This window comes from Microtus pennsylvanicus, chromosome 3 (genome assembly GCF_037038515.1).
Source record: "Microtus pennsylvanicus isolate mMicPen1 chromosome 3, mMicPen1.hap1, whole genome shotgun sequence".
Taxonomy (NCBI): domain Eukaryota; kingdom Metazoa; phylum Chordata; class Mammalia; order Rodentia; family Cricetidae; genus Microtus; species Microtus pennsylvanicus.
The window spans coordinates 92,862,527-93,005,754 of record NC_134581.1 but is presented as its reverse complement, the minus strand read 5'-3'; the positions used below and the strand labels follow the sequence as shown (position 1 = coordinate 93,005,754).

At 47.6% G+C, this 143,228-nt stretch overlaps 1 protein-coding gene across 4 annotated transcripts; it reads left to right on the top strand.

Annotated features, from left to right (window-relative positions):
* The first annotated feature begins 72,475 nt into the window (after positions 1-72,475).
* Positions 72,476-129,566, top strand: Igsf9b (immunoglobulin superfamily member 9B). Of its 4 annotated transcripts, XR_012910049.1 has the most exons (21): positions 72,476-72,723; positions 82,618-82,815; positions 84,973-85,119; positions 89,865-90,016; positions 90,327-90,444; positions 91,469-91,610; positions 91,805-91,950; positions 94,218-94,360; positions 94,670-94,810; positions 94,897-95,013; positions 95,265-95,415; positions 96,255-96,378; positions 98,409-98,584; positions 100,577-100,803; positions 101,619-101,703; positions 103,791-103,952; positions 104,581-104,626; positions 105,141-106,793; positions 108,149-108,194; positions 114,650-114,771; positions 117,818-117,828. XR_012910049.1 is itself a non-coding variant. In XM_075966473.1 (20 exons), exons 1-20 carry the CDS (start codon positions 72,660-72,662, stop codon positions 118,024-118,026), a joined length of 4,311 nt encoding a protein of 1,436 aa, XP_075822588.1. In that variant the 5' UTR covers positions 72,476-72,659; the 3' UTR covers positions 118,027-129,566. The 4 variants fall into 4 exon arrangements, 3 of the variants coding, with proteins under 3 accessions (XP_075822588.1, XP_075822587.1, XP_075822589.1); XM_075966473.1 differs by lacking the exon at positions 108,149-108,194 and having other exon boundaries at positions 96,255-96,366; positions 117,818-129,566; XM_075966472.1 differs by lacking the exon at positions 108,149-108,194 and having other exon boundaries at positions 117,818-129,566.
* Positions 129,567-143,228: the final 13,662 nt, after the last annotated feature.

The window sequence follows — 143,228 nt, the reverse complement described above, 5'->3', positions numbered from 1 at the left end:
AGATGAGTCAGAAATTAACCTCATCTTATATGTAAGGGAAGCCGCACGCTTCCACGGGGGAAGTCAGGTGAGCATGCATCTGGTGTGAGTCTCCTGTCTCCACCATGGTGCTGAAGCCAGTGCTGACAGGACTTGCTAGAAGGATGCAGCGGGGAGCTCTCCAGATCCTGGAGGGCTGTACAGAACAGGTAGTTGGCACAGGAAGATCTTACCATGCTTCCAGCCAAGTGGTCACCAATCTGTAACAAAATTAGCATCTCTCGCTGAAGGCAGCAGATGATCGTCCCTCCCAGTCATCTGTCCTGGACCTAAGTGGGGCACTAAAGACCTGGGAGTGAGTATTGGGATAGGGTCTCCCAGGATGCCTTGCAATTTATCAGGTACATAAATAAGCACAACGATAGCCATGTGTTCCGTTGGCAGAGTCTCTTCCTCGGCCGGGCAAATCTTCAAATCTATCTGCATCGAGTCCACAAACCGGGCACTTTCTCAGGGAAGGGCTTGCTTCTCTAGCCATATTTTTTTGGCCTCCTCCAGGTCCACGCTCTCGATTCATCCCTCTGCATGAAAAGCTCGCCATATTAGTCATAGCAGGGGTTTCTGTGAACACACATCCTACTTAGATCATAATCTTTTCTTTGTGGCATAGGAATCCAAGGGGCTACCAGTAAGGGACTGAAAAACGGCCCTGTCCGCTACTGGACATGTAGTTAGCACTAATGGCAAGCCCAGGAGCTTGCGATTCAGAATCCAGTTCTTCTTAAGCTTGATGAGATCTGCTTGTGTTAGAGTCGGACGGCGTCTTAAAGACGTTTCTCCAGCTCACTGTTTAACCGGAGGGAAACTGAAGAAGGTTCAGAGTACCGAGTAACTAGCTCTCACTCCTCAGGGCTGTTCCCATGATTCTAACGCTCTTTTGGCTAGCCACACCCCGTTGGCTAACCACACCTCCTTTTGGCTAGCTCCACCCCTACTTTTAAATGTGGTCACTCTCCGGGTAGCTCTCTCCTTTCTGAACATCTTATAGCAAAACCGCTTTTAAGCCTAGCACGGAAACGTGACTAAATTGTCTACTGAGCCCATCAGAAAGGACTCGTCACCCTGACATCCTGGGCGGTCTTTTCTCTAGCTAACTGTGCTTTCCTTTTCTGTCCCATTTCTTAAGCTTTTTTAAGAGAAAGGAGAGGAAGAGAGTTTCCATTCGTTCCTGTTTCCCCACAGATACCAAACAGGCCAGGCTGACTCTTCTCCCTTGGCCTCCCCTCCTCTCCTCTGGTCTAGCCTTCCCTCTTGGTGAGGTGAAAGAATCACAGCTCCTAAGTTTATAAACCAGATGAGCCCCAGAATCAAATAAAGGTTTGTGGATTGGGGAACTGACTCCTGGCTTAATGAGCCCAAAAGTGATATCTTTAAAAGCTTCCTCGTTCATTTCACGCAAAGTTCAGTTTGATTTATTAGACATGAGCCAGCTTCAGCTCCAGGCATTCAAACACACCAGGAAGTAAAGCTGAGACAGAGAACAAGATGGGGACCTTCCTATGTGGGGTCTGGAGGATAGCGGTACAGCGGGTGGGTTTCAGGGGAAATCCCAATATTTTTTTTTTATCATGGAGTCCTCAATATGTGCACATAAACATTTTGGAAAGGACCCAGAAAACTATCAGGCTAAAACTAATTATGGAACAGCCTTGCTCAAGGAGAATGCAGAGATTAGTGTGAGGTCTTCACTGAATGTGTGAGACTCAACACAGGAGCCAGGCTTGGTGCAAAGCTTACGCTCCTGTGCCAGGCAACGCAGCCGTAATTGACTGGGTGTGGCTGGGAGAAGTGTGCCAGGCTGGTGTGACAGTGAAGGAAGGGTACCTACGGACACCTGCCACCCGTCATGTGGTTTAGAACTGTGAGGGTAAGGACACAAGCACTGTTTGGAGAAGTGAACACTGGGCGGCTCTTTCCCATGCTGTTTCAATGAAAGTTCATGGCTTCAACATGAACTAGTAGAGTGCCATTTATCGCATTATTCAATGTCATATTAGCCATTACGAATGAGTACTTCTGGCTGGGTCTAGAGACACGCGGCTATAGATTCCAGCACTTGAGAGGCTGAAGCTGGAGGACCGCAAGTTTGGAGCCAGCTTAGACTATATAGTAAGAAAAACAAACAAATGAAAATAGATAATAGATAAATAAAAATAAGATTATGTCTCCAAAGGATAAATAATTCTTTAAATATTCTGGGATAGTTTCTTTTTTATAAATTATTTGTTACCTTTTTAAAACTGAAAGATACAAATTATATATTACCGATGGCATGCTAGCATGTTTTGATACTCGTATACATTGCAGAATGACTACACTGAGCTAATTCATAAGCACTGCCTCAAGTTTATTATCTGGGAGTAGGAACACATACTCTCTCTTAGCAATCATCAAGCACAAGAGACGTTATTAGTAGTTATAATCACCATGCCATAAAGGAGAATATCAAACCCCTTCCTTCCAACTGAAATTTTGCAGCCACTTCCCGGCCTTACCTCAGTTGACCTCTGTGAGTTGTGACAACCGTGCATTTGCTCCCCATTGCCCTTCATTGTAGTTGGAATTGGACTCTATCAGTTTCCTATTCTCTGTCTACACCAACTCCAGAGTCTTCTTTGCTAATTCTTTTTTAGATTTATTTTTATTGTTTTGAATTATGCATATGTATGTAGGTGTGTCTTTGTCCTTGGAGGACAGAGGTGTTAGATATTCTGGAGCTGGAGTTACAGGAGGTTGTGAGCCCTCCTACATGGGTGCTGGGAACTGAAGATGGTTTCTCTACAGGAGCAGTATGTGCTCCTAACCGCTGAGCTGTCTCTTCATCCCATCTTCTGTTAGTTCCTAATTACGTGTTCCTGACAAAGACAGCCGATAGCCTGCATCTTCCAGTTATGTAACTTTCATTCTTAATTGCTGGGAACACCTTACCCCAAGAGCACCTCTTGACTCCCTTTCAGGACTCTGGGGGCATTTCCAACAGTGACCAGACTCTTGGACGCCAGGTAGAAGCACCATGCTTTTCTCCAAACTTCAAATTATATACAACACTCTGAACTGAGGAACAAAGGAGAAAGGAATGTTGAGGACAGAGGACAGTCTTTTTTCTTGAGTCAAAGGTCATGGTTTCTATGCTTGTGAAAAACAGGTAGAATCGCCTATTTGTTCAATTAAAAAAACTGTACATGTTATGTATATAGTTGCATGTACTTATGCCTTTAATGTACTTATGGTTTATATGTATACGATGTATAATGATTAAGTCAAGCTAATTAGCATGTCTATCTCCTAAAATATTTACTGTTTCTTTGTGTCAGGAACATTCAAAATCTTTTCTTCTTACATTTTGAAATCTATGTTATTGCTGATGTGGTCACACTACTATGCTAAACAACTCTTGAATTTTATCCTAATGGTATTTTCATGATCTTTTCCTCCTTCATAACCCTCCTTTTCCTTCATAACCCTTCTTTTCCTCCCTCTTTACATCCTTCCCAGTCTCTGGGAACCACTTCTCTCCGAGTCCATGACATTTTTAGCTCCTTCATTTCAGTAAGAATATACAGGATTTGATATTCTGGCTCTGGCTTGTTTCACTTTGTTCATGTTTTTAAATAAAATTTATAGTTTGAGGAAGAGACCTGTTTTTGAGGAATCAAGTCAAAGACAGTATGATATAAGCAACCACCCACAGGACACAGCGAAGGAAGTTCCAAAAAGTAAATGTGACATTATGCGTTTTATATTATGTACAGATCAACGTAAGTGTGCTTGTCACCCGGATATAATTTGGTTAATCTGTTCCTGGCTCTTCCCTCAGGAATCTTCTCTTCCCTGGTACCTTAAATTATTTCCATAGTCTGTTCCTTTTAGAGGAAAAAGATAGATCTCCATGACCTTTCAATTGTGCAGTTTTAGCGGCCAGCTGGTTAAAGTCAGAGGTCATCAGATGACAGAAAAGGACTGAGTGCTGTTGGTGGACTTTGGGGCAGCTTGTCCAAAAATTTAAATACCTGTTTTCTTTTGTTCAGTTTGACCCACTGAACCCACAAGTGTGCTGAGGGGCATCCAATCTTCACTTTAGCCAAGAGTTCTACAGTGCTTCCTGCTCTATGGCAGAGAAAATCTGCTGGTGGGTGGAATGCAAGGGAGTTGAACAGCTCCAGGTCCTCAGATCCAGAAGCCATTTTCTCTTATGGCTCCCCTCTCCGTGTCCCATTCTCAGAGGAGAACGAGGAGTGGGCCCTCATCAAAGTGGCCACTTCTGCTTTTGTTAGCTCCCCCACGCTCCACCCACGCCATCTTATCTTCTCCCAGGTTCCCCGCCAGAGCCTCCACCAGGACTGTCTTCTGGAATCCCATCTCAGGAAGGAGCTGTTGACCCTTTGGGAGGGAATGGGGACCCTCCACTAGCAGGAAGCAGTTTTATTTATTTTCTGCATAGTAGGTGTTTAACAAGGAACTGTTTCACGGATGAATAAGTGACGGATGAATATGGTAGAAAACAGCAAAGACAGAGGTGGAGAGATCTTTGAAACAAAACAGACATGGAAAAGGAAGTTGCTATGGTTTAAATGTGGCCTGTCCCCTTTGAAATCCGTGTTGAAATTTCACTTTTGATATAATGGTACTGAGAGCTGGAGGCTATTTCTGAGACTTTAAGAGGGATTAGTGGCTTTCTCCGTGGAGGGACTGCATTAGTTGCAGAGAATGGGGGAGGGGGGTGCCTTGTCATGTCCACATATATCCACTTGCCCATCCAATGTTATACCATATTGTGAGACAGTATGAGACCCTTGATGGATGTCACTGCCCAGTCTTAGACTTCCAGCCTCCGATGTAAATGCCTATTCTTTATAAATTACCCAGTCTCAGATATTCAGTGATTGCAATAGAAAAGTATGGGGAGGGGGATGGAGCTCAGCAGTAGAGTGCTTGCTGGGCATGCAAGAGACCCTGGGTTCCATTTCTAGCACTCAAGGGGGAAAAAAGAGAGAAAAACAAAGTAGTAAACAGACAAGAAAGCACGTAACCTGCTCCTGAGACAGATGAGAAGCATTTGTCTCTATGGCACTGGGGAGATGTCAATCATTAAAACACGGTTAAATTCCTGCTAGCCACAGTGGCTCATGTTTGTGATCCCAGAGAGCCTGAGGTAAGTAGGATCGCTGTGAGTTTAAAGCCAGCCTCAGCTATAAAATGAATTCCTGTCAGTTGGGGCCAGAATGGGGCCTTTGTCTCTAAAGCAAAAAAATAAAACAGTTGTTAGATTACCTATTAGTATCAGTGCTCCTGAAGCTCTTACTGCAAGCGCTCCTGGTGTTCACGTTCCTGTAATGAGACGCTGGGATGGGCAATCTGACTCCCTGATTGGTAGTTGGTGGATTCTCCTTTGCTGTGGCTGCTTCTCTTAAGCAAAAAGACAGTTGGACACACAGCCAGTCAGACTGCACTAAGACCAATATGTCCATTCTGAACATTCCAAAGACATGCTGAGAAAGCTGCCGGGTGACTGAGGTGAATGTTTTGACTCCATGAGGTGCATGCTCTCTTAGAGTTTTTGCTATCCTAAGCCTCAGTGAACTCTAGGGGACGCGCAGCCAGTTTTCCCTAGACAGGTGAGACAGTGCTTCCTTTTGTCACCTGGCAGAGGGACAATGCTGTGATTGCTGGAAACACAAGCCTTCATTTGCATGCAAGGCTTGCTTTCCTTAGTGTAAACACCTTTTCTCTGCTGTGTCGACAGGCTGTTTGGCTTACTTTGTGAGTCACTCGGGAGACACACCTTCTTGTACTCCTTCCCCCATCTTATATCAGACCCGATAAAAGGCTTCTCTGCAGTCTTTCTGAGCTACGTTTAGTGGAGTAGGCTGAATTGGTGACAAGACAAAGAAGCAGCTGAAACAGAGGAAACTGAGTGGCAGTGGCGGCGGCGGCGATAGCTAAGTAGTTAGCAGACTAAGGTGCAAAAGGAGCCTGACTGCTTGGCAGCTGAAGAAGGGGCCTCAACAGCAGCTGAGGGAAGAACAAAGAAGGTGGTGAGAACAGAGAAGAGAAACTGCAAGCTCTGTTTGCTGGAAAATTCTAGGCATTGTAAAGACTCAAAGGCAACACAGACTCCAGAGCTTGTGAGTCAGGATGCTGATCCCAGAGGAACCTCAATGCTCAGGCCAGCTAGAAGATGTCGTGCAGCTCTGCCAAGGGCTAAGAAGTCAGGACTCCCTAGGAACATACGAGAACTACAGCACCGAAGGGCATCACTTGCCAGTGTTGTCGCGTGCCTGCCGCTTTTGTTCACTGCTAATGGCTGGGCTGAGGGACAAAAAAAGCTGCCCAAACCCAGCACTTGAAGAGCTTCTCCCTGCATACCCATAATTTCTACCCAGACAGAGTAAAGGTACATCAGCCGCTGGTTAGTAACTCTGCCGCCAGAGATCCTACCTTGTGTCTTAATTTGGTTCCTGTGATAAAAACAGACCCCAAACAACTTGGGGAGAAAAGAGTTTGTTTCAGTTTATAGGTTGCTTTTCCCCATTGGGGTAACTACGCCACCTAGTTTCCTGATATTTTCCTTTCTGTAATTTTTTTCGTAAGTCCCAGAGTAGTTGGTACACGTGAACATAGCCCATAAATTCTCAGCATGGATACTGTGTCAGAGTGGTCGGAGTGAGAAAATAAGCCACTAACCCCTAGTCAGAACCAGATAGGAACCTGGCGGGACTGGAGGCACCCAGAACCGTGGACTACTGCAGAGACATAAGTGGCGTTGAAATTGTTCTTACTTGGGTGCTGTGGTGTCTAGGATGCTATGGGTTCCAGGGGTCCTGGAGCTGGGTGGGGAGATATCAAGGAGGAGTAAGACAGGGGTGGAGTCTACATTCACTTCATCACCATTGAATAAGAATTTAAACTTTTTTCTTCCTGGTTAAAGGGAATGGTTGTGTTGACCTGTTTCTATCGGGCACTAGGACCTGCTTTTTTGGCTTCTGTCTCTGAGACTCAGGTTTGCTTTCTTCTGGAAACTACAAATCAACAAACACATCAAGTACCTGTGAGGTGCAGGGGACTTCCTGGCAGCCTCTTCCATCAGTGCTTCCTCAGCTCCCTGGTCAAAGAGATCTCATTCTTCTTTTTTTAGGTGAGAGAAACTACACCCCAGAGGACTGGCAACTTATCCCATTCTCAGGCAAGAGGCAGACTCAGGAGTTGGACTCAGGAATGTCTTGAGTTGTGTCTGGTGCCATATTGCCTAGAAGAAGGCAGAAGTGCCAGATCCATAGGTCCCAGGAAGAGTGTAGAGGCCTGAAAATGTTAAGAACAACACGACCAGAGCCCAAGACCAATGGACTGGATATATAATTCTGGATGAAAAAAAACGCCAAAGGCTACCATTCATTGAGCTTGTTCGCTATGGATTAACACCTTCTATACATGGGTCCGGTGGGGGTGGCTCTGTAGCTCTCTCAAGTTCACAAGTCCCACCGAGATGTTGAGTGGTTCCTGAAGGCCATACAGCCAATAAGAGGCAGAGGGAGAGTTTGAACTGAGACAGAACTCTTAACAATATGCAAGGCTGCCCTTATGGTTAGTTCCCAGATCTTAGTGTTAATAGGTAGGCTGAACACTAAAAGACAGCTACAGATACTGTGTCCCCAGTCCTTTAATGTTTACAAGTGTGACTAACAAGTTATGGGAAAACTGTAGTAGGCGACTTCCAGGGCTGGGTCCTAAAAGCCAATGAACTTTATCTTTCTCTGCTGAAACACTCAGTTTTGGATCCCTAGAATGACTATGCTCCAAGGAAGCCCAGACCGAGAACAGGTCACGTGCAGGTATCCAAGATAGGGGTAGTTAATAAGCCTGTAAGGAATGTGGGTCTCCAGTCCAGCAAGCAGAGTCTTCAAGGGACTGCAGCTTCAGTGGACATCTCAATGCAAACACATAAGAGATCCTGAGACAGAAGTGCTTAGCTGAGTCCCACCCACTCTTTCTTTAGTCCACAGAACTGTGAGGAAAAGACAGTGCTTCTTTTGAGTCAGTGAGTTGTAGGATCCCTTGACTGTTTATTGGAAAGCAACCCTCAGTTTTCTGATCCAGCCTTCCTTCTTGTGAAGTGCTGGCACTTTCTAACAACTGTCAATACTTCCTAAGCTCTTTGGTCTAGGAGCTCCAATTCTTCTTTCACAGATGAGCAGACTACATCTCAAGAGAATCTTCATGTTCCTTCATAGATGTCCTAAATCAATAACTATCACCGCCCCCTGTTACTACTTCCACCCCGCCCTACCTTGAAAGAAACAAGCAATGGTAATTGAGTTCACACCAAACATCGTCCTGCTAGCCGATCTGGTCCTGCTAGCCGATCTGGTCCTCTTTGAGTAGATAATGTGCATTGCATTTAAAAGATGTGATATTTAAGTGCCAAAGAAGACATTTCCTTCACCCAGAGTGCTTTCCGCTTCAGCACAATTTAAACAACCACTATGTCTTGGATCTGGGATGTTTTCCAAAGGCCTCAATGTTAGAGCCCTTGGTCCTTGTTTGACACTGTTAGGTGTCAGTCATGGTTCTAGAGGGGGCTAAATTTGAGGAATCTTTTTTTAAAACTTATTTTTTTATGGTTTATTTAACTTTATTTTATGTGCATTGGTGTGAAGATGTCAGATCCCCTGCAACTGGATCTTCAGACAGTTGTGAGCTGCCATGTGGGTGTTGGGAATTTAACTGGATCCTCTGGAAGAGCAGTCAGTACCCTTAACCACTGAGCCATCTCTCCAGCCCCCAATTTCAGGAATCTTTAAGAGACGGGGTCTAAGCCTGGTTGGTGGTAGCACATCCTTTTAATCCCAGCACTTGGGAGGCAGAGGTAGGAGGATCTCTTTGAGTTTGTAGGCCATCCTGGTATACAAAGAGAGTTCCAGGACAGCCAAGGCTTTTCAAAGAGAAATCCTGTCTTGAAAAACCAAAAGCAAGAAACAGAGATAAATCGATAGATGATAGATAGATAGATAGATAGATAGATAGATAGATAGATAGATAGATAGAAAGATATATAGATAGATAGACAGACAGACAGATAGAAAAAGAGGGAGGGGGTCTGGTTAGAAGTCTTAGCTCTAAGGTGGTGGTGGTAGGCTATGGGACACTGATCTCCTCTCTGTTTTCACACACAGCTCTCAAAAGAGCAGCTTCCTTGACAAACTCTCCATCCATGATGTGCCCTCACAGACCTAAAGCACCAGGCTCACTTATGGCTTGAACTCCCCAGAGCTGAACCAAAATAAACAGTTCCTCCTTATAAGTTGATTTATCTCAGATTGTTTTTTTTTATAGCAACCAAAAGCTGACTCACACAGAAAAGTAGATTAGAGTAAACGTAAGGCAGCACAAGAAGTTCCAGCTGCTACTCCTCTGACTGTTCTCTGCCATCTAATCTATTCTAGGCTTTTACTGGGCTTTCAGTGGGCCCTAGGGCACCCGTGCCTTCCTTCTATTGCTCCAGCTGACTAGCCACCATCTTCCCTAACATTTCAAAGGAGCTGAGGCCTGGAAAGGTAAAGGCACTTCCCAAGGTCACTAAGTGGTAAAACTAGAACTAAGATGTGTAGTAATATGGGGCGTCGGCGGGGCTGCGTCCCCAAGACCCCAGCCACCTGGCTCGGCTAGCTTATGCCCCGAAATAATTACACGGACACTGTATTCTTTTAAACACTGCTTTGCCCATTCTCTTCTAGGCTAATTCTCACACCTGGACTAGCCCATTTCTAATCATCTGTGTAGCGCCCCTAGGTGCGCTTACCGGGAAGATTCTAGCCTAAGTCCATCTTGGGTCAGAGCTTCATAGCGTGCGTCTTCCCTGGAGCAGGTAGCATGGCGTCTCTCTGAATCGTCTGCTCAGGAGAGGAGAGCTGTGGAGTCTGCCCTCACTTCCTCTTCCTCCCGGCATTCTGTTCTGTTTACTCCACCCACCTAAGGGTGGGCCTATCCAATGGGCCTAGCAGTTTCTTTATTGCTTAGAGCCAATGAAATCAACAGATTGATATATGACACTCCCACATCACTTCCCCTTTTTCTGTTTAAACAAAAAAAGGAAGGCTTTAACCTTAACATAGCAAAATTACATATAACAAAACAGTTATCAAGTAAAAGTTACATCAGAAACATTTATACATATAACAAAATTGACCGTAAATCTCTATCAATAAAGCAAAATCTATACTAATGCAAATTATTCATATCTATATCATATCCCCCTTTAAATGTAAAAGAACGTTTATAAACCATATTTGGGAACATGGGCGCAGTTTTTTCTCTCCAAACTGCTTCCTGCTGAATGGGGGCGTCGTTATTAGGTCTTTCATGGGATAACCTGTGTGCTAGTTTCATCTCGGTTGGCAGTTGAGCGAAGCAATTTTCTGAAGATGTTCACAGCAACCCTTCAGGAGGACGTGGTCCATCATACCAAATCGGAATAGAAGAAATCCATAGAGTCTCATCCTCTGTGAAAACAAAAGAAGACTCTCTCCAAAGCATCATATCCTTAGACCCAAATTCTGAAATCGTAATACCCTTATATCCATTCTGGTTTAGCTTGGCAGCCCATGTAATGAAATGTCTCTCTGTACTTAGCTCCTTCACAGTCAAAAATTTTAAAGAAAACACAATAATACAAAGAATCCAGACTCTCTGTGAATTTTTCAAATTTACGCGGCTTATTTTTACTCTATCACTTTACTTTATTCTGTCTCTTTAAAGACTTTACCTTTTTTTTTTAACATTAACTTTATTCTCTATATTCTTTTTCTTCTCTCTCCCAAGCCTACGTACATTCATCCAACAGTGTGACTCGTTTAGCGGTCTGAATCTGTCCTATTGTGAATCTGCAATTTTTTACTATCCAGGAGCACTTTTGATCTGCGCCTTTAAATCACTAGGCGCTTAAGGATCTAAGCTGTGACATTCCTAGGTTAACTTTTTGCTTTTTGAGCGCATATCTGTAGACCAGGCTGTCTTTGAACTCTCAGAGATCCGCCTGTCTCTGCCTCCCAGGCATTGGGATTAAAGGTGTTTGCTACTACACCTTGAACTCACAGAGATCTGTTCGTCTCTGCCTTCTAGGCACTGGGATTAAAGGCGTGTGCTACCATGCCTTGAAGTCACAGAGGTCTATCTCCCCCTGCCTCCCAAGTGTTGGGATTAAAGGTGTGTACTAAGACACACGACAACTCTCTTCCTTTTTTTGTTTATTGCTTTAAGAACTTCAACTTTTAGTCTGCATATATTTCTAACACACAGTAAACCATTTAGAAATTTTCTCTGTCTTTGAATCTCTCTTTACTGTATATCTCTCTTTTTCTGACCACGTGAGTCTTTAATTTAGCAAGCAATCTCAGTAGGACTAAAGGCGTGGCTTTGCCAGCTAGATCCAGTCCATTCCTTAGCTTTCCAGCCTCGTGGCGGATATACAGGCTGCAGCCATAATTATAGCATTTCAAGGTCCCTGCCAGCCAGCAAGCTACAACAGACGACACTCAAGTCCTCTCTCGGTAGCCGGCCCTCCTGCCTCAAACAGTCAGAGTTTGCCCTGGCAGGATGGCCCAGAAAGCCGGCATTTTTAAACAGCGCAGCTTTTTTCCTGCTACGGCTGAAAACCGAAAAGCATGCGTTCAGCTTTTCGTCGACACCATTTAAGTGTTTCGTGGCAGGACCTCTTAATGAGCTGCAGGTTTTGCAGCTGAAGCTGAGTCAGGAAGCCTCTCTTAGATGAGAGCACTTGCTTGCCTCTAGCAAGCAGAGCAGACCCAAGAAATTGCCATAAGAAACATGCTTTACTCTATTCTTTTCCAAGCTTTCTCAGGCTTTCTGTGGACTCAGTTAGCCACACGTCTGGGCGTCATTTGTAGTAATATGGGGCGTCGGCGGGGCTGCGTCCCCAAGACCCCAGCCACCTGGCTCGGCTAGCTTATGCCCCGAAATAATTACACGGACACTGTATTCTTTTAAACACTGCTTTGCCCATTCTCTTCTAGGCTAATTCTCACACCTGGACTAGCCCATTTCTAATCATCTGTGTAGCACCCCTAGGTGCGCTTACCGGGAAGATTCTAGCCTAAGTCCATCTTGGGTCAGAGCTTCATAGCGTGCGTCTTCCCTGGAGCAGGTAGCATGGCGTCTCTCTGAATCGTCTGCTCAGGAGAGGAGAGCTGTGGAGTCTGCCCTCACTTCCTCTTCCTCCCGGCATTCTGTTCTGTTTACTCCACCCACCTAAGGGTGGGCCTATCCAATGGGCCTAGCAGTTTCTTTATTGCTTAGAGCCAATGAAATCAACAGATTGATATATGACACTCCCACATCAAAGATGGGACTCCTAGATGCCAAACCTGTGTCAGAAAAATCAACTTTAAAAAGGTACTGTTTTTAATTGTTCAATGTACAAGCAAACAGAAGAACACTGAGAACAAAAATGTGTAGGTCAATGATCTGTTATAAACCAAACACCTATGTGTCTACCAACAGGAATCAAGCCAAATGCATTGCCATACCCTCCATCCGCCTCTTCACAAGGACCCCAACTGTCACCTCTCCTGCTACCCCCAAGATCATCATTATCTTTTCTCTTATGAAGCCATCATGATTTTACTGGCTAGCCTTTCATCTGTTAAAAACCGGAAGTAGTAGCTATATATATAAACTTTACATGAATATTATCCCATATTACATGTTTGTATCTTTTATTAAAGATTTTGCTTAAAAATCTTCTAGGGTTCGTGTCGATTATTCTGGGCAGCTGGTTCGTTAGTCTATGTAACTGTTTATTCATTTTGCTGTTGGTGGATATTTGGCTCGTCAGCGTGTGTTACAAACCCTATGCCCAGCATTCTAATGCAAGTCTTGGTGTGGCTGCCGTGGGGGATTGCTGAGTCATAATAGGGCTACTGACAGGTTTTCCATACTGATGTGCATTTTGAACAATGACCAGCCGCACGTGAAAACCCTTTTCCTGCAGTCCTCTGGGAATTTTACATTCTTAGTCTTTCTCATTTTAATTTCCCCAGTGAGTGTGTAGTGGTTTCTCGCTGTAGTTTCAACTTGCATTTTTCTCCAACACTGAGATGATGTGCTGTATCTCATGGCCGTTCAGATAGCGTCTGGATTGAATTGTCTCTGAGGTGTTTGGGATTCTTGTCCGTGTTTTCTTTTGGAAAAACTGCCCTTTTCTAAATTCTCATATATATGTATTTTCTTTAGCATGTGTCTGATCGTACACAGAGGTCAGAGGACAACTTAGGGGAACTGGGTCCTGGGGATTGAGTTCAGGTCATCAGGCTTGTTGGCAAGTGTCTTTGCCCAGTGAGCTGTTTCTCTAGCCTCCACACATATGAAATAGGGAAGGAGAGAGGAAGAGAGGGAGAGGGACACACACGCGTGCACACACACACACAGGAGAGGAGGAGGGAGGAGAGAGAGAGAGAGAGAGAGAGAGAGAGAGAGAGAGAGAGAGAGAGCGAGAGAGCATAAGCCCTTCAGAAAGCAAGGGTCCTTTGCTAAGCCATCAGGGAGGAGCTTAGAGGCTTCAGATTTTTTGCTTCTCCCATTAAAGGAGAAAATGTACAGCTTCCTCTCTTTGGTGACATTGCGCTAGAAGAAGCGAAAGCATGTATACTGGGGACAAACAGTCTCTACAACAACTTGAGACTGGGCTCTGGTTCCGCATGTGGCAGAATGTACACAAAGCAGTAGGATGGAAGCTGGCCAGGTCTTCTCTCCGTAAGGAAAGTAAGCTTACTAAACGTGTATCTGTCTCCTGCCCCAGCTTTTGAAGAAGGGGAAGTGCCCAACACATCTCGCTGCAGCCTTCCTCACTTAGTGAAACAGAGCAGTTCTAGGCTGCTGTGGAAGGTAGACTGTCTTTCAGTGAAGCAAGGGCCCATGGGAAAGGAATGCTGTCCTCCTGCCCTTGGCGTTTGCCTCTCAGCTCGCCCTGGGCAGTTCCACTGTTGCATAATACGCATTATTGGATTTGCTCCATCCTTTCCCACACCTGCCACCTCGCTGGAGCACCGAGACCGGGAAACACCTTAGGTGACAGGCGCTGAGGTCCAGCTTGCTGAAGTGCCCCCTCCCCAACTCCTATTGTCAGACAATGCCATTTTCATGGGCGCCAAGGTCCAGGCTGCTCTTCCATCCCGTGGCCACTGAGGCTCTGTCTTGCATTTTCCCTGGAGGGAGGCAGCCAGGTGCTTCTGAGCAGAAAGGCCCTGATTGCATTATTTACCGGAGCAAACAGCATCAGCACAAAGTGCCAGCCTGTAAGATCAGATCCGCTTTTGCATGATGCCGAGGACCCTTGGGGACTAGATCAGCTCGGTGCTGTCAGTTTAGAGGGAGAGCAGCACCAGCAATATGTATTCTTTTCCTCTGGCTCTCTTCCCTTCCTTCCATTTGGGAATCTTTAGGGGATGAAGGAGAAGGGAGAGAAACAGCCTGCATGGGTTTTGTTACTACTCAGCCTCTTGTGATGAGCAGCTCTGTTCATGGGGCTGGGTGAAGCCACCCGCATCAGAGGCTAAGGCCATAGTACATCACCCAGCACCTACAGACAGCTTGCAGAAAGGCAGGAGACACTACCCCTGGAATACAGCTCAGGACACAGGACCTCAGAAAAACACTATTGTCTGTCGTGTGAGGCACAACTAGCCTTGAACTGGTGACTTCAGAATAATGCTGTAAACACAGACTGGGTTCCTTCTCTGTCAGTTTTGATTTATGATACCAATACTATAGTTTTCTTAAGGTAAAGGATCCCAGTCACACCCTCACAGAAAACGTTATCTAGATGAAATTGTTTAACTAAAGGTCTTATACGTGTGTGGGTCTTGGGTGACCAGTGCCTGTCTGTCCCCATGAACCCACTGACTCTTTGAATGTTGGGATGGAAAGCTGTCTTAGGGATGACTGAGCTGCCCACATCCCAGCTCAGGATCTCCCATATGGTATCTTAGTCTGTTTTCTATTGCTATAGCAAAATGCTTAATGCAACGTAGTTTACGATGAATGGCAGTTTATATAGCGTACTGTCCTGGAGACTGGAATGTTCAAGAGCATGGTTCTAATGTCTACTTGACATCCTGTGTGGGCCTTCTTGCTGTATTATACCCTGGCAGAAGACAACACGTGGCTAGACATGGTGCCAGTTTGGATGTCTATTCCTTTACTTAGCCACTAACACCATCATGTAGGCTCTGCCTCCAAGACTTCATCTAATTCCAATCACTTCCTGAAGACTCCGTCTCCAAATACCATTAACTCAGATTTGGGTATTAAGTTAAATCACCTGAACCCTTGGTGGGGGGCACATAGGCACTATCAGTCCTCCCAGCACCCGGCTGACTCAGCACCATCTTAGCTTCCTTCCTGTTTTACTCCATAAGGCTAACCTGTTGCCCTTCCTAACAGAGGTGAAATCTAATGGATAATTTCTGCTTCTCTAAGATCTAACCTGGTGACTTCCTTCCTTCCTTCCTTCCTTCCTTCCTTCCTTCCTTCTTCCTTCCTCCTTCCTTCTCTCTCTCTCTCTCTCTCTCTCTCTCTCTCTCTCTCTCTCTCTCTGGATTGGAGTTAATGCCTCAGTACATCTTCTATGGCCTAAAGTCAGACTTTTCTTCCCATCTAGTTGTACAAGCAATACCTAGTCTCCACTGCCCCAGGTCCTTGCCTCTTTGAATCCACATCTTCCATAATCCTCATTCACTAAATGCAGGCCTCTGGATGACATCCGGGCATGTTCCTAAGTGCAGCAGGCAATGACTGAGTACAAGTCAGAAAGGGTCATGAATGGTTTTTCAATTTAGAGAACAGCCCTGTGGACTAATGGATCTGAATCTAGCATCTGAAAGCTAGAATACAGCACTGATGAAGTTAATGTGGCGCTGCTCGGTCCTCGCTCACTCTCTCACTGTGGTTTATCTAGTTGTATTGTGTAGCTATTGTTACAGAGGAAAGGGAATTATGAAAAGAAAGAATAAAACCAGGGTTTCCCTTACGTCAAACCAACATCTTTGCATTTTATATTTATTTAATAGCATGTCTTGGTGTCAGAACTCATGTTATCCAAGACATTTAACATCTCAACTGCCCCAGTTTGCAAAACTAGTAAATGGTGAAGCTATAATTCAACTCAGCTATTAATGATCTGACCCAGACTAGCTTGGGACTTGGTGTATGTTTCTTGTTACATCCCTGCCCAAGAGAAGAGGGTATTGTTTATTCCTTCACAAGATGACTTGGGAAGATTTTAACCCAGGTAGTTGGAAAACACATGCACACATACACACACATGCACACACACTCACATGCACACACATGCGCACACACACACACACTGTGCAGTGGGAAATAGGATAACAAGACTTCACCAGCTTCTCTGCTGCATCCTTTGTGCGAGCAGGTGCTTGAGTGAGGCAGAGCGCTAGCTTCACACCTGCAGACAGCTCTGTCCTCCCGCGGGTAGGTGCTGGCAACTAGGTGACGATCCTGGAAGAGACCTCTGTGATAAAGCACGGCCCATTCCATGCGCTCCTTCAATAATAGCACGAGTGTGAGTATAATCCAGAAGTGTAAATTCCAGTTTGCTTACATCTCTGGTATGTTTCTTTTCAAATGTGACTTCCCAGCTCTTTCTCTCTTTTTTCTCTCTGCATGCCATAAAATATTTGCATATTTGAATGTCAGATTTTCCAAGTGCTGGAAGCAACAGGCTCTGGTATGTTCTTGAGTTATTTTGTATAGCAGCATCTGTCTCGTTTCAGCAGCCATCAGAGCTGTGAAGTGACCCAGGAGCAGCCTGGCAGGAAGAAAGAACGTGGGATCCATGGGAAGTTCCTTACAACACAGAGCCAAGGGAGGCCTTGGGGGGCCCTTCAGTTCATGGCAGCTTCAGGACATGTTTTCCACCAGTTGAGTTTTTTCAAAGGCGGATTAGCGAAGGAAACAAATACTGAGTGATGACTACAGAATGTATCTTTGGAACTTGCTAGACTAATTACGGAGGCTCCAAAATCACTTTAAAAGCAACACATTTTGTTTTGCAATATACATTCTTGTTGCCAAAATTTTTTTTCTAATTTCAATCAGAATCTACCTCACACTGGAGAGTTGACTGTGGCAGAACTGGAGCTAGGTGGAGAATACTCTTATTAAAACATCATTGTTCAAAATACTCCTTGACTTTTCTGTATGTAGAACGATGTCAGGAACATTCCCCTAGAAAATGTTCTCAGAGTTTTAAACAGCTTCCTCCTGAAATGATACCTTCTGGTTAAGTGACTATAATAATAGATGTTTATTGTGTGCCAGGTAATATGTAGCTAAATTCTCACAACTCCCTTTAGAGGTGGGTGTTTTGGCGAACCTGACACCTCTCTAAAGCAAGTTACTATAGAGGGTGTACACTGGGTCTGAGTGGTGGTTTTTGTTTGGTACCTATGGTGTGCTTCATATCGCTACTATTTGTGAAGAGATGGTGACAACAAGCTCTCCTAACTCAGTGTCACAGTTAGTGTCGATTGTCAGCATGACAAAATCTAGAATCACCCAGGAGACCGGCCTCCAGGCATGTCTGTGGAAGACAATCTTGGTTGATAGGACTCATTCACTGTGGGTGACACCATTCCCTTGGCTGGGACCCTGGGCTGTGTATTAGAGAAGGAGAGCTAGGCAGTAGCGTGCATCCAACTCTCTCTGCTTCCTGACTGTGTGTGTGATGTAACCAGCTGCTTCATTCTCCCTCTGCTTTGAGTTCCTTGCCATGGTGGACTGTACCCTTCAACTGTCAATCAGAACAAACCCTTTCTCTCTGACGTTGCTTTTCCCAGGACTCTTATCACAACAACAGGAAAAGAAGCTAAGATACCCAGTATTCTGATATTTGAAGGTTCAGGCTCTGGTCTATGTACATGCTACATTTTCTAAGGAGCTTTCTGGTAATTTCCAGACAATATTTTTACCAGTTAATATTTGATAAAAGAGATGGGACGGCATCCTAAATGCAGCCATGAGACTGTGTTGAGATTGTATCAACTGGAAGCATGTATTAATTTCACAAAATGTGTCCTATACTGATGTGTGTCAGGACAATTGCCGGGGGCCTCATGATTGCAAACAGCACGTCTTTATCCTTTACACGGAGGTGGTAGCAATTGTTTTTGAAATTTACGATGTGATACTGAACAATCTAAGCAAATACAAGTCTTTCAGTATCTACAACTCTTGTGGATATCTTCAGAGATATCCTTTGATCAATAGTTCTCTCAGATTCTAAAGGGGGGACCTAGTTAATTTAGCCATACTGCTTTTTATTCATTCATTCATTCATTCATTCATTCAATCATCCAGTTAGTCACAGAATTTATAATGATTTTGTATCTATTATGTGCCAACGAGCATCATGTCAGTACAGTTCCTATCCTCACTGGGTCTAAATGAAGTGGCAGATATTGACAAATAAATACAATTATGATTATTATGAATGCTAGCAGGATAGAATGAGGGCAACGGGAGGAAAAATTTACAGAAACTTTGTCTCCTGGTAGGTTATCACTGTGAACCTGTGTGCTATAGTCTGGATCTTAGTTGTCCCCTAAACGCACATGTGTGCTTGTTGCTTTGGGACAACCGCAGTGAAGATTTTTAAATGTGGTACTTAGTGGGATGACTTGGGCAGGTGGCAAAATACTCTTACTCTCTAACACTCAGGTGTGGGATGAAGAGTCTCCCTCCGTCATGGGCTCCCAACATGATGTACCGTGGTGTGCAACAGGACCAACCGCACATGAACCGAGATCTCCAAACTGTGAGCCAAAGGAACCTTTTATCTTTTGAAGTTGATTTATTGCTTATATCTATTATAGAATGGGGAAGCTGACACACCATGCCTGGGCGAATGTGTGGTCAAAGACACATGGCTTTCTAAAGGTCAGCCCAAGGCTGTGGAATGCTGTCTGTCCCCTGGGTCCCACATGGTCATTATGGTCTTGAAATCAGAACAGTCATAATTTCCACATGAGAGTCTTGTGAGATTGGGCCCACGAATGGTCTCTCTTGAGGAATACAGACAGCTCATGAAGTGAATAAGAGAGCCCATAAACGGCCCAGAGGCAGCTTCTGAACAGCTCACAAGGCTGCGTGTGAGGCTCACATCCTCTGTGAGGGTGTCTATGTGGCTGTCAGTGCAAGAAAACATGTTCTCCCACCGTGGTGTGCTGCTGGTGAAGCTGACTCTAAATTGTCCACGTGCCTGTAAGTATCATACATGCTTTAGTAAGCTATTCTAATTAAACACACTAGCTTCCTGAGATAGACATGGGAGAATTGATTATAATTTAAATTTTGTTGTGTGTGTGTGTATGGTGGTTGGAGCCTGTGAAGATCAGAGGACAGCTTGTGGGTGTGGATTCTTACCTTCTACCATGTGGATCCTGAAAATGAAACTCAAGTCATAAGGTGTTGCTCTAAGCGCCTTTCCCGCTCTGAGCCATTTCGCTGGCCTGGTAAGTCACTCCTTTGGTCTTTCACCAGCATCCTATCTGGAGCACATAAGGGTTTATTTAGGTCTTTGCAAGAGAAGTTAATACAGTGTCTGTACTGGTTGTCTAGGCTGAGTGCTGGCTCCATCAAAGTGAATTTTCCTAATCTTCATGGGCTTCAATCAATGTACCAGACAGTGAACAGCAGGGAGGGGAGCTCTGGGGAAAAATAGATGACCAGTGAAGGCATGGACAAAGAAAGAGCTGTAACACAAAATAGGTTCGAGAAGAGCCAGGCAAAGCAGATGATGCTTGGTGCAGTCACCCAAGCATTGGGTTTCCACTTCAGAGCAGGCAGAAGCTACCAGAGACTTGGGCTGTCCATATCCTCATCTTTGCCTTTTTAGCAGTACCCGGATCCAACCCTGGTCATTCCAGTACCTCATCCATAAACAGGGATCAGTAGCCTCTCTCTCAAGGCTTTAGATATTTCTTTTGCTTAACAATCAGACAGGGTGACGCGGTTAAGGTCCGTCTGAGAATTCTTTCTCCATGCTCTCTGAGCACAGAAGTAATAATAGCCAAGATTTATAGGGCATTTCCTAGAGCCCAACTTTGTAAGAGGCTGTCTTGTTTCTACACATCTAATCCATGTGAGATTCTGGGTATAGGCTTTTACTGATTCCTGTTTCTGCAATGCTGAAGCTGAGGTATGAAGTTCGGTGTCGCAGTCTCATAGCTGGTGAGAGGAGGGAGGACAAAAAACCACAGGTGTGGACCATTTCCAACACTCTCCATCAAGAAATGAACTTTGTGTTCAAAACAAGAACTGTCACACATGCTTCCTGGTTGCAGGATTTTGAGGGGAACTCACACTCCTATCGCTTGTCTCCCCCGACCACCTTGAGCGGTAGTGTCTTGGAGACAGGGTGTCATTTCCGTCTTAACACCGGGGTTACCTACCCTTCTCATGTGGCTGCTGAAAATTTCCTTACGTGGGAATAGTATAGAAAATGCAATTTTAAAAGAGCTGACACCTCCATTATATTTTAGTATCAGTCGGAAGGAACGCTGGTATTTAGAGACCTGCTGAGCTCATGTCGACAGCTCCACAGGTAAACTCTGTCTTGAAAGGTATTCCTTCCAGCTTCATGCTGGGTTTAGAAGTCTAAAGTGAGAGCCCTGGAGGTGAAGACATCTGGGCCACATCCCCGGTTCTTGGTACCTGCAGTTTGGTGTTTATCTGAACACGTGTGGCACTTTCCTCATCTGCCCAAATGATCCAAAGCCTGCCAGCCCCTGGATGACGATGCTATTTTCATGAGTGAAATGGAATAGGCCAGAGGGAAGAGCCAGCAGAGTGCTTGTTCTAAGTGTAGTTCTGCTGTGACCTTGAACCAATCAGGCTCCTAGGAACTCACCAGGTTGATGGGAGCATCAAAACAGAAGATTCGCGGATGAGCACTTAGCAAAGCTCAGGAGGCTCTCAAGGCAGGAAACAGTGTGATTTCTCAGGTTCCGCTTATGACCCAGCAGTTGCCTCTGCCCCTGGCTCAGAGTCACCAGCTGGAGGGGAAGAGTCCTCCACCAGGTTAATGTTGTCCCCAGAGGCACGAAGGATGGCAGACCTAGGAAGGGGCGTCTGTCTTACTTTTGTGTCTAAATTAAATGCTTTTCTGTCAAAGCTGTCATGAGGATGTCATTTCCTTCAGAAGTACAGTGAGGGAGATAGGAGCATACAGAGCCCAGAGGGGGTAGAACTTGGGAGGTAGGGCCCAGTTCTGTTAAAAAGTGGGTGGTATTTCATTAATGAAATGGCTAAGGGGCTGTGTCTGGTTTTCCTCTACATCTGGATTCTGCCTTTGTTCCTTAACATACCTCAACTTCTAGAAACGCTAGCCCTTGCTAGCCCTGTCACAGCGTACCTTCCTATGTCCCACTTCTTTCTACATCAGGGAAGAGTGGTCTTGTCAATGGGAGGCAGAGACAGGAGGTGCAACTGGAGATTTTTTTTGGCAGGGGGAGGGATTTGGGACCAGAAGCTGGTCCAAACAAGGTTGTCTGCCTTGTTGCTGAGGGCCCACATGCTGGGAGAGATTCAGAAACCATCCCAATGGGTTTAGTCCTTGATTGAGCACTGCTAGTCCAGAGTCCAGAAAACCCTTGCTCCTTGGAAACCAATCTGATCTTTCACCTTAGAGGAACCCATGGAATGGGCTGGAGATGTATCTCAGCTGGTAGGATGCTTGCCTAGCCAGCCCAAAGCCCCCAGATCAATCCCCATTACTAAGTAAACCAGGTGTGGTGGTGAATATCTATAATTCTAGCACTTAGGAGTGTGGGTAGGAGAATCAGAAGTTCAAGATTATCCTGGATACCTATTATATTTGAGATCAACCTAGGACACAAAAGATCCTCTTTCAAAAAGAGAGAGAAGAGGAGGAGCCTTAGTGATAAAGAAGAACCATGTGTTGGTATCATAGGTGGGTCCCCTCCAGCAGATCACTTGATCACGAATACTTTATGATCTTCCAGGCTTCGGAACCAGAAGAAGCATGAAGGGCATTGTGACATCTCATCTCTCGTCTGTGTTCCTGTGGCACCCTCACCCCTTCCACACATTTTCATAGTCTACCAGCACAATTTCTCACCAAGCTATATCACATGGACAGGCCTGATGCTCCCCAACTCTAGAATATTCTTGGTTTGAAAGACTGCCAAGCACTTCTAGCTGGACCAGGGAACAGGTAGCCACTGCCAGCTCTTATATTTGGGTAAGTAAACAATATCTGCATCTTTTCCCTGTTACCTACTTCATGGGGGACTTGCTACCATTCTCTTTTCCTCTGTGGGAGGAAGGAAGCCTCCACCTACCATGTAGCAGCAGGTGTTTCCCAGGTTTCTCTCAGTGGCCTTCAAGGTAATGTGGTTGGTTGATGTGGGATTCCCCTTTGTATGCTGTGAATGCCATTGGTTAATAAAGAAGCTGCATTGGGCCTATTGCATTGCAGAATAGGGCAAGGCAGAAATTCCAAGCAGATAGAGGAGGAGAGAGTATGAGGAGTCAGAGAGAAGCCATGTAGCCTCTGCAGGAGACAGACGCCAGATGCTGGACAGAATCTTACCAGTAGGCCACAACCATGTGGCAATATACAGATTAATAGAAATGGGTTAATTTAAGATATAAGAGCTAGCTAAAAATATGCATAAGCTAATAGGCCAAGCAGTGTTTTAATTAATTCAGTTTCTGTGTGCTTACTTCAGGTTTGGGTGGCTGGAAAACAAACAAGCAGCCTCTGACAATAGAATGGTGCCCATACGTTTGGGGTTGGTGCCTGCCACCCACTTTAGGTACAGGTGCTTGTGTACCCACTCAGGGTCAGGAGGAAAGTAGCTGAGACCATATCTACAGCTCAGTGCTCATATGGCCTGGGCAGGTGACAGAATCAGGTCTGCTAGGAGTGCACAGGCAGGAGAGCATGGCAGATTCCCACCACCATACAGAGGCTGCACACTGCTCTATGTGGTAGATTTAGCTCTTACTCAGATAAAAAGGGTTTGTATGCTGTACAGTGCTATCCAGAGTTGAGGTGGTGAGCATGGCTCCCATCTAGCAGTCCCAGAGCCAGCACTGAACTGCCTCTGCCATATTTTGTTTTTGTTTCCACAGAGGATGAGAACCTGTGGATTCGTTCCAGACTAATGTGGTTTGATGGACGAAGATCCCCTGAAATGTCTCCACAAACCCCAAAATTACTTTGCCCAACAAAAAGCAGGAAGTAGTTTGGTGAGAACTACATCCAAATTCCCAAACATTGTTTATAAATGTTTGTTTACATTTAAAGGGGGATATGCTATAGAGATGGATACTTTGCATTGGTATAGATTTTGGTATATTGACACAAATTTAAGGTCAATTTTGTTATATGTATATTTCTGCTCTTGATTAGGTATTGTGTTTGTTCAGCTCATTTAAAAATATAATATATAATTAAGAAATACAGGTTAATAGATAGTCATCTATAATAGTCAAGTTTGTAGTCATGTTAGTTAGGTTTTTCTAGATATATAGAGATATATTTCAGAAGGATAGATATTCTTCAAACCTTTCAAAGACTACCAAAATATGGTATTTAAAATGTTTTAAGAACTTAAGACTTTTCATGACAATGAGACACAGCTGATCCTGGCATTACTAATCTACTTCAAGAGGATTATGAACATCAAAGAGGCTTTTTATGGAATTTGTTATTCATTTGGGCAAGAAATTGCTCTTTCCTGGACTGCTTAATGTTGTGCTGTGTGAACTAGACATACAAGACCCCCCCCCCAAAAAAAATAACTGCTAAACTTGCCTAAAGGTGAGATGATCCTTCGTTCCTGCTTCATGAATGTCTGCCAGACTGTCTACAGAACACATAAAAAAGTGACTGACAAACTATCAATATAGGTGAAACTGTCTTTAAAATTTTCTGTTTTATGGAAAAGTCTGCTGAATACTATGGGCCTGTAGGCTGAAGATGAGTGCCCAATGTTACAAAAAAATAAGTTTGGGTGACTGTCCAGGCAGTAAGATGTCTCTGTCAATTCTAGAGTTTTAGAAGTTGCTTACCATGTACTTTCTGTTTGCTTAGGAAATATTATATCCTTCTAGAGTTTTTTATGAAGTTAAAAAATAGTTATAATTATAGCTTTCCTTAGTTATAATAAAAATAAAATAGGTATAAATATTGTAACTGTAAATCTTACTTAGTAATTGTTTTTATATGTAATAATTTTACTATGTTAAAGTTAGAGAATTCCTTTTTATGTAAACAGAAAAGGGGAGGTGATGTGGGATTCCCCTCTGTATGCTGTGAATGCCATTGGTTAATAAAGAAGCAACTTTGGGCCTATAGCAGCACAGAATAGGGAAGGTGAGAATTCCAAGCAGATAGAGAAGGAGAGAGTATGTGGAGTCAGAGAGAAGTCATTTAGCTGCCACAGGAGACAGAAACCGGACACTGGGCAAAACCTTACTGGTAGGCCAAAACCACGTGGCAATACACAGATTAATAAAAACAGGTCAATTTAAGATATAAGAGCTAGCTAGATATATGCATAAGCTAATAGGTCAAGCAGTGTTTTAATTAATACAGTTTCTGTGTCCTTATTTTGGGTCTGGTTGGTTGAGAAAGAAACAAGCAGCCTCCGACAACAGTTGGTGAAAACAGTGAGTTGGTTGCAGAGCTGACAGTGGAAATGGGTCTTCTTGTCTTTTTCCCAAAGACCACGAAGTCCTTTGACACCTTGCAAACATCTCCACCAGGGCGATCTCTAGGGAGAGACTAAGTGGCTTTCTTGATCTCCCATCCCCAAGGCTGGTGTCTACAATCTCTGCTCTTCAGACTTTGACCATGGGTCTGCAGAGCCTTGCCTTCTCCCTTAGTGTTGTGCACCAGGGACTTGAGCTTCCCCATCTGCTCATCAGGTGTCCCGTCTGTTGCTACTGTCATCTTTTTTGGTCCCTTCCTCAGTGCCGGCAACATAACAGCAGTCTCGACCTTTGAAAAGAGGTTTCAATCTGGCATTTAGAGATCCCAGTCAGCAGCAAATGGTCTGAAAAAAAAACTCTAATTATACATTTTTCAGAGCTCCCAAGGGCTCTGGAATTGTCTGAGACATTGTTTAAAGTTTCTTATTAGGACTTATATCAGTTGGAGACAGGTCACAAGAAGGGTGCAGGCAGATGACTTGGCTTTACCTCAGAGGTACTTCTCTTGGAGTTTCGGAGTAGAAACTTGAACTTGACTGAAAATTGGCCATCATGTTATAACTCATTCATTCATAATATGTGTAAACATCTAGATACAGGTACCTTTTCTATCTGAGGCCACTCTTCAAAATTTTGTCTATCTATCTATCTATCTATCTATCTATCTATCTATCTATCTATCTATCTATCTATCTATCGTTTTTTGAGACAGGCTTTCACTGTGTAGCCCTGGCTGTCCTAGAACAACTCACTCTGTAGATCAGGTTGGCCTCAAACTCATAGAGATCCACCTGTCTCTGCCTCGTGAGTGATAGGATTGAAGGTGTGTACCATCACTGCCTGGATCACTGTTTTGTTGTTGTTTGTTTTTCAGTAGCCTCCTGAGGTGCTGTCTTGAAGTTATCTACAGGTTGCGTGTTCTAAACACAAGGCACAGACAACGCCAACTGGGAACTCTGCTTTTACACAAACCAGGAGACTTCTCTTTCCTAGTGGCACACAATGGGACAAATAGGGAGAAGATGTTGTGAGGCAGAGGGACTGTTATGCTGAAAGAAAACAGGAAACAGAATGAAGTGGCATTCACTGCTACGGTTCCACATGTGAGGAATGCTGGCTTCTGGAGCTAGGAGCGTGGAGAGTATTTCCCACCTTTGTTCCCCATGATAAACCTTTACCTGACGCCTTCATCTGCCCTACGCAGAAGGGCTCTGCAATGTTTAGCAGACCCAGGTCCTGCAAAACAGCACTGAGTCAACATCTGGGAGATCACAGGTGTACCCTGAAGCAGAGATGAGGAAGGAGGACAGGAAGAAGATGGGTTAGAAGAACCTCCTTGACTCCTTTACATCCTCTTTCTCCTCTCTCCCAGTTTACATGCTCGTCTGTTCATTCATTTAGTAACTTAGTGCACAAGCGAGGGACAGTGGGAAAGGTTCTATCCCCATGGAGTTTCATTGTCAGAAGGAAAGATGGGTAATATATAAATAACTGAACTGTCAAGTAGAGATGAAGGAAATGGGTGGGATGAGGGATTGTGTGTGTGAGCATGCTTGCATTTAAGGTGGCTTCTCTTAAGGGCTTCCTGGACTTTTAGAATGCATTTTAGTAGAGATCAGAATGAATTGGGGGCTGGCCAGATGGCTCAGTGGTTAAGAGTACTGCCTGCTCTTCCAAAGGTCCTGAGTTCAATTCCCCGCAACCACATGATGGCTCACAACCATCTGTAATGAGATCTGGTGCCCTCTTGAGGAAGAGACCTGGTCATTCGTCCTTACCAACTTAGACCATGAAACCCAATATGGACACGTTCAACAGAACTACCATATACAGGCTGCCCATGCATGCTTCAGCATTGTCAGGGTATAGATTTCATTCATTTCAGAATGAAATGAATGAATAAGCTAGGTGGAACTGGGCAGAAGAGGATTATACAGGGAGTGAGCGAGACCATATCCCTTGCATGAGGCCAGTGCTCTGCATAACAAAGGAGGGAAAGGAGGCTGCTTTACTTTAGAAGTACCAAGGGAGGCAGATGAGGAAGTCACCAGACCCCAGGGAACCTTAGAAAGGAGGCTGGTGACACATCTCGGAGGATTGGAAATGTAAGCGGTTTCAGCTGGCATACCTTTAACGAATTTGGTGTATCTGTAGTATTTTCTACTTCTTCCTTCAGAGGCCATTATTTCACAGTAAAGAGCAACAGTCTGCACAAGTGTCTACAAAGTCTCATGTGGAAGTGGCCTTGTCTTAGCTCACAGCACTGCTAGGAGGTGTGAGATCTTTTTTTTTAAAGATTTTTATTTATTATGTATACAGTGTTCTGTCTGCATATATGCCTACTCGCCAGAGAGGGCCCAGATCTCATTACAGATGGTTGTGAGCCACCATGTGGTTGCTGGGAATTGAACTCAGGACCTCAGAAAGAGCAGTCAGTGCTCTTAACCTCTGAGCCATCTCTCCAGCCCCGAGGTGTGAGATCTTTAAGAGACCAGACCTAATGAGAAGTTGCATGTCACTGGGGGCAGCCTTCAAAGGGGATGTTGGGACTCAAGTTGCTCCCCTTTTTTGCATTCTGGCTCAGAGGTGAATGGTTGCCTGTCCATACTTTCCTAGCATGACCTGTTGTCTCACCACAGGCTGAAAACCAAACCATTTTTCTCTATACATTGTTCTCGGGTGTTTGTTAGAGTAATGGCAGGCTGGCTAGCAGTAAGGGCCGTCAGGAGACAATCCTTATGAGTGTTTTTAGAGCGATTTACAAGGTAAAGTCAGTGTGTTCCAGAGGACATTCCAAGGAGCCATACCTGTGCTAAACCTGTAACCTTTAATGTTCAATCAAAGGTAGTGCTTGCCTCAGGCTGTGACCACTCTTCTGCCTACTCCGTGGTCCCCTTTTATCACACTCTTATTTCAGGGACTAGAGATCTCAGCTGGTAGATGCTCCATCCTGCATAAAATTGGGTGTGGTGGCACATGCCTGTAATTCTCTAGGGATGGAAATTAGGAGGTCAAATGTTCAAGGTCATATATATATCTCACATCTAAGGCCAGCCTGGGCTACATGAGATCCTGCTTCAAACAAAACAAAACAAGCAACAACAAAGCAACAACAGAACCCGCTCATTTCAAAAGCTTACTTGTCTTCAAAAGCTCCTGACCAATAGAGACTCCTAAAGAGTACAAACTGATTTCTACGGTTGAGTCCCATCATCCTCACCATGATGCCCAGATTAAATGACTATTTCTTTTCTCCTCCCTTCCTTCTACTCCTCCCTCCCCTCGCCTCCCCATCCTCTGCCTTTAGTGCTGGGGATTGAACCCAGGGCCTTGTACATATTGCACAAAGACCCTACCACTAAGCTATAGTCTCCGCCCTACTTTTCTCTTTTAAACTTTTATTTTATTTTTTATTACTGCATGTGTGTGACTGCAGGCAGTGCATCCAGCAAGGAGTTGCGTACGGAGGTCGGAGGACAACTTTTGGAAGTTAGTTCTCTTCTTCCACCATGGAGGTGGGGGTGGAAATGAGGTCCTCAGGTGTGTGCTGACACCACTTTTGCCTGCTGAGCCCTCTTCTTAAAGAGCCAGACTGGAGTTATGAGTTCATCCTCCAGGAGTCTTGGAGCAGAGACATGAGCTCTCACTCCCCACACTGTCTTATCTGGGATGTTTGGATAAGATCTCCCTCCAGAGTAAGGACAAATTTGTTCTGGTCCAACATAATAATAATAACAGTGGCTCTCCTGGGCCAAAGTCAGGTAAGCTAACTACCCATTCAGTTTAAGGATCTGCATTTCCTGTGCCTCCCAGTCAGTGAAGCCTGGCCTTTTCCCCTTCTCTCATAGGTACTGGGCTTTAAGAAACATTGATTTTGGCCACTGCTCTTGTGTCTGACCTGGAAGTCATGAATGTTGCCAGCATCCATAATACTAAAGCTCTGATTGGTTCCATGCTAGCTCATAGTTGAAGTAAAACCTAGACTTTTCAAGATGCTTAACTGGAGACTTCCATGTTTATGGCAGGTTTTTATTTTATTACTACTATTATTATTATTGTTGTTGTTTATTTTTCTAGACAGGGTTTCTTTTTGTAGCCCTGGTTATCCTGGAACTAACTCTGTAGACCAAGGTGGCCTTGAACTCAAAGAGATCCACCTGCCTCTGCTTCCTAAGTGCTGGGATTAAGGCTGCACCACCACTGCAGGTTCTTGATGCTATGTTTTTTTATTTTCTTTATGTTTATTTTATGGCAGGTTCTTTAACTGCCCTGCTACCATCTTTTTTTTTTTTCATGCAAGATATTTTGATCACAGTTTCCCCTCCCAATTCTGCCCAGATCCTCCCCTCCCCATCTACCCAACTCCATGCCTTTTTCTTTCTTTCTTCCTTCCTTCCTTCTTTTCTTCCTTTCTTCCTCTATTTCACTTTTTTAGATAACAAACAAGGAAACAAAAAAGAAAACCAAAGAAACCAGAATTAAACAAAACAAGAATCCAAAACAAACACAACAAAGAAAAAAACCCACAACGCACAAATCATAAAAATACAAAGTCAAAAACCATAATATATACAAGCAAAAGACCAATAAAACAAAAAAAATGTTCAAACAAACAATATGAGACAAAAACATCTACAAAAATATCATGGGTTTGTTTTATGTTCACTATCTCCTGCTAAGCATGGGGCCTGCCCTTTAGTGTGGTTAATATACCCAGTGAGACTCCATTGGAGAAAATTCAGTAGTCCTTTGCAACTGCTACTGTATTTAATGCTGCATGTTCAAAACTAAAGCCACCACCCTCATTCCCATTGCCCCCTTCTATGACAACATTCATATTTGCATCAAAGATACTTTGTTGCATTGAAGGAAGCTGTATCCTTCAGTCTCACTCCTTGCCATGTCAAATGTCTTGGCAAACTCAGCCATAACTTTCAAGATGTCAGCAACATCCCCTACTTTCTCAGGCCACACAAAGTCTATGATGTGCTCAAGTCTATAGTGTGTCCTGTTTAGCCCACCAAACTGACCAGGCTCTAGGTTACTCTCCCTACTCAGTTCTTTAGACCACATACCTTGTATTCTTTATGAATCTTTTCTTTTAAAAACTTTCATTTTAGGGCTCCGTGAGTGAAAGAGCTTGTTACCTGGTTATGTAAGCCTGGTTATGTAACCCAAGTTCAATTCCTGGATCCTGCATGATGGAAGGAGGAAACTTGACTGTGCTGGTTGTCCTCTGAGCTCCATACACATGTGCATGCTCACAAACACACACACGCATACACACACACACACACGTCTACACACATACATTATCCCTACATACGTACATATACATACACATGCACACACACATATACACCCAAAATAAAAATAAATACATGTAAAAATGAACAAAAACAAAACATGTAAATCAAATAAAAGCATATAGTATCAGAAAATGTAGCTTTAATCTACAGTGTAATTTACGTGTGTTATTAGGGTATACTGATTTGCATTTGTAAATTACATCATAACATAGTAAAACAATAGAAGTTTGACAACTTTAAAAAATTTAGATGTATTTAGATATTTTATGTATATGCATGTTTTGCTCAATTTTATATCTGTGTGTGTGTGCCTGCTGCCCACAGAGGCCAGCATAGGGCATTAATTCCTTTGAAACTGCTGTTATAGACAGTTGTGAGCTACCATGTGGGTGCTGGGAGTAGACCCAGAATTTTCTGCAAGAACAAGTACTCTTAACTGCTGAACCATCTCTCAAAGCCCTTGACAATCTTGTAGAAACCTATAAATTATTCAGTACGCAGAGCAATGTCTACCTGTAGAAGACGGTTATACAGTCAACCCCTGCATCTGTACCTGCAGATTCATCTATCTACAGCTAGAGAGTTTCTCCTGTATGGAACATGTACTTGTCATTATTCTCTAAACAATGTGGTGTAACAACCGCTTTTATAGTGTGTGTGTGTGTGTGTGTGTGTGTGTGTGTAGTTGTGTTTAGAGACCATTGGTTAGTTACCTCCAAATGCCATACCTTTTTATAGAAAAGGCTCCAGCATTGGTGGTTTTTGGCACCACAGGATTCTGCAGTCAGTTCCCCATGGATACTGAGGATGGCTGTTTATGGTTTCTCATCGTGCCTTTTGCCCCTTTTATTTTGAGAATTCTCTTTGAATAATTTCAGCTGCGTGTCATCAAATCTAAGACAAAAACAATAGTTTTCACACTTTGCAGGGTTTAATGATCAGATTAGCATTCCTAAGGGGAGGGATGATGGTGGTCCTCTCATTCAGAGGGAGCCAGGGCAAGGATGCAGCTTCCTGAGAAGGCAATCAGCCGGGACTAACATCTGGAGACCCTTCCTACCTGGGGTGCTCTCTTCCAGAAAGAATATCATATAGGTGTGCCTTGCAACTCTAAAACAACAACCTTTGTTTCCAACACTCTTTCTTCTTTCCTGTACTCTACTCTTGTTCCCATTTCCCCCGGTGTCTGATCTCTTAGTGTCATGAGACACTGCTGTGGCAATACTGAGACTTTATCCCCCCCCACACACACAGTTGCTTATTAATAATGGCACTCACATTTTAAACAAACAGTTTCTGGAGATGATGTCAGAATTAAAGGCAAGGGCGAGCAATGTGGCCCAGTGGTAGACAATGTGCTTAACATCTGCATAATACTAGGCTCAACCCCTGTGCTAAAAGATGGTATAAAACAAAAGAAAGATAGAGTAGAAAATAAAAGCAAGGAATAGATACCACATGTTGAAGCAAAAAGGGTTCTTTCATGTGGACCTGGTTGGCCTGTCACTGACATTTCCGAGTGTATTTTCTTTTTAGGCTTCTGTGGTTTCACTGTGCTCTGCAGACAGCTGTAGAACTCAGTTTCCAGATGTGCCATCAGATAAAAGACTTGCTGCTGAGATCCAGAGTCTGGGGTGACCATAGAGCCAGTGTGCTGGCTAGTTTTTATTAACTTGACATAAACTAGAGACACCTAGAAAGAAGGGATTTCAGCAGAAGAATTGCCTCTGTCATATTGACCTGTGGGCATGTCTGTGGGACATTGTCTTGATTGATGTGAGAGGGTCTAGCCCACTCTGGGCAGTGATACCCCTGGCTATGTGGTCCTGAGTTGTAAAAGAAAGCCCACTGAGCCATGGAAACTCAGCTAGTAAGCAGCATTCCCCTATGGCTCTTGCCTCCAGGTTCGTGTCTTGAGGTCCTGCCTTGGTTTTCCTCTATGATGAACTGTAATTTGTAAGCACCTTTTCCTCCGAGTTGCTTCTGGTTAGTGTTTTATCCACAGTAACAGAGAAGCAAACTGGGACAGCCAGTAAGGAGATGATGTCTGGGATCAAGCTGAACATCAGTTCATTTTGCAAGCACTCTTCTTTGCCAAATCCTGGCATGAGGCTGGTCAGCCCATCCGAAGCTAAGAGAGTCTGAGCACAAGGCAGGCTGGTTCTGGAACCTTGTTTGTGGAGAGGGGTACGGGAGGGAAGGAGGGAGAGAAAGAGAGCGAGCTGGAGAGCATGCTCTGTTTAGTTGGACTGAGAGGTAGAACAGACCCAATTGCTCTGGAATGAAAATCGTGGCAGACTGGGGCTGGTGGGTCCTGTCAGGAGATAGGTGCCTGCTGTGGTCACCAGCACAGTATCAGTCCGAGTTCTGGAGACAAGTAGGGTCCAAGGGGGACAGGATTCAGCCCCAGCGGAAAGAATTGGTGACATAGGAGCAGATGGAGAACTGTTTCTGCTGTGAAGGCTGGAGGCGGGGCCTGCCATAGAACACCCCTTAGAGGCCCACTGCTCCTTCCCAGGAATGCCAGGCCTGAGGTGGCTTTGATAAATGCTTCCTAGAGCTATCCTCTTCCCTAAAGTGGGTGTGGAGATTATTCAGCTTTGCATTTTTGCTGCCCAGAACAGCACCAGGCACAGTATAGAGCTCCTTGATTTAGGTTTAAAGCACAATCGAAGGGGTTTCCTCTGGGAATACAGAAATGACAACATGATGCTGATCTTCATGGGGTTTACATTCTAATAATGAAGAAGAAAGCAACGAACACGCCTTTTCTGGAGAATTGGATGCTCTACATGTAGAAGGTAAAAGGGATGGATGAATTGATTCTGTGATGGAGGACCACTTTAAAGTGAGTTGGTCAGGGGATGCTATTGGACCTGAGATCTGATCGCCAAGAAAGAACCAAATGCCAAACTTAACCATTAGGGGCAGAGGGATGGGAAAGACTTTCCTAAGTAGTAAATGCAAAACCCCAGGCAGCAAGTACTCCAGGAGAAAAAGAAAAGGGATTAGGATTGCAGCGTGACTCTGGCAGAGCCATGGCAAGAGTGGAGGGCTGAACTTGGAGAAGGTGGCAGAGGCTCCAGTCACATCATTTTAATGGAGCCCTGCTGGCATTTTGGGTGAGACAGGCATGGATATTAGGTAACATTTAAGCATCTTCAGCCCTCGCCTACTAAATGTTACTAGCACCTCCTCTCCCAATTCATCCTGACAACCAAGAAAAATCCCCATAACCATTTCCATTCCCACACAGTGCCTCACGAGGACCCCTGGAAAATCACTGTATTAGTCATGGCTCTCTAGAGAAATAGAACCAACACTGTGTGTATATGCTTACAGGCCACACACACACACACACACACACACACACACACACACACACACTCAACCCCACATGGTCACAGCTTCCATGGTTTGACTTTATAATGGTGCAAAAGCCATATGCATTTAGTAGAACTGTGCTTAGAATTCTGAATTTTAATCTTTTCCAGAGCTAGGGGCATGCAGTAGAATACTCTCTTGAGATAGCTCCTAGTCGGCTGTGACAGCACTGCTGCTGAGCTACAGTGTGGAGCAGGTTAGGTGTGTTAACTGTACTTTCAACATACTGCTTTTTACCTTATAATAAATTTATGAGACATAGCCTATCTTAAGTTGAGAAACCCCCACATTCCGTGTGTGTCTGAACATATTTATTAGCAGGATGAGTTGGTGCAGTTCTGCAGGATGAGACATCCAAAGATTTGCAGCCCGTGAGCTGGAGAGCCATTGGATTAGTTCCCATCTGAAGGTCAATGGTGGGCAGGCCGGAGACTCAGAAATGGCTGCTGTTTCATTTCAAGTGTGAACACAGGAAAGAGCCTGTGTCTTGATCTGAAGAAAATCAGGCAGAAGGAATTCTTTTCTATTTAGTGAGAGGCAGCCTGGTTGCTTTGTCCAGTCTGGAGGAAGCTAACCACACTGGGGAAATGTAGCCTCCTATACCCAGCCTGCCAGCTCAAACAGAAAACAACTAGAGACATTGCAAGACTCATGAAGAACAATGCTTTGCCAAATGCAAGTTTTTTAAAAAATCATTACACTTATTGATTTAGTGTGTGTGTGTGTGTGTGTGTGTGTGTGTGTGTGCCACAGTGTTAAGTGTGAAGATCAGAGGACAGCTTATAGAGGGAGGTTCTTTCCTTCCACCATGTCTGTTCCAGGGACTAAGCTCCTGTTGTCATGGTTGGGCTACAAGTGATTTTACCCTGTAAGCCACACTACTAACCCCAAGTCAATCAAGTTTAAGAGTAAATTTAACCATCATGATTGCGGGAGGCCTTAATTTCCCTCCTATGGGGTTGAGCTTTGGAGTAAGCTGGGAGTGACTCAGTTGAACTCTTGGCGGAAGGTAGAAGACAGTCCTTGATTATCAAAACTCCTTTCATCTCAGCTTTATCACGGCCAGTTTGGGAATAACATCCTAACATTATCTTAGAATCTATAGGTGCTGTTCTCTTTGCAAAGCTGACAGTTGTCACAAACAAGGACCGATTTCATCTCCATGGCTATCTCGCAGGTAGCTAAGTAGGTGCTATGATTACTATTCTAGAGAAAAGAGAGAAACTACTTGGAAAGGTCGAGAGATTCACTGAGGTTATCCTCATGGCTGTGAGAAAAGAGGGTAGAGTGAATTGGGGTTCCCAATTGGTGGGGATCTTGCAGTAGAGAACACCCGACCACTGAAGGTGAACAGAGCCGTAGCAGGTGGGACAGTACAGCATGAACTGCAGGCAGGTGAAACTCAAGGACATTGGGTGCCGCCTGGCTCCAGTAAGACAGCAGAGCTGTCACTTAACAAGGAGATGGTGTGGCTGACAGAGCCTGCTGCGAGTGGCAGCTGGGGTCAGGGTGACTCAGAGGGAGCCAAGACCCAGTGCTGGCAGGGAGACAGCCAGACGGTGGGTTGGGAGTGGTACAATCTGTCACCATGTCAGGGGCAGGCTTTGACTCAGTGGGGAGGCTGAAGTGGCGCACAAAGCAGACATCCCCGTCTCTTCAGCTTTTGCCTAGAGACCCGGCAGGCTTCTGCCTGAGCCTGCTCTCCTGCTAGGTTGCCTGGGCCGTCTGTTATTGATGAAGTCAAGCAGGCTGTAGTCTGTGCATCTCTTGCTGAAGCAATCCATTAGCTAGGATCTGAACAGTTCACACCGGAATTCCTAGGACCTATTGCTATGCCCAGGAAATGGAGACCTCTGGCGTGTTTCACTGCAGAGGGAACGATACCAACCTTGAGGATGGACAAGTGTTTCTATGGTGTTCACTGTGGTTATATTATACAACTGTGGAGGTAGTCACTGTGCACTTAGGATTTTCAGGAGGCGAAAGATAAGGCCTGGGAAAGGCACAGGTGGAAGGTACAACCTGTGGATGTGGTGGGGTGAGATACCAAGGCAACAGAGTTGAGGGCAGTGGCTTTGCAATATAACCCATCTTCTTTCTAGAAAACATAGTTAAATTAGGTGTGGTAACATGTGATTTTAATCCCAGCATGTGAGAGACTGAGGTAGGAGGATTGTGAGATTGAGGCCAGTCTGGGCCACATAGCAGGACTGTGTCCAAAAAAAAACAAAACAAAACAATCAATCAACCAAACAAGAAAGCATAAACAGGGTCTCTGAAAATGATAGAAATGACCGTTCATTTTTCTTTGTAGATGCTTTTAAGTGCACCAACATTCTGGGGGCTTTGGAGTCAAGCCTAGACTGAAGCCAGGATGCTGTTTGATCTGTGCCAACCATATGAGCCCATAGGCTTCCTGGGGACAGTATGCCAGCAGGGTAGTTCTTCTCTGCTCTCCCCTCTTATTTCCATCCCAGGGTCTCCCTCGCTCTCCTCTGAGCTTCTGCATCAACCCCTCACGTATCCCCGATTTTCTCATCACAGACGGGCATCCTGGTTTTCTACTTTCACTGCATCACATCCTGGGTGTTTACTCTTCTGGCCGCTCTGGCTACTCAGGTAGCATTGGCTCGCCTTCCTCCTACTCATCTCAGAGGCATTCACATTTGGGTTATGACTAACTTCGGACTCTTTGGGGTTGCGGGAGAGTGTTTACTGTTGGATAAATGCTTCACTTTTAAATACTTAGGAGAGGTTGCAGAAAAGCTATATCGTATCCGAGTTATAATGACAGTCCATTTTGTGAAGGCTCATGATTCAAGATGGAAGGCTTACCGTGCCTTTGAAAGAAACTGAGAGCAGAAACAGGGGGGAATACATGTGTGTATACATATTTGCATGTGCGTATGTGTGTGCATATATGTACACACAGTTTATAGAGGGTTCTACATGGACTTCAACATCAGTTTTTGAGTAATTTAAAGCAATGAGCTAAATAGTCCCCCTTTAAAGCAAGAATTTGATTTTATTTTATTGTTTTTTGAGACAGGGTTTCTCTGTGTAGCCCTCTCTGTCCTGTAACTTGCTTTGTAGACCAGGCTTGCCTCAAACTTACAGAGATCCGCCTACCTCTGCTTCCCAAGTGCTGGTATTGAAGACATGCACCACCACCGCCTGGCAAAAGAATCCAATTTTCAAAGGATAAAATGTACTCTGATTTTTAAAAAGTAAAATCTTCTTTTGATCTCAGGTTCATTGCAGTATAACCGGTAAGTAGAAGTGTATATATTTAAATTTTGCCACATGATAGGAAACTACTAATTGTGAAATACTGATCACTACCAAACTCATGGGCATGTTATATTCTTTGGGTTTCTGACAATGAAACTGGATGTTCATTTCCAGATGACTTTTCCTCCATGAACTCTAGCCCCTGCTCCCTCTTTGTCCTGTAAATGGAAACTGGCTCAAACTGGCTGAAAGCCTGGGGTCTGCTTAGTGCCGGCCTTCTTGTCAGTTCACTCTTACTTCCTGAGCTCTGGATGGAGGTGGGTCACTTTGTCAGAGACCTCAGGAAGCATAAACAATGTGTGAGAAATATGTTAGGAGGGCTTGCCTCACCAGGAGTTCCACCAATGCCCACTGTCAACAGGGAAGTCAATGGTGATGGCGTAGTTCTCCTCAAAACACAACCATCTGGGAAACCAGGGAGTGAATCCCAGCCCAAAGGCAGGGGTTGAGATGCAATGGCCCAATATGGGCAGTCAGGCAGGCAGGCAGGCAGGCAGGCAGGCAGGCAGGCAGAAGAGGCTAAGTTTACTTTCCTCTGCTTTGTCTTCCGTTATGTCTTCAGTGACCCAGTCGAGGCCTGCTCATACTGGAGAGGCATCTACCTTCCCGAATCCACGAACTCACCACTAACTCACTGCTAGTTGCACCCAGAAACACTTTCCTTCTCCCCAGACCAGGGTGTAGGGTCTCGGTCCCTTTTTCGTCTGAGGGAGTCCCATCCTTGTAAGCTGTCCTTGCAAGACCATCATTATCAAAAGGGTTGGTGCAGGGCCTGGCAATGGCAGCAGTACCACCTCCATCCTGCTCCTCTTTGGGAATCCTCAGGCTTGCAGACTTCCCTGGGGAAGCAGCTGCCTATTGCTGGCGACACAGCCTGTTCTGCGAAGTAGGTGGATTGATTGTATGCACCACTCATCGGGGGGTACTTAAGATTAGTTCCCTCAATTCTCATGTTCAGATTTTTTTTTGTCTTATCTGTTTATTTGATATGGGTGTCCTCCTTATAGCTTCGGTTGGCCTGGAACTGGCTATGTGGACCAGGCTGGCCTTATACTAATGGAGATCCTCCTGTCTCTGCTACCAAACATTCTCATAAACTGCATGGCAAGTAAGGAAACCAGCGTGTCTTGCATTTTTGATGATGGGAAAACATGACAGCCTGAGCCTCTTGATCCAGGAAGTATAAGAGAAGCAGGGAACAGGACACCTTGGGCCCTCTGCACATGGAGGTCTCCTTACCCCCACTCCTGACGAGTGTCACTAGCTCAGTCTGATGTAGCAGCTGATGTGAGGAGAGACTGGAGAGGAAGGATGCAAAAAGGGCATAAGGACTTTGAATATTCATGATGCTAATTAAGCAAAAGCTAATTGGAAAATGTTAAATTTTATTAAGACTTCAGACTTATATCATTGTAGCAGGCACCAACATAATAACAATCACCTAATGGACACTCTGGGCTCTTTCCAGAGCATCTTTCTTCTCTCCCTAGTTGCTAATGTGCAGGAAAAAAGCAAGCCAGTGAGCAAAGGGGCCAACGGGAGCTAGCACTGTAAGCCAGTATATATACAGCCTAGAAGTAGAGTTTGTTCAATTCCCTGTGAGGACTGGAAAGTCCTGTTAACCAATTTGTGCTTGAGGATTTCTAAGGTTCTTCTTCTTCTTCTTCTTCTCCTCCTCTTCCTTCCCCCTCCCCCTTATCCTCCTCATCCTTCTTCTTCCTCTTCTTCTTTTTTAACATTAACTATAGTCCTTTGGTCCTTAGGAAAGAAAGTAGAGGGCCAAGGAGGAGGAATAAGTTCCCCAAGATGGAAGACCTCATTAGAAGCAGAAGGAGGGATTTGAATTCAGACTTACTGCCCCTGTCTGAGACATTTCCCAAGCCACTAGATTTCCAGCCCTGGAGAAATGCAAGGCTCAGGCTAGATAATGAAGGCTTTCTAATTGTATGAACATCCATTTTTATGTTCCCACCAGGCAGCAGTACCTTGCTCCACTCTAAGTGAAGTAAGAGATAGGAGGAAAACATCCGTTATTTGCCCTCCACGCTTCCCCTGGCTGCCTCTCACCCCACCACGGCTGGAATATGTGGTACTGGCTGTAATTTAGGCTTAGTTTGGAGGATTTCCCAGTAGTGCCTGCAGCTTCGTAGTGCAGGCTGTCAAAATGATGCAGAATCGTGCTCTGCCAGCTGCCCGGCTGACTTCATTCAGATACATCTAATGTGACAATTTTGTCAAAGCTTGTTTGAAGGAGTTGTTTAGACTGGGGGTTAATGTGGCCTTCTTAATCAGCCAATTGCTGCATCTGATTCCTCCACATCGGCAACCAGATGATGAAATTTCTCTGCTGTTTAAGTTTGGCCTGGTCTCCTCTGGGCCAAGGGTGACCCAGAGCATTGGTGGACAGTGGCTTCTCTGTTCTTGGCTGGCTGTGGTAATGACAATGTTAGGTAGATGGTCAGGCCCCGAGGCTCAGGAGCTGAGCAGAGAAAGGCAAGCCTGAAGTGGAGAGGACACAAAAGAAAGCAACTCAGGGGTTTTATGCTAACAAAAGTATTGTGATCTCAGAAGGGCTTGGCAAGATTAAGCTCCATCAGAAGACACTTTGGGAACTCCAGAGTGCAGTGAGCCTGCAGGAGTGAACATTCTGAACCCGTGCCTTGTCAGGAGCCTTGAGAATTCCCAGGCCTGGTCAAGCTACCTTATCTGAGCTCTGATTGGTCCAACTGACAATGAGAACACTAATCTTTGGAGGTAGCTGTGAAGATTAAACACAATGTCCGTAGATGGAGATGCCTAGCCTATGGCAGTTGCTTCTTCCTCTCCCATTTGTGGTTGCTTCCAAGCAGGACAGGATACAAAGCGAGACAGCAATGTCTATCAGGAAGTGGTCCACACAGTCTCACATAAGCCACTTGCTTCCCTCCTGATCAATGGATATTTATAAAAACCCCTACTCGATTTTTAAGATCAGTGTAAATGGGAGTTGGAGTATATTAGTTCATATATGGCCATGTACCACTTACTGATGGGGACAGCTGTGCTGTTAAGTGATTCTGTCATTTTGCACACTGGCACAACTAGATGGCATCGGTTACTAGCATAGTCTCCTGATACAATCATAAGAGACAGTAAGCATGAGATTCATGGGGATGATACTGGTATATCACATTTTACTGTGAAATTTTAAAAAATAACAGTGGGAAGTATAGCACAGGGGGGCTGAAGAGGTGGCTCAGTTGGTAAAGTGCTTGTTAGACAAGTATGAAGACATGAGTTTGAATCCCTGGCACCCGTGTAGAAAGCCAGGCATGGTGGGTGCATGCCTATGATAGCACTGCTGTGGGAGCAGAGACAGGAGCTTGCTGGCCAGCTAGTGTCTTGTCAAGTAGATGAGCTTCAGTTTCAGTGAGAAGCTCTGCAAAAAAAAAAAAAAAAAAAAAAAAGAGGTGGAGGAAGAGAGAGATAGAGAGATAGAAGATAACCCCTGGTATCTACCTTTGACCTTTGCCCTTGTGCACATGCACACACACACAACTCACCACAACATGTTTGTACACACATACCCTCCCACCAAAAAATACACAAAGTATCATAAGTAAATACCTAAGCCAGCAACATAGCTGTTTATTATCATTGTTGAGCGTTACGTGCTACAAACAATTGTGTGCGTTATACGGTTTTGTTTTATTCTGTTTTCTCAGATAAGGTCCTACAATGGAGCCCAGGCTGGCCACGAACTCTGGATTCTCCTGCCTCAGCCACCTGTGTGCTGGGATTCCAGGTGTATGTCACCGTTTTCGGTCTCACGCTCTGATTTTCTACAGCTGGCTATGCACTAACATCCTAAATGTGTGAGGAATATCTTGCATATGACATTATGACAGCTACATCACTAGGCAAGGGGAGATGATCTTTACTCTGTTATAATTGTATGCACTCAACCTTGCATTATGTGCATACATTGTATACCTTGTATTATGAGGTCCTGGATTAGCTAACGTGCAGCTGTATATAAGGCTTTCATATATACCTTGATGACTGCTGTGTGCCTTTTTCGGGGGTAACATGAACACAAACAACTAGTCACCCCAGGTAGGGGACAGATGACAGACCAAGGAAATCTTCCTGACCAAGCGTAGTTGGTGAACTAATGAATTTATTGGGGTTACTTTTAGGAACGTGAGCATTTCATAGGTGCCTGCATCCTGGAAAGGGCCGACCTCAAAATGGTGGTGACTCATAAAAACTGCATTCCTGCTCCCAGCTCGCCTTGCAGGTAGCTCCCCTGCAAAACCTCCTCCCCAGCAACAGTTTACTGCTTTGGTAATGTGGGGTGTGGGGTATGGGGGGGCAGTGTGAACCAACAATGGATCTTGTAAGCTTCATTGGCTTCCTGGATCCCACGTGCATCCAAACCCCTCCCTCCAGGAGAAAGTGTTTTGATTTGGAAGAAAGAAGCAGACAATATGCCTATTATATAGTGTGCTAAACTTATCCTACTTGATGTTTAACCGAGACTCGTACCTTCTGTGATTTGGATTAATTGATGTCAATATTGGAGTCTGTATTCCGAGGGAAACAGAAAGTGAATACCAGAAAACCACTCACAAGCTGAGCAATACCGTGTGCCAGGTGTCATTCAGTGTTGATGTGCCTCCCTCATGTCCCCTAACTGCGAGAAGTGATCCATCTAAACTCCTGTGTTCTATTCCCAGTGTCCAGATCTGCCCATGAAAGCCTTGCTAGTTGTAGAGGCCCCACGTGTAATAAATCACCGCAGTTCCTGGTCTGGAAAATGAGCAGCTGCCATTAGGTACCTGGTCCCAAGAGGTGTGGTGTCTGGGTGTGATCTAAAATTGTCTGCAGGCCATGCAAACCATGGGGGCACTGGGATGAGTGAGTCTTCCTGTCTGGCTTGGGGACTTCCTAGTTCATTTGCATTTCAAAATGTCACTCCTTCCTCCATGCTGTTGGTTATTGATGTTTATTTTTAACTTGCATGTGATTAAGATGAATCAGAGTTCTTTCCACCAGCTGCAGATGGGTCTAATTGGGGTGTTGGGGTTCAGGTTTCTCTGCCGTTTTTTTAGGGGTCCTCCTTGCTCATGATTGGATGAATGTCTCGGATCTGTCTCACTTCCTATTCTGCTTCTGGATCCTGCTGGTGGAGTCAGGGGAAGATTCTCGATCCTGTTTGAATGTCCTGCCCCCTACTTCCTCTCTACCCCTGGGGACATCTATGCTGCTGCAGACACTTTATTTATCTGTGTGAAACAAGAGTTAAAAATAAAAATCAGTAACCACCAGATTACCAAGAGATTAATTCCACTTTTGTAAATGCTAATGAGATTTGGAAGCCTTGCCTGTGGGACAGGAGAGGCTTAGTGCCTTCTGCTTGACTCTAGGAGGCCTTTAGAAAAGAGCTCCCGGAGGCCTTGGTGGACCTGTCTCTTCATCCTGTGCACTCCAGCCTGCATCCTCATCCGAGCCTCCACTGAGAGGCAAGTAAGAGACAATGATCCTGAATTCTCTGCAGCAACAAGAGAATGGAAGAGGCACAGTGTCCTGGTGGGGTCACCTATGCTGACAAGTGCTCAATGCTTCATTTTGTTTACTTTTCTCCAGCAAAGGCTGTAGCCTTGCCCTTCTGCCAGGCGGGCTGTTCTTCCTTTGAGTCCCAACTGTGGTCGCTTGCTCTTCTATGAGGGTTTTCTTTAACGTCCCCTTCTCTACGAGACTTTAACCTGCTGCTCCATTTCCAAACCACAGACCTGTCCCACACCCTTCTCTCCCCGCTCTGTGACCTTCTAATATGACATGCTATGTGTGTATTGTAGAGTGCCTCCCTCCTCCCACTAAACCTGAAGCTTCACAAATGATAGCCATCTGCTTTGTTCAAATGTGCATCTTCAGTCATGAAATTGGGGTCCAGTGTAGGGAAAGTGCTCCGTAAACACTAATTTAAGCAAGAAGAGGAAAAAACAAACCTACAGAGAAGAGGGGCGCTGATCCAAGAAACCTAGGATGTGCAAGATGGGCCGAAGGGGCAGGAGAGAAAGCTGAGGTCCATGTCTAACAGGGGATACTATGGACTTTAAAGCTGTGGTGGGCTCTGGCGAAAAAGGCAGCTGCTTGGGGGATGAAGCCAGTTTCAAAAGATCACAGATACAGAATGCCATTTATTTTCTATTCTGAAAAAGAGAGAATAATTCAGATGGTAAACAATTCAGTGGGATGGGGACTTACGGATTGTGTAGGGGCTTGAGGATACAGTAGTAGTAGATTTTAGACTACATTAGAAGAATTTTTTCTTTTTGGTGGAACTCTTGTGTATTCTGATCTTAGGGGACTTCCATGACCCTGTAGGTGCAAAATGCATAGAACTAGAGAGAAAAGAAAAGAATAGTTAATTTTGCTGTATAATTTTAAAATTCAATGTAAAATATACCTTCAAAAGTTAATAAAAAATCTTGTAATTAAAATTCTTCTCACCCAGGACAAAATGGCTGCTATCAAGAAATCTAATGCTGAAGAATGAGGGGGAGTAGAAGCCCTTCTACACTGTTGGTGGAAATGTAAATTAGTATAAACCGCTATGGAAATCATAGAAGATTTCTCAAAACACTAAAAATAGAACTGCCCTATGATCCACATACACCATTCATGGGTATCTGCCCAAAGGAATGTAGCTCAGGATACCACAGAGACACTGTCTATCATGCTTCCTGCCACACTCTTCATAATGGCTAACATGGAGCATCAACCTGGATAACCTTCAACAGAGAAACAGGAGCAACAACGTGAGAGCTGGAGAGACGGCTCGGGTTGAGAAAGCCTTCTCTGCAAGTGTGAGGATGGGGAGCCCAGCTCTCAGGTGAAGGCTGCTTGTGATCCTGTGCACACCTGCAATCCCCACACTTAGGAAACGAAGACAGGAAGGCCAGCTGCCAGCCTAGTCAAAAATAAACGAGTTTCAGCTTAAGCTAGAGACCTTGCCTCAGAGGACAAGGAAGAGAGTGGCAGAGGAGGACAAGACACCTTCTTCTGGCCTCTGCAGCAGTCACACATGCACACACGAGTCACACTCCTGCACACATATAAAATACACACAGACACACGCAGCGTGATATATATATATATGTGTGTGTGTGTGTGTGTGTGTGTGTGTGTGTGTGTGCTGCAATAGAGCTTTACACATCACAGAGAAGAAAGAAATGATGTCATTCACAGGAAAATGGATGGGGCTGGATGGAGAGCAACGTGAAAAAACTGGGAAAAAAAGTCAGATTCAGACAAATATTACATATTTTCTATCATACTCAGAACCTATATTTGAAAACAGAGATGAAAACAAAAGGAAGGAGATGGGGATCAGTGGGAAGGGGGCAAGAAAGGATAACGAGGAGAGGTGAATAGGATCAAATCCTTCATAATGCTGTCACAGTGAAATCTATTATTTTGGAGAATAAATATATGGTAATAAGAAAATTTAAAAAAATAAAACCAAATCTTTTAAAAGGATGATGCTGACTTTGCCCAGAATCAAACATCCCAGCGAGCCATTGGGAGGAAAACTGGCTCCCTGAAGAGAGAGGCTGTCCTGAGGACTCACTCCTCCACACCCGAGAGTGTGAGCCCCTGCGTTCTGGATGGGAGTATTGAATGTATTTCTCCTTATGTACACACAGCAGATATGACTCACGGGGTCTGCGTGATTGGGAAAGGACAGCATGTTTCTCCCACAGCAACCCTACTCTGTAGACCATTTATTGAGATAAGAAGGAAATACGCTCCGAATACAATTTTCCTTGCAAATCCCTTTTCTTGGCCTCATACCCAGTTATGGATTTCCTGCTGCTAATAGATTTCAGCCCGCTCGCTGTCCTGCTCTTGGTGCTCAGCGGCTGACTCCTGACAGCCCTCATCCCCTGTAGGGTCTGCCCTTCTCACCCTCTCATCGCTGGGCCCCCACCTTCCATTTAGCTGGAAAGCAAGACAAAGCAGGCGTAAATGACAAGACCCCTACCACTACCCATTTCCCTCTTCGGTGCCAGGCATCCTGTCAGCTGCTAGTTCTTTCTGTGTGTTCGGGGAAATGCTGCCGCCACTAGCAGGGCGAACCATGGGGCATTGTGCTCTTACCCGCAGCAGTGCAATACCTTGGGCCCCATTACCTTCCCTTCTCTGTCACTGTGTTGGTCAGCTCTGGGAGACAGTGACAATACGAGACACCAATAACATTCAGAAAGAAAGATTTCTTTTGTTCATGGTCTTAGTGCATGGTTATTTGGCTGTATTGTTTCTGGGCCTGTGGTGAGGCAGAAGATGATGGTAAAATGGCGTGGTGAAGCACGGCTGTTGACCTCATGGCAATCAGGAAGAGGGAAGAGTGAGATGAGAAGGGACCAGGAATAAGATACCCTTGGAAGACACAGAGGCAGGGACCTACTTCCTTAAGGCAGGTACCAATCTCTGTTATCTCCTAATAATGCTGCCAGACCATAAACCCATCAATAGATTGACCCTTTGGTGACGTCAGAGCCCTCATGATCCAGTCACCTCTCAATAATTGATCCAACAGCTGGGATCCAAACCTTTCACACATGAAAACAGCATGAGTGGTGCATACCTCATGTCCAAACCCTAACAAGCACTTCGCATCTCTTATTCTGATCACGTGACCCACATTCACCATCACGAGTCTTCTGTGTGGTGCACTGTGAATGGTGAGGATGAGACGGGCAGAGCCACTGCCTTCCCATGACTTACGGTTCTAGCTTCCCCCTCTAAACATGCTCCTTCCACCCACCAAGTCAGATGGATGCCTGAGCTCTCAGCCTCCACACCCACCCTGACTCCACCCACCTCATCAGAAACTTGGCTCCTATCTGCGCACTCATCCCTAGGCCTTGCTGCTTTGCCTCTGTGAACACTGGCAACACTGCAACCTGGACCATTGATCTGGACTCTAATTTCTAAGCTCCCCCTCATAGTGTTTCTCTGCTATAAGCTACCCTCACCCCATACTCTGCCATATTAGCTGCTTTTATTGTTTTTAGGAAAAAAATATTTCAGACAAAAAACAGTTTATAGAAGGAAGGGTGAAATTTGGGTCCCAGTTAGGAAGTACAGGGCATCATGGTGGGGAAATCATAGCAGCAAGGGTGTAAAGGCAGCTGTTCGCCTTGTAGCCAGCCAGGAAACTAAGAGAGGGCAATGGTGGTCCTTAGATCATTTCCTTCTTTTTATTTCATCCCAGGATGCACCTCATGAGATGGTGCATATGCATGGTGGAATTCAAAGGTGTGTTTCCATGGCGATTCTAAACCTAGGCAGGTGGATAATGAAGACTGACCATTACACCTGCTGGTGCCAGCGTTGCTTCTCTCAGAATTCATAGGTATATGACCCTGCTTATGAATTTTTAAAGCTCAGCATGTGTGAGGTCTAAGCTCCAGAGCTAGGAAAGAAGGAGGAAGGTGAGAGGCTGGGGGTGGAGGAGATTTCAAGGAGTCACAGGCAGATGAGAAATCTTTTATTCTCTTTGGGCAGAGGCCATTAGGCAGGGAGCCACCAGCAGGCACCAATGTACACACTGGCACACTTGGACCCAAGGCACAGGCACACATGCAGATCTGCACACAAGCCTACAGACAAACACATACAGGCAGGCTGGTGGAGACCCAGGACTCTGGTTTCTGACCTAAAAGCCATGTTATACAGAATCCACACATAAGTGACGTTCTTCTAGGAATAGTTGCATTACAGATTACAATACTATTTAGTTTCGGCATTCCCTGGACAGCTAGTATCAGCCATTTGTGCTGACTCACGGCACCTCGGGCTGCCCAGTGTTAATCGTGTTTTAGCTGACTCATGCTAGATGTTCTTATCAGTACATGTTGTCTAAACACAAACTGATCCTCCAAGCTTTCTGTTTCCAACAGTCTGAGGCTACTTGTCCTGTAATCCTAGCACTTGAGAAGGGAAGGCAGGAGGATTAAGAGTTTAAGGTCAGTCTGGGCTATTTGAAAGAAAGCCTGTCCCGAAGAGGAAAAAAAAAGTCTTCCAAGTTTAAAAATTATTTATGGAATGAGATGCAAGCTTCTTTATCCAGTCATCAGAATGGAAGCATGAGCCCAATTCCCAGCCTCATTTGAAGCCAGTTTCCTCACCATGGCTTGCCCTCTGGCCAATACGGGGTACTGTCCTTGGAACACACGTTATTATCCTCCTATGCCCGCTCAGCTGTGTGCCATCCCCAATGCTCTGTCTTAATGACTTTTCATTGCTGTGAAGAGACACCGTGACCAAGGCAACATAGAAAACAAAGCATTTCATTGGTGGCTTGCTTACAGTTTCAGAGGGCGAGTCCATGATCATCATGGTGGGGATCATGGCAGCAGGCAGGCGAGCATGGTGCTGGAGCAGGAGCAGAGCTTACGTCCTGATCCAGAAGTTAGAGGTAGAGAGAGAAAGACTGGCCCTGGTGTGGGCTTCTGAAACCCACCTTAGCCTCGTATTTCTCAGAGACTGGCTTCTAGAAGACCCTCAAAGCTTTCTGTTTCCAACAGTCAACCCCATTGGTTCCAAATACAGACTGGGGGCATGGTGCAGTATTGGGAGCTCCAGGATGGGAGCTCTTGGCCCGTTTTCTGCGGCTGTGAGTGGTCAGGCAAACCCTTGCCTTCTTCTCTCTGAGTTGCCAACCCATTTTGAACTGTTAGGGGCAGAGGAAGGCTTGTGGTGGAGGCAAGAAGTTTCATAGCTTTTGTCAGGCAATGAATGCATTGTCCTACATTGGAAGTTCTGAAAATGGTGTCCCTGATTTCCCTTCATTGTACTTTTCCCCTCCACTCAAATCTGTATGAAGACCCTCCACTCTTGGGAGTGGAGATCGACCTTTCTGAGCTTTTTGCATTTCTGAAAACTTAACTTTTCCATGGATGCTGCCAGACCTTCCTTCTGTGTTCACCTGCGTACAGATGAGACTTGTGTGGCCCCAAGAGAAGTGCCTTGAAGATAGATTTCCCTCCTGGCTTTTGTTTCTGAAGTCTGGGCTCTTTAGAGGGCTGAGGATGGGGTTGGAAAAGGTGGAAGGAAAACTTCCCGAAAGGCATGATGCCCTAATGAGGAATGGGGTGGCCTGGGAGGAGTGCTAGAGCCCTGACCGTCTGGGGAACAGTCTTTGCACCTGCTATTTGTGAGGCCTCAACTCTTTCTCCCTGGGATATTCATGTGACATCTTTGGTACATTCAGCTTTCTGCTCCACAGATGTTATCTTTCCGATCTCCTACCAGCCAACTTATATAAAATAGTGGCCTTCATTTCTTTTTTTCTTTTCATTGTTGTAGTGTGTGTTGTGCATGTTCACACACACACACTGGCTCATGCTGTTGAAACAATAAGTTCAAAGTCTCCAGCATAGACTAGAGACCTAGGGAAGATCTGATGCTACAGACTGAATCTGTAAGCAGAATTCCCTCTTCTTTGGAGGAGATACAAGACCAGCTTTCATTAAGGAAAGAGTAACAGTTTGGATCTTGAATGTACCTAAAAGAAAACATGTGAGCTGTGGCTGGCATGTGGCAGTTAGAGGACAACCTTGGGTACCAGTCTTCACCTTCTACCTTGTTTGAAGCAGTCTCCTTATTTGCAATGCATCACCAAGACATCTGTGATTTCCAGGCATTCTCCTGTCTCTGCCTCCCATTTCTCCACCAGAGACATGGTATTACAGATGTATACCATTGTTCCTGGATTTACATGAGTTCTGGGGATTTGAACTCAGGCTGTCCTATTTGTATGATGAATGCTTCACCCTACTAAAGCGTCTATTCAGTCTTTGTTACTTTCTTTTATTTTTGTCTGATTTATATTTTATCTCCTCCTAGGAACTACCAGTATACTACATACGTGTTTGGTTGTGATTGTTTCCCCTCACCCAGATTATAGAAGCTCTAGTAGATCAAAGGCTTCCAAGCATCTTTTTTTTTCACTTTGGAATCTCAATGTCTGCGATTGATCAATGACATTTAAACAGCTGATTTTGTGTAGGAACTTGGATAGCCACCGTGCATAGATTTTGATCAAGAACTAAAATGGATGTTACCTATAAGCTATTTTTTGACAAGATCGAGATTTCAAAAAGTAGGTTTTGGGTGAAGCTGTTACTCTCCGTGTTAGTCAGCTTTCCATCACTGCGACAAAATACTCGAGATAATCAACTTAAAAATAGGAGATATTTACATTGGCTCTGAAACCCCCATTGCTTTCAGACTGGGCTCATTTTGTCTTGTTGCCTTGGGCCTGTGACTATTCAGTGCTTCATGACAGGAAGGTATCATGGAGGAGGTGACTCATCTTGTGGCAACTAGGAATAATAAAGGGATGGGGAGGACATGATCCATATATTTCTCCAAGGGTGTGCTCTCAATGACACAAATTCCTTTCAGACCCCTTAAGACTTTCAGAAACCTTAAGACCCCAACACTTTCTACTGTATTTTATATTGCCACAAAGGATGACCAAGTCTTCAATACATGGACTTTTTGGAGACATTCAATACCCAAACTGTAGTAATCTCCATGATGTGGGTCTCATATGACCAAGTGGGTGTTTTAAGACTATAAAAGACAACCGGGCATGGTGCCCACTCTTTCAATCACAGCTCTTGACTTGGAGCACAAGATAGGTGGATCAGTGTGAGTTCGAGGCCACGCTGGCCTACAAAGTGAGTTCCAGGACAACAAACGCTATGTAGAGAGACCCTGTCATTAAAAAGAAAAAGAGGAAAAAAGATTTATTTGTCCCCCAAAATAGGGGATTCTTCTGTCAGCGCTGAGATATAACGTGATGTCTTCCCTGGGTCTCAAGTTAGTTAGTCCATGCTGCAGACTTTGCACTTGCTGTTTTGAGCCAGTTCCTTAAAAAATCAGTCAACCAAACAATGAATCTCTCCTCTTTTCTTTCCTCCTTCCCTTTTTCATCCCCCTTACACAAACACACACACACTCATACAGCACACGCACACACACAATTATTTAGTTCATTTGTCTAGTGAGCCCTCACTAATACTTCATACACAGTTACTGAATGAATGAATGACATTTCTTCAATACTGAAGTTTTTAGGTTAGGTTTGGTTTCCTTCTACGTGTTGAGTGTTGTTTCCCTGGCTATGGCCCTGCTCTCTTTCTCATCAGTAGTCAGAACATTTGATGCATAGTCCTGCCAGAAACCCTATTCATTCACCATCCATCCAACATTTTCTGAACATATCCTGTGTTCTCGAAACTATTATTGCTAGGTACATGTATTAGTTATCTCTGCTGTATAACATATTATCTCAAACCTGGTAGTTTAAAACTACAGTTCCGTTGTTCTCCTTTCAAACAACCATACCATTTATCACTTTGAGTTATCTATGGATCAGAAATCCAGGAGTGGTGACAGCAGACAGCCCTGGGCTGGGGGTGCCTCATGCCGCTGTAATCAGATGTCAGCCTGAACTGCCATCATCTAAAAGCCTGACTGGAGCTAGGGATGCTGTTTCCAGCATTGTGTGCTCATATGGCTGGGTCATGGCTCCCGACATAAGCCATTCATTTGCTGATGATTGGATCTGACTTTTGGTGGTAGTCTCAGTCCCTAAGTGCACAGACCCTTCTAGTCTACTCTAGTGTCTTCATGGCATGCCAATGACTTTTCCTCAAACGAGCAGCCCAGGAGACAAGGCAGAAGTCACGATGCCTTTGCGATATAGTACTGTGAGTTATACTCCATCCTTCACTGTTGCTTAACCCTGGGGAAGGGGAGCTCCTTAACAGTCATCTACACCATTGGCCACATTGTGGATTGCTTGGCTGAGGACAGAAAGATGAGTAGGGCAGACAAAATCCTGCTGTTTGTACATCTTGCAAATAAACTGGCATGGCCTGAGTTCAGTGTATGACCAGTGACTCGTTCTCCTGCTTTGAAGCCCCTTATCTCCAGCATCTTCATCACCAACATCTGCTTATTCTGGTTACAGAAGTACAGGATTTATATACACCACATATAAGAGCATTTCCTATACCTTGGTTGGACTGTAGATTTGTGGCATAGATGGGCTCTTGAACAAAAAAGGTTCAGGCCTTCAAGGGCAAAACAGACCGCAGATGAGGGTTTGAACCCTTGCGCAGATGCAGGCACACCCAGATGTTCCCCCAGGGCTCTGTGAGCCCCTTTGCAGCGCACATTCTTCTCTGCCCAGATGTGCTGAGTTCATCTCTATGCCTTTGCTGTGAGACCCTCCCTTAGGACCAGGGAGGAGGCTGGTCATCCTTTGCTTTAAGTCTAATATCCAATTATGAGTGAGTACATACCATATTTCTCTTTCTGGATCTGGATTACCTCACTCAGGATGTTTTTTTTTTCTATTTTCACTCATTTGCCTGCAAACTTCAAAATGTAGTGTTTTATTGCTGAGTAATACTCCATTGTGTAAATATACCATATTTTCTTTATCTCTTCTCTGGTTGAGAGGCATCTAGGTTGTTTTCAGGTTCTGGCTATTATGAATAATGCTGCTGTGAACATAGTTAAGCAAACGTCGTTCTCACCTCCCTTTTAGATACAGGATCTCATTTTAGGGCCTAAGCTAGTTTGGAACTTGCTATGGAGGACTAAAACTTAAGATTATCTTACCCTCTCTCTCCACAAATGCTAGAATTAAAGGGATGTGTCCCCTCAACCCCCATCCCCCGCCCACCTTCTGGACTTCATTCTACTTCCTAGACCTTGCCATCTGAGGATGACAAAGAAGACTAATATATGTCAAAGATTTGTCCTCATGAGCTGAAGGACTCTGTATCCTGTTCTTGGACACAAGACAATGACCCCTTCATGTAAAAGAGCTGTTGAAGCCTGGGGTGCTCCTCGAGAGCGGACTGGGTATAGGTATAAGGAGAACAAGCAGGTGCAGCAGGATCTAGGTGGAGAGTCATGCAGACTAAGGAGAGAAAGAGGGTGGGTGTGTATCATTAGCCTATGATTAATATATAATAATATAGTAATCGCCAGGCAGAGCTATGTTCATACAACATTAGTCTGAGAATAATCCCCACAGGAAACACCATTTGCAGCCTCCCACGGCAGCAGCAATTTGGCCCTCTTTCATTGCTGGCTCAGGTGTGAGTAAGGGGACCTGAAGGTGGAGAATCCAGGCAGCCTACCCCATTTATGTAGGGGGATGCTGTACAGTCCAGTGACCAGACCTGACCCAGCTCTGTTCTTCAAGGAAGCCTCAACATTTCCCTGCTCCCAATATTCTTTCCTCATTTCACAAATGTGTGAAACATAGATGGGTTTCTGTGGGGCAGTGGAAGGAGGATTCAAACTAAAGCATGGTGTCTGTCCTTGAGAATTTAGTGGCCTAGAATTTTTTTCTTTCTTACTGCTAACTTGCCCTGACCTATGGATTCACACCAGGGGCTCTAGGCTCTGGGCTTGAAAAAAAAATGGTTCTGCTTCCTTCTGGTACTGAGATGTGGATTCCCTCTTCTTTTGCCTCAGATGGGTATAGACCAGGAGAGAAGGATGAGAGGACACCTGCATCTAGTCAGTCCCAGCAGAAAAAGACCTGCTTATCAGGGACCATTGCGTGTTGGCAGCACAAACATTCAGAGCATGTCATGGCCTGGCATTGAAAGCCTGCATATATGTCTGCAGGAACAATACAAGGGCCAAATGCAGCTTGGGGGTGGTTATGGGTCAAGGATTTAGGCATGCAGGGCTTTTGGTCTTGGGCCAGCATTATCTTCTATGCTAACACAATATGACTAATGCATAGGAAAAGGGGGCGGTGTGCATCCTGGATGTGTAACTCTCTGGAGATAAGAGGATGGGCAACTTGATTTCTGTAAGACTCCAGACGTAACCAAGGTTTTAAAGCAGCACTTCTGAAGTCTTTGGAGTGGGGCCAAGGATGTGTTTCCTGCGAGAGGAGTATTGTCCCAAAGGAACTCCCTGGAACTCATGAGGAAGAAGAGAGGGAATCAAAGCAGAATTTTAGCCTGAGTTTTATCAGGGACAACCATTTGAGCCAAGCAGAATGCCTGCTTGTATCTGTTCCATACACCTCCCCTCTTCTTGGCAGCCTTCCTGCCATCCATGTCTCCAGTCCCTGGTACCTGAGACCCATTTTCTCAGTAAAAGGAACAATGCCACAGTGACCTGCTGCCCTGGATTCTCTCCTCCCTTTTCCTCCTGGCTGCCCTATGAGAATACTCCTCATTCTTTTATAACCCTTTCTTAATGACCCAGCTCAGTGGTCACCATGTAAATAACAGCCAATTTAGCTGTTGCTTATGTAGAAAATACAGACAATGTATAATGTCAGCCAGGAGAGCAGGGAGCCACTGGTGTCTTGTCTTCTCAGGACAGGAGTGGGACACATGCCAGGACCAGGGACAATGGCACCAGACATTTGTTTTGCGGATATGGTCCAATGTATCCCCCAAACAGACAGATTCTCTGGACCCTGTGACTGTGGTACTCTCCCTGGTCAGAAGAGACGCTCTTGTGGGCCCAATTCCACTCCGAGAAGAATCCTCACCTGCTCGTTCCTGGCATGGTGGGAAATGACAGGAATAGCAAACTGAGGAGAGAGAAGTTAAGACTTTTGTAGGATGGCCCAAATGTCTGCTTTCCTGGTGTGACGCCTCTGGTGTCTCAGAGGTATGCTGGTAGGAGGTAGCTGGGATGCAGAACTTCTGCCTCAGAGTTGGTTTTAAAAGAAGCCCAAGACTGGTGTTTCTTTACCAGGAAGGCAGTGCATGACCGTGACATCATTTCCCTGGAAAGATAACCCAAGGCAGCAGGTCACTGTGGCACTGCTCTCCCTGTCTGGAGAGCATGGCATCCAGGTCTCCTTGAAGGCTGTCAGCCTGCTCTTGGGCTTTTGGTTCTGGAGAGTCACTGGCTGCCCTGCTGGGAGCTCCAGCACAGCCTTTTACCTGCCTGTCTCTGACTTCCGGGGGAGGACAGTGCTATCTTCCAGAATGGGATGCAGAAGGGCTCCTTATAGGCTGCTCAAAAAGACAGAGTGAAGGCTGGAAACGTAGTGCAGAGGTAGAGCTCTTGCCTAGCATATGCAAGGGCCTAAGTTCAATTCCCCTCCCAACAAACAAACAAACAAACAGAAAGGAAAAGAAAGAAAAAAGAAAAGGTGCCAGGCACTTGCTGGCTCCTGGGAGATGCTAAATAGACACAGCTCTGGGCCTTTTGGATGCTGTGATCATGTGTTGTGAATATAACTCCAGATGTCTTCTCGCTACCATGCCCCCTTGTGTGTCAAAAATGGGCCTGTCGTGGCTCATAGGTCCCATGCATGGCTCAGAATTCATGGCCGCCTAAATAACATCTCTGTGACACACAATAAAAAACACCCCACAGCTATATGTTGCTTAATTAATACGCTTATTATTAATCCCCAAATACCTGCCTATATAACAAACCCTGTTAGGACCATACGGCATGTTGATGGGAATCTGCTCACTTTCAGCTCCCGCTGATGGGGGAAGAAAGCCAACCAGATTAGGAGCCTGCTCTTCCCGTTGACCCCATTCTGTCCAGCTCTCACTCCCCAGCAATCCTGTAGTGTGTTTGCTGTTTTATACTTCTTACAGTCAGGCTCCCCCAGGCTTCTTACTGGGTCCCTCTTCCCCTCCCCCAGTGTCTCCGGGAGTATAGTGCTGCTGCTCACAGCTGTGGCATTCCCAGAGGGAAATGCCTAGGAACTTACGCCTCCCGTGTGACCCGTAGCCTTGACTGGCTGCTGAGGTTACTAAAGACCCTTTCTTCAGTTCGGGACGTGTCTGTGGAGCCATTCATGCTTCAGAAATCTGAAGGAGAGCAGGATGAAGACATTCTATAAAACTTCATTCTCCCTTGCTTCTCCCTTTCCATCCTGCTTTCCTTACCGCTGTAAGGGCTTCCCGAGAGCGCCCCTCATCCCACAATGAGCCCCTGACATATGGACTCCTACTTTGAGGTCTGCATTTGAGAAAACTGACCAGAGACAAGTACAGACAGCCCCAACAACAGTAGTTCAATGTATGCCTTTTTTTTTCAATCTTACGATGAATGCAAAAGCCATACACTGTGGGTAGCAATGGTATTTTGCATTTTGAAATTTGATCTTTTCTCAGGATAGCAGTATGCAGAGTGATGTTTTGAGATGTTGGGAGTTGCATTGATTACAAGGGTATAGACCCTTGTTTGCAACATGTTGCTAAGCTATACAACTTGGTAGGCTATGTGTAGTAAATGGAAATTTTTTTTTTGGAGACAGTCTTGTTATGCATCCCAGACTGACCTTGAACTCAGAATCTTCCTTCTCAGGCTCCTGAGTTCCTGGATTGTAGCAAAGCACTGCCATGCTGAGACAGATGCAGTTTTGACTTGTGGTATTATTATTATTTTACAACAGATTTATTGAAATGTAACTACGGTGAACGGGAGACTATCTGCAGTTGATTCTGGTATTTGTGCTTCTCTCTGTCTATCTCTTTCTCCTCTGTCTCTATCTTCCTCTGCACACCATGTGAGGACATCAATTGCCGGCAACAGAGACTACTTCTCTATACTGTCACTCTAGCTACAATGCCCAGTTCAACGTTTAGCACTCACTGAATATCTGCTGAGTGCGGCTGACACCACAAATTGCTCTTCGCTTATTGTGTCAAGGTTCAGTGAAGGAGAAGATTCTTCTCTAGGTAGCTCTAGCAAAAAAGAGTTTAATACGGAATCGCCAGACTTAAACCACCATCACTGGGGCAGAAGTAGGTCAAGGGTTGAGATGACAAGGATGACTTCGAACACAGCAGAGGGTTGGGGAAGCTGTGACTCAGCATGCCGATGGGGTTCTGCCTGCCACTGGCCCTTGAGAAGCCTTTCCTGGAGACATGAAGATGGAAGAAGAGACCGTAGAATTCAAGGGTTAGGCGGTCGGATCCAGAGGCTACTATAAGCTTATTTTGAAACTTAGGAAGTAAACAGTGAGCCCTGGATTGTCCTAAAAGATTGTACCAACCCCGAAATCCATCATCAGCTGCCCAAGCTGCAGGAAGCATTTCTCCACCTCTGCTTGCTCTAGAACTCATGGGAGTGGATGCAATTAGTTGAATCAAATTCACACCCAGAAATATGGCTTCCAGATGGCTCGGGAATGCCTTCCAGCCTTGCTGTACATATGATAGGGTAGTGGCGATGTCATGTGGATGATGAAGTCTCATGTCTTTTCTCCAGGAGAACTCTCAATTGCTTTGGCCTGTGAAGAACGGATGAATGGCAAGCAACTTCTTTCTAAGTACTTACACCTAGTAGGGTATGAGAACTTCCGTTAAGCTGTCTGATGGTCCTCAGCTTCCAAGGATGGGCTGCAAAATTCTGTGTGAATGAAGGCTGGGAAGGGATTCCCCAGAGATGATTTGAGTGGCACACATGGAGGTTACAAGGCCAAAGATCTTCACTTTCTATGTGGGACCCAAGGTTTAGGTGTGTTCCTAGGGCAGCGGTTCTCAACTTTCCGCAGACTGTGACCCTTAAAACAGTTCCTCATGTTGTGGTGACTCTCAACCGTAAGATGGTTTCATTTGCTACCTCATCACTGTAGTTTTGCTACTATTGTGAGCAGTAATGTAAGTATCTGCTTCGCAGGATATCTGATATGCAACCCCCAAAGGTGCCATGAATCACAGGTTGAGAACCGCTGTCCTAGGGCCCATCCAGCATCGAGGATGTTCTCCACAAACATATTATGTGCTGGAATCCCGATATTTTATTGTAGGGGAGGAGAGGCCTAGTGGGACCCATGAATTTCCTTACTGTTACTCAGACAACTCAAAAGGGAAAATCGGAGATGGGATGTAAACGGGAAGCTCTTCATAGTCTGAAAGACATCTCAGACTTTTTCAAGATCTTCCTTCCATGTGCAGGAGGCTACAACCACCTGCCTAACACCCCCTCCACTTCGCATGCAGTCACATTTGGAAAATAGGGTAGTGTAAAAAAAAATAAAAATAAAAAGCTCTTCTCTTGCTGGGTGGTGGTGACTCACGCCTTTAATTCCAGCACTTGGGAGGCAGAGGCAGGTGGGTCTCTGTAAGTCTGAGGTTCCAGAACAGGCACCAAAGCTACACAGAGAAACCCAGTCTTGAAAAACAAAACAAAAGGTCTTTTCTTAGGTGGCTTCAGTAAGATGACCCACCGTTTAGAATTACAGTGACTCCCTCCACTTCATGACAACTGGTATACCTCAGGCAAAGGAAGCTGACTCTCTTTTGAGAGATTTCTATAGTTGCTCCTCCAGAGGACTAATAGCATCTCCTCTCTGGGGTTGCAGAGATGGCTCAGTGGTTAACGGTGCTTACTGTTCTTGCAGAAGAAGGAGTTCAGTTCCCAGCATCCACATGGTAACTCAGAACCTCCTATATATCCAGTTCCAGGGGATTTGGTGCCCTCTTCTGGCCTCCGTGAGTTCCTTCATGCATATGGTGACTATAAACTCTGACAAGCTCACACACAAACAAATTTTAAAAAATCACCATCCTCCATGGTGTCTGTGTTCATTAAGACGGATAATTATTTTTGGAGAGGGTCATTAAGGAAATCTAGACATTGAGGGTGTGTGAGCAGGAAGGACTTAATAATCTCCACGGGATTTTCCATTTATGACTCTCTGTGCTTCTGTGATCATGGACTGGAGAAGGCCGTGTGTGCATGTGGAGGAGTAGCAAAACTGACCACAGGGTTAGAGCAGTCTAGTCAGAGGCCACAGGCAGCAGTGAGTGGGTTTCCATCCTGCTTTCTCTCTACACTGGAGTTCCATATCTGTGCTGGGTAGGCGTGGGTGGGTGGTTGTTGACCCAAGTGGGTACTGTACGGTTTGCTACTCGTTTATAACTATTTGAGGTGTTCTTCAAGGATCTCTTATCTGGGAATTTATAATGGTTCTGCCTGGTAGAGAATGACTGGGCATGTGTCCAACACCCACAGAGAGATGAGCAAGCAAAGCCCATTCCAGAAGAGGATGACCAGATTCTCCCACAATTTACAGAAAAGGTTCTGCACAGGGGTAGGCACAATATGTTGGGTTTTATCCTATCCTTGACCAACAAATAGTGTGTGCTTCTGAGCATGAAGCTATGAGGGTAGCTGGGAAGAAAGCTAGGATGTGCTCGAATTCTGTGCATCACTGGGAGAGCTGATGCTTCCTGTGGCCCCCAAAGTACCCCTTCTTCCAGTTAACAACGTGTGTGTGTGCTTTTAGTATATATATATATATATACATATACACATAAATACATATGCATATATACATATAAATATATACACATATAAATATATGTGCATATAAATATACATATAAATATATATGCATGTGTGTTTTGGAGATATACATAAATATATGTAGACATGAGGGTGCTTATGGTGTATATCGCATGTGGATAACATGTGCATGGAGGTTCAGAGCTGATGGTGCACATATTCATCCATGTATTTCGTAGGCAAGTGAGTGCACACGTATGTGTATTATGTGTACTGTGTTGGGGCAGGCCTCTTGGCTGGGCTTTGCTTTGGGCTGTCTGCTTCCCAGAAGCTGAATTTGGATTTGTCCTCTCTGTTCCAGGTCGATGGCATTGATCTAGGAGGAGTGAAGAATCAATTGTAATTTGGTTGGAGGGCCTGGCGCCAGAGTGTGTAAAGAGTAATTAGAGGGAGAGGAGCTGATGCAAAGGACTAGGACCACTGCCTTTGATGGGGGCTGCAGGCCCCTGGGCAGAGCAGGGCATGGATATAGGGGAAGCTTGTACCAAGAAATCCAAGGGCTCCTTCTCTCAGCACATGACATCTATCTCCCTGGCCCCCTTTCCTTTACTAGTCTCAGGACAAAGCTCAGCAAAGATTCCCCCCGGGAGTGCTGGGGACTGAAGGCCAAGCTCCTTGCCTCTTGCATTGTTCCTGCTCTACAGTGTGCTAACAGGAGCTTCGGACACACACTCCTCTCCAATAAAATCAGGACTCCCTAAACCCTTATACCGTATTGGAGAGCAGTGTAAGAGGAGTTGGTAAAGGAGGAAGAGCCACTTTGTATGGTTGGTGCCTTCACTGCTCTGCTAATGGTGACAGATTCACAGCCATTGCCACTAAATGCCTGAGATAGCTTTGCCAACTTGAGAACACAAAAAAGGACGCTGTGCTAATGAATTCATCAGCAAGGAAGGGAGGGAAGAAGGGCAGCACCAGGACGGGGAAGGATGCCAGGGATTCCGGCGTGTAAGAGGGTGGGAGAACACAGGAAGTGAGGACAGTGTTTCATCTACCCTTACTGTCATGACCTTTCTGCCCTGTGTGTAAGCCACCATAAAATGAGAAGTGTGCCTTCTAAAGAGATGGCGTTTGCCTTTGCGTAAAGCAAACGAGTCTCTTCTCAGAACTGGGCAACCTTCTTTAGGAACCTGTAGGTCATAGTAGAATGAATAATCAGTTTGGGAACCAAGAACAGAATCCAGAACTTTCATTTTTCTCACAAAATTAGCAAAATATTCCTGGGCTCCTTGCCCTGATCTTTGGAGCATCAGAAACACCTCTTGACTATACTTCTGAGAGCTGTCATGGAACTATTGTGGTCTAGGTAATTTTGTTGAAAAGTGGTGGGAGGAGGTGCCTCAGAGAAATGGTTATAATTAAGAGGAGGATTTTAGGGAGACTTAAAATTTTTCTTTTTAATAGAGAAATAGTTTGACCTCCCAGCAGTTATAGGCAGGCTATGGAGGCAGAAGCCACACAAGGATTCATGGGCCCCTTTTGGCCCATCCTCTAACCATCCCTCTTTTCTCTGTACGATGTGCCAGTCACAGATGGCACTCCTCTCCATCCTGCTTCCTGTATTCTGTGTGGTTCTCACTCTTTATGCGGTTACTCATCCGTGAGCCAGGCTAAGATACATAGCAATATCATCTTCACATTTGGATAATGCTTTGCAGTCTTCAAAGAACTTCTATACCCATGATGTCATCTGACGCACATGGCAGGCCACCAAGGAGGTAGTGCAGTGTCATTATTAAGAACACAGATTCTTAATAATTGCTTGGGCTCATCTCCAGCCACATACCTGGTCATTGACAGGTGCTTACATTTCTTCTGTAAAGTGGAGAGAATAAGGGATCGTTCCACTGAATGCCATGAGGATTCAGAGAGTGATTTTTCATGAAGTATTTATGACACAGCCTAGCATGTGGAAAGCTCAATTTGAGTAAGTGCTATTATTGTGACTATCATAATCCTTAAAGTGGAAACTGAGGCTCAGATGGGGAAGGTGGTTTTCCTGGTTCACAGGGGTTAGCAAGGTTGGGGAAGGAAGCCAGGTCTCCTGGCTTACAGGCCTGAAACATAATATGCTGTGTTACCAAATTATTTAGTGTGCTTTGTACAGACTCTTCCCCTCCTGGTCCAGGAGCTAACGATGGATATAACGATTGATATAGTGATGATGTAACGATGGAATAGGAGGTGTTCCCACCTCTGTGGAGAGCCTATCATGTTCCAGGCATGAGTCTGGGTGCCCTGCGGCTCACTACAACTGTGGGAGGTATATACATTTGTACGCAAGCCACAAATGTATATACCTCCCACTTGGGGTGGGATACATAGGAGACTGGCCCTTTCCGTCCTCCCTTCCCTCTTTCCTGAGTCCAGGAGGCTCACTGTCTATACACCTATCGTGTGTCCTCAGAGGCTCAGAAATTAGGATGCTATGCAAAATAGACAAGCCTCTTCTCTTTCCGTTTCTCGCGGGGTGTAAGGGCATGGGAATTTACAGATACAGCACGGAACGTGTGAGAGCACACACCTGTGCGTGCGCATGCAGAGCAGTGTGGATCTTTATGGCAATTATATGTATTCCTGAGGTTCTCTCCGGGCCTGTATGTATGTGTGAAAATGTGTGGGCGAGCAGGTCTGTATGTGGCAGCTCAGCACCTGTCTGCGTGGGTGTTGCGATTGTGTGTGCGCGTGCGTGTGTAGCTCGAGTGTGTTTGGTGGGGTATATGTGGGAGGAGGCTAACAACTGTGGCCTGCGCAGTGCTGACGGCGTGGCTCTGGGCATTCTAGCTTCCTTGGTTTCGTCTTACATAGCAGCAACTGCAGAACCGTGTGCACTCTACCCCCTCCATCCTCAGCTTTAACACACCTACTTTACCCACATCCACCGACACACAAGCAACTGCCTGGCCTCACAGTGCAGCACTCAAGTGTTGGTGAAGACCTAACCCATGTGCACACATGTCCAATCCCAACAGCTCACACAGCAATGGCTCTCCCCAGCCCTCCTTCTGGGCTGTTTCTTGTGCCCTCTTTTTCCCCCTGGGAGTGGTCACCATTGGCTTGAATACCTGACGAATTCATTTCCAGGCTTGGTTCTGGCACAGTAAAGAGGGGTTTTTCACCCACTGGCAAGACCACGTTTCCTTCTAGAAATGTAATTTGTCCTCATTAATCCCACTCCTGGTTCCAAGAGGCTCCTGATGGCGCCACCTACTGGTGGCTCTTCCTTAGCAGCTGTGTCTGGTGGAGCTGGGTACCTTACAAACCAGAATTAAGAAGAATTTGTACAGGTCAACCTAGATGTTGGGTACTATGCGAGCATGAAAAAGGTTTATATTGTATGGGCAAGTGCCCTTGGGATGGGGTGCAGACAGACAAGAAAGAAAGGATACCCATGTTCTAGGGAAACCCATTCTGAGAGTTCTGTTGTGGCCAACCACAGGCAACTCGTGTGCACCTGAACTATGGTTCAGTGTGTCTGAGTCCCACAGGACCTGAGGGGGTGCCACACCTGCCTACAGAGTGGCTGTAGATGGAATAGACTTTGTAGGTTACACCCATGTCGTGACAGCAAGGGATTCTGGGTACCAGTCTATGTGCAGAGGGTCCTGCATGAATATGTGGGCTTCCATCCGTATGTTCTGGCACACACATGTACGGCCTCTGAACTAGTGTTTGTGCAGTACATTACTTCCCGTGTTCATGTGGAGATGTGGGCTTTGGGTTGTATTAACGCCATATAAAAAAGGGTGCTGGTGTTTCTGTTTATGCACACCCTTCATCCTAGAAAACAAGCCCTCAGAGCATTGCCATTTCCTCCTACGGAGTAGACACCTCGTTTCCCTGCCTCTGAGATTGCTTCCTCTCCTCTTCCTTTTTGCTTCACGTTCTTTTAAAAATGCCCATCACTTGTGTGGTGGAGGTTGGCTTCATAGCATTCTGTGTACAGAGGTTTTCTAACTGCGGTCATCTCCGGGTCCAAGGACGGTTGAACTAGGCCCCGATGTCCCTTCTGTCTGCCAGCAAAGGACGGTCTGCTTGGATCCAGGTGAATGAATGCCTCTCCCAGAAACCCACCATGAGTTTTGTAGGGCTCATGCTTCAAAGAGCTTCCAGAAGGAGCATCAGCCTAGGGCAGAAGAAGGTCCCCTTTTCCCCACAGCAACCGCTCAACCCGCCTCCCTGGTGTTGGAATGTTGAAGAGTCTGCTTGGTGCCCCTCGATTAACCTTGGGAAGTTGCCAGGCAAGCAGCGCTCGTGGCAGCCTGCCCCTCTGTCCTCTCCTCTCCACATTCCTTCTTCTATCAGCTCATTGTGCTAGGTTTCCCATGAAACTCTCTTTTCAGAGCCTCAAATGGCCTCCTCTCAATCTCTGACCAGGCAGCTGTGCCAGCCCCCAAGCCCACAGGCTTTTTCTTTTCTAACTTGGTTTCCTAGAAAGGGATTGAGCTGTATCCCTTTGTGGTTTTCTCTCTATCTCTATGTCTCTGTCTCTCTGTCTTTCTCTCTGTGTATCTCTCTGTCTCTGTCTGTCTCTCTCTTTCTCTTTCTCTCGGTCTTTGTTTTTCTGCCTCTCCCTCTGTAGGCATGTACCTACCTTCCAATCTCTCAGGAGTTGGGGCTCTGGATAAAATTCTTTCCCTTTTCCAGATATATTGTACCACGATTTACCTCTCACTTCTTTCCACCGCAGGAACACTCCTTATGCACACAATGTCTCTACAGCTAGGCTTTCTTGGGCCCAGCAAACTGTTTCCTACATGGACAAGTTTGCACTCTCCTTCTGCTCCTTGTTTCTACTTACCTGGACTAGACATTAGCTGTAGGTAAACTTTAGGGTTCAGCACTAGCCTCTTACTTCTGATTGGAGCCACAACAGCTACATTCCACGAGGCATTCAGAGGCCACACTGCCTCCTTCTTCCTCGGAATCTGGTGTACTTTGTGGGCATAGCCATCCTTGGGCTCTGATATAGGACTGGCCTTCTGTTAAGGTATGAATTTTCACTATTCTTCCAAGCAGCCCTATTGCTATTAACTGCCGGTTGTGTGAAGGCAGGGCCACGTGGAGGGGTGGGATAGCACAGGCACTCTGTGCGCTCTTGGTGTGCAAGCTGCTGGGTGGGCATCGCAAAATCCTGATGGTGGTGATTGCATGATTGATCACTGACAGAATCCCCAGCGTGGCTTTGGGAGGCTGAATGTCTTATTTAAGGATCCATCACTGATGGAGTGACGGGACTCAGGGCTTTCAACTCTGAGGCCAGAAATCTCTCCCTAGACCTCATTTGCCTGTGTCCAAGCACCATGGAAACTTGTTGCTGTGGTATGTTTCGTCCTGGATGCTTGCCAAGAGTAAATTGGGCTCAGTCTCTAGGTTCCCCTGACTCTGCAGCCCAGCAAGAGGAGAACAGAGTGAGAGAAGGAAGAAACTGAGAAGAGGGGCTTGTGGTAGAAGGGCCTTGGAAGCGGAACAGGGAGGGAGCAAGCAAAAGCAATCTGAGGGGAGAGTTGGTGAGAAGGCAGTGGGGGTGGGGGGAGAGGCTGGTGCTTCCCTCTGCCCTCTGACTCCTGTCTGGTGCCTAGCCCCTCCCTTCCTGTGTCCCGCACCTGGTGGAGTTCTGTTCATGCCAAGGCTCTGGGGAGGGGAGGCAATGATATAAAGATGCATTGCCTCTGCTGGCATTCCCACACAAGGCCCCTTTTGTGTGGAATGGAGAGCTAAGCGTGGAGGGGTCCGGGAATGAGAGGTCTGGGGTCGAATGGGTGCCAAAAATAGACCCCCGCAAACTCTCCAGCTGTGGCTTCAGGGCCTGTTCTCTCCCCCATCCCCAGCCTGTCCATCTGTGCGTCCACAGCACAATCACAGCCTCCTCCTGACACCATTGCAGGGGCCTCTTTGACTCCCAGCTTCTGTGCCTTTAGCTTCATTGGAAACAAAAGTGCTGTTTTCTTCTCCGCCCTTCCATAGACCAGACCTTGTTTATCACCTTCTTTTAGCCCTGTCCTTAGCACTCATTCTTGTTACTCTTCTTTGCCTACTCCTTGGTCTCACCTTCCCCAGTTGGCCAGTCTCCCCTTTCCTCAGCACATCCTTTTTTCTTTGTTTGTTTGCTTGTTTTTGTTTTTGTTTTCCAAGACAGGGTTTCTTTGTATAGCCTTGGCTGTCCTGGAACTCACTCTATAGACCAAACTGGCCTCGAACTCACAGAAATCTGCTAGCCTTTGTCTCCTGAGTGCTGAGATTAGAGGCGTGCAGCACAACTCTCGGCCTCTCTTTTCCTAACATGAAAGCATCTTTGTGTTATAAACTGTCTAGACATATCAATTTATTATCACATTTACATATTCACTTGCCATGAATGCTTCCCAAATGTCCACTCTGAGATGGGCAGCAGGGATGCTCGCTCTAAGGGATCTTGCCCCCAGTAGGCCACAGACCCACAACTTACTCCCCAGAGTCGCTTTGTTCTCTTTCTATCTTTACTGAAGACTGAGCTCAGACCTCACGCACCCATACTTCTACCTTCTTGCAGGTCTATGGCTGTGTGAACTTGGCCACTGTAATGTGGTTGTGGTTTGTCCTTGAATGGATTACATGTTAAAACTTGGTCTCTACCAGGCAAAGAGGTGGTGGGACTTTTAAGGTCACATAGTGAGAGGAAATAGATCATTGACTGAGTTGACCCTGGAAGGGACAAAGGTAGTTCTTGTAGGACCCTGGGCTTCTGGGATACTGAGTTGTGAGAATGAGCTCAGACTTTGACTTGTCCTGTGGCTTCTTGTCTTGCAACGTAATCTTTCACTTCTGCAGTGACACTAGCCACAGTTAGATCTTGCAAACCTTCACCAAAAAAAGCCACCGGGTCTTAGATTTTTATCTCTAAATCAGAGCTAAAGGAACATCATTTCCAAATGTTTACTTTTATTTATGTGTATGTGTGTGTACACTACATGTACACCTGTGTCGGAAGATGTTAGAAGAGCATCCGCTCCCCTGGAACTGGGGTCACAGCTGTCTGTGAGCCATCTGACCTGGGTGCTGGGAGTTGAAGTTTGGTCTTCTAGAAGAGCAATAAGTGCTGTTAACTACTGAGTCATCTCTCCAGCTCCCAAACCTCTTTATTTTTACTTTTTACTAGGGAAGCGACCAGAACAGGTGGGACTGAGCAGTGGGTAAAAAGTGTGCTTGCCAACAAGCTGATGATCTGAGTTCAGTTTCTAGATCCCATGATGCTGGGAGAGAGTGAACGCTTGAAGGTCGTCCTCTAATTTTCACAACACACTGTGGCATGTGTGCTCATTGTCACATACACCACACGTATGTACCCCCTCAATAACTATAATAAAGAATAGAAAGCAAACATATCAACCTTATTAAAATATTCTGTTATAGTAACAAAAATGACCAGGTCACTATCTTTCTGTGGTCTCATATTGACAGATACACATAAGAATTGCTCACATGGTCAGACTCAAGAGTCTATCTGGGTGCTGAGTGGCTTGTCTCTATTATGTCTGCCTTGATTCTTGGCACAGTGTGATTGGAAATTTGTGTTCAGGGTTTACTTTGCCACTGGGGAGTTATTTCCGCGGATGCTTCCTGAGCTCAAGTTCTTGGTCTCCCTATTGCTGGCACTAACCATGACCTGATGATTTTGTATACCTTCCTAATCCTTGGCTTCTAGCAACCTCTTGCTAATTTTCAGGTACCAAATTCTTGAGTCCTTGACCCTATGTGCTTCTGGGAACACTTCTATGCTATTTTAGAATCCATAGCTATGCAATCCTTTGAGGAAAACTCCAAATTCCATTTGCTGCCTCTATAATATCACATGGGAATGAAATTGGGTTATTGGGGAGCCTATAAAAGAGATAGATTATAACAACGCTTCAAGTCCTTTCCTTCAGATTTCAGTTCCTACCAGCTTCTTCTGTCCCTTCTATAGTTGGAAGAATAATAACTTCAATGCAAAAGAGTGATCCAAACCTTTATGTTGTGGCAATGGCTTGAGCTATCCAGTAGAGAGCAGATTTTTAGCTGTCTTTTAGACTTCCACCTAATAGGGTATGGAAGTAGGGACCATTTCAGCCTATCTGTGCCAGCACCTTGCTCCCAAATCCTTTAGCTTCAGATAGGCACAGGTATACCCAGGTGTCCTAGAGTTGTGGCAAGAAGCCAAGAACCACACTTTCCACAATGAATCTTTTGGCAAGGTGATGAATCATTGAAGGGTGATGGTGGCATATTCTTGGGGACAGTCCACAGAGTCCACAAAGAAGGCTGCCACTCGGATTCTGAGTTCTGCCAGGGAAAACATTGCACAGATCAGCAACTCTTCCTCTTGTGCCTCAAAATGAAGCCACGAATATATGGCGCGTGTCTCCTTTGAGGGTGTTCAGAGCTGCTTGTAACACCAAGAGAAAGGAGGAGAGCCAGTGTGCTCCAGGATACTAGCTATCTGGTTTTCAAACAGAAAACCTAAGTTATAGATGCCTTGTTCCTTTTTTGTCAGACAAGAAATGAATTAGTTTGTTTAATTCCAGGAATTAGTTTCTATTGCAGTGATACAAGTACATGTTTAAGATCTGTGACTTTAGGTTAAACATACAAGAATTCTTTGTATACCTGGTCATACCTGTTGGGTATGTGACAATGTCCTACACATCTTCAGTGTGTGCAACTCTCATCAGATCTGCCCAAGATGGCAAAAGAACAGTGAAGCAATGGGAAGCTGCCCCTGAAAGGGATGAGTTTCTGGCAGACCCTCCTCTTGGGCTCTGGGCTCATCTGGATGGCATAGTACAGTGTAGTTCAGGCGTGTCTTGTCTGGCTCAGTTAGCACCACCTAACTAGGCGGACCTTTAGGGGTAACTGCAGCTGAGAAGCACAATTCTGGATGTCCTGAGAAACGAATCATAATCATCTCTGAGTTTTAATGTAAGAAAAAATTGTCAGGAAGTTGTTTTTGAAGTGGCAAAGGTGAATTGGTAGGATAGCTACCATGGTCTGTATAAACAATAGGTCACAGCCCAAGTAACAAGTGGAGTGGGAGAGAAGGAAGCCAAGCAGGGGGCATGCAGACAGAGTTCTTGTTTGTATTTCAGTCAGATGGACAAGTGTTACAACTTGAGAACCTGAGAAGCTGGCAAAACTTCTCACCAATGACATGCATCAAATGCCTTAAGAATAGATATTGGATATCCAATTCCCTTCACATGCAATTCTTCCCCACTTTCTCCCTCCCTTCTTCCCTCCCTCCCTCCTTCCCTTCTTTCCTGAGAAGAGATGTCACTGTTTAGCCCGGACTGGCTTCCAACTGAGAGAAATCTACCCGTCTCTGCCTCCCAAGTGCTGGAATTAAAGGCATGCTCCACCAGGCTTGCCACAGACTGGGTCTGTGTTGTATTTAGAGAAAACAAGGTAATACTTGTTTGTTGTATTGGCTTCTCAATTTAACTAGTCTTTTGCAAGTGTCAAGGGTACATCCTGGACCTAAAGAGGTAGCTGCTTGAATTAAAATGAGAACAATCTTAGACCTAGATATTGCATGCCAAACCCCTTTGTGATGAGTAACTTTAGGTGTCAGCTCTATTGGGATAAAGGGTACTGATGGTGGGTAGAAGATCACTTTGTGATGTGCTATGAAGTTATGTCCTGAAGAAGTTAGCATGGGAGCAGTAGACTGAGTGAGCGTTTGCCTGCCATCGTGAGTGGGCATCTCTCAGCCTGTTGAGATCAAGACAGAAGCCAAAGGCTCAATTGCTTTCTTCTCGAGCTGGACACCCACCTCCTGCCCTTCAGACCCTGGGGTTCTAGGCTGTCCGGTCTTCAGGTTCCATAACCCACACCTGCTTTTGGGCTTTCGGACTCACGCTGAATCCCACTACCAGCCTCTCTGGTTCTCTAGCTTTTAGACAGCATATTGTTAGACTTCTCAGCTTCCATAATTGCATGAGGCAATCTCCATAATATCATTTTTTCCCCAAGATTTCTTCTAGAATTCACTCTTTGCTTTTATTTTGAAGACTGTTTCCACAGCAAACTGCACCATTCCAAAAATGGCTGCAATGCTCCCTCCATCCCACAAGCTCAACGCAGATTGTGGCGCAGACCTCACTGCACGGAACGGCAGAGGTAGCCCACATCGACAGGCATGGGACTATGCTTTCCAGGATAAAATATTTCTACTTGGTTCTGCTGGGGCACTGGCTCTTGGAACCCAGCTACCAAGCTGTGAAGAAGCCCGGGCAGCCTATAGAGAAATCAGCGTTAGGATGAGACATGAACCTTCATCGACAGGTCTGCTTAACAACCAGCATACAGACAGGTGTCTGGGCCATCTTGAGAGTTCCATTGTCCCTCATATTTGGTGTTCCCACCAAGCTTTGCTCAAATCAGTGACTCTTGTTATTTTCAGCCACTGTATCATTCTGGGATGGGATTTTATATGATGAGATAATTAATACAGTTCTTAAATCGTATAAACAGCAAACATTTTTAATTTGTTTTGGATAAATTTCTTTGGTTTATATCATCTCCTCTTTCTTCTAAGGAGCCGCCTCAACCACTGTCCTACCCCAAATTCTACCAAGAGCTCCAAAGACGGTAAACACAAATTGCTGTTATTAGCTTGATTGCTCAATAAGTATAAAGAGAGAACCTAGGCTGCCACTGGCTGCCTTTTTATATGTCCGCTGGGGGTTGGGGGACATGTAAAAGTGGGTAGCTAGTGTGTTTTTCTTGGAATAACCGATCAGAGCAGAATTATATATTTCCAAAAGTGAACTTTTCCATGAGGTTAAAGATAACCGACATTCTCATACCCAGTGGGCATAGCACAATGAACCAGGTACACCTATTCATGAGGATTGGCTTGTGTTCCTAAATCATGTGCTTATTGGAAGCTGAGGTGGACGCTCCTCTTGAGTATCCAGCTTGGCATCCCCGCTAGAGAAGCAAGATTGCCATCCTTTTTGAATCAAATGCTCAGCCATATGTCAAGAGGAGAAGATCCGACTGGCCTCGTTCCTCTCTGCCGGTTGCTACAACATGCCTCTCTTGAGCTGATCGGAAATGAACTGACACACGTTGTACGATAATTGTCAGGATGCTAATTTTTCCCTTTCCAGTTCAGTTTTCTTCCCTTTCCTCTCTGCCTTCACTCTGGTGTTCTATTCTATTTCCAGTCGAGTTCTCCAGATGAAATTTGTTCTCTTTAGATGGCTTCCTTTGAACATCTCCCCTGTTCAGTTTATTCTTCAAAGTTCAGATGTTCTTTTTTTCCCTTTCTGATCTGATGTACAGTTTTAACTTCCTATCAGAAATCACGTTCTTACCAAGGACAAACAGGGCAGCCAAGCAAGTACGGTGGGGATGGAGTGTGGGAGTTACTCCATCCTTTCTTCAGCTTTGGGACTGTAGAAGAAAGTTTCTCAGAGTAGATGGTCTGGAGATGTTAAGTGGGAACATCTCTTCCCCCTCAAGGATTCAAGGAACAGGGGGCTAGCCTAGGGACTCAACATTGCCTAGACCCCAGCTTCAGAAGACACAGGACATCACTTGGGTAGGCATTAAAAGGCTGCCCAGAGCCTATGAGAAGGGAAGAATCCTGTGGTCATCAGCTGTATTAGCCAGTTATTTTTTTGCTATTGTTGACATTATTAACTATTCAAGGAAGTGGGCTCCATGAAGTAAAAAAAGATTTACTTAGCACACAGTTCTGCAGGTTCATATGTGTGGTATTTGCATTCATTTATTTCTGATGAAGGCCTTAAAATAGATGGCGGATGGCAATAGCATTAGCGTGTCCTGCCAACTGGCTGGATTTCAAGCCAGGTAGCAGGTAGAGAGAGGGAGGGGACTAGTCTTTCTCCCTTTATAGCAGCCCTCCCCCTTTTGATCTATCTATCTTTCTGTCTTTCTTTCTTTCCTTTTCTTTTTAGAGAATCTCTTGTACTCATGGTGACCTTAAATTTCCCATGTAGCTGAGGATGATCTTGCATTCCTGACCTTCCAAATGCTGGGATTATTGACATGAGCCATCATGTCCAGCTCTGCTGATGATAACCTTCTTATGAGAATACTAAGGGGATCCCAGAAGAATTACCTTGCAATAGCTTGCCTCCCAATGACTTAAGGACTTTTCTGTACAACTCACCTCTTTATTTATTATAAATTATGTGTATATGTGTGCCTCTATGTGGGTTTGTGTACATGAATGCACCGTCTACAAAAAGGGTGTTAGATCCTCTGGAGCTGGAGTTACAGGTAGTGGTGAGCCACCTGGTAAGGATGTTGGGAACCCAATTCAAGCCCTCTGCAAGAGTAGTTCATGTTCTTAACTGCTGAGCCAGCTCTCTAGCCTCTAGGATTTTAAGATTCCATTCTTCCGGTACTGCCACCTTGGGGATCCAGTTTCCAACATGAACCTTTGTGAGGTCACGATTAAACCATATCCTAGCCACATCACCCATTATACAAATCTACCCCAGAAAATGATGAGAGATCTCAGACCCAGAGAAAGGATGTATGGGTTTATATGATTGCATGCAAACATGTTTATGGGTACACATGTATATGTATGTGTTGGAGGTAGAATTTTTATTCGGTGGCTTGTTGCTTGAAAATTAATGCATCAATATGATCTAGAGCTTGCAGCTTTCATCAAAGCCCCAGGAAAGGCATCTTGGCCAAGGAAGAGAACCTAAAGTGGAGGCCCATGGAAATATATTCTTACAGTGATACAGCATGAGTGTGTTTGCATGAACAGAGTGAGCAAGCGAGCTAGAGGTGTTCAGAAGGTCAACGATCCAGATTATATTCAGATAACAAACGTTTATCAGTGTGCTTGCTTCTAGATCCCCAGCTGCTCATCCCCTGGACAGCAATGAGAGTGCAGCTCTCTGAAAGGGCTGGCCTTCCACCATTCATGACCACTTCCGACGTGAGAGGCATGAGTCCATGTGCACGGGTGGATTCTCCAGCAGCAAAAAGTCCATTTGCTGTTCTGTGTAGTCGAGCTTCTTACCTTAGAGCAGTGCTTTTTGAGAGCTCTCCTTCATTTCCTTCCCTGGCCAACCGCCCCTCCTAGGGAGCTGTGGCTCTCCCCTCTGCTTACAGTCCTTGAAAGAATCAACATCTTCCCCACAGCATCAGAATGCGGTTGTGAGATGATTGTAGCCGTCTCCATGACACTCACTTACTCCTTGTATAAATACAATGGTACTGAGGGAGGAGATGAAGAGATGCTGGAGCAGGGAGCCCTGGACATAGGAAGCTCTTTCAGCTTCCTTATCTTCTTCTGCAGGAGTGAGAAGGACCTTTCCCTTTGCCTTGGTTCTCCACCCCACCCCCCTAATCTCTCAACATCCCCACCTTGACTTTATGCTGCTAAAATGAAGCTGGGCTCTGAGTAAGATAGAAGGGGAAGCAGCATTCGTATGCAGGAGAAGCAGCATTTATTTAGAAGGAGGAGGAAAAAGTTTAATTGCTCAGAGTTGGGACTTAGTAATCATGAGCAACGATGACCAGCCGTGGGGGTGGCAGTACGTGTGCACATGTGCTCCAGGGGGGGTCTGTGATTCCATAGCAGAGCCAATGACACATTCCAAATTTAGCGACTTTTAGAGGTCATTTTAGTCATCCTCCTGCCTTTGGGCTGGATGGAGCCTAACTTAATATCACGTATTATGGAGTCAGTGTGCTCTGAGAGAAGAGTGTGCAAGGGAGTATGTGTGTGTGGGGGGGTTTGTCGGGAGGCATCACGTGACCCCTTTGAACCGCTCTCCAGCAAAGGACGTTCCCTTGTTTCCCCAGGATGCTTGGGTTTCCCCATCCCTGTATCAGCATGATCCTCCCGGGAACTGCTTTTTTTTCTTGATAGAAACCGGATGTTAGATTCTCAAGGTGGGCGGGGGCTTCATGCCCCTCGGACCTGTCAAGGGTTATTGAGACTCCTAGGGTCCCATTAGCCAGTACGAGAAGCTACCATTTATTTCATCAGAAACTTGCCATGCAGTCTGAGCTGAGAACAGAATAGAGCAAAGACGCTACAACGCCTTTTTCCCAGGCAATGCGCATGATTCTGCGGCTCTTTGCTCGCTACACTTCAACGCACCTTGAAATGGGCTCGCCTTCTTCGCGCAGCGACGGGCAAAGAGTTAAGCCAATCAGTTACTAGATCTGTGGGCAATGTCCAATAGGCAGGCTGCAGGGGCGGGCCACTAGACCAGGCCCGGCTAGGCTTCACCGTGGACCTGGCTGCGCTCTGCCTCCGTTGGCAGTGCAGGTGCCGCTGCGCCGGGGCCCGGGAGGCTGCGCGCCGAGCCGAGCCGAGCCAGGGAGGGATGGAGAGCGGGCCGCCCGGGCTACAGGAGCACCGGCAAGGGGCGTAGGCGGGCGAGAAGCGGGCGCTGGGGCACGATAAGTGTGCAGACGCAGGAGCACTTTGCGATAGGATGAGGCTCTTGGCTGGCGCGCGGTAGTACTATGATTTGGTATGTGGCCACTTTGATAGCAAGTGTGATCAGCACCCGAGGTCTTGCGGCTCAAGGTGAGTTGAAGTGCAGCGTCCCTCCTCCAACCCTTATGGTTTTCTTAGACCTTCCCTCCGGGATCTGGCTCTCGAACCCTGGGAGCGAGGCTCCGACTCCGTCCAGCGCGCATCCCGGGCCACTGGCTCGAGGGCTGGGGAGCTGCGGGAGGGAGGAACTCGGCGGGAAGGTTCGGAAGCCCTTGGGTTGCGGGGATGAACGTCTTGGAATCGAAGTGTACTTGGCCCACCTTGGGCCCGATAGTCCACAGCCGCACATCGAACCTGAGCTTTTGGGAACCCCTGGTGCTCTAACTCTGGCTGCTGGAGACTTTGCCGGTCTTCCGGCAGGATTCCGCGCGTCCCAGCCCTGCACAGCACCGCTGGATGGAAGAGCCCTTGCTGGGAGGCGCGACCAAGAGCTTGGGACTCCCCACAGCCTCCTCCAAGGGACCGGGTTCTTCGCCCCGCGTCTTTCCTTTTCCTCTATCTTGGTGGCAGAGCTCCGATCCCGTTTGCAGGTGACGAGCAGAATTGACCTAGCGGCTCCGAGCAGCATCTGCTTTTCCTGGCCCTGGCGGCCGCCCGCTCCCACCCTAACCGCACCTGGGCCCCGGCCAGGCAAAAGTTCCCCGGGAGGAGCCGTCACCGCGCCACGCTCCGGGCTGCCAGGCCCAGCGGCCTGGGGGCGAGGGCCGCTAGGGAGGGGTCTGCTCCGCCGGGTCTTAGAGTCGAGCGGAATTTTTCTTTCTGCCTTCTCGGGTCTGAGCCCAGGAAGAAGCGAGGGAGAAGACAGGGCTCGGGGTTCATGCTTGAGCGTGAGGGCTTTCCCTTTGGAGATGGCAGAGCTCTGGGTGGCACCCGGCTCTCCTCCCTTGTATGGAAGTCAGAGCCGAGCCTGGAAACTGCCAGGACTCTAAGCTCTAGGTTTCTGCGCGCCGAACGGATCCCGCTGTGGGCAAGTTTGCAAAGCAGGGAGGAGATGGCGGCGGGAGAGGAACGGTCTTTGGGTGGAAGGTGGCGGGGTAGCCGGCAGGGTGGCGAGGACCTGCAGACCAGGGAGCCCTTTGGAAGGTCTCTGCTGGAGGTGCGGGCTCCGCTGGCTTTTTTTGCACCTTGCCTAGGGGCGTGTGGGGGGAGTGGTTTGAGAAAGTTTCCGAATTGGAATGTGTCTCCTCTGCTGCTTGACAGGGGACTCTGAAGAGGAGAGGATGAAGAATAGGGTGGCTTTCCATTAAAAAAATGTGATGGTCGGGATGGTTATAAAGCTTTCCATTTGCCAGATGGGAAAACTGAGACAAAATGACCTCAGAAGCCTATGGAAAAAGGGTGGATCTTGCTGTGCCTCTCCCCTCCCCCCTTTCCACGCAGTCTTTCAGTGACCTCCTCCTCCTCCCCTCTAGGTTTTGGTATGTTCTGCTGTGGGACTGTCTCTGAAAGCACAAAAGGCTGTGCCAGAATCAGAATCGAAGAGACACTGAAGGAAGGCTCTTAACTAGCCAGTCTTCCAACCTCAGCGAGTAAATTGAAACACAGAAAAAGGAAATTGCAGAGATTCGCCGAGTGGTTAGACAGAAGGAGGAACTTTCCAGTGCTGAAGGTTGCTGGACATGAAGGTTATTATCCCTTCTGTCTGGAACCCTGCTTCTGTCTAGGAGCAAGGATGACCTGCCTGGTCTTGGGGTCTTTTACATCTAAGATGGCTCTATGAAGCAGTCACAGACAAAGGTTTAAAGATAAATTGAGAGGATCCAAAGCCTGACTGGCCCACTTGCTGACCCTGTGACCTTGGACAGATTTCTCAGCTTTTCTAAATGTCACTTACTTCAGTAGAAAATGGGTTAGCTGTATGGACTTGTAGAGATTTAGGGTGTGTGGGAACCGTACTGTGAGGAAGAAGTGGCTGACTGCCTGATGGGAAGTATGTGCTCACCAAACATCATCGTTAGTATTTCAGTATCTGTAGGATTCCTGACTCCTAATCAGTTTCTTTCTTTTGGGTTATTCAGGGAGCTGGGAGTTGGGAGTGTGTTTAGGGACACCCAAAAGTCTGCCTTTGAGGAGGCTAGACCCCATGTCGTGGGCTGACCTTGTCTGGTAGAACCTCCAGTGGAGTGTGGTGGGGCATGTACAATTGCTTGGAAGTCCTTTACAAGGTCTGCAAAGCTGAAGGATTGCTGGCTGCCAGATGCTACAGGAAGGATGCAGAACCCAGCCTACAGAGGGGGAAGGGCACCTGCTTGCTGGAGAGACCAGGGTTGGAGAGCTAGTGAGAGAAGTTATGTGGTGCCGTTCTTCTGTGAGTGGCAGAGGTGACTTCTGGAGAAATCCTCCAACCCCAGGGACTGTGAGATGCTCCTTCTAGAACTGTCTGAAGCAGGGGATGCTCTCTGTGAAAAGGGTCAGGTCCATCAAACTGCCAGGTTGGGACTGTCAACTTGGAAGTCTGGGACAGAGGTGGGCATGGAGTCCTCCTATTGATTCTGGTCAGGCATTTTGGAGAAGATCGGTGTTCAGGTTAGGAGGGTCAAGAAAAGAGGAAGGCTGTTGATGTGGTCTCTGCACACAGACATCTGCCCTTTGACCTGGGGCAGTTTCCACACTTTGTGGAAATCCTGAGCTAGGATTTTCTACCTCCTATAAGGAAGGGAAGTCTGTTCCTTATTCCCAGTGCTACCTCCCTGTCTGCCAGAGTCTGTTGGTGAACTCCCTGGCTGCTGGGTGCCCCGGTAAATTAGTATCTGACTCAGATTCTGGTTGGAGCAGTGCCCTCTATCTGGTTTTGACCCACCCAAGCTTCCCCTTTGTTGATGGAGATGGGAAGGAGTGTTTCTAAACCCCCGGCCAGCCGATCAGCTGAGGACTGGGCTCAGGAAGTGGGTAGTGAGCCCTGGTGTGAGAGTGTCTCAGGACGTTGATATGGAGGCGGCAGGGGGAGGGGGTGTCTGGTAGGAGGTCTCCTGGAGGAAGCTGGAGTGGGAGGAGGCATGATGCTGGCCACTGGAAAGAGTCAGCTGGGAGCTGTGGGTCTGTGGCCTGGCATATACCAGTCTCTGGAGTTGTCAGGTCCTGGGTTCAGATAGTTTCATGTTTGTATCTCTAAGTCAGAAAGCTGGGGTCTGGTTTCTCAAGGAGCAAAGGTGGCCTAGGTAGGAGATGCTGAGAGCTGGTAGCACTCGCTTCTTCTTCTCTGTGCCCTGCACTTTCCAGTGCCAGGTCTCCTCCCTGCCCTCTTGCCAGCACGGCAGCCCTGGCTCTCAGAGTTCGTCGGTAAGTATGCTTCTTTTTTGGCTTTCTCTCAGTTTTTCCGGGTACTCATTAGGTCTCCCTGCAGCCCCCGGTTTGCACTGAAAATGTGGGGGTGGGAGGTAAGGCCCAGTTAGAAAGGCGCTATGAGCAGTGAGATTTAAATGATTCTCTTCTCCAGGAGAGCTGCTCCCTTCTGGGGGCTTCTCAGTTGCACCACCCCCAGGTTGTGTCTCCCTTCCCTCTGCTTCCAGGGATGGGTTGAGCAGGTTGTGTAAGGAGTGGGTCTGAATGAGCTGTGGTTGGCAAGAACTTTAGACTTCTTTTTAGAAGTGTGCGCATGTCTATGCATGTGCATGTGTGCATAGACATACGCACCTCAGTATGCGTTATGTGTATTCTATATGTGTGTGTGCATATTTTACATGAATGCACACACATAAGTATCCCTGTATGCGTGCATGCCTCTGTAGCTGGTGTTCCCACGTAGACATGTGTATACATGCACTTACAAGCACTCATATGTTTGTATGCACATACATGGGTTACATGGGGGGAAGAGCAGTTATGAATAAGTTTGAGGTGGGAGCCCCACTTTTGAGTACTATGGGATGCACAGAGACTTCTCAGCGAACTGCTTGCTTCCCTGTTCATCACTCTGCACCTGCATCCAGGCCAGCCAGGTGTTCTTAGAGTTGAAGGCTTCAGCCCAAGGCCAGGAGCAAAGAATTCTTGAGGTCAAATAGAGAAGGTCTAAGTGTTGGGCAGAGACTTGGCTCATGGGGAGGCTGGCTGCCTCTCTTGCTAACAGGCATTCGTCGCCACCAGCCTGGCACAGGCGAGCGTAGACAAAGCTCTGGGTGCCTGGGGAGATGGGAGAAGATTGTGGTTGCAGAAGCAGCTTGCTGTCAGGCTTCCGCCCCAGGGGCACTGCCCATGGGTGTGGCCTGGTCTGCCTGAGGCAGCTGACCTATTTTTTCTTAGAAACCTTCCTGCTTTCCCGTTCGCTCTTGCATGAGTAAGCAGGAGAGTGGTAGGTAGAGATGGGGCCTCTGGGAGGATTTTGTTTGTTCCGTGGGGGTCTTGACAGAGGTCTCAGCCTACCTGCCTGAACTTCCGACAAAGAGGGGACTGATAACCTGGCCTTCTGCCGTCTTCGCTGTCCCTTTGTCTTCTTCCTTGTCAAGTGTGCCCATAGATATGGGGCTGTGACATAAAACGTGGGCATGGTCTTAGATGGTACTAGTGACTTGTCCTCACCCTAGTTCGGAGCAAGGATGTTGCTCGACCCGGAGTAATCTCTCACTAGTTACTGTGCCTTCCGGGCCTGTGGTGCCTTCACTGGCTCGCCTGGCTGTGTGCATCCCAGATTGCCCTGGAGGGTACACAGGCTGTGTGAGGACAGGCTTACTTCCATCCAGGTGGTAGAGCTCGGGTTGTGGGTATAGGGGGTGTGGCCTCGCTTTTCTGCTGAGGAGCTCTGAACTGAGATTGAATTACAGACTTCCTTCCTGCCTGTGGCTCCTGGGGAAAGGGCTCTTGGAAATATAATCTAGCCCAGCAAATTAAGGTCGTTAATAACATTGCCACCTCAGAGTTGGGGTGGGGGTGGGGGTGGGAGCAGTCCAGGCAGAAGGGTTAGAGGGTGGAGTCCCAGTCCACCTAGTACCTTGCTGTCCCTAAAGTTATGGCTTCTCTGGGTTGGCCCACTATCCCCTGGCCTCCTGGGGGAGGGATATAGGAAGGCTCTGAGGATACTGATGGGAGTCACACAAGGCAGCCCTTCTCTAGCGTGTGAGGGTCCTTTCTAGGCAGAGGGAGGACAGGGACCCTGGATGGCCTCCCACCCACCCTCCCTGTGTGTGAAGAGAGTGGGGCACCCTCATGTCCTGTGTACTGGTCTCCTCTCCAGGTCAGGCTCTCTGTCTACTCCTCACCTGGTATTGGGTGACAGGAGCCAACTTTCTGCTGTCCTCAGGCCCCCCTCTTGGTATGTGCCTCCCACGTGGTAAGAGCCCAAGTCTGAAGGCTTCCTGGAATCTCCTGGAGCCTCCTGGCCCTTCGAGGAGGAGGGATTGGGGGACTATTGGGGGCTGTGTCTTTTTTGGACTCAGCAGGGATTATTTTTAGGCTGGCAGATGGAGGTGGCGGTGGCTGTCGCTGGTATTATTAGACAACAGGCCTGTGGTTTGAGAGTCTGGTGCCCAGAGGAGGAGGAAGAGGAGGGTGCAACAAGGAGCCATGGAGGCTGGTATTCAGCCAGCGTCCTCCCTCTTAGCCATTATCAGACTCAGTAGGGCTTCTAGGACCAGGCAGAGTGGCCTTTACCAGAGTCAGCCAGTGATACTCCATCTGATCCAACTACTTTTGGGAGGGAGGCCTGTCCTGTTAGCCTTCTGTGGTCTTGGAGTGGAGGGTCTGGACTCTCAGAACTTATGCAGAATGTAGGTGAAAACTGTCTCTGTGTAGGGAAAGAAAGAGGCACAGAGGAGAGATCTTGGCCTCCTGGGTTCTGGAAGGAATCCTGACCCACCATTTGTTACCTAGGTAACTTTGGGGGAGCCACATACTGTCCCCATTTGTGAGACTGAGAGAGCATACACTACAGGCATATAACATCACACTCCTGGTACAGACCCCATATGTGGTGGAGCTGGGCAGGGTGTTCTATTTGCCTCCCACTGCAGCCAAGGGCTCTACATTTGCTTCTTGCCTCTTCTCTGGATACTTAAAAGCGGCTTTCCATCCCCAGGACCCTTCCTCCCCACCCCTTTCCTGGCTCCAGCTTGAGACTATTGGATATGGGACTGTGCCAAGCCTTGGATGCCTTGTGGTTCTGTGCACACAGGGTGTCTGCTGGCAGCCCTGGACTCAACTACCCACTGGGTACCACCTGGCCCAGAGAATGGGAGATTTGTATCCTATGGGCTTCCCAAAGGTCAGCCAACCTGTAGGGGCTCACTCCATCCACCTGCCCTCTTGCTTTCTCTTTCCTGCCAGGGTGGCATAGTCTTAAAGTAGGCTGGGCAGACACTCAGGATTTGGATTTACTAGTCATAAAACCATATTCTGCCCTCTTGAAAACGGCTGTGTAGGGCATCTCCTACCTTTCTTATCCTGCTCACCAAAGTCAGTCTAAGTGAGGGACCTGTGGTCACTGTTCCTAAGCATCTCTCTTGACTCCCTCCTTCCTCCTTTCCCTGACTTCCAGCTGTTCCCTGTGGCCCTACTGGGGACCAATATGTCTGCCTTATGTAGGCACTGCTCTGACTCTTAGCTCTAGGGTCCTGGGGGTGTGGGTTTTCAGTGTCTCTTTGTTATGGTAACTGACCTGAGTATCTCCTCAAGTTGGGCTGGGCATGCGCTCAGCTTGCATGAGATACATTTGTGCCCCCACCCCCACTAATTTCATGCCCTGAGTCTTTTTCACTCCTGGTCTTGGGTTTGCTTGCCCCTGTGTTTGATTTCTCAATTTTTCCTCTTTAAAGGCCCACTTCCCATTGTATGCCAGGCTGTTGACTTTTTTTCTGTTTTTTTTTCTCCTCACTGAGCTTTTTTGGAGAGATGTTTATTAGACATATTTTGGCTCAGAGAAAATGAGGCCTAGAGAGAGGTATCTGTGGGTGATAGAGTGAGGGAACACACCCAGTGTGTGTGTGTGTGTGTGTGTGTGTGTGTGCATGCGTAAGTGCGTGTGTGTGTTTGTGTGTGTGTGTAGGAAGAGAAGATGACTATTTTGAGATACAGAAACCCAGGAGAGCTTGGGCTGAGTGTGGAGGCTGAGCCATGGCTTTCCCCTCGCCTTCTTGTGGAGACACTTGTCTCATTTTGTCTCGCGTGTCATCTTGGAGATGCATCCAGTTTGCAGTCACTTGTCTGTGCTTGGCATGCTCTGGAGGAGAGATGCTGGCTGGAGGGTGCCTGCCCTGTGCTATCTTGGGGCAGGCTTCATGCTTGGGGCTTGAGGCACAGCCCAGGGGTCTGGCTGAAGTCAGGAGTGTGAGGCTGCAGCCTCCCTTCCAGGGCTGGAAAGAAGGTGTGAAGGAGCTGCCTTATTGAGATGCGGTGAGAACCAGGCAGTGCTGGGTGCAAATGAGCAGCTGGAACTCTGGGGACCCTTGCCAACGTTGACCTACCTCTGGGCATTGCTCTCCAGAGCTCTGGACTTGGCAGTCTGTTGTCCAGAGCAGGAGTTGACTCACAGAACTTCATTGTCTTCCCCAGCTCTCATTTTTCTGCCTAGACTTTTGGGGCAAATGAGCTACCTGTATTGGACCATTTTGCCTGGTAACCTGGACCTGGGAAAAGTCCCTTCCTTTTTCCCAGGCTCCTGTAGTGTGTCTCCTAATCTCCTTACAGGCTGTGCTGCAGGTATTTTTTGCATGTGTGCACACACATGTATGTGCATGAGTGGCCCTTCCCCCATTCTGGCTCATGGATCCATTGTCCTTGGTCTAGTGCTGGTCTTTGTATGCCTGGATTCATTAGGGCTTTTTTGCCCAGGTATTCTATGGGATGTGTGTGTGGGTGGGGGGGGATACAGAGAGGCACTCCCTGCATCTGGGCCCCCTCCTTTCCTGGAGGGCCTGGGCTACCAACAGCCTGCAGCCAGATTGGAGGAGGGGAGGCTGGGAAACCTGCCTGGGCCTCTGGCAGGTGAGTGCTGTACTCTGCTTTGCTCCAAAAATACTCAGTGATCTTAGCTCTTTCTCTAGAAAACAGTGATGTCACCGGGAGCCAATAGGCTTCTGGAAGGGCTTGCCTCCCTCTCTGCCTCCTCCTTCTGCAAGTTGCAGAGAAGAGGGAGGAAGAGGGGGGAGAGGGAGACACAGGCGACACACACTGACTCCTTGGAGAGGCACAGACAAGAAGCATACATGCACATAGAAAGCTCCATATTTCTGAAAAGCAGGCAAAACCCTTTCTGTCATAAATACAGTAGAAATTCACAGGACACACACACACACATGCACACAGAGAGGAAGAGAGAGGAGAGAAGAGGAGAGAGAGAGAGAGAGAGAGAGAGAGAGAGAGAGAGAGAGAGAGAGAGAGAGAGAGAATCATCCACATAGAGTAAGAAAGAAACAGAGATGGAGGCATTGACAGAGAGACACGAGGAAGGAGCAGAAAAGAGAGAGACAGACAGAAACAGATACACAACACCCAAGCACACATAGGCACGGATGCCAAAAAGAGACAAAGGCAGATACCCAGAGGAGTCAGGAAGAGAAAAGCAAGACCTAGAGAAAGGAGAGAAGTTGGTACAGAAGACACAGAGCTAGACAGTGATCGGAAAACACACACACACACACACACACACACACACACACACACACACACAATTGGACACACAGCTGTGAAGTAAAGACAGGCATGAGCTCATGGGTCAGGGGTGCAGAAAGAGCAGAGGGGGGTCAGACAGTCTTGCTCTCCAGCCGGCATCTTTGGGTGGGAGGGCTCAACAGGCATCTGGTTGGAAGCCGCCTGTTGGTGGCTGCTGTCCTTGGTACTGCCCTGGAGAGCTGGGCTTAGAGGGTGGTATAGGGGAAAGTGTGGAGTCCTGGGCAGTTGAAGAGAGGCAGGGGTGAGGCTGTCCTCGTTGGAAGAAATGGTCAAGGTGACCTTGTCATCTCCCTCTCCCCCCTTCCTGGTCTGAGAAGTGTGTTTGGCTGGAGGCGGACTTTAGTTTTCGTTTGCTCTGATATGCGGACAATGTCCCCAGAGTTAGCCTCTTTTCTGACGCCCCCCCCAAGCTTGAAATTTGGATAGGTTTGAGGCCTCTCTTGCCCACTTCTTCTGTCCCTTACCCCCTTCCTCATGTGGGTGTGCCCGCTCTTGCTCCCTGATTTTGATGTCCCCTGTGAAAGGTAGGGGATTGCTCCAGGGCCCCTCCTTTGTTACCTCCATATTTCTCCCTTAGTGCTGATGTCTGGGGCTTCTGTGAGAGTCTAATAGATTCAAGACCTGGAAACCGGAGGGCTGCAGTGCCTCCTGCTCCCCTCTGCAGCAAGGCTGGCGCAGTGGGTTGGAGGAGGGGCTGGGGAGGCTGCTCAGGTCCGTGGGGCTTTCCCTCTGGTGTTGCCAAGCAGCCTCCTTAGCTTGTTAGGGATTCCCCGCTCCTGTATGGAGCCCTCTTGTTTAGTGCGGTAACACCAGCCTGAGCTGGGGGTGGGGCAGAGGAGGAGGCGGGCTCTGCCTTCGCCCACCAGGCTCCTGCGGGAAGCGCCTTACTTCAGAAAGAATGCCGGAATGTTCCTAAGCACTACAGTGGGGCAGGGCTCCCAGGGCTGAAAGCCCTTCGTCCCCTGTGTCTGTAGCTCCCAATGCTTCTTTGAAGGGCAGGGGATACCCAGGGAAGGCAGGCCAGGCATGATTATGACGGCTGCTTTTTGGGTCTGGGATGGGAAGTTCTGCTTGCAAGACTAGAGAAATTGGGATGCCCCCTCCTTTCTTCTCCTCTTCCAAAGCTATACAGGAAAAGTTTGACTGTCCTGGGGGCAGAGGGAGATATACATAAGAGGTGGGTGTCCAGGGTGCATCAGGGACCCTTGGGGAGGGAAGAGGCAGATCCAGGAATGGGGAGGGAGGGTTGGATAGCAGCATAAATTGTGGGAGCAGGGTTTTTTTTTTGGCCAATTCTTCATGTATCACCTTGGCTGTCCTTGGTAGGTGCCCACGGCCTGCGAGAGGAACCCGAGTTTGTGACTGCTCGAGCTGGTGAGGGTGTTGTCCTGAGATGCGACGTAATCCATCCAGTGACGGGACAGCCCCCGCCCTATGTTGTAGAGTGGTTCAAGTTTGGGGTCCCCATCCCTATCTTCATCAAGTTTGGCTACTATCCCCCACACGTGGACCCTGAGTATGCAGGTAAGGTGTGAGTGATGATGGCCGTCCCCCTCTCTCTCCATCACCCTGTGGGTTTTGGCTGTGTTGCGTCTTTCCTTCCAGGACTCAGTGGTATCCACAAAGTCCCAGGTACTCTTCATTTTTATCCCTGTCACCTCTGCTCTTTTTCTTGACTGGTCCTATTATCTCTGTTCTCATGGTATTTGCCCTTCGCCTGCTCTCTCTGCCCTCTGGTGGGTTTTCATCAGAAGTGGGAGAAAAAGTGGGAGTTGAGGCAGACATGAAACATGTCTGTTCAGCCTGGGGATGTGATGAGGCCAGGAGCGCAGGGCAAGTTAGGAAAAAGGACCCCCTGGGACGAAGCAAGAATTGGGGGAAGAAGGGAGTCAGACAGCTCCACCCCTCCCCAGGTATGGTGCAAGGCTGCAGGATCGGCTGTCTGTATGCCCCCACTGTCCTGGCTCTGAAGTTGGGTGTCCTGTGCTGAGCCTGGTAGGCACCTCCACTGTTTGCTGTCTGTGGCCCCGGCAGACACCCGATCTCACTTCCTCTGCCACTACCCCCCTCCCGTTCCTTGGCCCCATTTGTGTGCCACTCTGTAATTATTCTGCCAGCGTGGTCTCCCTGTGACTCACGGCTGCCGCCCGCCAGCCTACCAGGGAAGAGGGCACAGCCAGGGTGTGTGCATGTGTGTCTGTGAGTGTGAATGTGCGCTGGAACTGAAGGAAGCGAGGAGACAGGCAGGACCCTGCCTTTGCCTTTCTCTTTCCTGTGGCTTCTGAGGTCTGAAATGCAGTCTCTGAGAATGCATCAATTCTTTTCCTTTTCCTCATCCTCTCCCTGCCTCTCTCCTTTTCTCTCTCCCTCTCTCTTCTTCTCCTTCCCTCCCTTCTTTCCTCTCTCCCTTCCTCCCTTTTTCTCACCTCTTCCCCTCCCCTCCCTCTTCTCCTCTCTCCCTCCCTCCTTTTTTCCTCTCTCCCTTCCTTCTTTCCTCCCTCCCTCCCTTCTTCCCTCTCTCTCCACCTTCTCCCCTCATTCCTTCCCTCCCACTCCTTCCCTCCCTTCTTCCCTCCCTCCCACTTTCTCCCCTCCCTCCCTCCCTCCCTCCCTCCTTCCCTCCCTCCTATCTTCTCCCCTCCTTTCCTTCCTCCCTATTTTCCTCCCTCCCACCTTCCCTCCCTTCATGTCTTCCAAGCCCTGCACTTTCCGTGCAAGCATGATATTTTTGAACTCTGCCCGAGTCTCTGTGAGTCAGGGTCTCACTAAGTTTCCCATTCCGGCTTCTAGCTCACAATCCTCCTGTTTTAGCCTCTTGAATTACAGGCCTGAATCACCATGCCAGGCCCTTTGCTGTTTGGCTTTCTTCTGAGACCTTCTTCCCCACCCTCCTGACCAGGGTTAACTTTGATAGTCTTTTTAGGCAGAATGGCATCAGAGATCCTGCCAGGAAGGTTTGACTCTGAGGCAGAAAGGCAAGCAGAGGAAGCCGTGATTTTGGTTTGAATGAATGTGGGCTGGAGTGAAAGGTGGGGTAAGAGGGGCCCCTGTGTTTCTTTGTCCACTGCAGTTTAGGTAGGGACTCTGTTATGCCCTGTTGTCAGAGAGGTGGCTAAGGAAGAACTGTCAACCCTTGCTTTGCCTGCCCCTTCTAGGCTAGTCTGGGGGGCATATATCATCTTGGTACTGGTAGCAGGAGTGGCAGGGACCCGAACATCTGGCCCTGGTCTGCCCTCCCTTCTGCCTCTTCAGGGAAGCCAGACAGAAGGAAGCTGGGTCAGATAAGTCCTGAGCGCCTAGCTGGGACAAAGATATTCTGGGTCCTGCTGGGCTATCCCAGTCTATCCTTTTTTTCTATATCTTTCTCTTCTCATCTCTGCATCCATCAAGACTTTCCTTTGTCCAAGGTCTCCAAAAGAATGGGTACCCAGCAAGCTGCCTTTGTAGGCTGACACAGGGTCATTGTGGGAGGGGCAGTGGCTCACAGTCAGGGCAGGTTTGTCTTTGCTTTCGTCTCCTGTTGTCTATGGTAGCTGCCGACTGCCATTTTGGGACACTGCCATGGGAAGTGGTCTGAAGGTTATGAAGGTCCCTTTGCCTTTTGTGGGGGGAGTGGGAGAGCTGATGGCTCAGCCTCATGGCTCACTGGGCTTTCTTCACTATGTCCCCCCCCCCCCCCAGGCCGGGCCAGTCTTCACGACAAAGCATCTCTGCGGCTGGAGCAGGTGCGCTCGGAGGACCAGGGCTGGTACGAATGCAAAGTCCTCATGCTGGACCAGCAGTATGACACATTCCACAACGGCAGCTGGGTCCACCTCACCATTAATGGTGCGTATCTATTTCTTGGGACTGGCCAACGAAGATGGCCTCTGGGGCTTACTCTGGAGGAAATGCCTCTACTAAGAGGAGCCCTAATAAGCCCTGACCCCATAAGATCTTGGTTCATGTCTTCTTTACACCCCTCAGATATGTTCCTGGAATTCATGGGTCAGTAGCATGCCTGGAAGCAGCAGGTACCGTATGTGCAGGGTGACATCAGAGTCCCTCCTAGGAAGGCTTGAATCTGCTTCTGGGCACCATGGGGTTTGCATCCATCAGTGTTGGTGTCATTTCTCGGCCGCGATGACTCTGCTAGGCCAGGGAATGCCTTTTCTCAGGTGGGGATCCCTGAGTCTCAGCGTGGCTCTTTCCAGGTTGCTCAGTGCATTTATTTGGGTACTAAGTATCAAGGGTCTATTATGTTCCTAGCCTTGCATCAGGTGACGGGCAAATAACGTTGAATAAACCCAGACCCATTTCCTGCTCGAACAGAGTTTACCAGCTAATAAAATGTGAGAATCCCGGGAAGAACTGTTTTAATGCCTGTCGGTTATTTATAGCTCATGTTAAATGGATTGTGCTGTGCACAGACGCTTTTCAAGTGCCTGACAGGGGCAAGGAGGCCTGGGGGAGCTTGCCGAGGTCCAGGGTTGGCCTGGGCTGGGGCGTCCTGGGTCCGCAGTGGCAATGGTCTGTGGGGCTGAGTGTTAAGGTCTCTATAGAGGATGAGGTTTTCATGGCAGACACGCTGAGATGTGTCACATATGGGGTAAATCTGGGATTATCGATGCCGTGGCCCTCAGAATTGATGCTCCTCAATTAGAAATCTCTCTCGAGATGGTTCTTCCTTGAAGAATGGTTCTGTCTCCCCTTTCTGGTGGGGTTCCCAGGATTGGGAACCTGTCCAGAATCTGCAGAGAACAGAGTATTTTAGTTTTTTTTTTCTAAGAGATAAATATTTTTTTCCCCAGTGTTGGAAATCAAAGCCAGGGCCTTGTGCAGGCCAGGCATGTGCTTTGCCAGAGTTATGTTCTCAGCCCCAGAGGAGACAATTTTAACAGGAGTGTTGGCCTATAATGCAGGACATTTCAAAGTTGGGGATCCAAGGTCAGAGGCAGGGCTGTCACTAGGTGTTGTTGGTTCCCGCTGTTGTTGAAGGCAGATTTTTAAACCTTGTGTCGATTTGCTACAGCAACAGTCAGCTTTCACGTGGTCAGTGGAGTCAGTTGTGCTATGCCCAGGGCACTCTCCTTTCACCAGGAACCCAATCAGATCGTAACTCAGAAGTGAGATCGGCCGCTCAAGGCTTTCATGGCCGAGCACCAAGTCAGGAAGCCCTGCATCATCTTCATCATCTTTTCTTTTCTTTTTCCTGTTACTTTTCCTATTGCCTGAAACCACCTTGAGGTGTGGCCTAGCTCTCACATCATCCTGATTGGTAGTGTCTATTCTGGGAACCCAGACCTCAGCTATGTAGCAAAGACTCATGCTCAGGAAGGCAGAGTTCTTGGGAACTTACGTTCTATTGCATATTGTCTTCGTTTGGATGAGCTGATTACTCCGGCATTGCTAATGTCTCAGAGTGGAAGAGATGTGGGCCAAGACCTGCCAAAGACGCGGCTTATGTCTTGAACCCATGGCATATTACGTCACTGGGACCAGTTAAGTCACCCCTCTTAGTCTCAGTTTATTTGCAGGATGCTGCAGGGTTCAGTGGACTGCTGTGTGAGATTGTGTCTTGAACACTAATCTGAGGACAGTTATGAGCAAGACAGAAGCCACGTTTTACACAGTGGGGGAAGGGCAAGCAGATCAAAGCACTGGTGGCAGGGACAGCTGGCTACAAAGCACCGAGGACTTTGGTCCTTTAAAAGTCCTTGTGAATCTACCAAAAATTATCCATTCAAGACATATTTCCCAATGTCTTCACTGTGGCGGACTCTGGGAGTCAGGCAGGGGACATGACCCAATCCTGGTGGTTAAGGCTTCCAGTCATGTCAAGAAATGATTGCCTTGTGCCTTCGGGAGCACAAAGGAGGATGAGCCTCTCTGAGGACATGACCTCTGTCCAGAAACCTGGCCAGGGAGAAGCTTAGACAAGAGCAGGGGATGAGATGGGAAGGGTCCTTTCCTATAGGATCTTTTGGGCCTTTGGGAGCCCAAAGGAGGGGAGCACCTCAGGAAGGGGGTGCAGGCAGGCTGTGGACATGCAAGTGCTGGGCAGAGCCATGAAGCAGAGCTACCACCTGCTCTGTGCTTGATACCCAGCCTTTGCGTGCAGTTCGCTGTCACCCAGCAGCCGGCCGGAAAGGTGCAGAACAGAGAAGCACCCTACATGAAAGAGAGTTCCCACCCAGGCCAACATTTCCTCTCTTCCAAAATTTCTTTCTGTGTAAATATTTCCATTCTTGACAGACAGAAGCAAGGCCAGCCTTTTTTTTTTTTTTTTTGTATCCAGAGCAGAATGTATACGTAGTGTCAGGCGTTTTGTGAGGGGGTACCTTGGGAGACAAGAGAGGCCAGGACGAAAATACGAGTTATTGCTTCATTCACCTCCTGCGTTTTCTCTGAAGACGGTTTGGGTGAAAACAATCCCAATTATTCCTTTATCACATGTAAAATACCTCCAAAGCCCAGGCCGAGTCTCGCGATAGGGCTGGTATGTGGCTTGAAGGAGAGGCCAGCTTATTTCCAACCTGCACTTTAATTAGAGGGCGCTTGCAAGAGGAATCGAGCCTGGAAGTGCAGCTGGCAAGCTAACACCTAATTCAGTAAATCATTGAGAGTCAAACCATTATTTTCCTGAAAACTTGAAATTGTTCAAAGTACTTTCCTGATTAGCACCTAAATAATAAAGTAATTATGTAATTAGTAATTAATTTGTCACTTCAGGACATAATTTAATTTATTATCTTTTCTTTTAAGCTTGACACCAGAGGTAATAGAGGCTGTGGTTGAGTTAACTGAATTCTGGAGGCAGGGTGGGTGAATGCAGGCTCTAGAATGAGTGCACAATTCGCAGGGCCTGGAGGCTGGAGTCCCGGAACGCCTTTACAGGGATTTGGGAAGGCTTGTCACCATCACTGCTAGCATCTTTCTACACATGGCTGAGCCCTGCATTTCTTGAGGGTCTGTGTTTTATGTGATGAAATGCATTTCTTGATTCACTGTGCAGTTCCAAATGTTCGTTGTACCCACCCAGCTATAGGTGTTGGAGATGCGAGGCCGAGGTGGCCCTGCTTGGTCTTGCTCCCAAGAGGATGCATGAACTTGCATTTGTATTGGTGGAGTACCTCACATCCAGGAGGGACAGGAAATTTGAGTATTCAGTGGCGCTAAGAAGAGGCACCTGCTCACATAAATCAACGGAATGGGATCTGGATATAGGGTTCCAGGTCACGTGAGAGCTCTGCAAATGGATGGGTCTTGAGTTTGGAAGTTCTTGCTGCAGAGGAGACTCAGAAAGCCAAGGCTGCTAGAGTCAGCAGGAGAACGTGTCCAGGAGATGCTGCTGGTGCAGGCAGGACCCAATGCCAGCACTCTCTGACTGACTCTTAGAGCATGGCTGTGTGGAGGGGGAAGGAGTCTTTCTGAAGCTCTTCCTTAGGCTGCAGTCCAAGGCTCCCAGGGGTGATAATGGCAGTGGTGATGGCAGCGCAATCAGAGTTTGCTGTAAGCATTTGTCAGCATTTTACACAAGATCTTTTAGAAACCTTTTCTTTTTTTTATTACCTGCATCAATTCTAGAGGGGAGAAGATTTAGAGAAAGCCCAGAGAGTCCGAGGAACCTACCTGATTATAGGGCAGGCTAGTACTTGAACTTGGACCCTTGAGAGGAACCCAGGATGGCCTATCCTAGTATTGTTGGATTTGGTGCTAGTATTCAGAAGAGCTATTTGGGGGAGAACATGGAACCAGTAGTCCGAGGGGTCCAAGTTGACCAGATTGTCTCTGCAAGCAGCTCAGGCGAAGGATGCTGAGTTTCTTAAAAGCCGATTATCTAAACAGGATGGAGTGTTAATCATACCTTCAGTGCATGGAAGAGGATAACCTCGTGTAATCAGGGGAGAATTAAGAAGGTAGTAGCCTGTGGGAATTCACTGCTCACCTTTATCCACAGGAGCCCAGGAGGAGGAGGCAGGCAGGTGGGGGATTTTTCCCTCTGTGGAATGAGATATAAGCAAGACTGAACATTCTTAGCCTCGGACCTGTAGTAGGCCTTGATGGGACTCAGTCAAGAAATATCCTGCAAGTGAATGGGCTTAGTGGAACTGGGATACAGGGAGTGGGAGACCCTGAGCAGCATGCTAATCCTGAAGGGAGGTGGGAGAGTCTTCAGTCTTGTATGTTTCGAGCCCTGAGCACAGCGGCCTCCCAACCATACATGTCTGTAAATGTTCTTCTGGGCAGTAACTAAGTTCAGCCAGATGAGTGTAGAATTTGGAGAGAGCTAGACCGAGAGTAGGTCAAAGTTGACCAGATTGTTTCTGCAAGCAGCTCAGACAAAGGGTGATGAGTCTCTTAAAAGCCGATAATCCAAACAGAGTGGAGAGTTAATCATACTGTGAGAGCACGGGGGAGGATAACTTCACATAATCTGTAGGTCCTAGCCGCCTCTCCCCCCCATCCCCCGTGATATATTACATTGGGTACAAGTTTCTGCGCTCTGTTTTTGTTCCTTTGTCCTTGCGATACTGCAGAGTTCTGCACAGGTGGATGGAGTACGTCTCTCACTTTCCTGGTGTTCTTTGCAGCCCCCCCCACCTTTACAGAAACACCCCCCCAGTACATTGAGGCCAAGGAAGGTGGAAGTATTACCATGACTTGCACTGCTTTTGGGAACCCTAAGCCCATTGTCACCTGGCTCAAGGAAGGGACCCTCCTCGGTGCTAGTGGAAAGTACCAGGTGAGTGCAGCTCTCACCTGGGTACCACAACCACTCTTCCTCATCCTCTCTCCTTACCTGTCTCCCATCTAATGCAGCTGACCACTGATGCTGCATATACAGGCCCAGGGTGGAGGCAGTCAACCTAATGCCCTGACTTGACTGCAAGCGTTCTGCTGCCTTTTGCAGGGAGGTGAACGGGGAGGCCCTTGGCCTCCTTTCCCCTGTAAATGAGTCCCTGAAGCCGTTCCCAACTTCTCAGAGCTCATCTCTTTGCTTAAGAGACAAGCCCGTGAGGCCCACAGGTTAATGTTGAGTTCTGTGCCCCCAGGTGAGTGACGGCAGCCTGACGGTGACATCGGTCAGTCGGGAAGACAGAGGAGCTTATACCTGCCGAGCATACAGCATCCAGGGTGAGGCTGTGCACACAACTCATCTGCTTGTTCAAGGTAGGGAGATTTTTTTCAGTCTCTTTATTGCTAGATCTCTGTAGGAGCCTTCCAGGCCTGCCGAACCATGGAGAACGTTTTCTCAGGGCCCAGCCTGCCCAGCTGGGGGTGCTAGAGGAGTTGGGTGAGTGAGATCTGTCTCACATGTATCTCTTACCCTGACTCCTACCCTGGTCAACTGGGAAATGGTGTGGCAGAGAGACAGGGACCGTGCTGAGCCGTTTCTGATTTCCTGTTGAGAGCACATTCCTGCCATGTTTCCACCTTCCTCAGAGAGGAGACCTGTCCCACTCAGGGTCATCTATCCATCAGAGACAGCATCAGTATGTAAAGACAGGACAATAATCCAAGTATCCGATATTTAAGCAACATCAGGGACTTTGGGTAAAGCTGGGTTCTGACTGTCTGGCCCCCAAGCGCCCTGAAGGGGGCTCAGCATTCATTGCCAGGGTGGGAAAGGTGTCAGGTAGGGGTCTCTGTGTGCTGGAGTGACAGTGGCAGGTAAGGGTAGTTGTGTCTGCTTGGCAGGACAACTGTGATTGTCTCTCCTTTGGCTTCTGAGGACTGAGCAGGGCCCGAGGCAAATGGTGGGAAGCAGCCTACATCCCACGGGAGGGTCAAAGCCTAGCTCTGCTGAGGTCTGGCTTCCTAGTCCCAAGGCTTGCTGGACTTTGCTTCTTTGCTCCCCAGAGTCCTTGCCTCAGTGGCCTGAACCTCCTACTGGAGAACAGTACAAGATTCTGTTACTTCAGCGGGCTTTGTGCTTTCTGACTTGAGCTCTGTTGGAGTTGGGCAGGAAAGGTGCATGAGGGTTATAAATGGCTGCTCTGCAAACCATGGGGTCATTGCAGATGTGCTACTGAAGGGTGCCTGAGCTTCACAGCAGCTGGAAGTATCACCGTGATGACTGCCTGGGCTCTGCTACCTGGACACCCCATCTTGAGCATCCCAGAGCTTTCTAGGAAGCCTGGCATGGTAGCCTTCCAAATCAGGAGAGGTGATGTTTATTCCCTGATCTCCCCAGGGCCTCCCTTCATTGTTTCCCCTCCTGAGAACATCACCGTCAACATCTCCCAGGATGCTCTGCTTACCTGCAGGGCAGAGGCGTATCCTGGCAACCTCACCTACACCTGGTACTGGCAGGATGAGAATGTGTACTTCCAGAAGTGAGTAGTACCCTGCTCCAACCCTCTTACACGTGCCCCCATAGACCACTGCCTTGAGAGAGGGGCCCTGGCAGTGCTTGGGAACCCAAAGCTCCCTTGCTGCCTCTAGAGGCGGTGAAGTGACTCACTGCTACCTTGCTTGTTTTCCTGACAACATTCTCCTTTCTCTATGCCGGCTCCTCACTGTTTTGCAGTGACCTGAAGCTAAGGGTGCGGATCCTGATTGACGGGACGCTGATCATCTTCCGAGTGAAGCCAGAGGATGCTGGAAAGTATACCTGCGTCCCTAGCAACAGCCTGGGGCGCTCCCCTTCTGCCTCGGCATACCTGACTGTGCAGTGTGAGTAGGGGTGAGGGAGAGAGGGTTCTGGGCATTCTAGCAAATGCAAGCTGCACTAGCGAGATTGGAACTCGAAGACCCAGCATGTTTCTCAGGACTAGAAGAACACCCGGGGAGGGGGGGGGGGACTAGTCCTCCTCTAGAGGAGGCCATGGTCAGTCAGACCAATAGAATGAACTGATACTGGCAGATGTTGTCTGTGGACTGGTCATCACTTGATGTGAGCCAGTTCACTGATTCAAGCTTAGGCCATGTTCAAGGATAACAAAGCTTAGCTTTGAGCATTTGCTGTTCAGAATGGTAGTCCTTGTGTTATTGAGTACTGGTTTATACCTGGACTGACTGGGTCTGCTTCCATACCTGGCTCCCTCCTGGCTATCCCAGTCCCTCTACTCTGGGACCGTGAGACTCAAATTAATGGGCTACTGTTCCACCAGACCCAGAGAGGGCTTATGGGTGAGCCCTAGATTCCACCTAGAATGAATACTTGGGTGCCTTGGGTTGCGTTCCTACCCCGTGACAAGCTAGACATTTGACAGAGTGAGATGGGAAGATGGGTAATGGAGATTAATGCCTTCCTTTTGACTCATGGATGGTCCTGTCACTCAGGCAACAAAGGCTGCAGGTTGTTGCTATAGGTGACAGACTTCCATTCTTAGAATGCTGGTGTGGGAGAATGATATACACCCGAGGACATGGAGAGGCAGGGATAAACAATGTAACTTGGTGATCTAAGTCAGGCTCTAAGCTGAGGACAACTTAGAGGGAGCTCCCCCTGATGGCTGCACAGTGCTCGCAAGGGTCTGCTGTTGAACAGGCAAGGTCACAGCGGTGAAGCGCCATTGTACTTGCCGTGTTCCTCCCCACTCCTCACGGTGTGTGTTTTCTCGTTTTGTGGGGTGACTATGAGGGTGGGAGTAAAGGCCTCAGTCCTCCTGTACTGCTGACACCTGCTCAGGATTTGTGCTTTGCTGGGGTGCAGGTTCTAGACTGTTATGAATTGGGAAGCCCAGGACACTGGGTGGACTCCCTAGATCTGTAGTAGGAAAAGCATGCAGTCCTGGGGACCACAGGAAGGGACTGCTTCACCTTGCAGATGTGTCTCTCCCTCTGGGCTGGGTGTGGGCAGTGCCACATGAACTAGAAGGTAGCAGTGATGCAGGAGGGAGACAGCTAGCAGGAACCAGCTTTCAGAAGGATGCCAAACCAACCAAGATGAAGGCTCCATCCTTGGAGCTGCGGGCCGCTTGTCTCTTGCTGAGGCATCTTGGTTTCCCTGGCTCTCCTCAGCACCAGCATCCCCACCCGCTCCCACTTGTCCTTTCTTACCCCATTCCTCCCTTCAAAGAGAATCCAGGGAGTTGAGATTTATAGGTGGGTGAGACAAGGATCTTTATTTCTGCTAAAGAGCAGTGCTCAGAGTATTTCCCATTCATAAACCCTTTGAAAACCTTAGAGGAATAAAAAAAAAAAGGACTATCATACAAAAGTAGGAAGCTACATCTAAATATATAACTCGGCCTGGTATTTATGTAAGGCTCTTCTCTGAAGAGCTCAGAATGCTTAAAAGGCACCAACCAGCTCACAGCCTTCCTAGCTCTGGATCTTTCTCCTTTGTAGCCCTAGGGGTCCTGGGGGACATGAGATGTCACTTACCTCTCAGCACAGGGCTCCTGGGCCTCTTGCTGTCTGTCCTGGGGCCATGGTGGGTTTTACCTTTAACTGCAGAGTCAAGTGAAATTACTGAGGCCAAGGGAGGCTAGACATCCTGCAGAAGGAATACCAACCGTTCTGCTTGGGACAGCATTGTACCTAGAACTGACATTGCTCTTTCGGTTTAGGATGTGAAATAATTAACTGCTTACTCGTGAGAAACTTCAGGATACAAAGTAGTTGGAGAACTGCACAGTCATTGTTGGCTTGGCAGGGCCGGGCTAAAGTCTGTGGTGAGAGCCGCTTCCAAGTCCTGGGCCATTTAAAATGCACCTTTGAATGCCTCCACTCATTCCTGAGCATCTTACGGTTCTTAAAAGTGTAGTAAGCAGGGCGGCTGAAAGAAGCTGCAGCCTGCTCCTGTCTGCTGTGCGTGGCTCCTAGGCTATAAGTGCTCCAGAGTGGGATTGTTGGTGGCCCTGGCTCCAAGCCCTGTGTTGAATGTTGAGAGTCTGAAGTAGTAGATGTATAGGTTCTTTTGCAAAGGAATGGGGAGTGTGCACTGGCGCTCACCTTCTGCTTTGATTGTTTCTCCCACACCACCCCTACCACAGACCCAGCCCGTGTCCTCAACATGCCCCCTGTCATTTATGTGCCCGTGGGAATCCATGGCTATATCCGCTGTCCTGTGGATGCAGAGCCACCCGCTACTGTGGTGAAGTGGAATAAGGATGGCCGGCCACTGCAGGTAGAGAAGGTAGGAGGGAGATGCTTGTTGGGACACAGAATGAGGAGGATCCTTCTGACAAGAAAGATGCTGCCTCTGGGCTCTGGGCCTTTGCCAGTCCTACTATTCCTTAAAAAAAAAAAAAGTCTAGGCAAACAATGAGCAACGATCTGGCAGGCGTTTGGCCATGTTCCACGTCCGCAGGGGATGCCAGTTTCAGCTCAGTTGCTGTACTGACCCATACTCCTCTAGCCCGGCTCAGACTCTGCCCGGAAGTGGCCGGTATTCAGTGCCTGTGTCCTGACCATGGCCCCCTGCTCTCTTATCTATGTCTGGCAGAACTTGGGGTGGACCTTGATGGACGATGGCTCTATTCGCATTGAAGAGGCCACAGAGGAGGCTCTTGGCACTTACACCTGTGTGCCTTACAACACCCTGGGGACTATGGGCCAGTCTGCCCCTGCACGGCTTGTCCTAAAGGTGAGTCTCCCAGATGGTGCGTGGCCCCTGTGGTGGGCAGTTTTCCTTCGGCCAACCTTTCCCATGTGTCTCTGTGCTTCCCGCAGGACCCCCCGTATTTCACGGTGCTACCAGGCTGGGAGTACAGGCAGGAGGCCGGCCGGGAGCTGCTCATTCCCTGCGCAGCTGCAGGGGACCCCTTCCCTGTCATCACCTGGAGGAAGGTACCTGGGCCTTCAAGCTCTTGCACTGTGGGGGAGGCAGGGAAGATCCAGTGGTAGTTCTGTTTGGAACTGTGTGGACAGGCCAGATGTTAGGAGGGGAGGTGACATTGGAGGATAGTGGTGGGGTGTTGGCACTGGGCTCAGGGCTCGCGACACCACCTTCATCCTCTTCAGACTCCTGAGTTGTGAGCTCGCGTCCCTTAACCTGAATCTCTGCTCCCATCCTCTTCCCTGCTCCTTGTTTGGCTAAGGTAGGGAAGCCCAGCAGAAGCAAGCACAACGCCCTGCCCAGCGGGAGTCTCCAGTTCCGTGCCCTGAGTAAGGAGGACCACGGGGAGTGGGAATGTGTTGCCACCAATGTGGTCACAAGCATCACTGCCAGCACCCACCTCACTGTCATCGGTATGTGGTCGAGTAGGCCATCTGGGGTGACTTTTATCACTCTGCAGGCATCTTTCCTAAGTCAGACCAAGGAGTACAACTGAAACCCTTGACTGCAGGGGACTATGGCAGGCAGGGTCAGGATCCATGTTTGTCCTGTCTTGGGCAGGGGAGGGGAGGTCTGTGGTTACTGGAATAGAGTGAGAATCAGATGTGGCACCTTGGCCAGACCCTGAGCTGCCTGAAGGGAGGGCTCGTGTCCACAGCCTGGGGCACGAGGAATGACTGTGCTCCTTGTTCTGATTGCTCAGGACATGGCAGCCTAAGTGTAGCCTGTCCCTTGGGACTTGACAGTCACAGTATCACCCAAAGCCAATACAGTTTTTCCTGTCAGTTTAGACTATGAATAAAGTGGTCTGCATCTTGTTATTCATAACCTGGCCTGGAGTCACATCCTTCATATCCAGCAGGTGTGGCCTTGTACCTAGACCACTGCTGTCTGCTGTGTGCAATGTGGCTGTCTTTCGTAGCTAGAGATTAAGGGGATGTGATTTTTGGGTTTTCCCAGGATGCCAAGGGATTGATTTTTAGCTCACAAGATGCATGGGAATTTGGTCAGGATAAGGAGGGTTCTGTTTTTCCCTCTGGCCCATGTTCCTGCTGGTGATGCTAGCCTATGTAGTGGGTGGGCTTTTCTCTCTGACCCCAGCAGGACCAGGGTGGGCCTGGGATCCTGCCTTCGCTGGAGCCACTTCTTAGGACGCATCTTGGTACCCTGGATCTCCTACCAGAAGATGGTGGGGATGAGCAAATGGGCTCGGTGGCTTCTTTTGGTCTGAGCTGTCTTCCTTGGTCTCCAGGCACCAGTCCCCACGCCCCAGGCAGTGTCCGGGTCCAGGTCTCCATGACAACTGCCAATGTGTCCTGGGAACCAGGCTATGATGGAGGCTATGAGCAGACATTCTCAGTTTGGTACGGACCTCTGTGAGTCAGCCCCGCATGCTTTGCTCTCTGCTTCTCTTTCCCTTGCCCCACTTAGGGCACCCAGCCTGCCCCATCCCATCCCATCCCACCCTGGGGCTGGCGGTGGGCCCAAGGAGGCTAGGACCTGCACTTGTCAGCTCTGCAGATGGCCAGGCAGTGATGGAGTTCTTAAGGATGCTAGGGATGTCTATAAGGGACTCAGTGAGTCCTTATGGTACCACCCTGGAGGTTGGAATGCTGGTTTGGGCTTAACTCATCCCCCCCACCCCCCGTGCCTTCTCTGTGGCACTCTCAGTGCCCCCTCATTTACTGTCTTACCTCAGTCTTTCTCCAGGTTCCTAGTCTTGACAGTGTTGTAAATGGTATGTGAGGTTTAGAGTCTAGTTTTTGTTGTTCCTTGCCCAGAGGTTGCAGGTATCAGGAGAACATATGCTCCCATCCCTGCCCTTGCCTCTCCTGTCTGTATTTTCTCTCTAGGATTTTGTGCATGTCATTTTCATGTCTGTTATTAACCAGATCAGTGACTTAAGATCCTTGCCCAAACCTTGGGGTAGCGAGATCTCACAAATGCACGGACCAGGATGAGGACCCAAGGCATGGGATAGTATGAAGAGAAGCCGAGCGAGCGGCACTCCCTTCTTTTCCATGTCTCTGGGGCTTCTCATTCCTAGCATTCCTGTCTTGAGCTGGGAACCACAGCTTCACAGACAACATTCTCAAGTGGGGAAGACAAACCTTTCGCTTCCCTCTCCTTCAGCCTGGTTCAGTCTGAATCTGGGGAGGAGGAACAAGCAGATTTAGACCTCAGAGAGGGCCCTCAACAGCCTGAAATTGAGGGCGGCCTCCCATCTCCCCAGCCGTTCTCAGACTGTATGCATATACAGACTTTTGAGATCCCTGTGGTTGAACTGTGCCTTAATTGGGGTTGGGGAAGGGTGGCATTTGGTGTAGCAGATTTGGGTGCAGATACTGGCTCCCTTTGTGGCCGATGGCGCTGTGCTGTATGAGGATGCTGTTCATCTGCACCACTTTTATCACATTCTGTTCACTTGCTTTGTCAGGGAAGGGCAGTTGCCAGGGTAGAGGAGATTCCCCGCTTCCTTCTGACAGATCATTGTACTATTGTAGTCATTTGACGCCTGCTGGTTTTTTTTCTTTTTCTTTCCATGCGTGTTTGGCCTCTGCTCACATTATTGGGCACACCTGATAGCAGGAATGAGTCTTAAAATCTAGGGAGGAACCTGTGGGTATCAGTGAATTACAGCTCAGGGCTGCATGGAGTAGGCCAGTTATCCTGGACAATGTCTCCTCCCTGTGGTGTCTTCTGGAACTGCATCTGCAGCAGGTGGTTTCCTTACCTGTTGGGTGTTGAGGAGGAGGCTTTGGAGTGGGAAACCTCATCCCTAGTCTTTTCTCTCCATCTCTGTTACTTTCCCCTTGACTGTGATTTCTGTCCTCCAAGGTCAAGTCTCAGGAATCCTGGGCCTGCCACAAAGCAAAACCTGTTTTTTTTTTTTTACATGCCTTGGCTATCCTCAGATGACCTGAGTTGGACTGGGTCTAGCAGAGCATCCTGGATGACTCTGGGCCTCACTTTTGTCTCTCTCCAGTAGGGTAGACAGTCAAGGTTGTCTAGGTTCCTTTTCTAGTCTTGGCATTGCCCAGCCGCTCCTCCTCAAATCCAGTGTCCCTATTCTATCAAGCGAACCCATATATAAAGTGGTTCCGAGAGTAGAATTCTCTCACAGTGCAATTGGTAACTTGACCAGTGTCCTCAGCATGATTTACACCCGACGACCCCTTTTCCATGGGGAGGTACCACAGTGGGGTGTGCCCAGGTGCCATGAAAGTTGGCATAGCCAGAGCCAGGCAGGTAACCCCACCTTGGTTATCCTTCTTCCTGCCCTTGGACCTGGGAATGCTTGTATTTTCACTGCCTTTTCCTTGGGGACCTTGCGTGCATGCTATTCTCTCCAGTGTGACCCACCCCACCCCTTCTCCCCCATCTCTTCTCTCTCTCTTTTGGTCAGGATGAAGCGGGCTCAGTTTGGGCCCCACGACTGGCTGTCCTTGTCAGTGCCACCGGGCCCCAGCTGGTTGCTGGTAGACAGCTTGGAGCCTGAGACCGCATACCAGTTCAGTGTCCTGGCCCAGAACAGGCTGGGAACCAGCGCCTTCAGTGAGGTGGTCACTGTGAACACTTTAGGTGAGGTCCTGGGCTGGTGTGTATGGGGGTTATTTCTTAGTAGAGGTGTCCTAGACAAAGTTGATGCTAGTGATAGTCTCAGAACTAACATTAGGGCTTGGTGTGTGTGCCAGTACCTTACCAAGGGTTCTCTGTAATGGGCTCTTTTGATCTCCCAGTAAGGATTTGCCGTTTTCTTCTGTAGGGTTTCTGGTCCTGCATCATGGGAACCCTCAGATGGGATGGAGAGGTTCAATGCCATATATGAATGTTGGGCAGTTCTACAAGGGGACAGGGAGTCCTTCTGCACTATCTGACTACACTTGTATTTCTTCTGGGGGCAGGGAGGTGTCTAAGAACAATCCTTGGCAAGAGACACTTCTCAGGTGGATGGAGGTCGTGTCTCCAGCCCCCTTTCTGCCCCGTGGATGGCAGGTGTAAAATGCTCACCCCAAACTCCGAAGTTCCTCTTCTGGGTGTCATTTATTGTTTGTTTTTGAATAGGGTCTGACTGTGTAGGCCTACCTAACCTGGAACTCACTCTGTACCTAGCTGGCCTTGAACTCAGAGAGCTCTGCCTGTCTCTGCCTCCCAAGTGCTGGGATTAAAGGTTTACACCACCAAGCCTGGCCTGGGCCTCATTTTGAGCTCAAGGGCCCCAGATGGAATCAAAAGTAGGACTCGTGTGTCGTGAGAAGAGCTTATCAGTTCTTGGGATGAGAGCAGAAGATAAACCATGTGCCTCTTAATAGTAGGAAAAGCATCAGAGGCAACCACATTTGAGAAATGTGTCGTTAAGCAGTGAGGTCTTCGTGTAGATGGCATGAGACAAAATGATGCAACCAAGAAATCCAGTGAACTGTAGATCCTCAGAGCTGATGCTGCAGGAGCAGGGTGGGCTGTTGTCACCAGCAACCTTTTCCGTTGTTGGAGTACACCCTAGCCATAGAAATAAAGCACAGGGCCTGGAGAGATGGCGCAGAGGTTCAGAGCACTGGTTGCTCTTTCAGAGGTCCTGAGTTCAATTCCCAGCAACCACATGGTGGCTTACTGTAAAGAGATCTGGTGCCCTCTTCTGGCCTGTGGGAATAGATGCAGGCAGAACACTGTATACATAATAAATACATAAGTCTTTTTTTTAAAAAATATTTATTTATTATGTATACAATGTTCTGTCTGTGTGTATGCCTGCAGGCCAGAAGAAGGCACCAGACCTCATTACAGACGGTTGTGAGCCACCATGTGGTTGCTGGGAATTGAATTCAGGACCTTTGGAAGAGCAGGCAATGCTCTTAACCGCTGAGCCATCTCTCCAGCCCCAAAACATAAGTCTTAAAAAGACATATATGGCATAATAAATGCATATACACAATAAACACTCATGGCTGGGTGTTGCTGTTGCCACGTATTCTGCACATGTTATGTGACCCGCAGTGCCACAGATTTGTTCATACTGATGTACCGCCCCTGTGGGAGGCACCGCCCCTGTGGGAGGCACCGCCCCTGTGGGAGGCACCGCCCCTGTGGGAGGCACCGCCCCTGTGGGAGGCACCGCCCCTGTGGGAGGCACCGCCCCTGTGGGAGGCACCGCCCCTGTGGGAGGCACCGCCCCTGTGGGAGGCACCGCCCCTGTGGGAGGCACCGCCCCTGTGGGAGGCACTTGTTTTTCTCTTACAGTGTTTACTCTCTTACTAGATGATAGGAATTTTTAGCTCTATAATTTCATGGGGCTACCATCAGAGATGTTATATGTCACATGACTGTACTCTGCACTAGATTCTTCTCTCTTCTCCATGGTGCCCGCTGCTTGGTCATCTTGCAGCGGTCCTAGTCGGAAAAGAGCCACAGCTCTGGGTCACCAGCCCTGACTTACCTTTCCTGGAATCAGGAGGGCTTCTGTAGGTGACGCCCTCTCACCTCTCTGAACCAAAGTCATCTTTTGCTCGACTCTGCTCCCCACGCTGGGTTGGGGATCTGCGGCCATCATCTTTCTTCTTCCTCTTCCTCCTGTAGCATTCCCCATTACAACTCCAGAACCCCTGGTGCTGGTGACCCCACCAAGGTGCCTCACAGCCAACCGGACCCAGCAGGGTGTGCTCCTGTCCTGGCTCCCACCTGCCAACCACAGCTTCCCCATCGACCGCTATATCATGGAGTTCCGAGTCGGGGAGCGCTGGGAGATGCTGGATGATGCCATCCCAGGCACTGATGGAGACTTTTTTGCCAAGGATCTGTCACAGGTGAGGACTTTAACTTTCTTGTCCCTTGTTCCCAGTTTCTGGAGTTGTTAGGACTATTTGTGAAGCCACTGAGTATTTGAGTAACGCACTTGAGGAGCATAAGGTCAAGCCCCACACTGACCCTCTTTATCTGCGGTCTTACACTCTCCGTAGTCTGCCACCAACGGTTGGATTAGGTCGCCAGACCAGAGCTAGCTAGCTTGGCATTGGGGACCAGTGCTAACACAGGTGGTTTGACTCAGCTATAGACTCTAACTAGGGTAAGGCAGACTGAGGCCAGTAGGGATCATCAGACCTCAGAACTCAGTTTCCTGGGTTCCAGTTAGGGTGGGCTAAGGAATCCCTAGAAAAGTTGTCTCTTAGGCTGGTCAAGAGGGGGTGGGTCTTCTTTTAATAACTCAGAGTCCTGGAAGAAACTGTTGGTTTTTTTTTTTTTTGTGGACATCTTTTAAGCAGGAACATCTTTTTCTTGAGAGAGAAAGAAGGTTGCTTCATAGATAGAAGAGATCTCATCCATACACCCTTCAATTTCCCCTTTCCTGCATGCTCTGAATGGCCACTGGAATTGATTCATGATGCCGTTTGAGAGCTCATTGTGCGTCTGTCTCTGCAGTCTATCGATGGCCTTGTGTACGTGGCTCAAAGTCCATAGCTCGAATGGTGGGAACAGGCACACTATAACATTGACTGATACAAGCAGTCATCATTAAACACTTCCTGGGACAAGGGTACCCTGTTTCATGGAAGTCATGCGCAGGGTCAGTGGCTGTGGTCCTAAGCCCCGCAGCTGACTGGGCATTGTCCCTGGATTGTAGGATACGTGGTATGAGTTCCGGGTTTTGGCTGTCATGCAGGATCTGATCAGCGAGCCCAGCAACATCGCCGGCGTCTCCAGCACAGGTACTTTGGGTTCCCAAATTGTCTAACAACAACCAGGACATAAGCTTTACGGCCACACGAGAGTCCTTTGTAGAACAGCTAATCTGGGAGGGCGGGCTGGGTTAGAGACGTAAGCTTGGGAGTCCTAGCATTTCTGAAGTCCATCAGATCTGTGATTCCGTGACGCGTGATGGTTTATCCCACCGTGGAGCTGGGCCGCTGCTACACTGTAAGCTAGCTGAGGAAGTAAATCGTTCCATCTTGTCAGCGTGCGCTGCTTGCTATACACTTTCTGTTTGCTCTTGAGCTTTAGCGTGTGATGGGGCGGGCACTGTGAATTAGAGGGAAGACGTAGCAGGTCAACAAGTGTTTGTTGGATGCCTATTATAGGCTTCCTTATAATTATGTGGGTTTTATTTGGAAAATTGTTGTTTGGTATTGTTTTCCTTCCTTTCTTCCTCTCCCTAGAGTTTTTCTTTTTTTCTTCAGGCTAAATAAAGCCAACTCCCTAGCATTTTCTCCATTTATCTTGTTTTTTTTTCTTGGCACTGGTCCCATTTCCACATGTCTTCTCTCCATACCAGAGTTCCTGAAACATAGCAGAGACCCTCGCCAGGGAAGTGGTGTCCTTGGTTTGGGAGAGGCTCTTCCTTAGTAAGCCAGCCAAGGAACCCTTTCCTTGGGCACAGAGTATACTGAGATCCCTAGGGCCAGGTTGCAAGGGTCTTGGCCAGAAGGCTCTTGTAGGAAGCCTCTTGGAGTTACCAAAGCACTGGTGTGGACAGATGGGGAAGAGAGGAGTGAAGCCGAGGGCATACGGGGAAGGGGAGAGTGTGATTTTTTTTTTGTCTTCTATATTAGGCACCCTGGGGTGTTTGTGTAAACTCAAGTTATCTCCCATAGGCAGCAAAAAGGAGCTGCTTCTGTTTTGGCTCCCCTCCAGGGAAAAAATGCAGAGAGAGAGAGAGAGAGAGAGAGAGAGAAGAACATAGAAAAATAGCTTCCAGCCAGAGCCAAAGTAGAGGACTTGAGTGTTTTGCGCACTCGGTTTTGTGAACTGTTCTGACTCAGTAGCCTTGTGCCCGGTCCCCCAAAGTAAGGAAGCACACCTAGTCAGGCAGTCCTACGTGGGGGAACGAGGCTGCAGCAACAGCGGCATCCCCTGTAGTTAGCTCCCCTATTTTCCAATGGTCTATCAGTGGGATGTGGATTCTTTTTATCCATTATCATTGTTGACATGGAAGTGAACACTGGCCAGCCGTATCTCAATGTTTGAAATTTCCCTTCGGTATCCTTTAAGAGTGGTAGTTATTGATCCCACGGCCCACGCGTGCAGTACGGTGGGCTGAGGTCTGGACCAGCTCGGTCACTAACTGGCCTGTGAATCCTGCATAAGGCTTGTTCTTTAACTGTGGGAGGGAGAACGAGCCCCTCTTCTCTACAGCTCCAGTCGGCTTCTGGAGCCTGAATGACCAAGATAGAGCAGTCCTTGCTGTAGGCAGCGTCCAGCCTATCCTGTAAGGAGTTAGAAGATGGATGGGCCCGTATTCTATCCTATCGGTCCCTCTCTCTGATTTAGAGTTGTATTCCCAAGGTGTCTTCATTCTCTAGATGGCATGGGAGAAGGCTGGAAATGGGAATAACCGTGCTCCTGTTAGGGTACCGCCAACAGCAGAGTGAGTTAGTTCTTCAGTCTTTGCCAGTCAGTGTCTTCAATTGGAGAAGTCGAGTCTGTGTGTAGCTCACAGGGTTACCGTGGAAGGTCTGGGAGCATGCGTGGAAGCGCTCACAGTGACAGCCATAGAGTATAACTGGGGATTATCCTCTGGAGGGGAGATGTGGGTATCGTTTCTTCTTTGTAAGCTACAGGGAAGTTACTTGACTGTCACAGACTGCCCCTTCCTTACCTCTCCCCACACTGCTGCGCCGACCCCATCACTCCTCTTTAAAGGCTCATGTGAGAACTGGGTGTGGAAGCCAGGCCCCAGCCTCGTCTGCCACGGACGGGGGGGGGGGGGGGGGGGAGTCTCTAGAGATCAAATCTCAGAGCAGGTGGGGAAAACTCTGGCAAGCATGAGACCCACGAGTACTTCTGGCCTTCCTTGCAGACATCTTCCCACAGCCGGACCTGACCGATGATGGGCTGGCCCGGCCCGTGTTGGCTGGGATAGTGGCCACCATCTGCTTCCTGGCGGCCGCCATCCTCTTCAGCACTCTGGCTGCCTGCTTTGTCAACAAGCAGCGGAAGCGCAAGCTCAAGCGGAAGAAAGGTAGGCGCTTGTCCCCTCTCAGTGCCTGGCTGAGGTCAGGTGTCCTCTAGGAGGCAGCCAAACCGCTTGGGGAGCTTCTCCTCTGGAAAGAGGGACACAGGGATCTTGCAGGCAGAGCTGCCAGTGGGATTAGATTTGATTTTTAAAACATTTTGCTCATTTCTGGAAAATTCCACACTTCTATTATCTTCCCCCACTACCTCTAATTCCCTCTAGGACCCACCAATCCAGCTCCATTCCCCACTTCACATCCTTTATTATTATTGTTGTTATCATTGTTATTGTTATTATTGTTGTTGTTATTATTTTGATAGAGAGCCCAGACTGGCCTCAATTTTGAGATTGTCTTGTCTCAGTCTACCAAGCACTGAGATTACAGGCATGTGCCTCTATGCTCAGTAGGGCTTGATTTGAAAAGGGGAAAGAAGAGAGCAAGGGTATTGGAGAGAACAGGGATGGGCCAAGGCTACAGGGAGAGAGGGCCTCTGAGTTGGGCATAGAACTGCCAGGCAAGGGAAGCCTTTCCGCTGTGACTGCCTATCAGGCCTCTCCTCTCTGTGCACCCTGGTTGTAGAATTTACCAGTTTTGTTTGTGGGCTCAGGCCTCTTCCTTTGGTTTTCCTTCCAGATCCTCCGCTCTCCATCACTCACTGTAGGAAGAGTCTTGAATCTCCGTAAGTATCTCTGGCTCTTGGGGGTCTATAGGTAGAAGGCGGAGGCTAGACATAGGTAAACTATTAGTTTTAGCTGACCCCATTTCCCTAAGCTATTTCACGTTTGCAGATTGGCATGTCAGTTCTAAGTTGCCCACGTGGACTGAGGGAGTGTAGTAGAGATGATCCAAGCTAGTAAGTTATTTGTTTAGCTTTGCGGTTTTTTGTCCTTTGCTTTGCTAGAGTCAATGTTAATATTAGCTTGCATTTCTTGAACAACTAGGGAATAAAGTTGGAGTTGCGCTTGGGCAGGGTGTACCAAATTTAGGCGCTGGCCATAAGAAAAGTAGCAGTGTGGGTGTTTATTCCAAAAATGGATGATGCGTGTCTAGACAATTGAGAGAGCTGGCCAGAGTTTCTGACCGAAATATGCAGCCCATCCATGCCTGTTTCCTTTAGAGTCGCTGTTCAGACAATGACATAAAGTTGTAGGCTGTATCGCACCCCTTATCACCTTCTGTTCCTATCCTTACAGCTTGTCCTCCGGCAAGGTGAGTCCTGAGAGCATCCGCACTCTCCGAGCCCCATCTGAATCCTCTGACGACCAGGGCCAGCCTGCAGCCAAGAGGATGCTGAGCCCCACAAGGGAAAAAGAGCTGTCCTTGTACAAAAAGACCAAGAGGGCTATCAGCAGCAGGAAGTATAGCGTGGCCAAGGCTGAGGCTGAGGCTGAGGCCACCACACCCATTGAGCTGATCAGCAGAGGTCCCGATGGCCGCTTTGTCATGGGCCCTTCTGAGATGGAGCCTGCGGTGAAGGGCCGGCGAATCGAGGGCTTCCCCTTCGCTGAGGAGACTGACATGTACCCCGAGTTCCGGCAGTCAGACGAGGAGAATGAAGACACACTGGTGCCCACGTCTGTGGCTGCCCTGAAGCCTCAGCTGACCCCTATGTCTTCCAGCCAGGACCCTTACCTGCCACCACCAGCATACAGCCCTCGGTTCCAGCCTCGTGGGCTCGAGGGCCCTAGTGGACTGGGAGGACGGCTCCAGGCTACTGGCCAAGCGAGGCCCCCTGCCCCTCGGTCCTTCCACCACGGCCAGTATTATGGGTACTTGAGCAGCAGCAGCCCTGGGGAGGTGGAGCCTCCACCCTTCTATATGCCAGAAGTGGGCAGCCCCTTGAGCTCGGTCATGTCATCCCCACCCCTGCACACCGAGGGGCCTTTTGGCCACCCCACCATCCCTGAGGAAAATGGAGAGAATGCTTCCAACAGCACTTTGCCCTTGACTCAGACACCTACAGGAGGGCGCTCCCCTGAGCCCTGGGGCCGGCCAGAATTTCCCTTTGGGGGACTGGAGACCCCAGCTATGATGTTCCCCCATCAGCTGCACCCCTGTGATGTGGCCGAGAGTTTGCAGCCCAAGCCCTGCCTGCCCCGAGGACTGCCCCCAACCCCCCTCCAGGTGCCTGCAGCCTATCCAGGCATGCTATCTCTGGAGGCGCCAAAAGGCTGGGTTGGCAAGTCACCTGGCAGGGGCCCCATCCCGGCGCCCCCTGCCACCAAGTGGCAGGACAGACCTATGCAACCTCTGGTCAGCCAAGGGCAGCTAAGACATACCAGCCAAGGTATGGGGATACCGGTGTTGCCTTACCCCGAGCCAACCGAGCCCGGGGGGCACGGTGGCCCCAGCACATTTGGCCTGGATACCCGGTGGTACGAGCCCCAGCCCAGGCCCCGGCCCAGTCCCCGGCAGGCCCGGCGTGCCGAGCCCAGTTTACATCAAGTGGTGCTACAGCCCTCCCGGCTCTCACCTCTGACCCAAAGCCCCCTCAGTTCCCGCACTGGCTCCCCTGAGCTCGCTGCTCGAGCCCGACCTCGACCAGGCCTACTGCAGCAGGCTGAGATGTCAGAGATCACCCTCCAGCCGCCAGCCGCGGTCAGCTTCTCTCGCAAGTCCACGCCGTCCACCGGATCTCCTTCACAGAGCAGCCGCAGTGGGAGCCCCAGCTACAGACCCACCATGGGCTTTACCACTCTGGCTACAGGCTATCCTTCTCCTCCACCCGGACCTGCTCCTCCCGCCCCAGGGGACAACTTGGATGTGTTTGGACAGACACCTTCCCCTCGGAGAATGGGGGAGGAGCCACTCCGGCCAGATCCCCCAACAACCTTACCTAGTTCAGGGTGAGTGTAAGCCACTGCTTCTGGCCCACTTCCAGTCAAGCTCCCTATGCCTTACTCTGTCCCCTACTTCCCCAACATCCCAACAACGGGCTTTGTTTGGGACACACTGCTGCACCTCTGGGAGAGGAGGTCTGGCCACACGTTGGCAGAGTGCCTTCACTGGGACTGGTGGGTTTACCTGCTGGTACCCTGTCGGAAGCTTCATGAGTTGCCTCATCCAGCCCAGAGTTCAGTGAAGGCTCTCCGTGTATCAGGAACGTGGGGAAGGGGTCAGCACAGCAGGAAGTGATGTCTGTGAATCCTGCTCCTGAGGCGGGGCTGACCATACCCTGTTAATCTCAGGCGTTGGGTAGTCGCGGTTCTCCGCAGTTGCCTACAGACCTTGTCTCAGAGTCTTCTCTTGCGTAGCCACTCCGCACCACGTAGGGCTGCTGCACAGGGGCCCCGTGTGCTTACATACGATGTCTGTTAGCATGCCCAGTAAGTGCTGAACTCCAGGCCGTCCTTAGTCTCTCCAGGAAGGTGCCCCTGGAGCCTAAGAACAAGCTCAGACCCGTGTGTGGGGGGAGCCATATCCCCGCCGTCCTGTGTGCGTCACAGGAAGCTACAGAGAGACAGACAGACAGACAAGCTCCCGAGATCTGCTCGACCGGGAGCGCACACTCTGTACTGTATCAGCTGGTATTCCAGGTACCAGTCGGCCTGGACACCCGTCTGTACCTCTTCTTCCGTGAACCTGCCCTCCTCCCTGCCTCCTAGCCTTTGTTCCTTTTCAAGTCAGTCTGTCTTCCTCGTTTCCTTCTCCATTGCCTTGAGGTTGACCCAGTTTGTTCTGAAGAGACTGCCACGCCTCTGTCGTGCCCACCGTACCTTCTTCCCTCGCCGAGCCCTCATCCTTTCTCCCTCCTCTTTCTCACTCTTTCTCTTGGGTTCTCTCTTCTTGATGTAGTGGTCTGTGGAAGCGAGCAGAGTTCCAGAGGAGGCTGTCCTGGTGGTGGAGGGTTGGGAGGTAGCTGGAGAGGAGGGATCTCAGCCCTCCCCTTCCCACCACTCTGGTCACTGGAAACTGCAGGCGCTCCTAGTGGGCAGGCTGTGTGGGGATCCTAGGGACTAGCTAGGGCACCCGCCTCTGTCTGCAGCAAATGCTGTCCTCACTCCCTGTCTGTGCCTTGTACAGCCCGCTCACCATCACTGTTCCATCATGCCTTTGGTTCTCTGGCTCTCTCTTCTCCCTCACCCCTCCTCTGGCCTCGCCTGGGGTCTCTGCTCGCTGTGCCCCCCCTTCTCCCCTCTGGGTGCGCGTGGGTGGTTCACCTGGCCGGTGTTGGTAACTGCTTTGTTTCTGATTATCTCAGCTATCTGGGCAGTGTTGTCGAGACAAGCCTCTCCTCAGCTCAATAGGTAAGGGAGGTCATCGGCGGGGTGGGGCGGGGCGGGCAGGGGGAATGGGGCTTCAGCAGGGCCATCGCTTCTGTAAGAGGGGCTCCAAAACACATCCCCCTCATTGCCCCACCTGGGCGGCCGCTGCTCCTGGGTTCCCATGGCTTCTGGGTTCCCCACATCGCATTGCTCTGCTGCTCCAGCTGCCCAGCTGCCAGGCCGGGGCACTGCCTAGCTGTAGCTTTTAACCTCCAAGCCCACACCCACCTTTCTAGAATGGATTGCAGTTATTCTCACTTGCCACTCCACTGCCAACACCCATATAGATTCCCCACAGCAGCTGCAGGACCCCGCATGAACCCCAAAGGACCCAGAATTTTCACAATCAGCTTTGCATCTCTACCCTTGGGGACCTGTTTGGGTTTATACTGAGTTCCAGGGGTCCTCTCATCCTCTCTACCCCACTGCTCAGTTTTCCCAGCAGACTCAGGGATAGTGTCCTCCCTGACAACCCCTCCCCCTAAACTCAGATCTTTTCCTGGGGTTGCTAATCCCTCACTTTTCCTGAGATTTTTCCCCCCCTTTCTGGCGCTCTTAACGATAGCCGTCCCTCTTCCACATCCATATGGGTCCTCAGGATCAGGTGGCTTCCAGATCTTTGGAAGGTGGGAAGTGTAACCACTCCCCCAGCTTCTTGCATTCTGCAGCCCTTTCATGGTTGCTGCAGGACTGAAATGTGACCTCGTCCTTAGAGCCACATTGCTTTCAGGGTCCCTGTCGTAGCTATGCTGGCCTCCTAGGGTCATGCTCTTAGGAAAAGGCCTCGGGAGAACTCATGCCAGGGAGAAGGGAGTTGAGTTAGCAGAAAGTTGAAAATCCTAGAGATCAATACTTGGTCCTCCCCTACTGTGGCTGGCTTCTCCAGCATCCTTCCAGGTGGAATCCAAAAGAAGAGCCCCCAGTGAAGGGGTCATGTATCTCTTAAGGATGCTCAGGACACTCAGAACTTCCTCTCTGTCAAAGCATCCTAAAGAGATGCTTGTTTTGCATCTGCTCCATTGCCCATGCTGGAACTGGCAAACTGCACCAGGCTCCTGGGTGGGAAGGGGGAGCTTTTTGTGTTGATGCTCTGGTTTCCAAGTGAGAAGAAGCTACCTGCTTCTCTCCTCTCACGTGCCATGACAGGCTGCTCTTCGTAATTCAGGACTATAAATCTCATTGTGTCATAAGAGAGGCCTCCCATAAAAAGACGGTGGGGACATTTCTTTATGACCTGAAGCTTTAAAACGGTCAGTCAGTATCTCAGCGGCCCTAACATGGTGTGAGGCCCACTGAATGCCAGCCTGTAGCCACCCCTGTTGGCAGGATCGTGCAGTGCTTGCGAGCTCACCTGCTTCCGGGACCTCCTGGATGGATGTTACAGAGCAGGCGCAATGATCAGCTTCCCTGTCCTGTGCCTGTCCTTCCCACCATTCCCTCGTATAGCGCATAGCCCCTTTGTTGCCCCCGAGGTTTGGTAGCCCTAGGACAGCTCTTACCCAGTTCCTGGGAAGTAGACAGGCTCTACTGTCATCTGTGACTTCCAGCCCCTTCCCCACCTTCCCCTCCAATTCCCCTGACCCTGTCTTTCCCAGTGTCTTCATCATGTCAGATCTGAGGGAACCCAGCCACATTATCACCGTGGCAAACCTGGAGTCCAGGGCCAGCAGTGAAGGACAGTTGTTCCTCTCCTAGGCCTGGCTAGCATCCCCAGCCCAGAAGAATGAAGACCCTCTACATTATCTGCGTTACGCTTTTCTGGTGCTAGGCAACAGGAACCTCTGCTCATTCTCCTGCTTGCTGAAATACTCCCTGGGGCACAGGAGCTGCTGGGCCATGGGGGCGCGGTGGCTCCTTTGTAGACGCTGTCTTCATGCTGCACCTTTGCATGTGTCCCCCGGTCTTGCTTGGAGACATGGTGATGCTTCTTGTCTGCGTTTGTCCTTGCTTTGTTTCTTTCCCCTTCAGTTTCTGTCCTTTCCTCCTGTTTATTCCCGTTGCTGCTCCCCCACCCCGTCCTCCTTTTCTCTCTTCCCTCTTTATCCTCTTCCCAGCTCCCATCTCAGTGTGGGGAGTTGCAGTATGTGGATCTATTCTTCTCTGGGTCACTGGGGGTCCAGCCACTTACTCAGTGCCCCTCTGATGCTGGTAATACTCCGATTTCCCATCTCTGTCGACTTCCATTTCCTGTGCCCTCTGTGAGGCAGAGGCCTGGAAAACGTAACCTGACCCCCTTTTATTTAGGTGGATTCTAGGAAGGAGTCCCCATTTGGACACAAGCGTTTTCTGAGTCCTGAGGCAGAACACTGAGTCTGCACCCTGACACCCCCCCCACCCCGAGAGGGATCCCTTTGTGATCGGGCTTGCCTGGAATGATGCTGGCTTGTGAATTCCTGGTTGTCTCTGGGGTACATAGAGAGTGCTTTCACCTTCTCCCTGACTGTCCTATGTACTCAAATAGATATCCCCATCCTTTCACCCGTGATGAGAGGAGGCAGCCGCCGAGCTACTTCTTTCTGCCTCCTGTCTGGGGTGGGGGTAATGGGAAACTGTGTTGCTCTAGTTTATCTTCTGTTGCTGTGATAAACACCAGAACCAAAAGCAACCTTGGGGAGGAAAGGGTGGATTTGGCTTGCAGGAGCATCATTCAGGGAAGTCAGGTCAAAAGCTCAAGAGAGGAACCTGGGGTCAGGAACCAAAGCAGAGACCTTGGAGGAACACTGCTTACTGGCTTGCTCCTGGGCTTATGTTCAACGACCTTTCTTATAAAGACCAGGCTCACCTCCCTAGCAATGGTACCATCCACAGTGGGCTACTCCCTCCCACCTTTAGCAATCAAGAAAATGCCCCGCACACGTGCCTACAAGCCAGTCTAATGGCGGCGGTTCTTCAGCTGAGGCTCCCAGGTGTGTCAAGAATTGCTATCGCACGTGTCTTGATGGCCAGTTCTTAGCGCACGGAAGCAAGGCAATGGCCAGCTGGATTTTGACTTTCCTGGCCTAAGGTTTTCCTATGTTGTAAATATGCCACCTCTTTTTCTCAGCTACTCTAGGGAGCAGGGTGCTAGGCAGATAACACCTCTTGGGTTGAATGAGTGGATTGGGAATTTTGTGTGGCCTGGCATGGGGGTGGATTTTGAAGTACATGTTGGCGCCCTTTGGTAATTCTGAGCTGCAAGGAACATCACAGGATCGCAGAACTGGAATTTACATGAAATGTGAGACCAGGAAAGCTCGTAGGCTTGGATACCTTTGTCTGTCAGTAGTCTATCTGGGTCACCTCCTCGGAGAAGGGGACCTGGAGTGTGAAGCAGTCCTGTATGTGGGGAAAAGTCAAGACTGACCAGCAGGAGAACGGAGCCTCGCCTTGGGAGACCAGGGCTGGAATCTGTTGTAACCTCCTTACCTACAGGTCAAGTTCAGGGTGATTTCAGAGTTCTTCATCCTGATTTCTATTCTAGATACCAATGCCAAAAGTTCCAAGGGTGGAGTGATACCAGGTAGACTTGGGACACAATTACCCTTCCTAAAAACAGGAGACAGGTTGATACCAGAGGACTTGTGGCGCTGTTCTTAAAGTGTCCTGGGAAATAGTTCATGTCTTTTCTGTATAACTCACTTAAAACAGACCCATTCTGTCTGTGTCTCTCTTCCCACCTGTCCTGCTAAAGGCTTGCTTTTATTTTTGCCTCTGGCATTACGCAAGTAAATCCTGGTGCCTCCAGGAGACATCGTCTGCTCTGTCGCAGTGTCTGAGTCCTGAGCCAGGAGCTCAGGCAGATGGGCGGCAGGTATCCTGGAAGGGCTGGAGCTTGGCCACTTCTCAAGTGAAAATTGGATTCTCTCTTGATATGTCATTGTTGTTTGGGAGTTTGTTCCTCAAGATGAAACTTGAGCAGTTTGCCCCGTCTCTGGTCTGTCTTATGTCTGTGTCGCTGAAGCAGAGGGCAGCAGTGGCCAGTGGATTGCAGAGCAGGTGGGCGGAGCAGGGAAGCTCGGTTGTGTCTGTTGTAGCCTTTGTACCCATTTTCCTGGGAAGAAATTTAAAGAGTGGTGTAGCCTAATACTGAAGAGTCTGCCTGATGGGGGTATTTGGCTAAGTTGATCCTTTTCTACAGTTCAGCTTCTCCGTCTAGAATATGGTTAATGCAGTCCTCACCTCTTAGACTCATAGACGTGGTAAGTGGTAAGCATACATTACATAATACAAACGTAATAGTAATAATATGTTAATTGTGCTATTGGTATTCCACCCCCTGAAAATTTAACCTGCCTGAAGAATCCTTGGGAATTTTCAGGGGTACCCTACCAGCTTCTTGTATAGCTTGTGCCCTGACCCAGGGCTCTTTCTGTGGTTGACTGGATTGGCTTTTGAACTCATGGCTCTCTGTGGAACATACGGAAAGCGGTTCCACCATTTCCCCGGCTGTTGTGTGTTAGTGAATTGTTTTTCCCATCCTACCATCTGCAGGAGGGAGAGGCGGCTCCCATGCTACTTCTGCCTGTTGACTGAAGGAACAGGGAGAACTGTGCTGTAACTGTGGGTCGTCAAGGGTTGTACAGGGGTGCGCTGTTCCCGCCTGCCTCATGTCTGTCTCCTTTGACTGTGTATCTCACCTCACATGGCCTTTCTGGATGCCGGCCAGGGTCTAGATTAGAGGTGGCAAATTGTGGAGGATTCATGCCTTTGATTTTCCTTTCAGGTAACACAAAGAGCACTGTCCAAGCTGAGAAGGGGTGATTCGGGGTCTCTCCAAGATCCCTTCCAGCTGCAGCTTTCGGGGACGATGTCTGGGTGGAACTGGGGTGGGAGAAGGGAAAGGGATTGGACACTGGCATATTGGGTCTTTGGGGGGACTTGCTCACACTGTGAACTAGGTTGCTTTATCATGGGGCATGGGTACCTGTGCAGAGTATAGTGATGTTGTGGGGGCCGTGGAATGTTAAGGAGTTGCCTCTGACTTGAACTTGAGAGCGTTTCTCGATACCCAATGCGCTAAAAGACCTTGGAGAAAATGGCATCCATCAAGGAAGATGGAGGTTTCTTCACTGCCAGCTATTTCCAGAGACCAGAGGCTCTACCACAGTCTGTAAGTTTCTTTTTCCCACTCTTTGTAGAGACCTTCGATGGTGGAGAAGTGCCGTCTTTTCATCCTTTCTCTTTGTCCCCCCTCACTTTTTCCCCCTACCTCAGGTAGCTTGTGGACCTTTGGGGACTTCTTTGGCTTCCGCAGGACCATCAGGTTTTCTTTTTTAAAAATCAGGATGTGCTAAAACCTCACTGTGATGGATGTGGGGAAGGGAGATGTGGTGCTTGGAGACCAAAGAAAGTCACCTTTGTCTGCCATAGCCCTAGAATGTCCCTCCCTTACCTGGTCTTATTCCAGTACCAGTATTTGTGGAAAGGAATCGTATCTGCCTCTCTCTTGCCCTCTTTGTTCCTCAGGCTCCAAGTTGTCTTGCTTTGAGAAAAACTGAGATTGATAACGTATCTTCTCCATTTTCTTCTTTTATGACTCTTGGCAAAGCTCTCTCTGTAGGCATGGTGTCACACACTGCTCTCCTTTTGGTTTGCTTTGCTTCCCTTTGTGACCGAGACTGCACAGGCTCTGGTTAAATGGTTGACTTGATCAATCCCATAACTGGGGTGGAGAAAGAAGGGTTCCACATGTAGGTATCTCCTCTCTCAACAATCTCAACATTTAGGTTGAATCTTAAGATACAGAACACATTGGAGACCAGTGACAAACAGCAAGGCCTTTGCAAGGCCCTAAGATTTCAACACTTGGCCCTGTCGTAATCTTCTGCTTTCTTCTGTTTTCTTACGAGACTGTGGAAATCTGAGCCTAGACTGCAGAGTGTCCTGCAGACAGACCTGCTGAAGATGCTGGTGTGTCACAGCAGTTAGCTGTGAGGTTCTAGATGAATCTTGCAGGTGGAGGGAGTATCTCTGTGAAACTGGGAGCCGCAAACCCCACACCTCACTGGCTGTGTGTCCCTTCCTATCTCTGGAGACGGGAGGCAGCTTGCTGGGACTGGATTTGCTCACCCCTTGCTGTAATCTGCTCTTCACTTTTTCCTTAAAGGTCTTGATGATGATGAGTTCTAGGAACCGACTCTTCTCTGGCACTTGCTTGTCCCAGCCTAAGTGATGTGTGGTAGGCTGACATTAAAGTCTCTCTCTCCTTCCCTAGGGTCTTCTGATTGTTCCGCAGGTTGGTTTCCACCTGAGATAGGCCTCCTGCCGCTGGAGCTTTCTATTGGGTTTTCTCCCTTCCAGGAGCAATAGGAAGGCAAGTGTCCAGGAATGATTGTGGACACCCCGGACTCCATCCCTGGGCTCCATCCTTCTATGGGCAGTCCTTTGGCTTTCTTCCAGCCCTCTTCAAAGGCTCCTTTCTGGGAGCTGACCTGTGCCTCTCTAATTGTTCCTTGCAGAATACTTCCACCTGCACCCGGGAACGCTGCTGTGCCTGAGAGGCTGGAGGCTCTGAGATACCAACGGATAAAGAAGCCCAAAAAGTCATCCAAGGGCTCTTCGAAGTCAAAGAAACGATCCGGTAAATGGTGGGAAGCGCCTCTCCTCTTTCCACCGTGCTTTTCCCAATTGATGAGGATTGTGGGCCCAGGATCCCAAACTTGGGTGTTCTCTAGAAGTGAAGCCAGCTTCTCTTGTTCTTGATTTCCTTTTAAGCATTTGTTTTCAATAATGCACAAATGATTTTTCGTATAGAAACACAAGAAAGAGATCTGACTGCCTTCCCTTCCCCGGTTCATCTCCTCCTACCTGGGGAGTCATTGCTCTGAGGGTATGTGTACCCGCAGAGCCTTGTCTGTAGTCACAGCTTTAGGAAGTATGTTAAATTGTTTCAGTGTATTTTTGAGGAACACACTGTTCCTCAAAAGTAGTGTCCTGTTCTTTCCCAGTCTGAAGCACACTTTGCTGCTATCCCTGTCTCCTTGTACGATGCTCTGTCACCATTTCAAGCCCTCTAGTTGAACACTGGGCAGGCGTGATAGAGCTTAGGGTCACGTGGCACGGGCCAGTCTCTACTTTGACTAACCTTTTCTAAGGATAGAGAGTGAATTCTCATTGTCTCCTAAATGACACTTCCATTGAAATGCATATTCCGCGGTGATGGGTAGCTTAGAAAGAGTGCAAAAAGAATTGATCTTTCGTTTAGAAAAGCAGTTGATGCTTATCAGATAGTCTCTTGCTACTGATGTCTGTTAGGAACATTATGATGACCTGTCAAGGAAGAATATTCAGCAGTTTCTCTGATAAGCCAGGTGTGAAAAATTGTCCCACAGAGGCCAAGCCCCTAAACTCATTGATGACTTAACCTTCGGATATGGCCAGTTTCCTATCAGTTTGTTGATGGCAGTACAAAGGCAGAGAAAAAGAAAATTATCTTGTCGCCTTGAGATGGGGTCTAGCTAGATAGCTCAGGCTGGCCTGAAACAAGCTGTATAGCTTAGGATGGCCCTGACTTTTGGTCCTCTTGCAACCTTTTGATGGGTAGGATTACAGTGTGTGCTGCCATGTTCAGCAAAAATGAGTTTTCTGAGGCTTGGGTCAAATTCCAAGCAGAATTTAAAATAATTCAATTTGAACAGGTACATAATACATATGTATATATATTCCTTTTGTGTGTTTGCATCTTTGTCATTTAATGATAGGAACACATTCTGAGAAATGCACCGTTAGATGATCTGGGTATTGTGTGAACGTCTTAGACTATGCTTATATTAACTAGGACAGTCGTCATGTAATACAGTCTATGGAACTGCCATGACCTTTTCTTAGTGAAAATATTGGTATATAATTCATGACTGTGTATTTTAATAAATAAATCTCATCTAATTATTGTAAAATGGGCCACATCAGCTGCACCTGTTCTCTCCTATGCCTGGTCTGTGTTAACAGCCCAGGTGTCTTCCCTGAGTTCAAATCTTCTATTTCCAGTTGGCCATTGAACTCAGACTTGAATGTCTTATAACTCTTAATGTTTTTGATTATCCTCTTCGAAACCCCCGCCCCCCACTTCTCTTCAGTTACGTGAATGGTGTTGCTTCATCCATGCACAGCTTCTCCCCAAAGTCTTTTGCCCTCACACCCGATCCTTTGGTGAGGTATGTTGGCTCAACCTTTGCATTATAGCTGGCCTTCTTTGGTTGTCCTTACTGAAAAAATGGAAGCTCTAGTCCCTTCCTCTCCATTTTGAATTGGTGCTGTACCTTGTTGCCTTTCTCTCCATCTACACTCATATCGTATCCCATAGAGGTGACACCCTTAACCTGACCTAGGGAGATAACAATTACCCATCTGTCACTTAGCCTTTGGGTATGGCTGGTTCCCTATCATCAGTCTGTGTAATTTTCTTTTTCACTAAATGGGAATACTGAGGCAATAAGAAAGAAAATTGTCTTGTAATTGTTTTGAGACAAGATCTCACTGTATAGTTCAGGCTGGACTGGAACAAGCCGTGTCTGGACTTGAACTTTCAATCTTCTTGCTTCTACTAGAGTGAGCTGTAGAGATTTTACAGTTCTTTTTCTTTTTAACACATGTGTTTATATACATACATGCACAAGCACACACAATCTCACGCAAAAATCTTCTAGAAGCCTTTCCTTGCATCAAGGACAAGGTTTAAGCTCTGTTGACATAGTCGTCTTTCTCTCTCTAGAACATACTGTGTTTGCTCTTCTTCCTCCTCCTCCTCTTCCTTCTCCTCGTTCTTCTGGCAGAGTCTCACTATGTAGCCCAGCAACCTCGAACTCCTAATTCTATTGTCTCAGTCTCCCAGTGGGGATTACAAGCTTGTAACCATGCTGGCTTACACCTGCTCCTGACTTTGGGTTTATGCACTAGCTGTTCTTATTGATGGTTGCCATTTTCATTCAGCTCTGGGGAAGACTCCTCATTCAAGACTCTGGGCAGGTAGTAGTAATACCTGGGGAGGCAGGCGCAGGACCCTAGCCACTGGCCCTTTCCTGGTCCATCTTTCTTTGTTATTGTACTTGTAACACCTAAGAATCTAGTTTCTGTATCTTTCAAATCTTGGCTGTTTGTGTTTTCCTCCATACCTCTATGCTAGAGTATACTCTAGAAAACCAAACCTTCCCGCTGTGTCCTCCAAAGGGCCATGAGGCAGACGAATGGCCCCCGTAGTAGAAGAGGGGTGCAGGCCTGAATGTTGCTCATGACTGAAGTCTCGTGTAATGTCTGTCATTGTTTGGGGTAGGTGAGAGACATATTGAAACCCTGCTTCCTGCCACCTGGAATGATAACTGGTATCCAAGAGGCACAGCACAACTGATATTTGTAGACTGATTGCTAAAACAGTTTGATCATTGAGATCCATGAACTCACAGAAGGGGAAATACCTGCCTGACTTCGTTGACTCAAGGCTGGGTTGCTGGTTGCTCGAGTGGGGGAAAGAGGAGGTTCTCGGCAGCGGTTTGGCCTCAGAGCCATGAACAAAGGTGCTACCTTGGTTTCAGTGGCAACTTGGACTTCATCCCTGGGAGATGCATGGAGTGCGTGAGGCTCTGATCTACCCTTTTCACACCTCTTCTCTTGTGTGTCTGTCTTCTCTGTAGACGGTTCTGCCTCCCAGGCTCAGCAGCTTCCCAACTCTCAGGTTCTGTCGCCCGACGAAGCTGTCTGCCTCCGAAAGAAGAAGAGACATTCTCGTCCTGATCCCTTTGCCCGACTTTCGGACTTATGCCACCGGCAGCTTCCAGAAGACCAGACGGCAATCCTCAACAGCGTGGATCATGATGACCCAGGCCACGCTACTCTGCTATGACTTGACGTCACTCTAAGTGTCCCCAGGGTGGGGTGCTAGGCCTAGGGGGCAGAGCGGGACCATTGTACAGGGCCTTGTCCTCCTCTGCCCATCATGGGATGGCTCAGGCCCTTGTCCGATGTGTGGTCCCCCCCTGCCCGTGGGCCTCTCTCTCCCCTACCATCTAGCTGGCTAGCCTTGCCCACAGGACAGAGGACTGGGGGAAGAGCTTTTATCTGTGGGTCAGAGCTGGGAGTGTGTGAGGACAGGAAGCGTCTGTCTCAACACCATCTCTCCCACCTTACTCGATTCTTCTCACCTCTTCAAATGTCTTAGGAAGTGAGGAAGAGAAAAGCAATGGCTTTTACTACTCTGTGTTTGTTTCCGTTTTCCAAGTCCTGGGAGGGGGTTAGAATTATTTCCTATCCTCCAAACTCCACATATATATAGATATAGATACAAATACACTTGTGTGTAGTTGGTGGGTTTCTCTATGTGTATATATATGTACATTGAAGCAAAGTGCCGTCTCCCCCTGTGGTCGGTGAAGAACTGAACAGCTGGGCTTCATAAGCAGGCCGGCCTGTGGGCTGGTGGGTGCCCTCATGTCTGTCTTGGGAGATCATTCTGGCTGAAACAGGAGTCATGCCTCTCAGCTGAATTCACCATCCTTTCCAGCCTCTTCCATCTAGAGCAGAAAAGGGACCTTGCTGTGATTCCTAGCTCCTTGCTTGGGGTCATAGCAACAAGTTAACCCCTGAACTAATCCCAAGCCTTTATTACTTGCTTGCTAGGTGAGGAAGGCATGGCCAGGCTCCAGGCCAGACTGCCATCTTCCTTTCTTCTGCATTTTGGCACTCACCCGAGAAGCAGCGGTTGTTTAGCAGTGGGGCTGACAGGCAGGCCTGGTGTACAATCTCTTGTTCATGTGGCCATGCCTCCATCTCTTCTGGTCCAGCCAGGGCTAGGAACCCTGAAGCCAAAGGCCTTCCTGTTCCGCAGCCACCTGTGCTGAGCACCAAGCTACCACAGCTCTATTTATACCCGTCTTGGCTCTGAACTCAGAGCACCGCTCCCCCGCGGCCGATTGGCTCCTCCTTTCCTTTTGTGTTTGCTAATTCTCCAGATTGATTAATTGCCATTTGTGGGAGCTGCCTGCGGCTCCTTGGCATACTCTCTGTGTGCTGCCTGCCAACTCTGCTTTGCCCCGGGGTCCTTCTCCACCCCCTGGACCCAATCTCCAGTGCATGAGTTGAACAAGTGAGGGGACTTCAGGTTGTTGAGCTCTGGGGTGCCCTTTCCTTGCTGCCCCTGCATGGAGCTGTCTGAGACACCGGAATGATGACGGAAGTAGTAGTGGGTAGGCACCAGGGCCCTAATCCTTTCTCTGTACAAATCCTGTCCTGGTTCAAACTGTTAGCATCCCGAAGTTTTCCTGATGCCATTTGTCAATTCAGATGCTTCTCTCTCTCCTTAAATGGTTCTGATGTTGCTCAAGAGTAGACAAGGGGGAGAGCGGACCCGCCCTCTCCTCCCCTCCTGCTTTGCCTAAAGTATAACTGTCAGCTTCCTGGAAGTATTCCTTCTTGGTGCTGCTGTATCCATCGCTCCCCAGAGACCTCCTCGGGCATTAGTCCCGTCTGCTGGAAGGCTTCTGCTGCTCCCACAGAAGCTGCCAGTCACTCGGCCTAGTGACTTTGCTGAGGTCCCAGGGGCTGGGACACTGAGCTTTTCTCGGCGCTTCCATCTTAGGGGATGGACTGCATTTCTGCAGCCAGGCCTTGGTGCTTCCTTCTTGCTCCCAGTGAGCTAGGGATGGACCCTACACTAGAGGCTTCACCACACAAGCCACACCACCGCAGCTTTCTTCTGGATATAGGAGAAAGAGGTGCTGAGGGCAGAGTTCCTTTTGCTCTGCGGTTAGGCCGTGGACCTCGAACTGTCCACCTGATGTGATGCTCAGAGGTCTTGGGGGCCATGTGCCCTCTGGACCTCAACTCCGACAAAGTAGAAGAGCTGAGTTGGAAGACTCGCTTCTTTTTCAGCATGGGGCCACCGCTTCTGCCACTGTGCCACAATGGGCTGCTCCCTCAAGTGTCTCCCGGGGGTACTGGGAACCAATCTACCTGCAATGGTGGGGTAGCGTTTGGAGGCTCGCGGTGGCCTTGCGTGTGGTCTTTGCTTGCTCTCTCACACCACGTGACTCCTGAAGCTTGGAGCGTGAAAGTAGGTCGTTGGTGCTGGGCAGTACTGAATTTAGCCAAGCGTTCTGAGGACCCTCCTGGCAATTCTGATACTGTCTGAGCCATGAGGTGAGAATGGAGAAGTTGAGGTGGAAGACTTTGCTTCTTTTGGGTATTGTAGGGGCTAAGAGCCGCCAAACCTTGTGGGGTAAGATGCAAGTCCACGGCTAGGCTTGTAGGCTGGGCTTGCAGGCTGTGCTAACAAAGGTGCTGTCTTCTTCCTCTTCTTGCCTCTGATGGTGCCCCTTACCTCTGCCTAGCTGACCAAATGGTGGAAACTGCTTTTGACTGGCCAGTGGATGGCAGCTGTGCTATTGTGTCCCCTGGACTCCAAAAGGGCACAAGGTCTATCCATTCCAAAGTGACTTCTGATTCATTCTCCGCCTAAGAGGTCTTCCTTCTTGTGACTTTTCTTGGAGGCCAGCAGCATTCCTGCACTTCAGGAAACTGTTTCAGCTCTTCCTTGGTGACTGCAAGGCAAATTGGCAGGAAACAGTCCCCATGGCCAATGCGATGATCAGGGTGTCATAGGCACACTCTCAAGTACTGCCCTGGGCACGTGTTTGACAGGCTGGTTAGAAACGTGTGATGTTGGGGTATATCCATTTCTAGGGACCAATGACCTTTACACTCTGCCTTTGAACTTGGCAGTGACCACTATGAGCTTCCTAGGGCTTCATCTTCCTTGCTGTGGGAGACCATGTCTTTCCAATCCCCCCTTTTGGGTCTGGTTGCCTTGCAGAAGTAACCAGTTCCAAACCTATTCCTGTACTCAGTATTTTTTTCTATCTTTTCCTTCTGTACCTTGACTGGAAATGCTATCTCAGTGTTTAAGCCAAAATCCAAAAGGAGAGTAACCGGTTTCTCCAGAGAGACTGCAATTTGAGGGAAAGAAGATGAAAAATACGAAGTGAATCTTGCTTCTCTATTTGGTGGCTGACCACACAGGGCTTTGCTTCAAGACTCTGAGTGGAATTCTTTGCATCCGTGGTGATTGGTGGCTGTTGGTCCGGCATCTGATGCTGGTTCCTGCCTAATGGCCAGCCTGTCTTCTCCCGTTTTCTCGGACAGACGAGAACAGGAGAGAGGTGTTCAGAGAGTCTCCCAGTGGAAAGGGTGCAGCATCGCATGGCACAAGCAGGCTCTGCACTCCGTCTCCACAGGCTTAGCTTATGCATTTGGGGGAGACGTCGGCAGGATTATAACAATTCCTTATTGATATTTTTCCAGTGTGTTCTCTCTTGTTTTTTTGCACAGTGATCTAAACTATTTGAGGTTGAACAGATTTTAGCTGTTCATCCTTCTGCCCTTTTTATAGAGAGAAAACTAGGTAAAGTTGGGATGTGGGATTGCTTTCTTTCCTCCTCCTGGTGAGGCGTCCCAGAGCATTAGGGCATCTTAGTTGCTTCCTAGGATCTGTGTTTGAGGCTGAGGTATGTGTAGCTTGAGCCATTTCTTCTGATTTTGATAGCAAAATCCTTTAGAGGGTTTGGGGTGGGCTGGGAGAATTGTAGGTAAGTATATTTTACTAGTATGTAGAGAACTCTGGGAACTGAAAAGCTAATGGCTTGGACTTGCTTTGCTTGCATGTAAAAGTGCTTTGGGGGCACTGCAGGGACTTGGGGGTAGGAGGATAGAGTCAAGGGCAGAGATGGGGATACAGGGGAGTACCACTGATGCTTTCTGTGGGATCCTGAGCATTTTCAATAGTGCTCATTGACTTGGCCCTACCCTTTGTTCAGGCTCCAAGATGGTGGAGGCTCGGTTTTGCTGCTTACCTTTGTCTCTTTGGGAAGAGCCTCCAGAAGAGCCTTAGTAGCCACTCTGTACTGAAGACAGTAGTTGATAGGGCGGGTGTAGTTCAGGAAGAGAAGTTAAAGGGATGGACCGCGGAGAGGAGGCTTGACCGTGTTCAGATATGCGAGATGGAGACAGATAGAGTATGAAACCAACTGTAGAGAGTACAGGAATCCTGCGAGGATGAGGTTAACACCCAAACAAGACACCAAGCCTCTCATTCTCTTTGTGGCCACTCTGCCAGCTCCGATGACAGTGCAGATGGTTGAGGAGGATCATCACAAGGGAACGAGTGACTGTCAGGGAGGGCCATGAAGAGCAGGTGCCCCAGGTGTGGGGAGGATGTAGCCACTGAGAGCAGGTTGTGGGCAGGGCCTGCTGAGCAGACCCAGGCTGAATCTTGGAAGAAATCTTGCTAAAGGCAGGGCTTTCTGCATGTAGAACTGACCTCTACCGCTGAGTACCGGATACAGACTTCTTCAGTTTTTTTTTTTTTCTGTTTGCGGAGCTTCAAATGCCGTCAGTCCCTGCTCTCCAGTAGAGAGGGAAGGTTCTTCTCGGGAGCTTGGTGCTCATTCTCCTGGCAGCTGGGGCATGCTGTGCTTCTTCCTGTTTGTGTCTGAAAATGCCCATCAGACACTGGTGCTGATGGTGCCCAGGAGGCTGGGCTTCCAGACTTGTCAGTCTTTCTTGAGCTGTAGAGAGTTCCTTCATCCCGGAGGCTACACAGTGGCCTGGCGTCTAGAGGTTTTGTCTTCAATTTCTCTTCCTTTGATAGTTTAGATTTACCACAGTGTAGCTAAGGGAGTGAAATAATTTCATCTGAAATCAGAGACCATCTCTTCTGTACTCCTTACAGTATCCAGTTTCCTCTTGGATCAAGAGGATAACTGAAAAATCTCTTTAAGACAAGTTGATGAACTGAGAAGCAAAGCTCTGGTTGGACTCTATTAACTCTTGCCAACTCATGCAACTGGGTATTGCGAGGGGTTGGCTTGTAACTCTTTCACCTTTTGATGCTGAATCAGCATGGGTCCAGAACCTTCTATCTGGATCCCTGTCTATACTTTCAAATAAGCCTTTCAGGAACAGATACACTGTCTGCACCAGGTGTTTGGTGTCTTAGATTGCCAAGAGGGTAGAATTTTTTTCATGACCTCATTTAAAATAATAATAACAAAAATCCCTAATCAATTGAGTCTGTTTCAGAGACACTCCCAAATCATAGGGATTCCTGTGTAGACTGGAAAAAAATGTATTAGTGCAACTTTTTTTTAGTGGCTGGCTGTGCCTTAGAAGGGAAGAGTTGGGTATCCTAAATGCTAAGTAGTTGGGTAGATCAGCAGCCAGTCATTGAATCACTCACTTGGACATTCTCTTCTGCAGTGGGCTGGTTGTTAGTTGCAGCAGTTAGAGATTCTGAAGAGCACTGGTGAACAGTGATCAGCCTTGGACCCCTGCTTAGGGAATTCAACCAAAGCAGCAGCAGAAGCTCAGCCTGCAGCTGGGGTCTTCACTGTACCTTTTTCCTACCCAACTTTCCCACCATGAATGACGGCCCCTGTTGTTCTCCCGGGTACTGAAGAAATGTATCCCAACAATCCCCTCTCCCACTGGCATTGGGTTTCCTGGATCTGTTTTAGGAAGTAGAGCAAGCTCTTCCTCCACCCACATTCACATCCTTCAGGCTCTACTTCCTTCTCCCCACTTGTGTGTGGCTCCAGGACCTCTGGCTTCTGCATGGTCTACAATAGGGAGGTGATCGGGCTGGGGAGAACTGGGGAGGGTGTAGGGGTTGGACTGGGGAAGGGAATTTGCATTTTCAACCTTAAAATACTGTAAGCATGTTTTGGGGTGACCTGGGATTTTCACATAAACAATGGCGAGGGAAAATGCCTGATGCTCCTCATAGGGGAGGTGGGGACTCAGGGGACATTTGGCTTCTTTTTGGCTTAGGAATCTATTTTATTTGGTGGAGGAGAATAAGCCTCCTCACAGTTACCCTGTAAACCTTGGAAGGTTGGAAGGGAAGCTCATTCTATCCCCGAGTAGTTTTATTGCCTACTGAGAACAATTAAACAGTCTGTCACAGGTTGACATTACCCTGGCGGGGTCGGAGAAATGGAAAGAAGGCACCTGTTTCTCTGCATGTGTCAGGTTATCTGCCTGGTCATGACCCCCTGGCCAACTGTTTATTTCAGTGTTCAGAAGTAAGTGTGTTAGATGGGTGTGAGTATCTGGGATGTGTGGTGTCTGTGTGTGTGGTATGGTGTGTGCAGTATGGTGTGTGCGTGCGTGTGTTGTATGGCTATGATTTGTATGTGAATTTGATGAGTGGGCATGAGGGAACTGTAGAGACACCGCTTTGCCTGGCTAGCATCAGGCCTAGTTATGGCTGACTCTTTTCTTTGCTAGACAAATTTCTGTTTGGGTAGGGGGGGTCTTACTCGTAATATACCACCTTGAGTGTATTTTTTATGGAGATTGTATATAAAATTATATAAATATATATATATATAACTTGTTCTATTTTAAGGTGAGATGAGACTCACTGGGGGGAGGGCAAGAATCAGCTGCAATAGCCGTCACTAACAGTGGGAGCTTCGGGCAAGTTGTCCACGTGGGGAGTGGGAGGAGTGGGTGGGGACGAGATGTAAGCCGGGCAGGAGTGGAGGCTTGTGCCCTCTGCAGACCTATAGAAATGTAAAGAAACCTTATATAAAGGTATCTATCTAGCGTATCTATATATCTATATATCTATATGAAGTCATAGTTCGCTTTATTTTTGTACTTGTGCTTAGAGACACTTTGAGCAGTATCACCTCCCCCAGGTGGTCCGGGGTGCTAGCTCATGCCTTGATGCCCACCTACTTCTCCATCCCTCCAGAGACATACTGTCTGTTCGACGATTCTTGAGTCGTTCTGATAGAAATGTGTAAATATGAAAACATTCAAGTCATTTGCAGGAAAGAGCGAGAGAGCTGAAGGTGGTACATCTCCTTCCGGTATGTCTCCTGTCAGGAGGGTTCCCTGACTCATACAGTTCGCTAGAGGTACTCAGTACAGAAAGGATGATGGAGATCTAAGCATGCTAAGCGTGACTCCATGCCCCTGCGGCTAAGGCTGGTACTCAGTTCCTTGGGAAAAAAAAATCTAGCTCAGCATCTTGGACAGAGGGAGGCCAGGGTGTCTGGGTGTTACCCCGTAACGCCTGTCCTAGTTTGTAGCACCCGGGCTCAAGCAGTTCCTCTGTGGAAGGTGGCAGTGAGATTTTTGAGACTGACTGCGTGGGCTCTGTTTTGGAGAAGATAACACCCTGGTAATTATTGCTGCAGATTCTTGGAACCAGTGTGAATGTGATATCTCGTATAAATATAGCATCTGTGCGTTTTCATTTCTTTTTAATTGGAAAATGAGTTGTTGTCAGAAATGGGGTGGGTGGTCTAGCCCTGGAACACCGAATGGAAGATCCGGGATGAGAGACTGATGCTGGGCCGGACTTGAAGGATAAGTCCCGCTGCTCTCTTCCTCCTCCTCAGCCTGGGACTCTGAAACTAGATAATGTGTTGGAAGGACGTGGTGTGTGTGGGAGGAGTTCATTTCTGTCTGGGCAGGAAGATGTGCACTCTGAGGAATACCTCTTTGAGAATTTGAGACCTCACCTATGCTGGAAGGGCCATGTGCCTTGCAGCCTAAGCGGGCATCTCCTGGTGCTAGCTCTTTCTTCTCACGTGCCAAGTGATCAGAGTGACATGCTTGAGACCACTGCCAAAGCCAGGAGAGACTCCAAGCTGTAGCCTAGTCTTTCTGCTTCTCACTCAAGAAAAGTAGAACATGATGCTGGCTAAGAGCTCCTACTCCAGGTGCTTCAACCATGGGAAGGACTTTTGGGGGTTTAGGGGTGATAGGCAGAGTAGGGTGGTGTGGAGCCTTGAGTCTAACTCCTGACCCTTAGGGAGACCTTATAGTTCCTTCGATGTTCTGCTCAAAACACTCGAATTTTTCCAAGGATATTGTAGGATCATGGGCTCTGTCCATGTGGTCCTGGATGAACTCCAGCACTGGGGATAACTGAAAGTGTGTCTGCTCCTACCTGCTGCCTCCTCGGGAGGCCAAAGGAGGATAAGGCTAGGTGTTTCTTGTAAACTTTCTGAGAGCTTGGGCAAGAGGAAGAGCAGCAAATTCTTTGTCCCTTCCTAGCTTGAGTCCCCTCCTCACTAACCAAAGAGGGGTTTCCATACTATTTTTTTTTTGTTCTTAGAGCCCACCTCTTCTCTTTGTGTGCAGATGCTATCTCACTTCTGGTCACAAGAGAGACCAGCAGAATTAAGCATTTTAGCATCTTAGGGCTCATACTCCATGAAGCCCAGGTTCGCTCTGACACTTCCTCTTTCCACACTGAGCCAAAAGCTTGGTTCTTAGAAACCTCAGCAGCATCAAGACACGAGATCACTATTTGACTTCATGATGTCCGAATGGACCCTTCTGTGGAAATGGGAAGATGGACATGTCCCTTACCCTGAAGTTTTAGGGCTTGGGCAATGTATTACTTTTGCCCTTTCTATGACCCGGACCTCAGTAAGATGGTATATGGTGAGCATTAGAGGAGAAAGGTCTGGTGACCCAACGCCAGTCACCTAATCTGCAGAAGAGCCAGCTTTCTACAGGGGAAAACAGAACAAGGGTCAGTGTCTGATTATACACACAAAAGATGGGTTGTCATCCTTGAATCTCTCAGTCAATGGGAGGGGTGCTCTGATAAAGCTGCTGCCAGGACCCTGAACTCTTCTGTATACTTGTGATTCATCTTGGTCCCTATTCCATGGGAAGGCTGTTGGGACTGTGATGTTCTTCCCTATTAGTAGGAGATTGGGAGAGTCCAAAGAGATTGAGTTTGGCTACCTCTGCTCTATGGAATGAATGTGGAACAGATCTGGAATTTGCTCTCCCAAGGGTTGCTGTAGCTCTGTCCTTTCTCCGCTGCCCTCAACCAGGAGCCTGGGGGAAAGGGGACACATCCACCACTCCTCAGTTCTTTGCCTGGACCTCACCTTGTGTAAGGTACTCATGCAGAATCATTTTGGGAATGATTAACACAAAAGGATGAGGTAGGTGGGGGACAGGACACAGCACCCCTCCTGTGGGTGAAGGATGAATTAGGATGCTGAAGTAGGGGTTTTTGTCCTGTTGTTGAGGAAGTGATTAGTGCTTCCTTCAAGGACTGTTAGGAGTTTCTCTGTAGAATGATCTCGATGTTGAAATTTGAGGCTGAGAGGTCACAAAGGGAGCAGTGAACCAAGCTCTGTTCACGGACTCCTGTATGCCACCATCGGAAAGTCCTGAAGCTCCATTTGGATTTAATTTCTTAACTGCCATTTGTGGGGCTGGAGGATGAGGGCAGGCATGGGGCAAGCTTTCCCTTACCTGTCCTCATGGAGTCCCTGACTGAGCAGAGGGCATCCTGCTTTGGTCAGCAACTCTGGGGCCCCCTTTATCACCACCTTTTTCTCTTTCATGAGGAGGGACTATATCATCTTGGACATATTTCTTCCCTCACCTAAAGGCAGTTTTTGTATGAATTCCTTTCCTCCTGTTACCCCCATCGTCTGTAGACACAGAAATGGGGAGGCAAGGGATCCTGGAGCTCCCTGCCGGGGTCCCTCACAGACTGCGCACCTCTTGCACCTAGCAACCTCTTGGCTGTTAGTTTTAGCATACCTGGACACGACTATGAGTTTTGTCATGAGATCCCATGCTCTCATTTCAAACCTTTATTCTTCCTTTGGCTTTCTTTGGGGCTCTCCCCATCCATGCCTGGTCTTCTTATGGAGACCATTCAGACCTCATTTCCATTTCTTGAATGTTGAATATTAGTTACATCACTGCGCTAGGGTGCTTCATGGTGCTGCTCCTGAAGAGGCCAGCTGGACGGAATCAGTCACCTTCGTTCCACTGGTTCCTTAGAGCTTGCTGTATATTGTCTCTATTAGATGTTCTTTCCTAGGGGGACTGGGGTGGGAGGTTTAGGGGTAGCTTTTGTGTTCTCTCACTTTCTCTCTCTCTCTCCCTCTCTCACTTTCCTCTCTCTCTCTCTCCCTCCTTCTCTTGCTCCTTCCTTTTTCTCTCTGTATGTATGTATGGATTGGTTAAAGTCAGTTATCATAGGCAGCTGACTTTGGTTCCAAATTACAGTTAACCTACACATTGTGCAGCTGCACACAGAACACCTCTGAGTGTGAATCTGGATGGCAACTAGAGGCATACTTTTTGAACTTCAGGTATGTAACTGAAAAGTAAATAAAAAACACTATTTTTTCAGTAAGCTTTTTTTTTTCTTCTAAAAGATACCTTAAAATTCACACTATATGAACATTGAATTGGTGCTGTACCAAAGCCTTATGACATATTCTACACTCTGTATATTCTGTCTCTGGGGAGCCCCCCTGCTTTATCACTCTTTGGAAGCCTGGGAATGCTGGTGGGTGTCGTCAAGCCTGGAGCTGAGTCCTGGAGACCTGTGGGCCAAGGGGACTCTTGGGGGCAGAAAATGATGGTGGAAGGGGGAGGGTCCCATCTTCTGCCTGAGCAGATACTGAAGGGAATCCAGGTGTTGGTGTGTGTGGCATGCATGTGCATGCATGTGTGTGTGCGTGCATGCATGTGTGCATGAACTCACCAGTGCATAGTGCCAAAGTGAACGCACTACCTGGGGATGGAAAGAGAGACCCAGGTAGGACTGGGTGTAGGGTGGCCATGGGAGTGAGGGGTAAGCTCCTTCCTGTTTCCCATTTCCCCTTTCTTCTAGGTTAGTAGTGGAGGTGTATCCAAAACAGCTACACTCTCAAACAGGTGCTTTCCCCTTCAAAATCTCCAAACTAAGTTATCTGTGAAGGGCCTGTCCAGGGGGCAGGCACCTCAGCTACCAAATCCTAACCGCCTAAGGCTGGGAGGAACATCTTTTCTCTCTAGCCCTTGCCTAGTTTCTTGGGGACAAAGGTTCCTCTAGGGATCTCTGCATCTCCTGTTCCTTGGCCTGGGTGGGCTTTTCAGCCCATTGAGAAGGCCTCACTGTGGGTGACCCATAGCTGTATCTGCTCCGTGGTCCCAATTGATAACGCCTGCCCTGGCTGCTGAGGACAGTGATCCCGTGGGCCTCAGATCTGTCAGTGTAAAAGCTGAGCACCCCCCAAGATTCATTTGGGGGGAGCTGTGCGGTCTGCCTTGGCCTGGACTGCTCTTCCAGGCTTCACCTGCTGGCTCTGTCAGGCTTGCTGAAACTAACCAACTCATCACCGATAACACTGCATGCTCATTTCTGCAAACAAGCAACAGTACATAAGCAAACACAGGACAAGAGAGAGAAAGAAGGCATAGCGAATAGCCAGATGTGTAGCCAGCGAAGGCACCCTTGGGGATGTTGCAAGCTAAGCTGATTAACAAAGCGTTTAGTATTTAATTGCTCCTCATGTAACATTACTCTGCTTCAGAAATGTTTTGTATTTTGATATAAATAAAAATTTGCTTAAAAAGTTTGTTTTCTATTTTTTCTATTTTTTGTAGTATCTAGAATATTTGCTCATGGTATCTAGTTTTAATCCTGGTCCCGGATCTCCCCCCATCCCATCAGCTCATTTTAACTTGTGATTCAACACAATTCTAAACTGGTTGTTCCTCCTTTACTGGTTAGGTGTGTTTTGAGGGGTTGTTCTGCGTGAATCCCTGTAGTGTGCACCTGGGATCCCCCAGGGGTAAAAACCGATAAGCTTCCGCATCCTCTGGGTGGGGGAACTTATGTTGTCATGGTGCACAGACAATCAGCAGTGATTGCGGTAAGAACTGCATAGCAGGTCATAAAATGGCTAGTGACCAGAAAACATGGAATAGATATGAGCAGGAAAAGTGGAGAAAGGTGCAACTCCAAGTGTAGAAGGAAAGAGTCCGTTGCAGCCTAAAATGATGCTCAGAGGCCTCACAAAGAAGACGACGTTTGAGCAAGAGCTAAAAGGGAGTTTTGTCTCCACCAAAAGACCGTTTGCATCTTCTGCTTCTGCCTGGAATCATGTGTGCCAAAGGTCACTGTCTGGTTTGACTCCACCTTTGCACATCTACAACCATAACCTGCCGGGTCTTAGCCCGTTATGGGAGTCTCATTGACAAGAGTCAAGGGCTCGGGGACCAACTTCTCTTCCATATGAAGGGATCAGCAGGCTTTCAGGTCTTAAGCTCAGCTCCAGGGTTATTTGGTGGGTGTGGCTGCCACCACTGGCACAGGTTCCTTCCTTGACCTCAGGGCTTTCTTCTCTGTTGTTAGGCAATGCCCCTCCTTATCTTGTCAACTCTATGTACATATACATATATATACATACACATATATATACATATATATAGAGAGAGACAGAAACTTGTTCTGGAGACAGACTAGTTTGGTCTTGAACTCACAATTTTCTGCCTTCTAAACTTTTTTTGGAACTTGGAGAAAACAAATACCAAACATGGGCTTAAAAAAATATGCGTGTGGTTCTGAGTTGATGTGGGAGTGTCATATCAATCTGTTGATTTCTTTGGCTAAGTAATAAAGAAACTGCTAGGCCCATTTGATAGGCCCACCCTTAGGTGGGTGGAGTAAACAAAACAGAACGCTGGGAGGAAGAGGAAGTGAGGTCAGACTCCACAGCTCTGCTCTCCGGAGCAGACGCTTCAGAGAGACGCCATGCTGCCTGCTCCAGGGAAGACGCACGCTATGAAGCTCCGACCCAGGATGGACTTAGGCTAGAATCTTCCCGGTAAGCGCACCTAGGGGCGCTACACAGATGATTAGAAAGGGGCTAAATTAATATGTGAGAATTAGCCAGTAAGGGCTAGAGCTAAGGGCCAAGCAGTGATTAAATGAATACAGTGTCTGTGTAATTATTTCAGGGCAAAAGCTAGCCGGGCAGGAGGCTTGGGTGTTGGGGAGGCAACCCAGCCCCGCCGCTCATATTACTACACTGAGTGAAGAAAGTAACCAACTAACTCTCTCAGTCACCATTTTAACACTGTGACAAAACACCCAGGAAGGGCAAGTTAATGTGAGAAAGGTTACTTTAACTCATGGGTTCAGCTATTTCAGTCTATGGCTGGGGAAAGGTCCAGTAGTCTCTTAAGCCCTAGCACCTAAAGAATCCCTTGTTTCCCAATAATATGCAGGCTGGGGACACAACTGTTAGCATGTAGGGGCCACGCTCTAAGCCTTAGCACCAACCAGCCAATGCCCACACATAGGTTCATCTACAAACTGAAAAGCTTCTGCTATAGTTTAAGAAGTTTGCATGTAAGGGGTGAGTAGGATCTAACATCCAGACAGCTGTCCTTGGCCTCATCAACCACTGCAATTCTCATTCCTGCTTGCTTTCCATGTCTTCTGTCCTCTCCTTTTTGTTGGTAGTGCTTGGGGAAAATGTTTTGATATTGTTATGTAGATTGGTTTTAATTTTTAAATGCAGATACACAGTTAATCTGCCTCATTTTTATAAGTGAACATAACCAAGAGGGCCTTTTCTATGTCAAATAGTGTTTTTGAATTTTTTTAAGTCTTAAAAACTTGGTGTATCAATGTTTGCCTGCATGTTTTTATGTGTATCATGTATATGCAGGAGCCCGAGGAGGTCAGAAAAAGGTGTCAGACACCTTGGAAATGGAGTTACAGGCAGTGCTGAGCTTCCATGTGGATGTTGGGGGCCCAACTAGGGTCCTCTGCAAGAGCAGCAAGTGCTCTTAATGGCTGAACCATCTTTCCTTATTCTTAATCTCTTCTTTTTGTTAAAAGTTCCCCTAACTCCATACTTTACAAAATATTTCAGATTAATTTCATTTTTGTGTTCACACTAACCTCATGCACAAAGTAAAATATATTTTCATCATCCCTATCAGCCAGGGGAGGATCCACTCAGTGGCCTTTCCCTTTTCCCTTGCTCCTTTCATCCATCCCTTACCTCTTCCTCCCCTCCTTGTTCCACAGCAGCTTTGATGTTTGCAAAATAGAAATGAGATCCTAGCAATTGTTTTGCTTGAACCTCCTTCTACAGACATGACATAGTCCAAGGAAACCTGTGCCCCTCTCCCTCAAATCTGGTTACATAAGCTCCTAGGAACCCAACAGAATTGAGTGATGTGATACTTCTATTCGTGGGAATTCAGATTAATACACTGAGATAAAGATAGGGCTGAGTGGAGCTCATGAGACAGCAAACTCAGGGGCTATACAAGCCAAGGCCATTTTGTCTTGGGGTAGATCATTTGCTTGGGAGGCCAGTGAAAAGATCACTAACACCATCCTAAAAAGGAAGCTACAATGGAGATAAAGAGAGGCCAGACTACTGCACACATGTCGACAAGGGAGGGTTGCCACACTTGTCCAGAGACTTGCCATCAGAGGTACAGGAAGGGGAGTCAAGATAAACAAACAAACAAACAATAGGTATTTAACTGCCAGTCTAGAATGAGAGGACCAGGGAGACCAGGAAAGGTGAAAGAGGAAGGAAATGAAGTCATGAAGTCTGAAATGATTGCTAGACATCCAGGGGAGATGCCGCTGGATATAAGCCTGGAATTCTAGTGAGGGCCTGGAGGTGGTATTAAAATGGCTCAGTGGTTGAGAGCACTGGCTGCTCTTCCAGAGGACCCAGGTTCAGTTCTCAGCACCCACATGGCATGCAACTCCAGTTCCCTGGAATCTGACACCTTCACACCAATGCACATAAAATAAAGTTAACATTATATAGAAAGGCAGGGGAGTGTTAAAGCCCCAAGTGAAGGACAGAAAAGTCGCTGGTGTGGGCTGAACAGAGGAGGTAGTTGTTGTTGACAAGGGCAGTCTCAAAGAGCGGGGACAGCAATTCCAGCTGGAGTGGGTTGAGAAGAAAGTTGAGACAATAGCTATGAACTAGTCCAGGGCTAGGCAGGTGACAGATGAGAGAATTTGCTGATCAGGGTAGACATTTCTTGGGGCACTGCTTTAGGGTTTAGGGGCACAGTTGGTGTGGCAGCAGCCTGCCAGACTCACTTTCTTAGGTGGGTGTGCCAAGTCTCCAACTCCTTCGTATTCTAGTGGCTAGCATCTCACAAGTTCCGTTGCTGACATGTGTGCTTTATTGACACAAGCTTTCTTGCTTAAGAGGTTACAGACCTTGCCCATTGTGACCTGCTCTTAGTGGGTGGCTCACAGACAAAGGCCGTAATCTGCCTTAGAGAAAGGCGCCTCTATTATGATCTTCCGGAGCAGGCCAAGACTGGAATTTACCTGAAATGACATTGCTATTTGCTTCCCTATAACCTGTGTAGTTTTCCTTTATCTGTTTAAGTTTCTTTTTTTTCCCAAAGAGTATTCCCACAATGTGGCACACCCCCAACTGCCTGCCTCAGCCTTTATTATAAGAAACACATTCTAAGAGAGTCTGGCTTGAGCACCCTAAGGATGGAATTCTGGAGGCAGGTTCCACAGAAGCCGGCTGTCAAGAGGACACTGTGACAGTGCTTGTATGAAGTTGCCATGGTCCCTGGCATGCCTTGACAATGCAGTTGTTGAGACTGTCACCTCTGTGGAGCTGAAGCAGAGTACAGGTGAAGGTATATACTTTAGAGATACCGAGAAAGAGCATTCCTGAGAAGAAAAGAGTGGGCCCTTTGTGACAGCAGCCGGTAAGTGCTGAGGCTTCTGGATCAAGGATCAGGACTGCAAAGCTCCAAGCAGGAGATTTTGCTCATTTGGGGGAATCTTCCCATGATCCAAGGTTTATCAGTCTTGGCTCTGGAAGGCAGTTCTAATAGTTTCTAGAAGATTCTGTGAAGCTTGATGAGTGTGATGGCCCCTACAAAGCAGATGTTAGAATTCCATTGCATTCTGTGAATAAGGGTATCAAAAGGCATAGAGAGTAGGCACAATAAAATGGGTCTGTTCTAAAATCAATTCAGAAAACTCAACAGCTTACTAGGTTTTCTAATTGTGATGGTGGATCATCCATTCACCAAAAAAGGGATGAATTAGAAAGATGGCCCCCACCCGGATGAGAAGTTTAGCAGTGGCTATCTTCCAGGGATTGGGGCTGATAGGTTAGCAGGCTATTTCAAATCTGGACACGTATTCAACCTTACATGGTGTCATTGCCAATGGTGAAATGAGCAGCATGCCCTCTAAAGTCCAAAGTGAGAAAAAAATGCAACTCCACCATGAAATGTTGTACTGAAAATTTAGCAGGTATAGTTAATGTTTATAGTTAACATTCAGCAAAGGGAAGGGTTGAACTTTCATTATCTTCGAATAACATAAATATCAGCATAAAAATTGTCCAAGATCTTCTCTAATGAACTTTTTATTGCTGTGAGAAACACCAGGACCAGAAACCATTTAGGGAAGGGAAGGATTATTTGTGTTACTCTTCTAGGTCATCGCCCATCATTGAGGTACATCATGATAGGAATTTAAGGCAGCCAGACTTACTATTCCAAACAGAGTTACCTCTGTATCAGTTTCTTCTCTGTTGCTGCAATAGAACACCATGATCTGATGCAAATTATAGAGGGGGGAGTTTATTTGAGCTTATGGTTCTAGAGGGATAAGAGTCCATTATGTCGGGAGGCAATATAATAAACAGCAGGAAAGAAAGATGGCTAGAACAGGAGCCCGAGAATTCATTGAACCACAAGTGTGAAGTGGAGAGAGTGAACTGGAAGATCATGAGGCTTTAGCACTCAAAGTCCACCCTCAGTGACATACTTCCTCTGGCAAAGCCATTCTTCCTAAACCTCCCCAAGTAGTGTCACCAATTGGGGATCACATGTTTAAATGGCTAAGACTATGGAGGGGGGCAACATTCTTCATTCAAACCACAATAACCTCTGGCCAAGGTACTCACTTTATAACCAGGAAGTCCAGCAGGAACCACGGAGGAACAATGCTTGCTGGCTCACTCACAGGCTCATGCTTAGCTAACTCTCTTGTACTTCCCAGGACCACTTGACCAGGAATGGTGCTGCCCACAGTGGGCTGAGCTCTCCCACATCCATCGGCAATCAAGATAATCTCCCACAGACTTACCCACTGGCCAATTTGATCTGAGCAATTCCTCAGTTGAGGTTCCTGTTCTCAGATGACGCTAGGCTGTGTCAAATAGACAGGTAACACTAATCAGGACAGAGTCTAAACAAGTAAGGGACCAAGGGAAGTTTGCTGAGCCCAAGAGAGGTAGTGTTTATATTAGCAACAGACAAGTTGTTTATTTTTTCTATGTATGCATGTATGCATGTATGTATGTATGTACTCATGTGTCTATAGGTGTATGTGTGTGAGTAAGCATGTTGACGTCAGAGGACAACCTTGGTATCATTCCTTAGAGTCTCTAACTGGCCAGATACTCTCAAAGCAACTTGGATTGCCAGCAAACTCCAGGGATCAACATGACCCTACCTTCCCGTTGATTGGATTACAAGCACATGTCACTTGCATTCAGTTTAAAAATAGGTATTTTAAAAGGTAAATATAGCTAAGCATGGTGGTACATGCATTTAATTCCATCACTTCAGAGGTTAAGGAAGATGATCATTTGTTCCAGGCTAGTAGGCTAAAGAGTAAGATGGTATCTCAAAAATAACAGCAACAACAACAACACACACACACACACCACACACACAAATGAGGTAACGTTGTAATAGTGAAGATAACAAACATTGAAAAATGGGTAAATGGTAGAGTTTAAGGGAGAAATGTAAGAAAAGACATACTTTGGAGATGTTATCTAAGCTAAGCAAATTGAATATCCCTTCCTCCCTGTGTTCCTTCTCATAGGATGTGATCCTATTAGGGGACTATCAGGATCAACAGTCTGCCTTGTACAAGTTGATGTGTTTAACACCTCTCTCTAGGCACCCAAATCAAAGATCTTCCTTGTTGTGGAATGTTATTTTAAGATGTGTCATATTTGTTTATGCTGTGGAACATTTGTTTAATGATGCAAAGATGTGTTGCATACTTTTATGTTGCATTTGTTTAACTCTGTGAAGCGGTGTTACTTTGCCTGTCTAAAACACTCAATTGGTCTAATAGAGAGTTGAAAGGCCAATAGCTAGGCAGGAGAAAAGACAGGTGGGAGAAATTGGAAAGAGAAGATAGAGGTGTGAGAAAAAGAGAAGGAGAGGAGGATGACTGGGGCCAGCCACGCAACCACAGAGCCAGACACAGAATAAGAAGGGAAGACAGAGAAAGGTAAAAGCCCAGAGGTAAAAGGTAGACCAGATAATTTAAGAAAAGCTGGCTCGAAACAAGTCAAGCTAAGGCCGGCCATTTATAAGTAAAAATAAGACTCCATGTGATTTATTTGGGACCTGGGTGGCAGCTTCTACCAAAGAGTAGGAAAAACCAACACTTCCTTTACAAGCTCGGACCTTTCTCTTTCTCCTGCTGTCTCTCCCTGCTCAGGTCAACTGCAGCATCAGCTCCCTGTTTATTTTTGGTTAATGGCAATTAACAAATTAAGCTCTACATTTAGAAGTCTGTCATATCTCACCCAGTTTTCAGAATCAAGAGGCTTTTAGATAATATCACTAGCTTGTTACTGTCACTGGAAGCCTCTAATCTGTCTCTGAAGTATGCTTTTGTTTATTTTGTGTGCTTTAAAAATATCTATCTATCTATCTATCTATCTATCTATCTATCTATCTATCTATCATATATCTATCTATCTACCTACCATCTATCATCCTATCTATCTATCTATCTATCTATCTATCTATCTATCTATCTATCTACCTACCTACCTACCTATCTATCGCATGTGTGTGCATGCCCGAGTCTATATATGTGCACCACATGTACTCAGAAGCCTGTGGAAATCAAAAGAAGGCATCAGATCCCCTAGATCTCCAGTTACAGATGCTTGTAAGCTGCCATGTGGGTGCTGGGAACTGAACCTGGATGTTCTACAAGAGCAACCAGTTCTCCAGCCCTGTTTTGTGTTTTATTAAATATAGGATCTTGCCGTGTAGTACAGCCTGTCCCTGAACTCATGCTGCCCCTGCTTCGGGGTTTCCAGTACTGAGATTACAGGTGTGGATCATAAGCCCGACATTGTCTGTCTTCATGCTATGAAGTGTCTGTTTTGCAGAGGGGACAGTTTTCTAACCTTGAGGAAACTGTCATCTCTTTCACGCTGCTGAATAGTGCTTTTGTTTTTATTTCACTTTATATTAAAGTTTCTTGATTTTTCTCTTTTAATACCTTTTCTGTTTTGTGCTGTTTATTTTCAGTTGGTTTTTATTGCTTGTTTACTTTGTTATTAAATTTGGGAATTCAACTATCATTTTCATTCCAATAATTATTATGTTTCATTTCCAACCACTCAGTCAGTACCATATGTCCTTTGCTACCATTAAATGACAACAAACGCCAACTCTTCATCTACCGGGACACTATTAGCTAGTTGCTCCCTCTACCTGAAACATGATAGGGTGTTATTTTTCTTAACTGAATTATACTTTTGGAGACATTTTCTTTACCTCTCCATATTAACCCCAGCTTTGGTGAGACTGTAGTGTATTTGTCTGAAGCTATTATTAGAATGAAACCAGTGTATGTGGGCATTTCTTGTTTCAAAATTATTTTCTTTTAATGATTTATTTATTTTTCTAATTTTTATCCATGAGTGTTTTGATTACATGTATGCAAGTGCACCATATGTGTGCCTCATGTCTGTGAAGGTCAGGCAGAAGAAGGCTTCAGATCTCCCAGAACTGGAGTTCCAGGAGGTTGTGAACTGTCTGTGGTGCTGGGAACTGAACGAGGAACTCTGCAAGAGCAGCAAGCTCTCTCTCTTTCTTTCTCTCTCTCGCTCTTTCTCTTTCTCTCTCTCAAACATAATTCTTTATTGATTCTTTGAAAATTTCACATCATGCACCCCAATCCTGCTCACCTCCCAGTCCCTTCACCTCTGCAGCACCCCAAGAAAACCCCATAAAACAATTTAAAACAAAACGAAACACACAACACAAAACCCACCCTGCTCCCCCATCTTTCCAACACCTCTTTATTTATGCTAGTGGCATCGAGTGCTACCGTGTGTCACACAGTACACCCTTTTGTCCAATCAGCCCCACCAATAAAATGTTCATTGCAATGAGTCATTGATCTGGTTCAAGGCCTCTGGGACACTGTCATCCCTGGACCCTCACTCTCCTCTTGGATATCCTGCTGTTGTTCCTGAGTTATCATATGCAGGACCAGTCCCTTCACACACCCCAGCAGGTCACAGATGTGGTAGATGTTACAGTGGCCAACTGAAGGCCCTGGATGTGGGTCTGGGTGGTTGTTGAGCTGGTTGGTCAGGGCCACCGGGACTGCCCCCTCAGGCAAGGTGTGGAGCCAGCTCTCCTAGGCCCATGCCATAGGGACCAACTCTCCCACATCCATGGGGTGGGGTGGGGCCGGCTCTCTTATAGGGGAGCAGTGTCAGCTTTCCTGCAGCAAGTACTCTCAACTGCAGAGTTATCTTTCCATCCACAGGAATTGCTAACTTTTATATTACACGTTCTCTGATGCATATTCTCAATATGTAGCTAAATATGCATAAAATGGTCTCTATGAATATGAACACACATAAATGAGTCTCCACGAATTCATTACTCATGCTTTGCCTTTCCATTCTCATCCATATTAAAAATCTGTGATTTTGATTTTTTTTTGAGAGTACAGTTTCTTATCCAGTTATTTTCTGAGACATGGTCTTTAGGAGCAAAGGTCTTAAGTGTGGGCTGCTGCAGCATTGTCTTCACCCCTTATGTTAACAGTTGTAACAGCAGAAGGGTTCTGGCCATCTTTCATGTCACCAGGGGATAGGAGATCCAGTTCCCTTGCTCAGCTCTCCTCTGCTCCTTGGAGCGCTGAGAAAGCAAGCACAGCACTGTGGGCTGTAATTGTCTTTCCTGGGGCTTAGTATCGCCACACACCAGGGTTTCTCCTGGATTTGCTGTGTATCCTATTTGGCCCTCGTGTTTTCCAAATTCTTTTTGCTAATTCAGTTTGTTACAGAGAAGGAGCAGATGGAGCCCCAGGCTGAGCCACGCACCAAGTTGTGTTTGTTTATGACAATGTGGAGAAAGAGATGGATCACGGTCAAGAATAGAATATTGGGAGATGCTGCTGTCTAAGGGGCAGGTAGAAAAACTGGTATAGAAGAAAGATGAACCAGAAAGATGAGAGAGAATCAGGGAGACCTGGGAGTGATCAGCAGGGTCAAATCTGATGAGAGTCCTGTAAACTTTTGTATCTTTAGCTGGGATGATACTCATTGCATTTTCATTAAACATGCAGGGCGGTGGTGACACATGCATTTAATCCCAGCACTCGGGAGGCAGAGGCAGGCGGATCTCTGTGAGTCTGAGGTCTACAACCTGTTCTACAGAGTGAGTACCAGGACAGCCAAAGCTACTCAGAGAAACCTGCCTTGAAAAATAATTTCATTGAACCTTCATGTTTCAATGTCCTTGTATCCTGTTTGCTCAATAAAAGGGACAGTTTTCCCAAGGTCCTTCTCATGTTTCCCTGAGTTACAGAAGCAGTCCTGGAAAAGCAATCACTGGTGAGGATGCGAGCTCAAGGGTCCTACTGAACTCAACAGCTCTACAAGGAGGGTGAGGATCTCTCTTGCTCCTGCTGCTGCGGTGCAGTAGCGATCGGTGCGTCCAAATGTGGATGGCTGCGAATGCTAACACTCGAGTCACTGAGAACCACACACTGCTTACACTTGCTGCGTGATGTGGCTGTGTTTGTTTACTCCCAGGACATTCGATTTCTAGTCTCTCTCAGAGTAAGGATCAGGGACTCTCTCCATTTTCCTCACTTCTGCTTTGGTGACCTTATTGGATTTGACTAGCTGTCTAAAAGGAATAGCATTCAAGTTAAAATGCAAATGCATATGTTTGAGGGATGTCAGTGAATGACATCACACTGTGGAAACTGGGGTTTGAATAGGAAACAAATAATCATAGAAAGATTCATTTGTAAAGAGACTGTTTTCATAGGTGTGGCAGGGTGTAGGGAGACTGTATTATTAGATCAAACACCCAGGGTAATTAGTGCCTTGATGACATCATTGTTCTCAATTTCTTTTCCTGTCATTGATAGTGATACCCTGACAAAAGCAACTTAATTGAGAAAGAAATGATTATAGCTTATCGTTCAGGGTCACAGCCTACCCTACCGTTGTAGGATATTTGGTCACATCGCATTTAAAGTCAAGAATCAGCAACAAGTGCAAACCCTGTATACATCACAGGGTCCTCTGCGCAGGGAATGATCCCACCCATAGTTGAGATGGGTCCTCCTAACCAGTTAACCTAACAAGAGAATTCCTCAAAGGCATGCCCTGAGCCTCATTTTCTAGGTGTTTCTGCCAGGTTGATAACAAATTCTAACTTTGCGCCATCATAGGCTTGAAGATTAGATGGGAAGAAGAACCTACCACAATTGGGAAAGAAAAGTCCCATATTGCAGGGTATATTGAAGTTGAAAGGAGTTGTGACATGCATGACAGCCCCGGTTGACTTCTGAGACACTGAGCAAACACTTTCATCTCATTGCCCTGTCCCCTTCCCACCTCCAGTCCAGGATTCCTGCAGGTGGAAATCTGCTAAAAGCCTTGAGGCCAAAATTCCAGTGATGTGAGTGGAAGAAAACGGAGAAAACAATGAGAAGTGGAACTTGGGAGGCAGCAAGAAGATAGCAGCATAAACATGACCTTGTAACAGAGCATCTGACTTAAATTTATGCTCAATTAATATGTTAGTAATATAGAGTAGAGGTGACATACTGTATGTTGGATGTTGGTTAAGAACCAATGAAAACCTTGTTGAAAACTGATCTGGGTGGAAAGGCCAGGAATGGAAGTCAAATTATGAACTATGCAAGAGGGAAGGTGAAGAAATGGAGATGGCAATTCTCAAAGATGTCTAAGATAAGAAGGAGAAACCTAACAGGAGGCTGAAGGCTGTGATGGATGACAAAGATGCCTTCCATTCCTTACCCTTTCAGGGATTCGAATTCCAACTTCTGCATAGCGTCCCAGAGGCTTCCTGTTTTACTAGGGTGGACGAGGACTGTCAACAGACCTTTCACAGGTAAAGGCTTGAAATGGGTCCCGCTTTAGGGGCTGCTCTCCTGGGCTCCTGGCACTGCTGTGAGAGTGTGCCCATGGAACCCTGCAGGGGATTACCTAAACATGGAGCAGAACAGCAATGCTGAAACTGTTGCAGAACTACAGTGCTGTAAATGCTGCAGAACTGCAACACTGTGACTGCTGCAGAACTGCAACACTGTGACTGCTGCAGAACTGCAGTGCTGTGACTGCTGCAGAACTGCAACACTGTGACTGCTGCAGAACTGCAACGCTGTGACTGCTGCAGAACTGCAGTGCTGTGACTGCTGCAGAACTGCAACACTGTGACTGCTGCAGAACCGCAGTGCTGTGACTGCTGCAGAACTGCAGTGCTGTGACTGCTGCAGAACTGCAGTGCTGTGACTGCTGCAGAACTGCAACACTGTGACTGCTGCAGAATTGCAACACTGTGACTGCTGCAGAACTGCAACACTGTGACTGCTGCAGAACTGCAACACTGTGACTGCTGCAGAACTGCAGTGCTGTGACTGCTGCAGAACTGCAATGCTGTGACTGCTGCAGAAGTGCAGTGCTGTGACTGCTGCAGAACTGCAGTGCTGTAACTGCTGCAGAACTGCAGTGCTGTGACTGCTGCAGAACTGCAGTGCTGTAACTGCTGCAGAACTGCAGTGCTGTAACTGCTGCAGAACTGCAGTGCTGTGACTGCTGCAGAAGTGCAGTGCTGTGACTGCTGCAGAAGTGCAGTGCTGTGACTGCTGCAGAACTGCAGTGCTGTAACTGCTGCAGAACTGCAGTGCTGTGACTGCTGCAGAACTGCAACGCTGTGACTGCTGCAGAACCACAGTGCTGTAACTGCTGCAGAACTGCAGTGCTGGAACTGCTCCCATTAGAACTGGGTAAGAAGCCAGTGTAGGTCAGCTGATCCCCAGATGTGTAGGGGATATTAGTCAAGACCACAAGTGACATGCTGACGAAGGCAGGATTTTATTCCTCAGTGTTTGAGGCTCTAGGAGTTTATAGCAATAAGTACTAACCTATTCCATTAACATGTTAACTTTTTCGAGACAGAGTTTCATGATCCCAGGCTGATGATGACCTTCATCTTCTAATCTTCCTGCCTCTGCCATTTGAGTGCTGGCATTACAGGTGTATGCCACTCCACCCAGTTTATGCAGTTCTTGGGTTTCAGGATGGTTAGGCAAGTATTCTGCCAACTGAGCTAATCCCCATCATGGGACTGATCTTTAGTGTGTCATTATTGAGACAAGGAAGAACTGACGGGCAGGATTAGCTGATGTTCTTAACTGCCAAATGACTGAAGAGTCAAACTACATCCGCACATGTCCTAAAACAAACCACAGGTAAATTCCTATATAAGTTTGTTATGAGTCTGGAGTCATTCAGACATTCACTGATCTGGCCATGAGTAAATTTTATTAAAGAAGAGGCTTTATTCAGATACCGGTGCCAAGACCACACCCAAGAGCACTCACAAGATGAGGTCCCTAATTTCCTAGTTATAAGTTTATAGAGGCAGAACTCACAAGGCTACATCTTCCTGCCTTCGTAAAATCAGGGGCAAGCACAAACCCTGACCTGTTTCCTGCCTACCTGCGATCAGGCACACGTGCTGTGTACATGTAGTCAGGGGCAGCAAGCTTGTTTACAGAAGTCAAAGTGTGTGGTTTGTACAAAACCAGGCATTTAGAACAAGAGCTCCCAACATTCCGGGAAGTTGTCTGTCCTTGGACAATAAGGCTTACAGGGTAGAGGCTTTTTTTTTTTTATAGCTGTCCTAAGCACAGTGATTTTAAACTTTTAAACTTAATGCTCATCCTCATAAAATTAGTGTGAGAAGAAAAGTTATTGTGACTCAAATCCTGATACCATTTAGAAACATTACTTTTACTTACAAAAATCTAGGGACATTTTTATATATCAAAACACCAGGAGCATGACAAAACATGTTAGATTTCTGAGGCAGCAAAAAGCGATGGAAGTCTGTCCTTCCGCAGATAGGACTGTGATTATTAGCATACATAGA

Excerpts from the sequence above, each read along its gene's own strand:
- Igsf9b (XM_075966472.1), top strand. The coding sequence starts at position 72,660 with ATGATTTGGTATGTGGCCACTTTGATAGCAAGTGTGATCAGCACCCGA. Across the intron at positions 91,611-91,804 it reads GAGAATGTGTACTTCCAGAA|TGACCTGAAGCTAAGGGTGC; the intron begins GTGAGTAGTACC and ends ACTGTTTTGCAG. Across the intron at positions 114,772-117,817 it reads GAAGTCAAAGAAACGATCCG|ACGGTTCTGCCTCCCAGGCT; the intron begins GTAAATGGTGGG and ends TCTTCTCTGTAG.